Consider the following 120,386-nt stretch of genomic DNA (forward strand, 5'->3'; position numbering starts at 1 on the left):
CTCAACAAGCCAGCGTCTTGCAAGGGTTCCAGCTGGTCGTCCGATGGGCCAGAGTTGATCCTGGCCAGTTGTTCCTCAACTTTCTCGTGCAGTACAGCAACAGCCCGGAGCTTGAATATTTGTCACAGCTCGTGATGCCGTATCAGAGTTTCGAAATCGTCCGCTCTATCCGTCACATCCTCACCTTGCCAAAGAAGTCTTAGTTGCCGACCCCCTTCTGTATCTTGAAGAAGTTGGAACGACAAGCCGTCCTCCTCATTGAGGCACATCAGCCACACGAATGGTGAGCACCATTTAGCCGAAGACGCTTCCTTCCCGGATTCGGTGCCTTTCCGTGAAAGCATCAGTGTGGGTGGCCCGTGGAAAACGTGTAACTTGGCCTTCGCTAAGGGATCATCTGGAAACGGATCTAGGCGCAGTGTTACCTTGTCCACAATGTTTTCGCTGTCAATGAATCCATAGCTGAAGAGCATCTCAGAAGCCGGTTTAGCGTCACCATAAGAAATTGTGATTTCCTGGCCGCTGATAACTTGATGTCCTGGCCGAACAAGGAGCTCGATATCATCATTACCGTCTTCTTCATAGTAAGCCGTAGCTTCTCCTGAATGGTTCACCATATCAAGACCTGGAACCATCGCGGTGCCAGACCGCGGTAGCTCCAAACACCTCGAACGGTACCAAGCATCTGCCAATACCCAATCATCCAACCTAACCCCAGTACTGCTCCAAAGGACTTCGTTCCAAAAAGGCAGCACTTCAGACCTTTCGCGTAGAGTGTCAAACTCGCTTGTCAAGGAGACCAGTTTTGCTTCCAATGCAGCCTATTTGATGGGTCAGTCTACACAATAACAAAACGCATGTGAATCTTAAAACATCCTGGCAACGATATGAAGCACTACCAAAAAACGGATGCCAACATACCTCCAACGACGTCCCATTTAGGAGTAAGCGCTCCGGCTCCGTCCACATCGTCGGCACAGGAATCGGCCGGGGTAGGAACCGGACGTACTCGGTCCACGGGGTATGTGAAAGGCCATTCGACTGCTTTGGCTGCGCAAGATGAGCCAGCAAATACAGCATTATATCACCTCTCGTCGACTGCTGCTGTTAATAACCAAAACATACTGTCTTCCTCAGTGAGAATGTACTAAAAACGAACCTGTCGTCCCGCAGCTTCCAGTAGCTGCTTAAAGTTTTGATCTACCTTGGAATAATCCTCTACTGCCTCAGCAGATAATACCAGATCGTGAGGGATCGTGAGAACAGCATCGGTCGTGCCCTCCACACCCTCCAGATCTGAAGCCGCCACCAGTCCGAACCCTTTACCCTCGCCTACATCCTGGAGCTTGCCGTACGTGAATCGAACGTGATTGAGATGAGCCCAAGTGGGGAATGCGTCAATGGGGAGCTGAGATGACATGACTGGATGGGATGGTGCATTTGTTGCCCTGAAATCGTCGGAGTAGATTAGATCTGTGATGAGATTCCGTTGCTCCGGTGGGGTGTTGATACCGGGTGGGAGCGGAAGACTGTGGCGAGCTCCTAATGGGTGGATAGGTCTGCGGAACTCCACAGGAATTGGGTTTGAGGTGATAAATTTAGGTTGTGGTCGATATCGAAGACAGGAATTGTGAAGGTTGACGAGTTGGAATCATTGCCCCACTGCCGCGCTTTGTCGATGGCAGTTTGGAGCTCCTGTGGGGCATGCATTGACAACGTTCAACCCGAAACATTGATTGTTTATGCAAATAAATATAATTACATTGTCTTTTAATAAACACTATATACTCAACATACTTTAGTTTTAAAATCTGTAGTCGACCATAGTTGTATTGCGTAGACTACATGACAGGAAAAGCACATCCTTGACAATCCAGCACGGCTATGATGAGGAGTGTCAAGGGCTGACTTGTATGCTATAATATATATATATATATATATATACCTGACAGTCAAAACAAACTCTTCTTCTTCAATAAAATGGCTTCTCAGTGGCCACTACCTCGCCTTGGCAGCTCAACCTCTACGTGGTCTGGCCAAGAAGCGGAATGTCTCCTACATTCCCTCATTCGCCGCCTCCTCAAAATTAACTTTGCAATCCGAAATTCGGGCTCTCATGTTCATTACAGACTAAGAGGCAGAAAGATGTCGACAGCATTGCTCTGAGTCGAGAAATTGTCCGGCAACTTCTCGCGCACTACTCTTCCGGTATGCAAAATAGGCGCGCAGACTCGGCTTCGATCGTACTTTGTGAAATGTGCTCAACCCATTGTATTTGGCGGCAGAAATAGCACCCATCATAGTCGTCCCGTGCTTCAACTTGTAACCGCAAATTCTTTTCTAGGGCGGCAAAAATGGCTTCATATTTTGATTCAACTTCTATTTGCAACCCGCTAGATATAGGACGTTCCCAACAAATACTTGTCAAAGCAGCCAAAGACTTTATCCATAGAAATAGGTCATGCTTATATGCTAACTTTCAGATTCGTAACTCATACTTCCGGCCTCTGGCCGTACACAACATATCTTGGAATTCGTTAGTTGCCGGATACAGGTGACAGAATACTCTGCTTAAGACTCACATAGGCCACCATGCGTGAATGGACTTGTCCTTCATGTCCTTTCGAACATTACTCAAGAACACCTCGACACTTTCACGCGACCAGCCTAAACAACGGGTAAAGAGAGCCAAACTAATGCCAGAGAGTTCGCCGGCAATATTGTGGAAACTCCAAAAGCCTGCGTGGTCAGAGTCAGCTCCATACACGTTATAGCAAACATGACACTTACCCAACTCCCGATAGTGCGGTTGCGCCGGCCATGTATTTGTCGGCCACTTGTACACGACCTCGGTGACATTGACGAAACCAGCATCAATCATCTGCTGCTTATACTTCAGGCCACTATCCGCATAACGGCCAATTTTTTCACAAGCCTCCATCATGGCTTCACCCCACTGGGTGATGTACGAGTCATCCTTCAAAGTACCATCGGCGCATTGAGGTCGCATACAAATGTCCTGAAGTTCGAGCCAGCCACCTGGCTTGATATTCTCAAAGCTCTGGCTGATAAATTTCGGCCAATCGCCTATAGATCCAACAAGCATGCGGCCAAATACAAAGTCAAACGGATCAGGATATGCCCATTCATCTTCGATGTTATCAATGATGAATGACACGTTTGGGGGAACGCTGTAAGTGATTAGTCAAGCAGAGCGAACAAAGGGGTTTCACTTCTTGTCCTTACAAAGTAGGCTGTATAGGGCTCAGATCAACGCCAAGTACCTGTATTCGTTAGCATTTGCGTAACTTTGGATGAAATACCATAAGCTCCTACCTCTGCCTGCGGATATCTGTCGCCTACGGATGTCAGCACAATTGCTCAAATGAAAGGTTGTGGCGTACATACCCACATCCATAGCCCAAACTCCTGTGCCGGTCCCTGCATCTAGGACCCTCCGGATCTTACTCTCATCGATTGGGGCTTCAAAATTTTTACCATTAAAGGTTAGGGTGAATAGATGATGTTGTAGGTCTGGTGCTGTTAGCCACCTTTCCTTCAATGCAACTTCATTTCAACAATAGAGATGTAATATCTTACCAAGCCGGTCTTGTTCAGCCTTTCCAAAAACAATCATGTCAGCTTATTGATTGGTCCAACGATATCGCTTGAAATGGCTAGAGTCTGTGTGAAGTCCGGGGAAGTGTACCTCATCGTTTGGCAATACATAGTTTACTGTTTCCATATTAACGGTCTAATTCTGTCAAGGATATCCCAGCCTGGCCCATGGGGTTTCGTACTTGACTCCAAGTATGAATGATATGTCCGCCCATTCTCTTCGCGATATTGCAGAATACTGGATCGCAGGGAGGTGGTTATGCTGGCGTTGTCGTCCTAGCGGGAGTTAGATTGGCGATACTACGCAGAAATGAGTCGGGTTCAACCGTCAGGATATGGAACATACGCCTAGCGCTGAGTCGGCGTCGGAGAAGTCGCCCGCAGTTGGCCCTTCCTTGAAGCATCTTGTAGTCAGTATATAGCACAAATTCAGCCCGGTTGTAGGTATAAATGGCAACCGCTTAGGAGGCAAATGGGCAAAGGCATACCTCTGCTTCTGGAATTTCGGTTCCAACCGCAGAGTCGGCGGCCACGGTGCGACCGGCGTCGGCAGTGTCACCAGTTTGCACCGGTTTTGATGGCGGAGGATTGTCCTCGGCTGCACCTCCTGTAGTTGGCAAAGCCGAACTGGGGTGTTCATCAGCCATAGTCCGATTCTAGTATTTCGTCGTACACGGACAATATCTCGGTCGTACAGGATACACGGCGCGGTCTCACAAAGGATGATTGCAACTTATGTGCGGGAAGAATGTCGCACGACGACGACGAGTAGATTTAACAATAGTGCCGGGCGGGGGGGGGAGGAAAATAGAAATCCTGGGCATCTTTGCCTTGCAGTGCAGAGCAAGGCTTCAGACTGGTGACATGGAGGATTGTTGATGGCTGGTACCCGCTGCCTCGTACTCCGTACTTTGTACCAAAATCATGCAATTGTGCTCTCAACTCCCCATGCCCAGTCGCACTTGCCTGCATTTGTTTGCTCTTGCCGACATGGCATTTCCCTTGAGCCACTCAGCCAGTTGCGAGACACCTGCTTGGACAGACCTTCAAACTTTGCAGCCACCCGTTTGCGTGAGGGTCCGGTCCAATTGACATGGGCGGTCAAGTCTGGTGACATTGGCAAGTTGGTGCTTGTCCGGTCTCCTTCTGCTTGTGGACCTGTCCATGTTCAAGCGTCTTGTCACAGTCCAGTTGTGGTCTGATCTGACTGACTTGGCCTTGTCCTTGTCGTCAATCTTGTCCTTCTGTGGCACCCAGATGATCGTGTCCCTTCTCTCAACCCGTTTTTGATGAAGAATGAACAACCATTCAACGACGCGCAAACCAGGGTCCCCGGCTGCAGGTTGAGACTTCCGTGCGCCGGCTGCTGCTCAGTGCTGACCATTCGAGAGCTACAGTCTGTGGTCAAAGGTATTTGAATATATCCAAGTATATACTAACATAGCTCAATATGCCACAGCACACAACGCGATATGCGATACCTTTCCTTGTTCGAATACTTCTGACCCCCCCACTGGATGAGCTGGATGCGAGCTGCAAGACAAGCAAACGCATGACGCTGCGGCCAGCATAACTGTGCATGGTATGCTCAACCCCTGTTCCCATCCGTTTTACCCGTCGCCCGTCCAGTTCATGGTTCGAATTTTATGGGGTGTGGCTGCGGGTGTCTAAGAGGCTATTCCTTGTCGTTGTCTCCGTACCCTCTCTCCCCCTGTTGGCTTGGATTGTTGTTTTGCCTTGCCTTGTTTCCCGTCAATGTTGAGAGAAAGGCATCCGTCCAACCGTCCCCTTCTCTTTTTGGCCACAGGCGACCCGAGGGAATGGTTCCCGGTGTGCTCAATCGACCAGGACTGGGAAGCCAAAACGTTGAACCAACTCGCGTGGGAATAAAAAAAGAAAGTTCCTCTGCCGTGTCGCGCATTTGCATTTGCCTGTTCGAGTTATGATGCTTCAATCCATCCCAGTTTGGGACTGGTCCTTGGCAACACCACTTCAGTACCTCGTTGTCGCGACCATCGTTGGATTCCTCCTCTCCAGTCTGAGGGGCTATCATCGACTTCGACAATTTGACGGTCCTTTTCTCGCAAAGTTCTCTCGATTGTGGCTTCTTCAAACAGTTGCCAGTGGCAAGGCATATCTTACTTTCTGGAATGTTACACAAAAATATGGTCCGTCCCACCCTGGTTTCTGCAGAAGTCTCCGATTTGGAGGCCGCGCATTGGGGCCGTTGTGCATACTGACGATGTCATGGTTGGCGGCTCACAGGTCCCATTGCCCGCGTTGGCCCCAATGATCTCATTACCAGTGATCCCGATCTCGTCAAGCACATGTACAATGTGAGGTCCGACTACAGACGTTCACATTGGTACCAAGGCATGCGCTTCGACCCCAGCAGAGATAATCTCTTGTCCTTGAGAAATGAAGACGACCATAAAGACCTGCGTGCCAAAATGGCAGCCGGTGTAAGTGTTTCCGCAGCCCGCGCGCACAACATGTTGCGTTTATTTTAGTTCCCCGTGCGGCACCGACCACTTGGAGCTGACTTGCGCATTAGTACTCTGGTCGCGAAGTAGACGGCCTCGAAGCCAAAATCGACGAAAACATTCTGCGCTTTACTGAATTGCTGGGAAAATATGCCGACAAGGGAGCCGTGGTCGATTTTGGAAAGAAGGCCCAGTACTTCACCTTGGATGTGATTTCGGACATTGCATTCGGCTCGCCATTTGGATTCCTGCAGACCGATTCTGATGTGTACAAATATATTGAGACTACGGAAAAGACTCTTCCTGTGGTCATGATGACCACAGTTGTGCCATTTCTTGTCACATTGTTCGCCTCGCCTTTGATGAAGCCGGCTCTTCCATCAGAGAAGGATATATTTGGTTTTGGGAGAGTCATGCAGTATGTCTGGACAAGCGTTTTATCAGTGCGTGTCATGTCCTAACTGTCTGGGTAGTATCGCGAAACTCGTCGCTGCAGAACGGTACGGACCGCAGAAGAAAGTACAGAAGGACATGCTTGGCTCATTTGTAGCCCACGGTTTGACGCAAACCGAGGCCGAATCCGAGATCCTTCTTCAGATGTATGCATGTTTTCAATTTATGAGTGTCGAGATGGTGTCTTTTACTAATTCCCTGGTCACAGTGTTGCTGGCTCTGATACAACTGCTACGGCAATCCGCTCTACCCTCCTACACATTGTCACCAATCCCCGAGTACTCACCAGATTGCGCCAAGAAATTGCGTCCGTCCATTTTGATAGCCCGGTCATACCAGATGATGATGCCCGCCAAATGGAATATCTCCAGGCCGTCATCAAAGAGGGGCTTCGCATCTTTCCGCCCGTGGCCGGCCTCATGTCCAAACAGACTCCCCCGGAAGGAGATCACTGGAAAGGCGTCTTCATACCTGGCGGCACCCGAATTGGCTCGTGCGCATGGGGCATTTTCCGCCGCGAGGACATCTGGGGCAAAGATTCCGACGAGTTTCGCCCCGAGCGTTGGCTAAACAATTCTCCTGAGAAGATACATGAAATGGAAGGCACTTTGGATCTAATTTTCAGTTATGGGCGTTGGCAGTGTCTGGGCCGCCCGGTTGCACTAATAGAGCTTAACAAAATATACGTTCAGGTAAAGTCCAGTCCGCATGTGTCTGGTTGGCTTGGTATTCAGCTAACGCGGCACTAGCTTCTACGATTATTTGACTTCTCTGTTTGCGACCCGACAAGTCCTTGGAAAATTTACAACTGCGGCATATTCTCTCAAACTGACTTCCGACTGCGTGTTGAGAGACGAGAATTTTGAAGCATATTTTCTTACGGAGCAGCAAATGACGAATGATGTTCGATGCGCTAACGGGAGTTGATGACTTTGACGATGTACGCGAAATACGATATCTGCACACCATCTTGGATATCCCAGAATGTAGCATGTGTGTTTCTATTGATTGAGATAAGATTGGCCTGAGCGACACTCGGACGGCGGTGTACCGCTATTACCAGGGGGTTTTGTGCTAGATACCTCTGACTACTATAGCAAACGTAATTATAAGATAGTTGCGAGCAAGCATACCATTCCTTGCGTTCTGAGAAATGTGATGACATGAAGCTAGGGTGTTGCAGGTTTCCGAAGGTCGCAGCGCATTGCCGCCTGCACCTCGGGGTTTGGCTGCAGACGCCACAATGTTGTCTCCAAAATTGAAAGCCATTATCAATTTATTGACGCACGCAAACACTTGTCAGAGATTACGATTGCTGCGCAGCATGACACTATGGACCAATGTCTGGTCTGTAGTGAGCACCAGGATATGGCACAGCTAATGATGTCGGATCGTCATGTTTGCAGATGCAAATACAGGGCAGGGCAGAGAGGTAATTCCATCCATGCACGGGGAGCGTGCATCATAAGATAGAGTCAGCAAGGTGTGTAAGTTTGTCAAAGTGTGGGCTAAATGCAAGATGCGGCAGTGAGTTGCAACAGTACATGCACATACGGGTTGGCACCAGTTGTGGCATAGAAGTGTGGGGATCGGACACATCTTTCATCACAGCCTGAGATTGAGCACCAGACAACTCATAAATGATGAGACGACATCTGGAAGAGGAGGAGACATGAGACAGTAAGAGCACGTATGCCCAACACCTGTTGAAATTTCACTTCGAGCATACATATACGAAGGCTTCAATACAAGGCTCTGCGTCCGCACTACTCACCATGCCTGTGTAGCGTTTTATAGAAGCACGGACGACACTATTTCTTTACAGGTTCCCTTTTTCATTTGCCGTGATGCTGTTTATTCGAGTCGTCTCTTGAGGTTATTGCTAGACTTACGTGTAAGTGGTCTCACACCTTCCGCCCAGGTTGAAGATATGTTGTATGTTACGGTCCATATTACATTGTCAATACTTTCTCACGCTGGCTTGTCTTCAAGGATGTTCAATAGACGAAAGAATTGATAAAGATAAAGATTGTAGAAAGAGTTGATCAAGTCGTAGACGTGTGATGCTGTGTGATGCAACAGTCGTGATTGAGGTCCCTAGGCCCACTGTTATCCTTTGCTTTACACAAACGCTACTCGACTAGCGCCTCCAAAATCTTTGAACCAGTCCAGCCCACTGACATTCGATGGCGGGGCATCAGCCTCGTCCACTTCATCTCGAAATTTTGCGACTTCAACCCGACCTTTTCCACCGACAGGCAACGACGCAGGGTACCGAGGGGCGCATCTGACCGGATTTCCCCAACCCTACAAACCATCTCACTTGCCTCTAGCCGCACACTGAGAAACCGTCAACTCCCTAATCCTCCGTCCCCGACAGCCGAACAACCCCGCCATGCCTCGCGATCCGCTCATCGGCCTCGTAGGCAAACCATCAGCCGGGAAGAGCACGACTCTGAACAGCTTAACTGACGCTTCATCCAAAGTCGGTACGCATTCCAAGCAATCAAACCCCCTTAAACCTCGACAACATTGCTAACTCTCCTCTCCCTCTCAGGCAACTTCCCGTACGTCCAACCCGCACCACCACCCCACCACCAACTAACATCACCAGCTTCACAACCATCGACCCCCAAAGAGCAATAGGCTACCTCCAAATCGACTGCGCCTGCGCCCGGCACAACGTCTCCGACCGCTGCAAACCCAACTACGGCGCCTGCGTCAACGGCCGCCGCTCCGTGCCCATCGAGCTCCTCGACGTGGCAGGCCTCGTGCCCGGCGCCCACCAAGGCCGCGGCCTGGGCAACAAATTCCTCGACGACCTCCGCCACGCCGATGCGCTGATACACGTGGTCGACGCCTCGGGCACGGTAGACGCCGAGGGCAAGGAAACGCGCGGGTACGACCCCTCCGTGGACATTGCCTGGCTGCGCGGCGAGATCGTCGCCTGGATCCTCGGCAACCTGATGCAGCGGTGGCCCAGCATCCGCCGGAGACATGTCGCCGTCAAGGCTACGGCCGTGGAGACCCTGCAGGGCCAGTTCTCCGGCTATGGCGCCACGTCGACTGTCATTGCAAGGACGCTGGACCGGGCGGCTGTCAAGGAGGCTCTGGAGGAGTGGTCGGACGAGACGGTGGCGCATATTGTGAATGCGTTTGTGGACGAGAAGTTTCCGACGGTGATTGCGCTGAATAAGATTGATCATCCGGATGCGGACAAGAATATTTCAAAGATTGCCAAGATGCAGGACCCGAAGACGATTGTCTTGTGTTCGGCGATCTCGGAGATCTTTTTAAGAAAGATGGCGAAGCAGGGGTATATCAAGTACGTGGAGGGCAGTGAGTTTATAGACACGAGGGAAGACCTTATTGAGCAGGGGGATCCTGAGGGCGGGGGGCTGAAAGAGCTGGATGAGAAGAATCGGAATCGGATAGAGAATCTAAAGGACATGGTTCTATATAGATTTGGTTCGACGGGCGTGGTGCAAGTCTTGACGAGGGCAGCAGAGTTGTTGGGGCTGGTACCCGTCTTTCCGGTCAGGAACACAGCGACATTTAGTTCAGGGGCGTCGGAGTCAAAGGTCGTGTTTCGGGACTGTGTGCTCGTGAAGAAGGGCTCGACGGTGGGTGACGTCGCCAAGAAGGTCATGGGCGATGCGCCGATTGCCTATGTCGAAGGGTTTGGTGGGCTACGAGTTGCAGAGGATGATTTCGTTGCCGTGGGGAAGAACGATGTAAGTTTTGGTTCTTGCTAACGTTTGCTGCTTTTGAGTAAAGTACTAACGGGGGATAGATTTTGTCATTCAAAGTTGGTAGAGCGTAGATTGGGTTATTTGGTTTCGCATTAGCATGTTGAGGAGTTGGATTATAAAAAGCGAGAGGGCTCGCGGGGTGATAATTTCATGACGGCTTACAAACTTATGGCGCATACATTAGATTCATAGATGATGAATATGGCGTTTCTTTTCATTTTGCAAACTGACAGTCTATTGTATCTTATCCTATACCTTATTCCCAAGGAGATGTATTTCATGTCTTCGTCATCATTTATCCAGGGGTACGGGCCACGCTTGCGGCTGGTGTCCCCATATCAATTTGACACCTTGACTCTCTGCCACGGTTCGCAGTTGGTCCATGACCGCACCTTTCACCGACGTCGTGTAAATGGTCTTTAGATGTGTCACTTTCAAAATCGCTGCCACTACGCCTGCAAATTCAGCCTCCTCGTAGTGTTCCGAGAAAATGCTCAGCGTCTCCAAGTTGGGAAATGTCGCTAAAAATTGAGGTAGGGGTAGATCCTCGTCATTGCGCGGGTATGTTCGGAATCGGAATCTGTAACAGCCCATGGATGTAATCGACGCTGCGCCGCGGAGCCACTCACACCCCTTGAGGTGGTTGATGCTCTTGTCTCCGACGCGGTCGTTGAGAGATTCTGTCGGAAAGACGACGTCAAATGATCGCAGTTTGCCAAGGCCCAAAGCGTCTGAAAACACGAGTCGCAGTATATCTGGTGATACGCACAAGGACTTGGATGTAAGTGAGTGTAGGTTTCGAAATTCGGGGTACTGTGGTATGTCTATGTCGCCGTATAATGTACGAGTATTGCTGAATACACGGTGTCTGCCGTGCCGGTCTTCGTTATCCAAGGGTATGTCGAAGCGGATGTGCTGAAGGGAGTTGCCGTGGTTGAGACAAGTCAGGAGCCGCAGGGTGAGCAGCGAGTTTTCCACTTGGGAAATGGGGCCCACGACGGATGATTCTTCGAAAATGAGGACTTTGAGATTGTTCCACATTGTGTGCCATTTTTCTCGCCAGCCAAACAGGGAATTTGAGTCGAGGTTTGGGATGTTAGGGCCTATCCAGAGTTGTTCCAGTCGAGGAAAGGCATCAGAGAGGAAGAACTATCGTTTGTTAGCGACCTTGTTTCAGCGGTATGAAAACGTCTTCTGGGAGATGGGACGGCGTACAATGGGAAACGATTGACGCAAAGTCGAAATGTTGCTCATCCGCAGAGTCTTCAAGTTTGGAAGTAGAGGCACGCTGTCCGTCATGTACCATTGCTCTGGTATCCCTGTGAGTACCAGATGCTCCAATGACGCAGCAGCGTTATTGAGAAACGCCAGAGGAAAACCGCCTATCGGTATTACGGGCGTGCTCCAAGCCGGTTTAGCAGGGTCACCAGTACCATTGATGGATACATGCCGTAGTTTCGTCCACACATTCTCGTTCGGTGGAAATACGAGAATGTCAAACTGCGGACCAATTTCCAAATGTTCTAGGCTTGTTGAAGCTCGCAATAAAAGCATCAACTTCTGTTGGTTTAGTAGAAACGCTTTGGGAAGTGGTATTACAATCTTCCTCGCCCCTCCCTTACCAGCCCAGGACAACATCTTCTTCAGGGCATCGTATCGTGGAGCACGTTTCATGCCTCTGCCAGGGAATATCATTGTTCTCCACAATCGATCATGTAATGGGCTTGTCAAGGTGCGCCTCCAAAATTTGCAGACTCCTAAACACGGACTGGAACAAAAATATCAGCAAAATGCCTTCCCGACTTGGGATAACAGGGGACGGGGCCAATACGGTAATTCAGCGAATTCCAAATATGAAAATATGAGCATGACAATTTCCGTCGGTAAATGGAGGGGATTCTTTCTAGAGAAGTGTTTGTGAAGTGGTTTTCGTGCATTGTGAAGTTGCTGAGTCGATATTTAGCGAAACGGGTTGTAGGCAAGGGAACTCATCAGCGTATACCTGTAGCTTGGGCGATGAGGCCACTTCTATGTCTTTGTTGATATCAATTCCAGCATTGTAAATCTTCCATGCGAATTCGTGATTCTTTTGTAGCCGCGCTATCTTGCCAAGTCGAAGATACCCCTACGCAGTCAATCTTGTTAGCACGGCCAACACGCGGCAACCGCTTTCCACTTACATCTGGAAGACGAGGAGCCAGCTCCAAAATCCATTCGGCGTCTCTCTTGGCGCGGTCCAGTTTCTCTAATGCCTCAAAGGTGGCCGCCCGATAATCTAGCGCCTGAATGTGATTCTTGTTGTCGCATTTGCTAAAAGTCTTGCCAACCTCGCACTTGCAAGTGTACATGGCTTCTTTAAAGATAGATCCATCTTCGGCAGCAATCTTTTCAAAATTTTTGCACGTACATTTGTCACGTTTGACGCCTCTAGCGCAAGGGCAATATTTCATGGCCTACCAAACTGTCAGAAGGAAAATGCCCCAAGGCAAAGCTACACTCGCACCCGGCGGAAGGGATCTCACTCGTGTGAATTGCTCCAGGGCTCGCTTATATTGCTTTGCGTCGTAAAACCGACGGCCAGACGTGACCATTTCCACCATGGTGGCTTCATCATCCGGATCCCGAGACGACGACATCATGTTGTGCAGAGACTGCGAAAGGCGGCGCATGGATGATGGCGGTCTTTGTCCTTTGGTGTCTCGCTGTGCAACAGGATGGACGAGTAAGAAGTGGTTTCCGATCGGACCACACCACGTCAGAGCAGGGCGCGGAGCTGGGATACGTGATTGCTTCGGCGAGGTTCAACATCATCACCTATCAGTCATAGGACATTTTCAACGCCGGCTATGCGATTTTCTTCTTCTTTGGCTGTCAAGAAAGTCCACGTCACTGGTCATGTCATGTTGAGTTTGACCGTCTGGTCGCGTTGGTACGCGATCTGCAAGAAGCTCGTCCCCGAAGCTGAACCCCACTTGCGCCTGGCTCCTTCCTTCTCACCTCAAACTCACGCCTAGCCCGAACCCTGAGCTGGCATGACCTGACCTGACCTGACCTGACCCTGTCTACATGTATGACCCAGAACCTCCATCCTGCGTCAGTCTCTCCAGTCACATCACCTTTTTGACTTTGCCAATATTAACCGTGACCCGGACGCTCTCCCTACACAAGGCTGCAACTACAGGCACCATTTTGCAACGAGTCATAATTGCATTCTCGGATTGCAATTTCACACCAATCAACCATCCTCGCTGCATTCCTTCATTGTCATTCCTCCTGACTCATTGGCTCTCTTTTCTATAGCTTGATGCAGCCTGCCCTGAATCCGCTGACGCCGTTGCTGATGTAGCATTCTTCTCCGTCGACAAGTTGGCCAGTCTTGATTTCCTGTTCAACCGCCAATCCCCTATGAGAAGATCTCAGCAAAATGAATCACCTGTCGGCAAATTTACTTTTAAATACTTACCGCTCCAATGCCCACCGTCGCGAGGTGCCGTCATTACCACCGCTACCGTCTTGACTGCTATATTTGGCAGACACCGGGGGCGTAACCCATCGTCCATCACGCCAAAAGTATGGCGTTGTAGTGCTGCCCTCCATGATGGTGTTATCTTCTTCATTGACAATCAAAACTTCTACACGGTCAGCAGGGCTGATGGAACCGATACCGGCTCTCGTCCGTGCATCATCGTACACTGCTCGATTAGTGGTCTTGAAGTGTGTGTACTCCGACCTCGATGAGTCGACATTATCCACCACAACGGTGAATCGAGGAGGCACTTGCGGTTGATTCGGGCCGGGAGATGATCCTGGCGCAGGAAGACTTTCTGGAAAGAAGTTGCCGATTTCTAGTGCAGGGGTGTCGAATTTGTGGAATGTAATCTCGCCTTCTTTCGTGACCAAGATTCGTAGTCGAAATGGCCCAGTCTCGGAAGGACCAACTGCATCTTCAGCTGCTTTGGCAAGGTTTGTAAGGCCTTCATCCCCAGACAGCTTTTCAATCACCTTGTCCCACTTCCAGTGGGTGGCAGCTCGTAGAATACGATCCCGGTGAAAGTCGAGCATGTAGAGAGGTGATTCATTATGGTAATTCCATCCCGCGTATTTGAGTCCCTTGGATGGGACTTGCTTCAGTTTAATATCGAACCGCAGTGATGTGAAGAGTGAAAAGTTGCTCGCCATGGTGAATGAATGGTCGGCAGACAAGTCTTACTTGGTTGCTTGGTGTACAAAATGTGCAACTTTAGACACGTATCTGAGGTAATTGTTCTTCCTTGTGGTTAGAGAGTGGGTTTCCCAGAGTAAACGTAGTCAGCTGGTAGGCGAGATATGCAATAGCGAGGATGTGATGTTGTCTTTATGTTGTCTGGAGAGGGCGTAGCATGACAATGAGCCAATCCCGTCAATTCAATGTTGTCACAGACAACGTTGTGAACCAGGTTCTCTTGGGTTGTGGCTGGCGGAAACCGGAGACTTCATTGGGAAGAGTCATTGTGGATCTTTGAGAGCTCATTGGCAAGAGTGCAATCGAAGCGTCGTGCCATGAAACGCCCTGGATTTACAGTATTTATATGATAGAATTGGAGAATTTCAGAACGATTTTTTGAACATATGTTTTATTGTTGTAGTTTTCCAGCAATTCGTCAATCAATTGGTAGAGTTGAAGGCATGGGAAAGGCGTAACGTACATTGTTGTCTGCAAAGTGTGGACATGGGTCATGCATCAACGCTTGGTGCATCACATTGTGAATTTTATTTGCTTTCATTCGTAATAATTTGCTCAAGACGTCAGTTGACAAGATTCCAGTGTACTCAAGCACACCAATGCCTCATATGCCAGCAAAGAGATCGTCGGCAGCTTGACCAGGACCACGTGACCTGCAACACTGGTACGTTGTGCCGTCAAACAGCGGAGCAAGGTTCAAAGGTATTTAGACAAGTTTGCTGCATCATGCAAAACGAGGCGGAATTACGGGAAAGGGTAACCAGGGTATTAGGCCGCTTGTTTCTCAATATAGCATCTGCAGATGAATATTGAATTAAGTAGCAAACATGTTGAAGACAGCAACGCCTGCTGCTGAAGCAAGGACGTCCTTCCCAAGAAAAAAACGGGTCCACCCACGTTCTACAATGTTACTAAGCCGTGCTCCGTTCTTCGTACATATGACGAAGGTCAACTGGTCTGGCGGGCCGAGCTTGGGAAATTTTGCAGCCGCAGCCAAACGAGCAGTTGATCCCATCCATCTGTTTGTGCAGCAACCAAAGCCCATCGGCCTGAACCAACTTTTTCTTGCGCGTGCTCAACTTGCGGCAGCTTTCTTCACACCTCTACACCATCGGCCTGCCCTCTGGTTATCGCACCATCTGAGCGGCCTTTTCTTCGACCTTGTCATTTTTAATATATTTCTTGTTTTTATAGCTTCTCATACCCTTCCATCATGTCCAACCCCTTACCTTCAATGCCTCCCGCAAGACCGACGGCCATCCCTGTGGATGCGCCATCATCCACCTGGGATCGCATTTCTTCGTGGGTATCAGAAAACAAGGCCGTTGTCTACACCATTGCTGGCGTAGCCGTTGTTGTCACTGGTGCTGGAGTAGTCTATTACTTGAACTCTGACTCGGTACGTTTGGGCATACTCATTTCTCATGCTTTGGAGGCAAAGCTTTGCGCCCCTGACGTTTGGATCCCTAAACGACGAGCAAACGGGCCACACGCACCGCAATTGATTACCTATATTCAAAGGCATGGTATAGCAAAGCTAACTTCAATTTTCAGCAGAAGGCCAAGTCAGACTCATCGCCTAAGCTCAGCAAGAAGGAGAGACGGAAGAGAAAAGAAGCCGAGCGCAAGGCTGCCGAGACCAAGGAACCCGCCCCAGCTACCTCCCAAGACAAGACCGCCGCCGTGGAGAGCGAAGACGAGCTCCCCGAGATTGACGAGAACAGCGTGACAAAGCTGTCTCCCGAGCAGCGCGAACAGTATGCTGCCAAACTGAAACAGGCCGGCAACCGAGCCTATGGTGACAAGGCATACAACAAGGCCATTGGCCTCTATTCTCAGGCGATTCTTTGCAAGCCCGACCCCGTATTCTACTCCAACCGTGCCGCCTGCTTCAGTGCTATGAGCGAGTGGGACAAGGTCGTTGCAGATACTACTGCCGCCATTACCATGGACCCTGAGTACATCAAGGCCATCAACCGCCGAGCCACCGCCTACGAACACCAGAAGAAGTACTCGGAAGCTCTTCTCGATTTCACGGCATCCTGCATCATCGACAACTTTAAGAGCGAATCCACAGCCCATGCTGTAGAGCGACTCCTCAAAGTCTTCGCCGAACACCGTGCCAAGGAGATGATGGCCTCTCGACCTGCCAAGTTGCCCAGCCCCATTTTTGTTGGCAACTACCTCCAGAGCTTCCGACAGAAGGACCGCCCCGAGGGCCTTGATGACTCTATCGAGCTGGATGGTGAGACTGGCAAGGGCCAGTTGCAAATCGGCCTCCAGGGTCTGGACAAGAAGACTGGCGAAGGATATGAGGAGGCCAGACAGGCCTTCGAGAAAGCCCTCGAGTTGGGCGATCTCGGCGAGCACGAGGCTCTCGCATACAACCTCCGCGGCACCATGCGAACTCTACTTGGAAACCACGCCGAGGCCACTGAGGACTTCGATAAGAGCATCGAGCTGGACCCCACCATGATCCAGAGCTATATCAAACGCGCTAGCATCAGTCTGGAGCTTGGTGAGCCCGAAAAGGCTGACGCTGAGTTCGCCAAGGCTCTGGAGCAGAACAAGGACGATCCTGACGTCTACTACCACCGTGCCCAGGCCAGCTTCATCAAGGGCGACCTCGCCGAAGCCCAGAAGGACTACCAAAAGTCCATTGACCTGGATAAGGACTTCATCTTCTCTCACATTCAGTTGGGCGTGACGCAGTACAAGATGGGCTCTATTGCCTCGTCCATGGCCACCTTCCGCCGGTGCATCAAGAACTTCCCCAAGGTCCCCGACGTCTACAACTACTACGGTGAGCTGCTGCTCGACCAGGGCAATTTCTCTGAAGCCGTTGAAAAGTTCGATACCGCCATGGAAATGGAGAAGCAGACCAAGCCCATGTCAATGAACGTCTTGCCCCTGATCAACAAAGCCTTGGCCCTGTTCCAATGGAAGCAGGACTTCAAGGAGGCCGAGCAGCTGTGCCAGAAGGCGCTAATCAGTAAGTTTCACTCCGTGGACGTGCAGCTCTGTCTTTTTTGTACCGACCCTAACTCCCTTTACCAGTCGACCCCGAATGTGACATTGCCGTCGCCACCATGGCCCAACTCCTCCTCCAGCAGAACAAGGTCACAGAAGCCCTCACATACTTTGAGCGCGCCGCCGAACTCGCCCGCACAGAAGGCGAGATCGTCAACGCGCTCTCCTACGCCGAGGCCACCCGAACACAAGTCCAAGTTACTGAGAAGTACCCCAAGCTAGCAGCCAAGCTGGCCGGTGGTGGTGGTCCTCCCGGCTTCGGTATGGGCCGATAAACAACCCAGGAAGAAAAGAAAACAACCAGGTCGTTCTTTTAACAAGTGAAGAAAAACGCTCTTGATTCCTTTCTTTCTTCGTTTTGTAAAATCAAGCACGATAAAATGGGCGGACGAGTCGCAAGTGTAAGTGTAGGATGATGGGGAAAGTGCATGGCCCTGATGGATGGGTTGTTTGCACGAATTCTGGGTTCCAACATGGGAAGCGAGATGTGGATTTTCAAAACAAAAAACAGTCGTGTTTCTCTTTGGTGGGCTTTTTGGCGGCTGGCTGACTGGATTACACCAAGGCAGATGTGATGGACAGTCGGTGTCGTCGGAGTCATCTTGTACATGTATAGGTACCTAACTAATGGAACTTCCCTCCCTAACTTTGTTCATGTCCTGATTCAATCGTGATGTTACTCGTGATTTATTTTTAGAATGCAGTATGTGACACTTGGACTGTTGCAGGAGGATTCCCCTTGCGGTGTCCCGTCAGGGCTGCTGGGTGGTTACATGTACTGGACATTGTGGTCAAGTCATGACGTAGAAACTACTCCCTTCATCCTATATTACTGTCCTTACAAATTATACTAACAACTTCTATGTCATAATCCAAATACAATTGACCTCCCTCACAGCGCATATACAATCCAAGCGCAATGACTCTGATTTGCACTGGAACATGAACCCAGACGTCATAGCACCCCTCATCCGTTTCACCAGCTGCAAAAGCCTTGCAAATCCAACGACGAACAAAAAGGTATAACAAACATTACTTCTGTGCCCCAAATTTCAACAATGAGGACATGATTTTGCGTAGCCGCATCTTAGGTACCTAGGTAGATAACCTTGACTCCTGGGGCGTATGATATATATTGACACTGTTTGTGACAGCAACAGCCACGACCAGATCTCGCTCTTGGTGATTTTCTTTAGCCCGAAAATGGCACTGCAAACGAACGCTGCATCATTACTTGCTACCGCACTTGTTGCTGTTGAGGCAGATGCCTAGACCGACACCAAGGGCGACAACGATAATGATGATGACGACAATGACGAGACACCACCACTTGAGTTTACGGGCACGACGAGCATGGTCTGTTGCGATCTTGACTTGCTGGTTTCCTGCCTCCATGTTGTCAACGGTGTGTTCGGCGTTTTGCTCAATATCCATGACGGTCGCGTCTTGTTCTTCCACCATGGCCGCCAGTTCGGCTTGCAGTTGTGTAATTTCGGCCATGTCTTGTTCAATGCGCTGAATTTCGTTATGGCGAGCTTTGACATTACCCAATACAGCATTAGCTTGCTCTCGTCGATGGCCGTGGAGCTAATGATATTGTCAGATTCTGAATATGACCATGCTAGAAATGGAAAAGGTAAAGGGGAGGGGAAGAGAAATTAGACTCAAGCACATACCGCCGACTCGAAAATTCGCACATTCCCTCGCATGACTTGATCAATTTCATCGTCAGTTGGAGGTTGATCTGCTGGTTTGATAGCCCCCAACTGGCGCACGATCTGGTTTTTGTAGTCCTCCTTGCTCCTGTACTCCATTTGCCGATGCGTCTCTAGATTTTGCTTGAAAGTTTCCTTAAGCGCCGGTAATTGCTGTTTCCCAACGTTGCGGCTGCTTGCGGGGCTACTCTTAATATCACGCTCAAGCTGCTTGATGCCATCCTTGATGGCTACATGGGAAGCATGTGCATCAGCTTCAGCGCGCTCGAGCTCGTTTTTACCTCTCCCATCTGGGCTACCAAGAACAGCCCGATACTGGTCGCCAATATGCTGAGTGGAGGCTGGCATTCTATCAATGGCCTCGCGCAATTGCTTAATCTGCGTCAAAACCGAATCTTGTGTAGGCTGTTGCTGTGAAGACCCATCATACTGCTGCTGTGGTGGTTGCTGGTACTGCTGCTGGTTGTTGTAGTTTTGCATCTCATACTGGCCTCCATAAGGATTCGCCTATTATTAAACCAAAGTTAGCAAATGGCGCAAAGCCAACGTCCATAGTCAAGACTTTGCTCGATCAATGGGCTCTCCAACAAGACGATGCGGTCGTGGTAGCAAAATGCCGACTGCGCCGACGTCGCCCATTGAGCTACTTACCTCACCATAGCCCTGCCCAGCATCCTGAGCAGGGGGCCCGGAATAGGGATTGTACTGTCCGTACGACATGATGGGATAAATGCGCGTTAGACACTGTATAGAAATGCGCGACGAGGAGCGATGTAGATGTCAATGGACGAGTTCATCCAAAGAAGTCGAAGAAGCAATTGCGATGCGAATGGGTCAGCCCAGCCCAGACTCTGGATGACTTTGGACGAAAGTTTGCGGAGACACGGAAACTCTGGAAAAGGACTTGGCTTTTTGCTGTGGCGGCCACCGATGAGGGAAGGAGAGCTGGAGCTGCCGGGGTGCTTAGATATTAGTTGGTCGCACCTGCAGGGTTCAATTGGCACCGGGATAGAAGAGCCACATGCTGAGCAATACGCAGTATGCGCCACAGTGATTGAAGAAAGGCCGCGCCACTTAGGAAAGCGGACAGCGCCTGGACAAGGAAGGAGCCGACGAGGCCGTGGTTGCGTTGCCCAGGTGCAGGCTGCTCCTTCCCATCATCACTGCAAAATTTCTGCCACCTGTGCTCGCAACTTGGTACGCCGACCACATGGATTTTCAAAATGCCACACGCTACGTCATCCTTACCTGCGGGAATTTTGGACGCCCAAATCAAACGGTTTACCGCATTAAACTTGTCAATTGCTCTCCAGGCTAAGAACTCACGTTGTCCTCGTATCTGCCTAAAGTCTTTATTCAAGGAGAAGCTTCGCAGCAGAAGGAGGCATTGTTCTCATGAATGCATGCATCCTTTGCTTGGGAAGCTGGTTCGACCTGCAGTCTGATGTACCTCAGACCCAGTGTTTGCTCCACTTTTGTCAAATAAAGTAGGAAGGAATGTAACCGGCTGACGTTGACAGGGTCTGTTCTTTTTGCCTGCGCTACTTTCTCTGACAAAATTATCGTTGACAAGTTGTACAGGAATCCCACGGGAGTTGTTCTGGCTATTTTGGTCACACCAGTCTGTCCTGGATAATTCGTCAAATTATCCCGGCTCAATTGACCCGTAGTGACGACCATGGCGTGGCGTTCATCTTGAGCAAACGCCCAAGACGCCCAAAAATAGGCCACAACGAAGCATGTCAGGTCGCGCAGCCACAAGACTCATTTTTCAATGTTTGCTTGTGCCTGCCTGTCGTCACGAATCGAGGCTGAGACCCTGGGATGCCGCAAAAATGGTAGATCTGGATGATCTAAGACGTTTGTGCATTGAGCACGGGAGTATCCAGCACGTCATGAGAAATTCTCCATGGCTGTGGTAGATGCTCACATGTTTTTGGGCGCTCGGCTCTGTCTGCAAAAAGCATGAGCTCTGTGCCATGATGTCGAATTGTTGGAGCCTTCGAAAGTTAATTTTGTGAATCCGAACACGAGTGCCTGGACCTTTTCGCATTAACAGATAGCCAAGTTGATTCGCTTATTGCTTCTATGACAAGATGATCTTATGGCTTACTCACGAAGTTTGACAAGGCACGCTGAGGAATCTCGTGGACAAGACAAGACCCGATGAACGCAATGGCCAAAAATGCAAAATCAAGCGCCATTGAGAGTTTCAATCCCCGTCTGACTTGGAGGACTAGAAGATAATACTTCTGTTGATTTGGAATTTCCCTCCGCGGAGTGAAGCTATTCGTAAACGGAGTTAAGTGCTCGGTGGAGCCGATAGCCAGAGCAAGTCCTCTGAGACGCCACAACATCCGTTAACGCCGCAACTTTGCAGCTTCGATTGATGAATGAAAACCACCAGTTGCAAGTGTATATAATTGAGATGGGACTGTATAAGTAGAATGGTGCTTGTCTACAAGATGCCAACAGAACAATATTGTACCAATTCTCTTGACAACGGAGTGGACATTAGCACATTACTATCCAAGAGTCCCAAACACTTAACGAGCTGCGCAACAACATACCATGAATAACTTTGGCTTTGACACGGAGGGCCACGAGGTGGTCGCTGCCTTTGCCGATGAAGTTAAAGGCAAAACGTGTATGTCCCTTATGCATAAAACTATATCTTACTCCGCCGTGTTTGACACTTACACAAACTAGTCCTCATAACTGGACCGACGCCAGGAGGCATTGGCGCCGAAACTGCTATATCCTTGGCTGCAGCTTCACCATCCACAATCATCCTCATAGGACGATCCGCGGTGAAAGGTCAGATCACCGTCGATAAGATCAAGCAAGCCAATCCCTCCGTGAGGGTCAAGTTCGTCGAAGCAGAACTTTCCTCAATGAAGAGCATCCGGAAAGCAGCACAAACCATCCTCGACGACAGCAGCATCCCAGTTATCCACGCAATCATCAACAACGCCGGCATCATGGTCCCGCCTTATAGCGTCACGGAAGACGGTTTCGAGTCACAATTCGCCACGAACCACTTATCTCACTTTTTACTCGTGAACAAGCTTGTTCCAAAACTGGTTGCTGCTGGAAATTCACGGGTCATCAATGTCTCTAGCGTGGGCAACAAATACAGCGGTATGAACTGGGATGACGTCCACTTCAAGACAACTTACACGCCTCAAAAGGGATATTCGCAGTCAAAGACGGCCCAGATTCTATTCTCCGTATCGCTGAACAAGAAATTGGCTTCCAAGGGTGTGCGATCGTTTGCTTTGGACCCTGGCAGCGTTCAAACTGGGTTGGCGAAATATATTTCACTGGAGATTGCGGAGGATATGGCTCAGAAGATTGCTGGCAAGAGCCTTGAAGAAGCTAAGGCGTCTAGGAGAAAGACTGTGCCGCAGGGTTGCGCTACTACATTGGTTGCTGCGCTGGATCCTGCGCTTGGTGATGGGGTGTATTTGGCGGATTGTAAGATTACAAGTGACCCGACTTGTGTTAGTGCATGGGCACTGGATGAGGAGGAAGCTGAGCGTTGCTGGACACTTAGTGAAGAGTGTTTAGGAGAACGATTTGTGTACTGATGTTGCAATGGGCTGTTCAGGTTCAGGCCAAGGGGACGTGGCCAACGTCTGTCGATTAGTAATAGAAGGTTAATAGAATCTTGATAAATTACCTTATTTCGTTGAATCCAGGGCCGTCAGGGGAAGATTCACTTGTGATTCAACCCACTGGAACTCGGCATAGGTTCAAGAGACTAATGGGGTTCTAAGTCAAATAAGACAAAGAGAAAACCGCAATTTTTTATGCATGTATATTAAAATGTGTAGGAGAAGTCGCAATCGCAGCTTATGAGCGTGTAACCTCAGAAGCTATTAAACAAGGCATGTCGGAAGACAGAGAGCATCTCGCCAAACAACAAGTATATCAAGAACTTGCATAGCAGAAGAAAGGCGTCAGGAAGGCCGGATATAAGTCTGTTGTCATAACCAAACCACAATAAACCCGCAGAATAGCAAGCTTTTTCGCAGCCATTATCGAACAAATCAAAGACTCACTCTCCGACGACGCTAGGTCCGCTCTGCAAGCTGCAAAGCTACATGAGACCACGAGAGGAACAGCATGGCCTAACGATATCACAGATGATCTAAACGAAGATAAGCACTACTTTTGAGCCAATGCTGCTGCTGTGAACGAGTGGTGGCCTCGGTAGGATCATCTGGTGACAGCGTTCAGCGACGCCGTTCTGCTTGTGCGCTCGTGCAATACTGCAGCTTGTACGGCGGACTTGTAGGACAAGGTTGCTTTACATCTCTAAAACTGTCATATTCAGGTCCAAGAGCGACGAGGAGCGAAATGATGTCCTGTGCGTGTTGGTTTGCTGTGTGACTATACACTTAGTTATGAAGGCTTTGCAGCTACCGCATCTTCATAAGGATGATAATAGAAATAAACAATGAAACCCCTCCGTCTAAATAGATTCCATCTCTATACTCTCTATGCCAAGGTCTTAATCCTGTCTAAACCGTAAGGTCCTTTTCGGCTGCGTGCCCGTATTATGTGTATTTATTTGGCAATCTCAACGCCATTGGTAGCACCTGTGCATATAGTCAGTATCCAATTAGGAAGACAAGCAAGGCACTAAAGAAACCTACCAAGAGCCTTCTTGATATCACCATAGATGGCGAATTGACCGGCAGTAAGACCACCAATCATAAACAGACGCGTAGGGAGACCAGCAAATGAGCCGCGCACACCGAGTTCACCAGCAATCTTGATAAGGCGCGAGACAGTACTCTCACCAGGCATGCCCTTTGTCTTGTTAATCTTGGACAGCATAGTATCAGCGGGCTGGGAGACAATGGCAGCAGCAAAACCAGCGAGCAGACCAGATCCCAAATTGACACCGGTCTGGGTGGCGTCGGACAACTTTGACTTGTCGCCAAGGCTGGCGTAAATAGTCTCGGCAAACTTTTCAAAGGCGACGAACTTGGTGACTGTGTAAGGGACCCTAGAAAGATGTAAGTTTGTCTGCGCAAGTATTCGGGATATCGTGATAAACATACTGCTTCAGGAGAATGGGACCGAAACCGCTGTAGAATGCGCCAATACCCTCAGTTCGAAGAATCTTGCTGAAACCACCGATAAGTCCATTGGCAAAACCAGGCTGGGAGACGAGACGGATACGCGTGGCCTCAAGGGGGCAGAGGGCAATAGAGGCGAAGAATTCAGCGCTGGCGGCAGAGACGGAATACACGGCAGTACGGTTCTGACGAGCCTTTTCTAGACCCAGGAAGTTAATGTTCTGCTGCTTAAAGAACTCGTAACCGCCAAATTTAAAGGCTCCCTGAACAAAGTAGCCGGTGAAGGTAGGACCAATGCCTGTTAGGAGAGCACCAGCGCCCTCATTTTGGATGACTTGACGAAAGCCGCCAATCATGCCACGATTGTAGGTAGCAGGGTCAAGCTGGATTCTCGTCTTGACGCTAATGAGTGTCAGTAAGTCCAAGTTGCGAGATATAAGCAAAGGCATCGAGAGACATACACGTCAACGGGAGTAAAAGCACCGTGTGTGAGGGAGCAGCAGACGGCGCCAGCAAAGGCGAAGCGAGAATAGAGCGCAATGCCCTCGGGCTTCTTTTCGGTGACGGCGGCCTGCGCCAAAGCAACGGGGGAGGAAGCCATTGCGACGTTGGTGAAGGTGAATGTGACAAGATGAAGTCAAGATTTACGCAAGAAATTGCATCAACTGACGTGGTTCTCCCTGCTGACAGGCATGCGCGGTTTGCTGATGCTGCTTGGTTCCTTGGTTCGGGTTCCTTGGTTCGGGCTGAACCGGCATTTCGCGACATTATTAGTCCGTCTGGTTGAACTTGGCGAGTTTCTGGTTCGTTTTAATTCTTGCAACTACGAACTTAGTGCTTACATTTATGGACGGCACGGTACTGATGGGTCTGGTATTTTTCACTGTTTATGAGTCCGGTTCACTTTGGCGACTCAAGTGCTCGTATCAAATCCTTTTTGGTTGTCTGGTCGAAGCAAGTGTCTGCAGCTGGCCCAGACAACCACCCTGGCCAACCACGCCTGAGGATTTTCCAATCAATCAAGCCCATCTGTCGACGGGGATATTTCCGGCTCTTTAATCCCGAACGCCAATGCTACCAGAGATTGCACCAACTCTGACTGGCTCTTCTCAATCATTGACCCCTTGCGGCGTCCAACACATTTCAGTGTTTCGTGCGCAAGGGGTCAGCGAACCAGACGCCAAATATCCACCATGGCATGGCGCACGGCCCGCTCCGCGATTGATGGCTGTCGAAAATTGGCAAGCTTCCATGTCCCTTGTCTTTCACCAACGAGCACGGAGCACAGCACATGGCGTTTTCATTGATTCAACTTACTCAAAACGCTATGAAGCAAAGAGGATTTTGTATTTCCGTGGTACCCATGGCCGGGGTTGACGCGAGCAATTCCTGAGACAAACGAGATGGTGGCTTTTGGCGTCAGAATGAGATCAAAAGTGACGCCACATCTGCCACACAATATGTCCATTGTCCACCACTGGAGTAGGCATCCTTCAAAATATGTCGTGCTTTATGCTCATCAGAGTAGTTAGGCAAAGTTTACAGATCGTCTCTATAACATGGCAAATTCCTCCTCCGAACTACCGTAAAAGGGCCACGTTTGACGACTTTGACTGCCTAACAAGCTACCCTACAGCCCAACAGCTGAAATGAAATTAAGCCTGATGGGATATCAAAACTGTGAGTGCCCATTTGTATGATTCTAGGATAATCCCTTTGGACATTGAGTTCGCAAAACATATACATTTGTCGGTAACCCGTCATATCATTAGATTGCATCGGCGAGTACCACATAGAGCGTAACCTTATCTTCTGCACAACTACTCAAGCTATTCACTACAACGGAAAGCTAAGCCACCAAATTCTGGAAATCACATCCATTCATACGCACACGAGAGCTTTTTATAGGTTTCTTTCTGCTACTCTCCAGCCTGTATAACCCAACCTCCCCACAACCTAAGATATCCCTTACGAGCAGTACTTAGCGAGAGAAGCCTGAATCATCTCTGTTACGTTTGGTTAGTAATCCAGCTACTTGTGAGGCATAGTCCGTTCTTCACTGCCGTAGCATGGACGGAGTATTGGTGCCGAAACTTACTAGCGTCCTTGGCACACATTTGCTCGATGCAAGGCCAGGCACCGTTCCGCACCTTTATGCCGGCGGAGCCCCTGCAGGCACACTGCATATTGTTGCCGCACTGGCTATTTTGCGTGATGGCTTTGAGAAGGCAGGCTCTGGCGCAGGGAGGAAGGCCGTTGAGGTTCTGGGTGGCCAGGGCGCCAGCGGCGAAGAAAACCAGGATCGCGGTGTACTTCATTTTGATGGGGTGAGGAGTGTTTCTGTAGAGTGTAGAGTTTTAAGGAAGACTGAGGAGAGTGATGATGGAAGGAGAGATATCTGAGAAGGTGGTTTGGGGTTTATATACCAGTGGCTCCGTCGTTGGGATTTGGGTGAACTGCATGTCGTCTCCGTAAGGTGTTGTTGGCGAGCTCAGGCAACCTTGCCTTTTGAGTCGAGATCCTGCCTAGTTTTGCATAACAATAGCAATATTTCCATGACAATGGTGCACGGAGTGCATGTTTACGCTCATGATGTTGGTTGCCCTCTGGCCCGAGCTTCTGTAGATTTCCCAGACAATACTCCCCAGATCTGGGGGCTTAGAGATGTCGATATAAATGGCGATCTGTACCAACAACTATTGAACCGTCTCCAATAAGAAAGAAAGAGGGATATAAAACGGGATATGCGGGTTAACGAGAAAACTTGTTTGAGGTTGGATAGAACATGTGCCGTGACGCATAATGGTTGACTATGTGAATGGATATAGTTAATGCGCCTTTCTTTAGCCCTTCTGCGGTGCCTCATTCGCGTCGTTTTCGTTCCTCATAGAGCACGAAACTGTACACGACAATAGGTAATCGATTTTGATGCTCAATATGGGCAACTACCTTGGTAGTTTTTGTTGTCAAGCTGACATGTCTGTTGGTGATTCTGTTGTGGCTCTGGTTCCAAATACACTGTGAAAAACGATCAGAGGTACCTGCAGATATGTCGAGCGGAAAGCATCAATGTCTGACTTGTATCAGATACGATCTATGTGTTCAACTTTTGGCTTGAGAGACACGGTATCTGATCTTAGCGGCGGAAAGCTTTGCCAGACACATTGCATAAATAAAGCCAAAGCTGACGACAATAAGGTGTTTAAACTCTACTGCATGACGCACAATCCTAATGTTTTGTCGATTATTCTCTGTCTTGTATGGCAAAGTCTAGCCCATTTGGACGATTGAGTTATTTTTCGCAGTCGTATAATCTATTTCTGTTGGCATTATCTGGATTTAGAGATCAGTCGTGACATGTCGGACGCCCAGCCTTGGTACGCCTGCTAGAACTGAGGGTTCCCGAGCCGCTATTGCGAATTTATCGGCAAGGCCATGGTCCAGAGACGAATGCACCAATATGTGTTCTTCATGGCGTTGTCTGATGTGCTGCCCATGTCGTGGATCAAAATGACTTCTGGCGCATTTCGAAATATGACAACAGAGAGTGATAAACACCGATGCGCGATACAGTAATGGATTTATACAACTTCCGCTGGAATCGTGAGTTAGTTCGCACTAATTGAGCACAATGTGTTCCATTGTGTCGTTGTTTAAGCACTATTCCATGAGACCTGTCTTCTTTGCAACATTACACATGACCGGGGCCGGACCACCTACGTCACGTACAGAGCATTGCTTGTATTGTATTTATTGTATTTCTTTAGGTTTGCTTGTATTTGTATTGTATTTCTTGGCAATGCTCTGGGCAGGTACGTATGGAGACATTTGAAGGCAGTTGGGCTAACAAGGGGAAGAGTTGCATGTCCACGCCGTATTCTTACTCTACATGGCTATACTACTTCTAAGATATGTGAGAATTCCCGCATCTTTTGCTATTTCTGCGTCTGCTGCGTCATTGAATCGAAATACAAGCTCTTGTATGCGTAATATATCTGTCAACCAAGACAGCGTCGGTTTCTGCCTAAAGTAGAGCAAAAACTTCAACTTCATGTTTCATACTTCTCACGGCTGGAGTATGAGATGTGATGAATGAGAATGAACCAGGTCCCTCGTACGCCATCGGGAGCTTCTTCAGGTGGATGCCATCAAACTACTGATGGAACGTGCCTAGACATGCGGCATTGAGGCATAAGGGCTCTGACGAAGGGGAGGAGAAGATATCTTGGTCTGTTGTGCCTCCGCCGGAATTGGTAACTCATTGATCTATCAGTACTGTGTCAGCGGGAGCTTCCATTTTGCGTTTGGTCTCTAGCCGCAGCGTATAGATTGAGTTCTTGATCCCCCCTGAAGACCGGACTCGGCGTTTCGTCCGTGATATGTTATTGCAGCAAGGATCGAGTTGTTTCCAGTCGTAGTTTAAAGATAATTCTTCTTCTTTGCCGTTCTTGTGTACTGAGACAAGTGCCATTCCACATCACCGTCTTTGTTCTCGAGCGTTCCTCCACGGATCTCGAATGGCCGCATAGTCATCCGTGGACCAACCTCAGCCAGCTCAACGCTGTCGTAGCCAGTCCTCACAAATACATGATGACGAACTTCAATGCTGTCCTCGATATTCTTGAACGTGACGACTCGGTTCCCCATCTTGTTTTTGCTAGTAATTGCTTCCCTTGGAGGGAATATATGCTTCAAGATCTTGACAATGCGCTTTCCCAGTGGTGAAGTGAAGCCGTCGAAAATAAGATGAGGATACGATTCACTCACTGTGCCTCGTACGCTTCCTGGAATGTCATGGCGAAGGACAACGTTATGCAGCGAGAACGACATCGTAGGTCCGTGCGGAAAGTGTGATAGAGTGAGAGCCGTTGGCGTACCGCGGTGTTCGTGAAGCAGGACAATATCTGAAAGACCCGCCGATTGGGCTGATTTGACCAAATCCGGAAGAATGAGGTTGCCACGGTTCATTCTGATGGACGTGGGTAGTAATAGCCGTATCTCTTTTGCGAATGCTGAAAGTCTGGCGGAAGGATCTCTTGAGGTTGAAACAAGAACTCGGGGATCGACAATCCCTGAGAGTTGTGCATATTCGTCGTCTAGGTCTAGTTGTTCGTTCGTGCTCATGTCCGGTGCCGACTCATCGTACTGGTAGTCCTTCCTCAGGGACTTGTCGTTGGCAATGGAAGGATCCAAGGGTTTGCCTGATGCCAATGATGCCCGCAACTTTGCTCGTTTTTCGCTGACTTCTGCATCTCGAAGGAGCTGGGCTCTCCGATAGAGATAGTCTCGCCGTTGTCGTGCTTGCTTACGCTGTTGACAAAAAGACAAATGGTTAGGTGGGTGCTGGAAATATCGGCTTGAAGAGGCGTGTGTCAATACTCACAATCATTTTTTTGTGTTTGCAGAAGTTGCAATATCAAGATTTGTTACACCAAAGGCTCTGAACAAGCCTCATGCTGTCTGGTCAGAAAAAGTTCCTTATCGGCGACCAACATTTTTGCGCTTATCGATAGCACAGCCCGCTTATCACGTGGGCGCAAAATGTCCCACCAAACAGTGCCGCCGCATCAGGGTCGGGTGGCTTTCACCGAAGGCGATAAATCGGGAACTGGCTTGAGAGCAAAACTCTACCAACGAACTTGATTCTTGTCTGTGTTCTTGTCCACCCGTCCTCCTTCACTGACTATCAGCTCGTCCGGTCAACCGCGCAGCTTCCAAGTCTTCTCCGTCTTTTTCGGGCACAGCATTGCCGCGATGATGTGAACACTAAGCAGCACTTTGAACCACGAAACCTTGACCCGTCTAGACTGCGCCGCTTCCCTCCTGGCACTCTGGACAGATTTTATTTTTCTTTGAACAAACACTTTATTAATACGGCTGTGGGTTAGTACTTGTCACTTTTCCAAGATTTCAACAGTGAATCATTGAATCACATCGCCTGTAAAAACTGCAACCACATCGAGTTTGCATTCCTGTTGTTTGTTTCCCGCTGACAGAGCAAAGGCAAAAAATAAAACCGCTTACCGGCGACCCCTCAGCCAACATCCCAATTCGAGACAACATGGAAGGTGCCTTTACGCATGTAGGCAACCATCTCATCTCCGACTCAGCTGCTGCCATAAAGGCTGGCGCCGACGATTTGTCCGCACTTGATCCAGACGAGAGTTTGCTGTACGGCAAGTATGGCTCTGGACGAAGTGGGCGTCGCCGCGCCGATGACGACGATAACCAGACCGAGGCCTTCGAGGAAGATGATAACGACAGCCTTAACAGCGTCCCTGTGGACGGCATGAGTGGCCTCAAGCTGAAGAATATGGACGAAGAGAAGGAGCTTCCTCCGCACGCCTGCGCGTAAGCCACAGTGCTTCAGAAACATTAAGATTCTAGGATTTTTGAGCTGACACGATTGAAAAGTTACTGTGGCATCCACTCCCCTGCCTGCGTGGTCAAATGTCTTACCTGTAACAAGTGGTTTTGCAGCGCGAGAGGCAACGGCACGTCAACGCACATCGTCAACCATTTAGTTCGAGCGAGACACAAGGAGGTTCAGTTGCACCCCGAGTCTGCTCTGGGAGATACGGTTTTGGAATGCTACAACTGCGGTACGAAGAATGCTTTCCTCCTTGGATTTATCCCAGCCAAGTCGGACACGGTCGTGGTGCTTTTGTGTCGCCAACCTTGTGCATCCAGCACGTCAACGAAGGACATGAACTGGGATATCTCGCGCTGGGAGCCTCTCATTGAGGAACGAGCATTCTTGACTTGGCTTGTCAGTGCTCCATCGGATGTTGAGCAGCTCCGTGCTCGCCACCTATCTCCCAACACAATTGCCAAGCTGGAGGAAATGTGGAAGGTTCAGCCAACCGCAACTGTTGCCGACCTCGAAAAAGCGTCCAACATTGACGACGACCCCGACCCTGTACTGCTCCGATACGACGACCCATACCACTACCAGAACATTTTTGGCCCTCTGGTCAAGATGGAGTCGGATTATGACAAGAAATTGAAGGAAGCTCAGTCTGAAGACGGCCTCATTGTTCGATGGGATTATGGTCTCAACAACAAGCACCTGGTCAGCTTTAATCTGCACAAGATTGAATCCGGAGACGTCAAGCTTGCAGTCGGTGACGAAATGAGACTTCGGTACAATGGTGAGCTTCGTGAACCATGGGAAGGTGTTGGGTATGTTATCAAGATCCCCAACAGTCAGTCGGACGAAGTGTGTTTGGAATTGCGCAAGACTGGAAACGACAAGCTTGTACCCACCGATTTGTCCCATAATTTTTCCGCAGATTACGTTTGGAAGGCTACCTCGTATGATCGTATGCAGCTGGCTATGAAGACATTTGCTGTCGATGACATGAGTGTCTCTGGCTACATTTTCCACACGCTGCTTGGCCACGAGGTTCAACTCCAGCCGATGCAATCCAAGCTACCTAGAAAGTGGTCTGCACCTGGCCTTCCTGATCTTAACCAAAGCCAAGTCGACGCCATCAAGTCTGTCTTGCAGAAGCCGTTGAGTCTGATTCAAGGCCCGCCCGGAACTGGAAAGACTGTCACTTCTGCCACCATTATTTACCACCTTGCCAAAATGAGCGGAAACCAGGTCCTTGTCTGCGCGCCGTCAAACGTTGCGGTTGATCAGCTTTGCGAACGCATTCATCACACCAATCTTAAGGTAGTCCGTCTCACGGCCAAATCAAGAGAAGATGTCGAGTCCTCTGTTAGCTTCCTTGCCTTGCATGAACAAGTTAGGCTGTCGGAACACAACAGCGAGCTCGTCAAGCTTTCACAGCTCAAGAACGACGTCGGAGAACTGTCCAGTCAAGATGAGAAGAAGTTCAAGCAACTCACCAAAGCAGCCGAGAGAGAAATTCTCAACAACGCAGACGTGGTTTGCTGCACCTGCGTCGGTGCTGGCGACCCGCGCTTGTCCAAGATGAAATTCCGAAACGTGCTTATTGACGAGTCTACACAGTCCGCGGAACCCGAATGCATGATTCCCTTGGTTCTTGGTTGCAAGCAAGTTGTTCTTGTTGGAGACCACAAACAGCTCGGACCTGTCATTATGAACAAGAAGGCCGCAAAAGCTGGCTTGAATCAGTCTCTCTTTGAAAGACTAATCAAGCTTCAGCTTGCTCCCATTCGACTGACTACGCAATACAGAATGCATCCCTGTCTTTCCGAATTTCCGTCCAACATGTTTTACGATGGTAGTTTGCAAAATGGCATCACGCACGAGCATCGACTGCGAAAGGATGTCGACTTCCCCTGGCCTATTGCTGAGACTCCCATGATGTTCTGGTCGAATCTGGGCAACGAAGAAATTTCCACGTCTGGAACATCGTATCTCAATCGCACCGAAGCGTCCAATGTCGAGAAGACGGTCACCCGATTTTTCAAGGCTGGTGTCAAGCCTTCCGAGATTGGTGTCATTACGCCATACGAAGGGCAGAGAAGCTACATTGTTACGACGATGCAGAACTCGGGTTCTTTCAAAAAGGAATACTATAAAGAGGTGGAAGTCGCCTCTGTTGATGCATTCCAGGGTCGTGAGAAGGACTTCATTGTCCTCTCGTGTGTACGATCCAACGAGAACCAGGGCATTGGTTTCTTGTCCGACCCGCGCCGATTGAACGTGGCTCTGACCCGAGCCAAGTACGGGCTGGTGATTTTGGGCAACCCCAAAGTTTTGTCGAAACACGAGCTCTGGCACAATCTCCTTGTTCATTTCAAGGATCGCAAGTGCTTCGTGGAAGGCCCCCTTACCAACCTGCAAGCTTGTCTGTTGCAGTTTAGCCGACCCAAAGTCAGCTTCCGGCAGAAGAACAACCATCAGTCGCAGTTCGGCGCAAGCGGATATGCCAATGGCCGCTTCAATGGTGGTGGGCCATCAGGACGGGATTTTGACTCTGGGTCGATGATGTCGTATATTCCTGACGACGTGTCCTCTATTCAAGGATCTGCCTTTGGGGGTGCTGCCCTCAACTCTGCCTTCCCGCCCATGTTCTCCAGCTTTACACCCGAACAGTGGCCGGGACTTCCTGGAGTACCAGCGCCTGGCCGAGGCAACAAAGGGCGTGGCCGTGCAACGGAGAGCATTGCAGGCGAAAGCGTCGCCAACTCTGAACTCACTGACACGACCACCAGCGTTATTGGAGGTAAAGGGGTTAGCCAAGGTGGTGTCAGCCTAGGGGCTGGATTGCACGATGCGGTGACAGGAATGCGTCCAGTCTCGTACACGCAAAGTGACAGGCTTAAGCAATATGTTGAGAGCAATGGCCGCATAGCACCAGGCAGTGGGTTTGGCAGACGATATGACGACGACGAAAAGAGCGTTAGCACAGCCTTTCATAGTCAGATTGGCGGTGGGTACGACTGAGTGACACTGGGACGGCCAGAGAGAAGTTGATTGGAATAAGTGTCAAGAATCACTTGACAACCGCAAGCACAAACGGAATGAGTGGCCGCTGCTGCACAGCCTGGCTAGACTCGACAGCCACGGTGGCTCATGAGTGCGCGAAGGTCTTGTGGTCAACCGGCCACGATTGGAATCACGACCGGAGCTACATGATATTCCTATGGATATACGTCGACATCTTCTAATGTCGAAGACGTCAAGATTACCCTATATGACGGGCTGGTTCTGAGATGCCAAACTCTGGTATGTTGGACGACGCTGCCATGGCATGGGGACCCAGGACGAGCCACTTTGATAATTTGCAGAAGAAGATTTTGGGACACAGAAGAGGTATGCACACGTACGTACGTACCTTGGGGTGGTTATGTAGGCACGTATGAAGATGGGGTCTGCGACGTGGCATAGCATGTTTACGAGCTTGCCGTTTTCGACGAGCAAGCTCACCGCCAGAGGAGGACGGACTGCAGCTTTGACGTATTGCAAAGCACAGAGTCAACAAGCATATGTTAGAGAGGCTTTGTTAGAGGCTTTTGTTAGACCTTGACGGTTGAGGCTAGTGTCTTCCCTTTGGCGGGATTTGATTTAGGACCAACTCACAACACTCATTACCATAAGAATTAGATAGATATTACACACAGTCACTCGCTCAAATTTTTAGCATTTGGAAGCATGTGCTATGAGATGTATGATTTTGATGGGACGAGGAACCGTGATTGCTCAGACACTGTGGCCAGTTCTATTCGACGTCGAGCACCAAACTGTACGGTGTCTGTCTGATGGAGGGTCGCGTGCGCAATTGCCCAGAATGGCGTAGTTGGAGGAACCAGACAGTGAAGGGTGGTATTTTGTTCCACAAGACGTCATTGACCAGTCAGCTTTTAGCTCTGGTTATTTGAGAGTGGGAGTAGAATTATATCACTAGAGCCTCAATAAAACGAGAGTCGTGATGTTGAGCCAAGTTGGGGTTATTTTGAGGTACAAATTACCTGTGCATTTATATCTCCGAGTCGATTTGAGTTCTGAAAGCCCAGTTGCTTGCGGGCTGAGATGAGGACATGAGGAGCCGTTTTCTTGGCATGGGTCACTGGGTCAGGCAGTTTACCCGACTGGATCAGCCAACATCGATCAATTGATCCCGTCAAGTCCCGCCAAGAGCCAGACAGACGGCAGCAGTGGGGTCTGTCTGTCTGGTTTGTCTCGTCATTATGAATTTGTGAGACGAGATGATTGTGCCAGGAGTCAAAATGGTGGCCGTCGCTGGGCAATAAACCTCTGAAAACCGTAGCAGCCTGGTGCAATATTATGGCACCAATTCTATTCTGATCTTCAGGGGTGATGTATGTTACGTGGACGTGCGGCAGCAAACACGATGTGTGGTCCAGATGCGTCTGGTGCGACGTGAAGTGCGGCAGCTGTGCCGTGCATTGGCCTTTTGATTGTTTGTCGTTCTCTCCATGTGGACCGTTGTTCTCCGAGTTCATCCTGTTCCAAAATGCCCAGACATCCCAAAATGGCATGTGTGAATTCTACAGACGTCCACTGGCACACTGGTATCTGTAGCCGACATGCTGCCCAATCGTCAGGGTGAGTCGAATGTCTCGGAAGTTGATTTTCATTGTGACTTTCGAGTGTCACTGACACTGACTGACTGTTTCGGGACGGTCCAGAAACGCCTCTCAGCCACGAGCCGCAAAGTCGCACCAAATCATGCATTTGTGCACCGTAACTAGCGGGATGCTAGCTCGCCTAGGCTGACATCGAAATTGTCCCCTGACTTTTTTGGGGGAGGGGGGCAACTTAGTGTATGCTTACTCTGGTCGACTTGCAGCATCTTGGGTTAGACTTGACCTCCATCCTATTCCGTTCGGTTGTTGGCCAAGACCCCGAGTTTAGAACAAACCGACCCGACCCGACCTTGTACAACCATCCGTTCCCTCTTCCACAACACAGAATAAACTCAACCTCACGTCGTCTCGAGCATCACTGTCGGCTGGACGAGACAGATGATGCTGCCGTCATGTTGAGTCTCCAAGGACCGCCCGCCCGGCGCTACATCGCCCTCGCCGTCTTCTTCCTGCTGGCCATTATCCTCTGGCAAGGCTTCACACCGTCTCGTCTGGCGCTCAAATCTCCCGCCAGCAGTCACGGCATTCACTACGTACCCAGCACCACTGACTGGAGCAAAGCCAAAATATTCTTCCCGCCCAACAACACCGTCCCACTGCCGTCGGGGAAGCCCAAGACTCTACCTCGCGTACAAGCCCGAGCGACTGCTCAAGGAAAGGATGGCGTTTCGAAAACCCGAAAGGAGGCCGTGAAGAAGGCCGTTGTCAAGAGTTGGAATGCGTATAAACAATATGCCTGGGGCCAGGACGAGTTGATGCCGCTCTCTGGTAAAGGCAAGACGACCTTTTCTGGATGGTCAGCGCAGCTGGTCGACGCTCTTGATACACTGTGGATCATGGGCTTGAAAGACGACTTCTACCAAGCTGTCAAGGAAGTTGCCAAGATAAATTGGTCCAAAATTGATGGCGGTACCATCAACGTCTTTGAAGTGACGATTCGGTATCTGGGAGGTTTGCTGTCCGCCTACGACCTCTCCGGTGAAAAGGTGCTTCTCAAAAAGGCTATCGAACTTGGTGATGCACTGTACATGGCATTTGATACCCCGAACCGCCTGCCGACCCATTGGCTTAGCTACAGCAAGGCAGAGAGGGGGGAGACAACCGGTGATGTGAGCATCTCTGGAGCGGCCAGCGGATCTCTCTGCGTCGAATTCACCCGTCTCAGTCAGATTACGGGAGATAACAAGTACTACGATGCGACAGAGCGAGTGAAGCAGTTCTTTTATGAGACGCAAAACCACACCAAAGCACCTGGTCTGTGGCCGTGGGATATGAATTTCCGAACCGGCAAGATTGAGGATGGCTTCTTCACGTTTGGAGCTGGTGCTGACTCGCAGTACGAGTATCTGCCCAAGATGCACGCTCTCCTGGGTGGCCTCGACCCAGAATATGTAGAAATGACAATCACATCCCTGGATGCCGGCCGGGACAAGCTGCTTTTCAAGCCAATGACCCCCAAGGACGAAGACATCCTCATGGCAGGCAACCTGGACACCTTCACGGGTAATCGGGAGAAGACGGCGCAAATGCAGCACCTGACGTGCTTTGCCGGCGGAATGTACGCTCTCGCTGGCAAACTCGTCGAGCGCAAGGACTATGTCGACCTGGGCGCCCGTCTTACGGCCGGCTGCGTCTGGGGCTACGACTCGTTCCCGACGAACATTATGCCCGAGTCAACCGAGTTGATCAGGTGCGAAAAGATTGACAAACCTTGTCCCTACCAGGCGGACTTGTTCTCAGGCAGGACGAGTGACACTATTCCGGGCGGATTTGTGCGCGTCGAAGATCCCAAGTACATGGGGCGGCCTGAGGCTATCGAGAGCGTGTTTTACATGTGGCGCGTGACAGGGGATTCTGTCTGGCGCGATGCAGCATGGAGAATGTGGGAGGGCATAGTGAAGGAGACGGAGACGGAGTTGGCGTTTGCTTCTATAACGGATGCCACTACTCATGGGAGTTCCAAGACTGATTCCATGGAGGTGAGTTTTTTGCAAGGCAAAGTTTCAACGACACACCCGGGCAGTGAAATACTAATTTATGGATTTAGACATTCTGGATTGCCGAAACAACCAAGTATTTCTATCTTACGTTCGCGGACGAAAGCGTCATTAACCTCGATGAATGGGTCTTCAACACGGAAGCCCACCCTGTGAAACGGCCAGTCGCATAAGCAAAGGCATGGAGTAGACCATATGTCAATAGACGCATTGGATGTATTTCTTAGTTATATCAATTGGATACATATGCATTTCCTGGATAGGGCACATTGTATAATAGCAAATAAATTTTACATATAAAATTCTGCGGCTTTACCATTCATCCCCGTGCCCTGCCAAATGTGGACCCCCCCAAGATCACCCCCCATAGCACTGCAACTGCAACCATGACCTCACCAGTCTGATTGAGCCCACGCCACATCCTCACTCTGCACACGACCTCAACTTCCCATCAACCCAACACCTTCGTAATGAAGCACGAGGCATGCCACCCCGTCTCGTTGCTCCTCGCGCCCTCCTCGCGCCAACACCAATACCTCACATCCGCTTTCACATCCACCGACCTTTCCACGCCTCGCCAACCTCCTACTCCGACTTTGCAAACCAGAACCACTACGAACGCCTTGGAATCCGACACGATGCATCACCACGCGAGATTAAAAAGTACCTCCCCCATTAACCCTACAATCACGAAAAAGAAGTAAAGAAGCAAAGCTAACGAAAAAGATCATTCTACTCGCTCTCCAAATCGCACCACCCCGACATAAACTCCTCCCCCAACGCCTCCCAAAACTTCTCCCTCCTCTCCGAATCATACAAGATCCTATCCGACCCATCCCGCCGCGCCCAATACGACCGCGACGTCCTCCGCCTCCATCACCACCACCACGGCTCATTCAGCTCTCACCACGCAGGCGGCCGTCCCCCCTCCGGCCTGTCCAAACGAAGAGGAACGTTCCGCGGCCCCCCGCCCAGTTTCTACAGAAGCGGCGGATGGGGCACACAGTCCGAAAAGAGGCGCAAGGCACACGAGGAATCTACACAGAGCCAAGGCGGCATGGGCCCGGGGTCGAATCCGTTTCGCGCGCACAGAAAGGACGATGATGTGCCGCATTTTGATAGGGAGGCGCATGGGCGGACGCACAGGAGGGAGGATGAGAGGCGGTATGAGCGGCGGAGAGCGATGGGGGATGATGATGTTGAGTTTGAGCCGCAGACGAGTTTGACGGGTCACTTTTTTATAGTCATGGGGATATTGGTGGCGACGTTTGTGGCGCCGCTTGTTTATTTGCAGGTTGTGAGGCTGGGGAGGAGGAAACACGAGAGTTGAAGATGTAGATGAATTAGATGAGATGGACTTGGGAGTGTATTATTGTTAGGGTTGGGATGATTTTATGGATTTTGTATATATGGAATGGGTAGCATGTCATGGCGTTGTGGTAGATTAGACAAATCACTGTTCATAAATGCAGACATCAATACGTCGTGAGAGTTTACATTATTTAGATTTTTTCATCTCGTCCATACATCTACACAAGTCTCTAACCCCCTATGCAACCATTCTAGTACGATACAAAAGCTTGCATCCGCAGCTTCAAAGTGAGGAAGTCTAGCAGCACGTGTCGGGAGTTGCTAGATGGGATTTTGCGACTAGGAGCTTTTTAACCCTCAAAGGTGAAGCTAGCACCGAGCTATTTCACATTGTTAGCAAACATGCTGTTGTTCACGAGATCAAGACAGAAAATACCTTGTGGGTGGCCTGGTCGAGCTTCTGGGTGTCGAAAGAACCACCGAGACCCAGGGTGACACCCTCACGGAGGAGGACGTTGTAGGCAAGGGCGGCAATACCGCGGTCGTTGATCTTGACCTGTGGAACTTGTTAGTCGCTATATCAGGACTGCAAATTGAAGCCGTATTCAAATCATACCTTGGCAAAGGAGACGGGGTCGATGCGGTACTTGCTGGCAACCTCGAGGCCGACAGTGTTGCCGGTCTTGGAGTTCCAGGTAGCCTTGGCACCAGCCTCGACCTGGCTGTTGACCTTGTGGTAGTAAGAAGCGGCAAAGACGCTCAGGTTGTCGGTGGCAGTGATGGCAGCGCTGTACTGGGGAGCAGCGTAGCCGACAGCGGCGGAGTAGGCAGTGACGGCGGCCTTGTTGACGTCGTAGCCAGCAGAGGCACCGGCGAGGAAACCCTCGTGACCGACAACGGCATCGACGTTGGCGATTGGGCCCTTGAGCAGGTCGAAGAAAGCACGGCCGTGGAAACCGGGCTGCTTGAAGAAGAGGTTGAACTTGGCGCCCTTGCCAGCGGTGGCGGGCAGGAAGTTGAAGAGACCCTCGAGCTTGAGGCCCTTGGCGAGGGTGTCGTTAACCTCGAGCTTGGTGTCGAGGGCGTTGGCAGTGTTCCAGGTCTGGGTCAAGGTGAGGCCTGTACGTGTATACCTCGTTAGCAGCTGAGCGTAGCTGGTGGGTTGTCAAAAAGCAGCGAACTCGAGCGGCCAGCTCGCGCGGGGACCGAGAACGTGCGATACAGAAATGAAGGGGAGGGAGCCGTCTCGTCGTCTAGCTGGGCGACGGCGGGTTCTGGGGCGGGGAGTTGCCGTACCAGAAGGCTTGTCGGTGTATTTTCCCTCAATCTGCTGCGGCATTAGCATCTATCATGGGTGAACGGCGACCGGGGCGAGCCGAATCGCAAAAGGAGGTCTACTCACAGCAGCAGAGGTGGCCTTCTCGTGGCTGGACTTGCCAGTCACCTTGAAAGCGACGCCATTGGGGGCAGTGTCCTTGAACTCGAAGGTGGTGGCGGACAGGTGGTAGAAGTCCTTGTTGAGAAGCTATAGAGATAAGATGGTTATGTCAGTAATGTATTCTCTGCGCATGTATCACGACATTCGCCGTGTCGGTGTGCTGAAAGGGCATTGGCCGTTGAGCTACTGAGCCGAGGACCAGACTGGCAAACAAAAATACGGGGAGAGAGCGCATACGTCGTTGGCCGGCTTGGCAATATCGGAGAAGGCGGGAACAGACATTGTGACTGGAGGTAGAGAGAGATGTGAGGAGATGGAAAAGAATTGGTATATGGCAGTGTGATGGAAGGAAGCGACGATGATTGTGACGCGGGTTGCAATGGGATAATAGGGAGATGGACAGCCACTTTCTCAGAGGTGGGAAGTTTTCGGGACCCCAGAGGGCAGAGGGAAAATATCGGGCGTCGCGCGACGGTCAGTGATTGGACAGGTGGAGAGCAGTAGAGGTCCACTCTGTGAGAGCAACCAGCCGTTGTTGGGGCAAGCGAAGGGGACCAAATGGATCAATGGATCAAATGGATGGAGTGAAGCATGAACCAGAATTCGATGAAAAGGAAAGATGGGATGGTCAAAGTAAACGTCATGGGCTAATTCTGCGTTTGGGCTATGGCAGTCTATTTTGTCTACGCTAGCATTGCCGTAATTCATGCACCCATACAGAGTATATGGCACAATGGTCGTCGAATCGTCCACCTCCATACAGAGGCCAACTCCAGCATGGTTTCCACGGCTTGCATATTTCTGCATATTGGCGTCTCCCATCTTCATTCACAGCTCAGTTTGGTCTTTACAGAGCTCATCTGCTTCATCAACTCGTTTTACCATGTCGTCTTCTCCCGATCCCAATGATTTTTCACCATCAGCTCAAATGGCCGTCGCCATGAAGCTGGGCCCAACAAATTGGATGGGTCAGCCTTGTCATGCAACGGCGCTATTCCCCAGGACCGCGAATTAATTGTTCATGCGCTCCTCCAGCTCCTCAAGGACTTTGGAGACAAAACAAACAGTAACACGGCCGGCATACATCACCAAATACATCCTTGTCTCCAGGTTCATCCCCAGACGTCCAGTGCCTCCTTGGACAGAGTACATGACTCACGACCACGATCCAAGCGCGTCTACACCATAAAAGTGAACTTCGTCACCAGCCGACTGTGTACACCAGATCTACTCGCAATCGTGTGTACACCACAACGCAGCTGTGCCATCCTGCCGTACTGCACTCTTTCATTTCCGCCGTTTCCTCATCTCCCATTTCGCAAGGCGGCGTTCTCAGTGCCCATCGTGACTTTGCGCCAAGCATCCCAGCAATGGCCCACGTGGACATTTTCTCAACGTCCATCGCTCGGGTGTGGCTCGAGCCTCAGGCGACAGACAATGCCACACCAGACAAGGTCGAAGGTAAACTTTGAGACAAATGGCTCTTTTACGTGATGGGTGGAGACGAATGTGAAATGGGGAATTGGATGGATTGGATGGATTGGTGCTCGGCGTTGTGCCCGATCAGGGCCGAGGGAAGTTGACTGACCATGTTGCAAACGGGGGTTTGCACGATACAGTACATGTAGAAATAAAGTTAGATCAAGATGCCTATAATTCACATGCACCTACAACTCAATTTTCTAGTGGTTCACTGTGCTTACAGAGTCGTCATGGTTCGAGTACTTACCCTACTCTGTGGCCATTCAGGCAAACCATTCACGGAGCATATGTTCCCTGACCTGTATTCGCAAAGTAACAAGCTATGTCAGATGATAGAGAGCAGCTCCGCCATAAGGAATTCGTCAAATTTGGATTACATGCCGCTTCTTGTTGTTTGATCTATGGACTGGCTCTCGACTTACACGCCGTAGTCAGCGCAGACCACATCAACAGGCTTCAAATGTTGTGCCTTAACGCCGCTAAGTCCATGTCAGCAAAGTTGATCTACTTTCGTCTGGTAATGATTAGTTCTTTCACGAACCTAACCAGTATTGCGAGTTGATAAATTCTCGTAATTTCTGGATCTATTTATGTCATGAATTGATTAGTTCTCCTTCCCTTAACTGCATTCACAATGAAGGCAAGAGCAACCCGCACTTCAAGCACAAAGTCTCAACCCACAGCCACAGGCTCCAACAACCCAAACACGAAGAGAAGACTCAAAAGAAAAAGACTACCATTAAACTGCGGGGAATGCAGGAAAAAGAAGGTGCGCAGTGTGAACTCGACGCTCTGTCAACTTGTTCCCTCTTCTCACACGAAATAGCTATCTTGTGATCGCCAGCTTCCCTGCCACAGATGCATTCGCGCAGGCAGACCTGAAGAGTGTTGTTTCGATACAGATACCGGAAAACCAGCATGTGCAAACCCACAGTTTTTACAACAGGATTCTCAAAGGCATGGCGATGAGATTCGAGAGCTACAGGCTCAAGTTGCTGAGTTGAAGGGGCTGCTGACGAAGTTGACGTCGAGTCGTGAGACTATACACACTGAGCAACATACCCTTGTGGCACAGTCTGTGAGTACAACAGTGTCCGAAACACAGATTGAACCGAGCTCTGTGAGCAAGGGAGATCACGGAGACAGCGTGGTGGGCATTCCCAATCCTGCGATTCGGCGGCCTAAAGGATATTACAATCAGCACTCCTTGTTCCGGTTCTTTTCAGAAGTAAGTTAAATTACGTTCCGAGGCTTTTACGTCGACTAATTGTGATAGATCCCTCAACTATGGCCTTTTATCGAAGAAACAACGAACCAGTTCCTCAAACCAGTTGGTGTGCATCTCAACAAGCCAAAAGGCCAAGCTGGTACCGACGCTGCTCTCCCACAAGGAACAAGTTTACGAGATCTACTTCCCTGTAAAGGTGATACAAATATCTTGACATCATATTATATCAACCACCTCTCCTCTATCCACCGCATCCTCCACGTACCAACATTTCAAAGGGAGTGTACCACCTTTTGGAGCACCGCTGAGCCTCGACCAGCCACAGCCATTCTAATCTTATCAATCCTCTCAATATCAGTATGCCTGATTAGCACCGACTCCCCTCTCTCCTCTTCCTACCAACACAAACCTCTCCAATGGATACGAATCTGCGAAAGCTGGTTGCTCAAACAGAGCACCAAACACCGCCGACTCATCCACTACCAAGTCAAATACCTCATTCTTATTGCCAAGCGCGTCAACATGATCCGGAAGAAAGACTGGTGGACAGAGTCGGGCTCATTGGTGCAGGACGCCATTCTAGACGGATTCCATGTTGAGGACGCAAGTGACGGTGTGTACATGAGAGAGATGAAGAAGAGACTTTGGTTGGCGGTTAGGGAGCTAGATTTACAGAGCGGCTTTGAGTTTGGTCTTCCCACTTTGCTACATAATGTGGATGACGATGCGGACATTGCGGCGTTAGATGATGCAGAGTTTGACGAGAAAACGGAAGTTGGAGAGCGGAACACGAATGAGTGTATACCGTCATTTCAGATGCTCTGTTCACAGAGCTGGAAGCTACGGCTGCATATATCGCGCTCCCTAGTCACGGGCATGACATACGACGAGGTATTGAGGCACACGCACAAACTTACACAGATGATTTATGCCCTTCCAAGTCAAAATACCGAGTCTAACAAAACCGAAAGGCAATGTGTCCTGGAGGATGCATTTCTGAAATTTCAGCTACAAACGTGCATACTTGCTCTTAACAGACCATATCTCGCACAGGGAAAGCACTGGATGTCTATGAACGCAGTATACATCGTATCGCAAGACATGCTCTTACTTAACACGAAGCTAGCGAAACTCGGGCTCCAAACTTTTGCCTTGCTACGCGAAGATGTTATGCTTGCAGCTTTGACCTTGACTCGTATCACACTACACACACAAGGTACATTCTCCTTTTCACATACAACTTGTAAGTTCAATGGATCTGACAGGCATAGATTCAACAAATATTACTACAGCAAACGTAAAAGCCACCACTTCACTCATAGAAGAATGCCTCCCCTTCACAGAAGATAGGTATCTCCGCTCCTCCGCGAGTGAACCATGGTGCTACATCACGCTCTGCTCAGCAATAATGTTGCTCAAAATGCATACTGATTCCGAAAACATGGAGTCTTCAATGGTGACTTGTGCGCAAATGTTTTTGGATCTTCATTATCGATGTGTTGGGCGGCAGAGGGCGTGGCTGCTTCAACGTGAAGAGACCCATGTGCACACTGGTCAAGACGTATCAGAAATGGATGTGAGTTACGATGTGAGTATATTTGTCTTATTATGTTGTTCCTAGACTGACTTGTTAGGTTTGCGTGAATCCGTTCGAATTAGATATTGGATTGGGAGGTGGTTGGGAACCTTGGGGGGCAGCTTGGTCGACACTACCGCTTCAGTAGCATTTCGTTCAGTGTGCGCTGAGGTTCATCTCAGTCACAATGTTGCTTCCAGAGACAGGGTTTGTGTATCTTGATATTACAAGATCTAGAATCCTCTAATTAGACACGAGAATGGGCAAATAGCCAACCGCGCATACAAGTCGAGTTCGCCTTCATCAAGAACGCCTGAGAGATTCGAGACTCTTCACGAACTCCGAGACTTGTCTTGTGTGAGCTTTGAAGGCCTGATTTCATTTGATACTTGATATTCTTGGATGCTTTGTCAATACCATGAGAGTCAGCTCTGCCACAACTGGCTTTTGATGGTCATTGGCGAAGCAGTTTCCACGTGACAGAAAGGCAGTCTGTGATATTGGGCATCCATGTTAGCTATGGTCCAAATAATCAAACTCATTGCTCAAGAACACACCCTAGAAGCCAAGTTCAGATCATCCACAGAAACAAAAATGTCTGCGGATTCACAACACGTTGAGCATGGAGATGGTGTCCGGAAGAATCGCTCGGGACAGGAAAAGCGGTCTTCACCTACCATCCCAGTAATGCTCGACAGGTATGTGAATGCAACTCAGCACTCCGAAATTCCTGTGCCAGAACGATTCCTGAGACATGGCGGATCATCCCACGGACGGCACACGACCCATGACATGGATCCGACAAGGTTCGAACAATGGATGAGGTCTAAGCTCTCCGTCGTTGACAGGTCCGGCCATAGCGAGAATACGATGCGACATGCTATATTCGCGGTCAACATGGAAGACTTTGTATCTGTCCTGAACGATGAGTATGAGGATGTTCCGGCTTGCTCGGTTCTAACAGTGACCAGTTCAGCTGCCTCGGGCTCTAATGCGTTCGCGGATGTCGCAGAGTGTTATGTTAGGTCACAATGGTCGCATCATGGGGTTCGAGTGCTGGACTGGCTGTCTCGATTTCGAAATCGTGATTTGCGACAATGTATGTGATCATGCAAAATGTTCTGAGTTGAGATTATGGCCTGATCAACACAGCTAGTGGCATCTCTAAAACTAGACATGCCAGATAATGATGTAATTCTCAATAGCTGGGGCACTAACACCTCCTGGAAAAAGGTTGAAGTATTCGGAACAGAAGAGGTCGTGGCAAAAATAGCTCTACAGCTCGCATGGACGATGATGGCGTTCCGAAAACCACGTCCAAGGTCGAAGGAGCTGTCACTCTTCGCTGCCGAAGTAACGTTCTCTGAGGAGGGACTGGTCCTTCCTAGTTCTACAGCGTCCTCACAGCCCTGCTTCAACTTCAGAATCAAAGTTCGAGAACCTCAAGCTTCTGAGGCAGTCGAAAAGGAAGGAGCTTGCTGGAACAACGCATTTCGGCACTTTGCAGTCGCTACCGGATTCCACATTCCATCACGGCCAGCTGATTTCCGTGGTGTGGAGCTGCCTTTCGCATTGATGACAATTTTAACCCAAGTCGACTATCCCTTACCATTCATGGATGGTTTTGTTCTCAAGGGCCGTAAATCTGCCGTCTTTCCGGTTCTGTCCAACAGAGAGAGGACTGCCGTTCAGTGGCATCTGGTCGAGGCCAAGGGATCTTGCTCTTCCATGGCGGAAATTCACAATACTTTACCGGAACTTGTAACCGTCACTGGCTCCCTCGATGAGTATGTCGATACCGGTTTGCCTGCTACAAAACGTCACTTCCTGGGGCTATACCGGGATGCGAGGATTCACCTTGGCACTCAAGATTCTCAAGCTGAGAAGATCTCAAGCGTGGATGGGGTTCCGAACGTTCATATTTCATCGGGAACGCCTATGAAGTGGCAGAGAATTATCAATATGTCCTTGCACATATCGGCCAAGGCAGCAAGTGTCGGGGTCTCGACGGAGTTCCGACTTGGGAAGTCGCTGCAAAAGTCACTGAGCATCGAACATAATCCACTGCAACTCTTTGACCTAGCTTGTGAGAATCTGACATTATTATACAATGTCGAGACGAAGACGGCATGGTTGTTGCCAGAAATATGTGTAATTCTGCATTTAATGCAGGCCCAGACTCGCAACAAGCGCAAGGGATACCGGTTTCGATTCCCCTCCTTCGTGGATATGGCAGCAAGCAAGTTGGAGAATACGTGCCGCCGCTTTCTAGAACAAAACCTCAACTTGCAACCCATGTTCAAACAGTTCTCGGATGCTTTTACTCAGATGAAAGAGGACATTCTCATGAAACCCAAGGGAGTCAGACTACGTAATGTGTTCTTTGAGTCAACCGAGCGACTAGCCGGAGTCGATTTCACTGAGTTATCCTTGCTCCCTCTGAAATACTCGACCAGAGAGGTCGAACTGCCGACTAGATCTAGTGGCGGCTGGGTAGAAATGCTCAAGGATAATTGGGAAGCGAAGAAGAGTTACAAGATTGTGAGCATCTTTTGCAAGAATCTGTACCCAGAACCAGTCAAACCGACAGGTATGGAGTGCAGTACTTGGTGTCCGCCTCCTGTTAACTCCGATTATCTCATCACCACTATCTCCTGCATCAGGAAATTAGCAGAGAGACACGGAAGAGATCCAGTAAAGCTCTCACCCAATATGTTTTGGGGACCTGGCAATGTTGACCCATATAGCATCTGTCCTAAGAGGAACTGCAACCGACTGCAGCAGATAGTTAAACAACAGCCCAGCAGGCGCATGTTTAATATCATGGAAGATGCGCCAGCTGATGGTGCCCTTGTGTTTGGTGGGTCGTATTGCATGAATCCTCAGATGAAGTGCTCTACCGGGAGTGCCCCAAGAACGCTTGAAATCCTCAGAGAAGAGCTGGGATCGGAGGTCCCTGATTATGCTTCACGAGCCGCTTCCATGTCAGAACCAACCGCTTCAAGCCTGAATCGCAGGCAGAGTGCTATCCAAGCTGCGGACAAACTCGCAAATTTCCACATGCTCAATGTGGCATCTTATATCGAGCCAAGCTGGCGTGAAGACTTTTTCGTTGCAATCATTTGCGCTCTACCACGCGAAGCAGATGCAGTCACTTTATTGTTTGATAAATTCTGGGACGAAGATGGCGATACTTTTGGCAGGGCTAAAGGTGACACAAATGCTTATACAACAGGGCGTTTTGGATCGCATAATGTTGTCCTTGCTGTGCTTCCCGCGATGGGGACAACTAACGCCGCGGCAGCAGCTGCTAACCTCCGCTTAAGCTATCCTAATCTTAAGTTGACATTAATTATCGGAATCTGCGGTGGGATTCCGAAGGTAGGTGGGATTGACGCCTTTCTAGGCGATGTTATCATTGGCAAAACAATCGTCCAGTATGATTATGGACGACTGTACCCGGGGCAATTCTCAGTCAAGAAATCAGTTGATGATAGTCTTAGCCGCGCGAATAAGGATATTCGAGGCCTTCTTGCTAGTTTTGAGATGGAACATGGACATGAACAACTGCGATCTAAGGCTGCTCTTCACCTTAAGCACTTACAGGAAAAAGCTGCTCGCAAGAAGCGACGAGCAAATTACCATTATCCAGGAATCACCAACGACAAACTATTCCTACCGAGTTATCGCCACTCGCATCACGACTCCTGCGATATTTGTTGTGGCGAACCTGCCCGTATCTGTGACATTGCCTCCGGGGCTTCTTGTGTGGAAATCGGCTGCAACGAGGATAACTTGGTGAGAAGGCAAAGACCCACTGTAGAATGCGGTCGCTGCCCTAATATCTTTATTGGCTGTCTGGGCTCAGGTAATACAGTCATGAAGTCGGGTGAGGATCGCGATCGCATCGCCGCAGAACAGGGTGTCATTGCTTTTGAGATGGAAGGGGCAGGGGCTTGGGACGAGGTCCCATGCATTGTTATTAAAGGCATCTGTGACTATGCAGATAGCCATAAAAACAAGACGTGGCAAGATTTTGCGGCAGCTACAGCAGCGGCGGTGGCCAAAGCACTGCTAGAGAGATATATACGTGAGGATGCTGGTAGAGCTTTGGCAAGCAGAAATCGAGAGTTCAGGTATGAGTAATGAGTGAGTTTTTGTTACTGATTTAAAGTTTGGGGCAGGTGAACCACGTTTTTGGGTATTAAGCGGGATTTCGCTTCAACATGCGATAACCAAGGGTATGCTTGTCGTTTATGGCGTGAAGCAAAATGTGGCTATTTGTGTGAGCTAAATTTGAATCTTCTTCTTTTGTCACGAAACGCACTTGAAGGTGCCACGCGGGCTAAGGTGGAGAGCTACAGATGGCAGAATGACGCAGCTATAACACTTATCTAAGTTTTGCTCGATAGGTTAGCCTTCCGCTGTATCAGATGATGCAATTGCAGGTAATAATTATGTTTGGAAACACGGTGATTGCGGCCGAGAGTTGAATTTGATCAGGTAGAAACGGTCTTGTACTTTTCAAATTCTATCTATTTTGTAGCTTTTCTATATACGTCCCTGATATCATACCGACAGATTTCGGGGTATCTTCATTTATACAGCGTTGTCATACTTGGCGTTGTGTGTGGAAATGGCTCTGTAAATACGTTAGTCACTCATCGTCAATCGCGTCAAAGATTTCTTCCTACCTTCCACTGGGGTCGCTCTGCTTAGACCATGTCGGCGTCCAGCGCAGAACAGTCGATGCGCACGAGGGAGGGAAATGCTCGTCAAACATCAGACGGTACCAGTAACTGAGGGCTACGTTAGCAAATCTCTAATACAGGGGCTCTTGTCTCCACGCACGCTTCCTTTGTGTCCGGGATATCGGTACCCCATTCGGTCTTGGGGTTCTTCATCATCTCGTCGGTAACATGCAGCTCGGCGTTGTCCTTGAGGGCATCAATCCAGCCGTAGCCGACACCGTCGGAGAATTGCTCCTTCTGGCGCCAGAGAATGTTTTCAGGCAGGTAAGGAGCGGTTTCGGGCTCATCAGAGGTGTCAAAGGCCTTACGGAGAATGTACTTCTCCATACGGTCCTTGGTGATCATCTTGTCCTGGGGGTCGATGTTCATGGAAGTCTCGAGGAACTAGAATATCATTGTTAATTACGGGTCATTCGAAACGAGAAAGTTTTGGTGTCTTGAACATACCTCCTTGTCAAGGAAGGGAACTCGAGCTTCCAAGCCCCAGGCGGCAGTAGACTTGTTGGCTCGCAGGCAGTCGGCATAGTGCAGGTTCTTGACACGGCGGACTGTCTCTTCGTGGAAAGCCTTCTTGTCAGGGGCAGCGTGGAAATACAGGTAGCCACCAAAGATTTCGTCACTGCCCTCGCCACTCAACACCATCTTGATGCCCATAGCCTTGATCTTGCGGGAGAGCAGATACATGGGTGTAGAGGCACGAATAGTGGTGACATCGTAGGTCTCGAGGTGGTAAATGACATCTGAAAGGGCGTTGAGACCGTCTTCGATAGTGAAGGTCATGACGTGGTGCTTGGTGCCGAGGAACTTGGCAACTTCGAGCGCGGCCTTGTTGTCTGGCGAGCCGGGCAGACCAATGGAGAACGAGTTAAGTTGAGGAAGGTAGGTGACGGTGGAGAGGTTGTCGTCGTCGTCGATACCAACAAGGCCGTCGCCAAGATCAGGGTTGCCGTTGCCCATGGGCTCAGCGCCTCCGTTCTTCTCCAGAGCCTTCTGCTTAAGGCGCAGAGTCTCGCGCTGGGCAATTGCAGCAACCAGACTAGAGTCCAACCCACCAGAGAGCAACACACCATACGGAACCTCAGCCATAAGTCTCTTTCTAACAGACTTCTCCAAAGCATGACGAAGCACCTTCAAGTCGACAGGTGTTGAAGGGACCTTGGTGGGATCCCACCACGTGGGTTTGAAGTAGCGAGTGGTCTGGCCAGTTTTTGAGTCGAAGACGTGGCCAGGAGGGAATGGAACGATCTTGTCGCAGACGGTGTGCAGACATTTCAGCTCGGAGGCGAAGTAGACGGTTCCGGGCTCCTTCCAAGACCAACCCTGGTACAGGGTGGTGATGCCGATAGGATCACGGGCAGCAATAGTTCGGTCTTGCTTCTTGTCATATAGGACGAAGGAGAACATGCCGTCCAGGTGGTTGGGGGCATCGATGTCATATTCCATGTACTGTTGGTTAGTTGTTAGCAAATTTCTCATATATTTCCCGTGGAAACAGAAAAGATTGAGCGCTAGAATAACGCACCAAGGGAATAATGACTTCGCAGTCAGATGTAGTCTTGAAGTGGTAGACATGTTTCAAGTGCTTTCGAACCAGACGGTGGTTGTAGATTTCACCGTTCACAGCGAGAACAAGTGACTCGTCTTCGTTGGTCAGGGGCTGAGCACCAGACTCTATGTTGGTGGTTAGCAAGTCTAGAAGAAGATAGTTGCGCTCGTGGCAATCAATTGAATCACTTACCAACACCGACAATACTCAGACGCTCATGGCAAAGGACTGTAAAGTGTGACCCATTAGACATAGTTCCAAGCCAAGCGGGATATACCACAGAACATACTTGTGTTGTTGGAGATGATGTTTCCGCCTAAATTCGTTCGTTGTTAGTGACTGCTCGGTTGGTAGACGCTCTCATGAGCTTCGAGTTTTCTCCTGACTCAGGACTCACTCCAATCGGGACCTCGGTGGCGGATTCTGCAGCCATTGCATCAGCGCGTAGTTTCCAAAACGGTATACGAACAAACAACTTACTGCTTAGCAAGCCGAAGAGCAGTCGGCTTAAATCTCTGGACGCCGGGATGGCTACAAAAATGCGCTCGTCAGCAAATGTATTCTAAACCTCATGGCGGGGTGATTTTTTTGACTGGGCCGATCGGCGTGCCCCTCCAAGAGCAACTCAAAAAGATGCTGGACCGGCCGAACGCGGACAAAGGGAGAGTCTCGGTACGTACCAATGGCAGGCGAAAATTCCACACATGGTGACCGCCGAGCTTCAATGGTAAATCTATGAAGCAAAATGTTTCGAAGAATGTATCTGGGTCGAGTATGTGGAAGGAAAGTAAAAGTTAAGGGTGGGAAGGCGAAAGAAGAAGTAAGAAAAGGTCTGGTGTTTGATAGGGAAAACCTAAAGCCACCACCAAGACTCCATACTCCATACCTAGGTAGCTAGACACAGTCACTCCCGCGACCAGACAGAACAGGACAGAACCGGAGCTCTCACATCGCAAGCATGAGTCAAGGCCAAGCGCGGTATCGAAAATTGGGCCCCCCACCTAAACCCATCAATTCAGTTTGGTTGATTAGAGTGCAGATAAAGCCCATAACAGCCGAGACTGGAACTGTCATTGCTTTCGGTCCAATTGACACAGTTCCAATGCCCAAGTCTGGAGTCGCCAGGCCCCGGCCGACTTCGGCGGGATGATTCAATTCGCGCGACACTATTGGTGCACTGGGTCGCGTAGATAATGCATGCACCTTGCCATCAGCGAACATATGCCCAAAATCTGGTGGGTTGTCATTTCCGTGTGGGAAAAATATTAGTTTTAGTTGCAGATGGGATCCTTTTGCAAATCTGACCAAACAGCTTCTGCCATGTGATGATGACCAACTGCATGAGACTAGAGAGATCGAGATAGCGTCCGTTGGAGATGCAGACATTTTAATCGATATCTGGGGGAGGGTCTTCTGCTACGACCTTCTTCTTATGGAATTTCCCTGGTCGCAGCTGTCTTTTGATCTTGCATGGGCCGACTGTGGTTCCCAAGTCTCTCTTATAGCTGATTCCAACAGATAAATGGTCGCATTTGCAAATCATGACGAGTCCGCTTAATGCGCTGTTCCCGCGGCTCATATCTCCAGGGACTGCACGTCCCTTGCATTAATGTGAAAGTCGTTTTATACGTAGGTAGCGGCCAGTGGAAACTGCGTTCAAGCTCTCGGGAGTCAGATACAAAAGAGTGACAGTACTTTGCAATATGTAGTTGGAATGTGTAGGACGCCTAATCAAATCACATCTTTCGTGAGCTAACGAACAAAATTCATAAAATTTCTCGCATGAAACCTAGCCCTAATACGCCTGTCGCAAATTCATCAAAAATCATAGTAAATGCCACGTTCCATCATTGGGTATGCCGGCCTTTACAAACTTGAATCGTGCGCCTTGGCTGAATGCTCCTCCTCGAACGCCATAGCCAAATGCTTTGTCACGCATCTAACAAACTTCATAATTCTCGAAACAGTCTTGGTCCATGTGCTCAAGGCGCTTGGTTCTCGCGCACCACACGGCGGACTCGCTTTTCATATTCCGGCCTGTCTCTCTTGAACAAGTTATACGCATCGGCCTGGGCTGGTGACTCGGGATTCGGGTCGTTCAGCAGATCCTGGATGCCCAGAAGGATCTGCTTCACAGTGATCGCCGGTTTCCAGGCCTCTTCTTCATTGAGAATCGAGAGGCACACCGTGCCAGAAGGATACACGTTTGGGTGGAACAATGGTGGTACAAATTTGCCTATTCACGACATTAGCGGCGGTCTCATTGATAAAAGTTGATTAAACTGGCTTCATAATCTTACATTTCGGGGGTTTGGTCGGGTATTCTGCGAGAGTTCTGTCAGTCGTGACCCTACGGCGGCAAAATATCAACTTCACTGACCTTCAGGAAACGCGATAGTCAACTTGAATAAGCCTCCTTCCCAGATGGTCTTCTCCTTTCCCGGGACGCCGCATTCCCAGTTTTTCAAATCCAAAACGCCCTCCTTTGTTCGCGTGGGTTTCGCATAGAAGCCAAAGGGATGATCACGCCGCCATTGTTTCCTATGTCTGCTCGTCAGCGCCAGTCCCAGCAACTTACGGCGCGCAAGTCGGCTCTACCTACCGTTCTTCTTGTAGCCTATTCTGACACAGAGCCATGATTCCAGATTTGCAAGATCAAAGTAGTACTCCAGTCGTTTGTTGGGGCAGACGTCGTGTGCTGGCGTGAAGGAAATGGTGGTTCGCAAGGCTACCAGGTGAGGGGTCTGAGTTGCGCGATCACCAGTCGGAGTCAAATCGCACAACCGGGTAGTCGGGGGTGGACTGGAAACCTTCTCGTCGCAGGATTTGGGGGTGCGAGGTGTTAAGTGTTTGCCTCCTCCGGATGAGAAATCAACATCTGCAAAAAGTGTTGATGTTTGTCAAGGTCGCCGAAGACTAGCAAACATGAATGGTTGGAATGGTGGAGCCGCTTGGAGTGCGACTAGCCTGCGAGGTCGATGGAAGAATGGAGGGGCAGGGCCTCGCAAAGAGGAACATCGAAGGTCGCACCTGCTTCTCTCACTGTGTTTCAGGGCTGGTGCTCACTGCACCAGCCACAGCTCAGGCTTTTGGCAAGTACCCGTCAGGGATTGATGCCGCTGCCGAAGACATGGACCGAAAGAACCTTCCAGGCGGCTGTTTGCCCCTTCCTCGCCTCCTTCCCTAAGACCCCACTTGCCCATCGCCCTTGTTGGCCTCAGCCTCCGCGACGACGACTCGTCCCTCGGCTCGGCAGCACGCGGCAAGCCAGGCTTTGCTCAGTTGCAACACAGAGTCATGGAGGGGCAAGCATTCAAGCCAAACAGCACTGTTCACCTCACCAAATCTGGCGGGACATGTCGCCGCTTTTAGAATCCGAGTATTTAAGACAGAACAGGCTGACAAGTTCTGGTACTGTGCTGACAGACAATTAGCGATGAGAATTAAAGAATCTTGTAAAACGATACATGTATCTTTATGCCGGGTATCATCATCTCAATGCAGCTGCGTCAGGTGATCAGTGCTTTTATCTACATTGCTCTCACATCTCTGCCGCCATTCTCCTCAAACAGAAGACTCTATCCACATGACCTTCAGTCACCAAATAATCATGAAGCCCATTCAAGCAGTAAATGGTAAATACTTCAAGTAGCATAATAAATCTCTGGCAGCCGCATTTTCCTGGCTTATTCTTTTCAAGCTGGGCTAAATCCCTGCCTCCCTGCTTAGATGGGCCAAGTCCTACCTTGGCCGCAAGATCTTCGTGCAACGCTCCCAGGTAAGTATATAGAAAAAACAATACCCAGCTGTGCTTAAACGACCGTTAAAATTCCCAAGTTTTAAAAGTGCTTCCTAAGAATATAATATACAAGTACCATGGATACCTGTGGAAATTTGTTACAGACAAGCAATGCCCGGAAAGACGTGGCCACGTTTTTGAATGCAGAAGGAAGTCTTGTAGTTGTGCACGAAGAGGTCCTGATTTGAGGTGTGTTGTTTAGGTATAGAATAACCATAGATTTTAAACTTAAATATAGCCATTAAAATAATCAAACATTTAGCCAACGGGGAACTTCATCCGGTAGTAGTGATCCCAATTTCGATCTTGAGTTTGAATTGGGAGATTCATATGTTTATGTGTAATAGACGGGAGAATGTCACTTTTGGCAATAGCGGCGAGAGCGCTTTACTGTATTGGGCCGCAACCAAACTCGGTGGGGAAGACCGCCATCCCAGACTACGGGCAGCAGACTCATCTCTCCTTCATTCAAAACTCCCCTCCAAAGACAGTCCAACAAGCATACAATTTGTGAAGCTTGGTGCTGTTTTTACAGATTGAATCGAGCGAGTCAATACGTCGAACTAATCTTGGCGGGTTCGCGGTGTGGTTTTCGCCTTCCACACAGAGGGGTCAATTGCACGTGAAGACCTGATATCGGTCTGAGAGAGCTCAGATCCCGACATTATGGACACGAAACCAGCCGCTCCGGAATCAAGCAAGAAGGAGGATATGGAGGTCAAGTCAGAGGATGTGAAGACGGTTCCTGCTGCGACAGCGGCAACGGAAGATGTCCCTGATCCGGACGAGGACGACCTGGATGACCTGGATGGTGAGATGAGCTCGCTCGGGTTTTATTGTGTATTTCAACGGACCCTGACTTTGATTCCACAGACATGCTTGATGAATTTTCAACTGTGAAAATTGACGAAAAGCCAAAGCCATCTCAGCCTGGTAGTGCTGGCGCTTCAGCTTCAGCGTCAACGCCTAAGCCGGCTGATGCTGCTGCTGCTGCTGCTGCTCCCAAGGAATCCCCAGTCGCTGGAGAAGAGCCATTTTCAGAAGAAGACTTTGCAAAGCAGCTTCAAGCAGGCATGGCTGATCTTCTCGGTGAGCTGGAGCAATCAGTATGTTGCCAGTTATATTCAGCCATTCCCCCTCCTGTCTACTAACAAACCACGCCAGCCCGAGATGCAGCAGCAGTTTGAGGACATGTTCAAGAAAATGGCCGCCGCTGCAGATGATGCGGCCCCAGAAGGTGCGCCAGGGAGCTCCTCGTCTACCAAGGCCGGAGGTCCTGCCGCCGATGCATCTTTCCAGGAGACGATTCGCCGAACAATGGATCGCATGCAAGCATCTGGGGATCAGGCGACGGCCGCCGCAGCCACTAGTAGCGGAGACGATTTCATGTCGGAGCTGCTCAAGCAAATGTCGTCCGGCGACTTCAACGGCGAGGGCAACGAAGAGGAATTTTCCAAGATGCTCATGGGCATGATGGAGCAACTGACCAACAAGGACATCCTGTATGAGCCTATGAAGGAGCTCGACGACAAGTTCCCGGAGTGGTTCGAGAAGAACCAGGCCACCACCCCGGTAGAGGACCTCAAGAGGTATGAGGAGCAGAGGACGCTTGTTAGAGAGATTGTGTCCAAGTTTGAGGAGAGCAGCTATTCGGACAGCAACGCTGCGGACCGAGAATATATTGTCGATAGAATGCAAAAGGTATATGATATTACACCTTCAACAGTCTTACTATGATGAAAGCTAACACATGTCACAGATGCAAGCTGCTGGCTCGCCGCCATCAGATTTGGTGGGGGACATGGCGTCTGCCCAGGAGGCATTCGCCGGCGCAGATGATCAATGTAATCCGCAATAGATTTCGTGGTTTTTTGGATATTCCATACCCGTATAATACCCCATGTACACGAGACTCGGTGCTCAATGAAAATAAGTACAATGTAATCCTTCCAAGTGCCCATTGTGCCCTACCAAACGCCAATGTAATGAACCTCCCAAACGCCTGTATCATCCATGTTACATGAAATTCACAAATCTCTTAACCCACATACTCCAACACAGTCGCTCATGACATATCCATGTGCTCCGCAGAAGACTGTGGCTGCGAACACACTTCTTCCTGTGCAAGTAGCTCGGCAAAAACATCATCATACTCCTCATCCGACAACGTAGGTGACGGCGGCCTCACTTCTCGACTCTCCCGCTCATACGAAGCAACCATTGCCTCCAACTCGTCCTCCTCCGGGCACACCTCCATCCCATCATTCTGAATCCGCTCATTCTCCCGGAACGTCATCGCATCTTCTAGATCCCTGTCCGAAAACGCGGGTGCATCATGCGACAGTCGTCCAATATCAGCCAGCAAGCTATTCTTGAGAAACTACTCCATTTAGCACGCATTCATCTTCACTGAACCCAAAGATTCTTACCTGTCCCTCTATATCGCGTCTCTGCCACGCCTTCTCATCAGCCTTTTGCCTCACGCTCTGCAAAAAGTTCCGCCGTCTTGATTCCTGCGCGTCTTCGCGCTTTCGTAGCAGCGGATTCTGGCGTACAGGTCGTGACGCGTATTTGAATTTGGGCTGTTGGATGGGCGATGATTGGATTTGGCGCTGGGGAAAGGCGTTTCTGTCGACGGGGGATAGGGGCGAAGAGGCGCGCAGAGGTGATGAGGAGAGCGGGGAGGGTACGTTTGGTCGGTGGTCGAAGGAGGATATGGGTGTTGCGACGGAGAGCATGGTGTTTCTGGTTGCGGATGGTTGTGAGTTGTTCTTTCGGGTGGGCATGTGCGTGTTTTATGTTGCTGGACGTGGATTGGGATGGGATTGAGGTTGCGGGGGATGAATAATTGCTTGTCGAGGAGTGTCGTGGGTGAAGGTGATGATGGCATGGAGCTGGACGTGAAATCAATTAAGAGACGCGATTTTGGCGTGGCGCGCCATCACGTGGTGGGGCATAAATACAGGTGGCGGTTGACACCGTTGGGTGTGCTGTTGGTAATTGAACAAGTATGCGGGTCATGGTGGTTCGATGTTGAAGTCTGGCTGCATTGCATTGCCTTTGCAAGGTAAGGGACGCAGGCTTAGGTACGGTGCGGTGTGTGGTCAAATGTATTTGGCTATATTCTAGTATACTCCTGCATATCACAGCACATCCTAGTATATTGGGCGATATGCGATACTTACTTGGTTAAGCTTGACACTTTGACCTCTGCCATAAACCAACCCTGGCCGAATGGCGAATCAGGTTCTCACCTGCAGCCACAACTGTCCACCAGCTCGGTACCATCCATGAGATTGCCTAAAGATGGTCAAAATCCTCAAATTGTAGAATACTATCTCTCCCAAGAAGGTAACTGAGTTGATTGAACAGGTGACTCAGAAATTACAGTTCCTACCAAGCATTGGTCACCAACTTGATGCCACATTTGCACCATAAATAATGTAGCAAGTAGCAAGTAATATGTGAAACACTCTAAATCTATTCACGCTGTCGCGTTGTATCTATACTCTTATCGCTTTTATCTATGTACAGTCTATCATATCCCATTATACATGCCCGAATAGCAATCAACTCTACAGCTGCGAGCCACTCGCAAAATTCACCTTCATCCCAAGCACCCTCTTCACACCCAGCCAAAGCTCGAAAGCTTCCAGCTTCACCTCAACCCGCAGGTACCCCAGCCAAGCGGCAAACACCCTCACCGCATTCGGCGGCCAGAGCAGCGACCCCCTGTCCCGGATCTGCTCCAGTTGTTCGTAGAAGACGGTCCGGGTGCAGTACCGCGCGAGAATGAGAAAGCTTCGGATGGGTCCCTGCCGAGTCTGCAGGCTCTCGTCCAGACTTCGTGTTAAATCGTTGGTTTTGAGAATAAGAAGGATAATGCGCGGTACGCGGCTCAGCATCTGGACCAGATCAACTATAAGGCCCTCTTGAAGAGACGAACTCATATTTTGCTCTTCATCCGCGCTGCGCGTCTGCAGAATGGAGCCTTGGTTGCTGACAACGCTAAAGTCTCGTCCTGTGATGGCGGACGCGAAGAGGGGGAAGTCTTGGTCGTTGATGCCGGCGACCTCGCGCGAGTACTCCTTCATGCGGTCCATGTCGCCGTCAATGACTGCTAGCCACATCTTGGCGTAGGACCGGCGCAACGGCAGCGGGATATCTCTGTACAAGCCGTGATCGTAGAGGATGACATCAAAGTTAGGACCGCGGCCGATGCCCCGGCGAGTATCGTTTTTGCGAATGGCAATGTTGCCGCCGTGAGGGTCGCAGTGCAAGGGGGCACCGTCCCCGAAGATCATTTCGTTGAAGACTCGCGCGAGCGTCGCTGCGACCTCATCGCGGTCGATGCCATTCTTGTCCAGGTACTCTAAATCGTCGGGCCGGGCGCCGGATTCGCAAGCCATGACGATGATGCGCTTCTTGGCCCAGATGACTTGGGGGATGATGAGGGGCAGCTCGGGGACTTTGGCAAAGTGTGCCTTCATGCGCCGCGCATTGTCTGCTTCCTCCTGAAAATCGAGTTCCTTGGGTAACGATACTTCCATCTCGGAAGAGAGCCATTCGAGGTCGTATTCGGGGAAGAATCGCTTCAGCGTTGAAAAGGTGTACTTCGTGAGGGCGAGATCCAGGGGCGCAAACGCCTCGAGGTCCGGATGCTGCACTTTGACGGCTACTTTTTCGCCAGAGTCTTTCAGAGTCGCCAGATGGACTTGTGCGAGTGACGCCGCGCCAATTGGTTCACTTGAGAACTCGGAAAACAAATCCCATAGCTCGCCGTCGGTGTCTCTGCGGAACATCTCTTCGATCGATTGGAACGATGAAACAGGGCATTTATCTTGTAAAGGGATAAATGTTGTTGTCCATTCGGGCGGTAATAGATAATTCATGGCGCTCTGCAGGGAACCTTGCCGTTAGTCCAGTTGTAAACCAGGAGGGATTTCTGCGTCATACCAGGTGTTGTCCTAATTTGATGAAAATGCCTCCATTCTTCTCCAATACTTTGAATGTCCTCTCAGCGCACCGTTTGTGGCACGCCTGCAAGATTTTGGTCTGCTCCTCCTCGTCTTGTATAGTAGCTTTCGCATTCAACGTCGTCCGGTAACTGTTGGTGTGGTTAGCCAAGGGGCATACGTTCAGGACAGGAGCGCCCATACTCATTGATGCAAATTCCCAGCGCTGCGACGACTCTCCCCGTTCGCTCCATAGACTCATAGCTATTCCTGATTTCATCCGTAAAAGCAAGTGCAGTGCTCGCCACACCAGCCGCGCTGGCAGAGGCGAACAACAGCACCCTCCGAGATCGCGAGCCTCCGCGAGCATTCCCGCTTGACCCTTGCGATGAACCCCTCGCCGAAGCAAACTGTCTGATTCCACGGAACGGGACTGACTTGGCGGTGGCCAATTGACCCTGACAAGTCGAGCATGTCCATGTTCTGGGGGCGAGGCGGGTAGCCATTCGAGGGATGGTGAGTGCGCTCATTTTGGAAAATGTTGTCGTTTATATGCCTCTGACGTGCATCGACGGATGCCGTCTTCGATTTCGCTCAGCAACGTCGAGCAATTGCTACCCAGGCCGGAGCACGCATCATAAAAAACACGCAGGAAGACGAATGGCGGTATTGAAGTGGTGACAGTATGGAGAATGTCGAGGCCAAAAAAAGTTGGGGCGACTAATTGAGCATCGTCATCAGAAGATGGACTTTTCTTTGTTTGCGACGCCGTGATTCGCCGAGGCACCTCCGTTCACAATCGGTTGGGAACGGAAGAACGGGGTGTCTGAAGCTGAGCACTTGAGGGCAATTTGGGCTGAGTGGCCCCTGGCATGTGGTGGATTCTTCTCGGTGTTCCATGTTCCACTCCCAAGGCCATCGAATGTCAGTCAAGTTACAGTGGCGGCTCAGGCATGTGGCCACCGGAACAGCCGCTAACCCGCTCAAGATCCACAGACAATGCGCCGTGCCCCTGAAGGCGCCTAGTTGACGGGAGGCTGCAGGTGCCAACGTTGGGTTGGCAGAATTGGGACTAGCACCAATGAAAGTGCTCAACTTCGACCAGACATCAATTGATCCTTCAACGTTCTTCTTCCTCGCCACTGTGATTATGGTCAATCGCCATCAACCTCTGCATGTTCAATGAATATTATCTATATTTAATTCTCCATGGCGTCACGATGCTGCAACCGTCTCAGTCACACCCCCTTTCCACCCGTCTCTCCCCACAAACAGGCCACATATCAATGCCCCTCCCGTACACCACACCCCGAAAACCCATCCAAATGTCGCCCAGCCCGGCCCTTCATATAAATATCCAGCCATGAAACTCCCAATGACGCCCCCAAGCGCAAACGACGTCGTAAATAGCCCGAAGGCAACCCCGTAAACGCCCTTTACGCCCCATATCCCAGGCTGCCTTTTCTCCTTCTCCTCGATAACATATGTAATCTCCGCCATGAGCGGTGTGCTGGACAGAGTCAACGCAACACCCATAAGGGTCAGTAGCACGCCGAAAAGCACCTTTTGCGAGATTGTGTTTGATGTGACAAAACGCAGACATACGAATATCGGAATGGAAATGGCAAAGCCTGTGCATGAGAGCCATTTGGTCCCATACCGATCACAGAGCATGCCTACCAGGGGAGAGAGAAATCCTGGGAGGAAGACGCAGAGGAAGATGAGGCCGGATGCGAGCGAGTCCCAGTGAAATGTTTTGTCAGCAAAGGGTGGCACTACGGTATAAAAGGCGAATCTGGATATTGTCAGGTTAGTTTTAGTGTTGCTGACCAGGTCACAGAATACTCACTTTGATGCAGACTGCATAATGCATCCAAGCAGCGATGCAAGAAGTCGCCTCGACTTGATCAAACTCCAATAGGCACGTGCCGCACCTTTACCCTCCGGCTCATTCACCTGTTGTTCAATCGCCCCGTAGTCAGTATCGACATCTGCAGTGCTTACAACATCTTCACGACGACTGTGGTCAGTCGTATCCTCAGCATCCTGATCAACCCCTTCCCACCTCTTCGCAACCTTTCTCTCCACCAAGATCAGCCTCAGCACCACATCACACACAATCAACCCAAACGCCATATAATAAACCGAGAAATATCCAGCCCTAGCATATGCAACGCCCCCCAAAATCGGAGACAACAAAAACCCCGCCGTCATAGCCCAATTCACCCATCCCATTGCCCAGCCAATCCTCTCCTTCATCGAGTCAGCCAGCAATGCCAGACCTACAGCCCAACATATCGCCGCACTAATACCCTGAAGAACTCGGCCAGTGGCAAATAAAGCAATTGATTTGCTTAGACATAGTAAGAGCGTCGCGGCCGCAAGTGCTAGTAGACCGAGTAGAAAGGGCAAACGCCGTGAAGACGTGTAGTCGGCGTAGAAGCCGAAGACGGGACTACCGACGCATAAGCCTAGGTTGTACAAGGCGAGCAAGATGCCGTTCCATTTGGCGATTTCGTCGTGTGCTACGCCGACTCGATCGGTGAGTGCGAATGGGAGAACGGGCACGAGGATGCCGTAGAGGAATATGTCGGTGAAGACGGCGGCGCATACGACGAGGAGGATTAGGAAGTTGGATGAACGGTGTTGGAGAAGAATAGGGCGAGTGATGCGCAATATTGAATCCTTTAACCTGCTACCCATTCTGACATGTTTGTTTTGACAGCTTAGCCTCCATGAGTCTGGATCCATGGGCAGTCTGCTGTGTTTAAATGTTGAATCACGAAATACATCTACATGTTCCAAATTCTGAAGTTTCACTACGTCAGCTCAATGATCAAGAATAGTTCTCCGCGGCTCCCGACTTGAATCGCTTTGTATAAATGCAGAGCCAAAATCGGCCAATGAGTCCCTCGGCCAGCTGAATTGGGAAGTTCTGTGGAACCGAGATTTGAGTTTGCAGGTCTTTAGTTTGGGACTGGCAACTGTGTTGACTGAAAGGTAGGACTGAACTGTCTACACGAGCTGCGTCAATTCCTTGTGTTAGTTGATATGCAACGTTGAACTTTACCTCCGGGTTCATCTTCCCAAACCTTTGTCAGAATGAATATAGGAGCACTTGAGACCTAATTGGTGTTAATATACAACCTACTTCTAAAAAAACAGCAACTTTACACTACCTAGCGCAGCTCACACAAACTCTGAGATAGCACTTTCTTAATAAGAGAAAAACGCGATAGAAAAAGAAAAAGACAGGGAAAAACGCATCAACAGAATGAAAATTGCGATCATGGAGCAGTCTAGACCAATTCAATCGCAGCGCATACTTGTTCAATTACCAACAGCACACCCAACGGTGTCAACCGCCACCTGTATTTATGCCCCACCACGTGATGGCGCGCCACGCCATTTAACGTAAATGCTTTTGTGCAACATCTATGGCAGAGTATCGCCTAAAACAGCGAGCAAAACAACAAAAACATGCCGGGATTGATCTTTCCCAAGCATTCACTGTGTAAAAAGACAAATGTATATATATATAAAGAGAGTGGCCGAATAGCCATTCCCTTATTAAACCAGAATCATTTGGCACCCCGCATCTTGCCCCGCGGGTTCTCATGGTCAACATAACGGTGTCAGGTTGTAGGTTGCACATCACAGCTTATGAATTCTCAGTTGAAAGGGCTTTCAGAACTTATCATAAATCTGGGTTTGCCATGATAGCGTTGTACTGTTTATAGAATTAAGAACCTTGTATTGTATTTTGTTATCGTTCTATAATAGGGCAAACAAACCCCTCTACTACACCCCCCTTGAACGACCCGCAAGAGGCTTCAACCTTCGTTCAACATTCGTTCAACCTTCCATATTATACCTGCCCAAAGACATGCCTCATACCTCTAAGATGAGAAATCACAGAACCAACCCATCATGCGCCTCATCAATCTCAAAACCCTGGGCCTTGAAACGTTCCTAGCCCAACCCCCTCCCTATGTCATTCTCTCACACACCTGGGGCCTAGACGAGCTAACCCTCCAAGAATTCAACGGCCTCGAATCTCGACAAAGCGCAGGACTCACCAAGATTCTAAACTTTTGCAAAACCATCCAATCGCAACTCTCTCTCTCGGTGGAGCACTGCTGGATCGACACATGCTGCATCGACAAAACCAGCAGCGCAGAGCTCTCCGAGGCCATCAACTCCATGTTCCGGTGGTATCGCCAGTCACACTGCTGCTACGCCTTCCTAAGTGACGTGGAGTATGACACCGCGGACGACACTCTTGGCAGCGATTTCGAAAAATCGCGCTGGTTCACAAGAGGCTTCACGCTGCAGGAGTTGCTTGCACCCCTTGACGTCTTCTTCTTTGACGTCAACTGGCGGTACATCGGGAGCAAGGCGTCCCTTACGGAGAGAATATCCGCGATAACACGCATACCGCAACATATGCTGCGTGATAGAACGTTTGAACTTGCTAGCGTGGCGCAAAAGATGTCATGGGCGGCCAAGAGGCAAACTACGCGGCCTGAGGATGTCGCGTACTGCCTTTTGGGAATCTTTGGCGTGAATATGCCGTTGCTGTATGGCGAGGGGAGTAAGGCGTTTACACGGCTTCAGGAGGAGATTCTAAAGGGCTCTGAAGACCAGTCTATATTTGCGTGGGACGCTTTCAAAATGATGTTCTCTCAGCTGGAGAGCGTGGGAGCTCTCGCCCCGTCGCCAGAGTACTTTGAGAGGAGTGGAAATATTTCTGCGCTGCCGTTCCCCGTAGGCGGCGAGGCATCTACATCCAGCAAGGGCATCAGTATACGACTACCTCTTGAACAGGGGGATTCATCGGATCTTGCTTTGCTGTCCTGTTTGTTTGATGGGGACTTGGGTTCCAGGGTGGCCATTTCGGTGCGCCAAGATCCCTCTGATGAGACGTTTTACGCGCGTGAGGCACTGGCGTTGAAACGAGTCAACGTCTCGTCGCCGGATAAGTTGATCGCATCTACGAAACGAATCACGTTAGGTCGAGGAAATAGATTTATCTATCCTAGTTCCAGCGGTCTGCGATGCTTGATCCGCTACTCGCCTGGTGGTACAAGCGGCTGGCGTTGGAAGAGTTCACAGCCCGAGGGTATGTCGTGGATTCATGCCAGGGAGTCGCAGTCGCTTAGTTTAGATGTACCGCGATCGTCGACTTCATTGTTTGATGCACTCCAGGTTACGCATGTTTTTGAACGTCATGTGCCGCCGTTGCAGGGAGTGTGTGTTGGCCTGGAGCTGTGCTTGAAGGGGTGGCAGCCTGATGAGAGCTGGGTGAATTTGGTGGATCTAAAATCTGAGAAGGCGGAAGGGGATTCTTTGCAAGGAGATGCGGATGATTATTATAGTGTTTTGAGAGTGAGTGCTTCGAGTGCGAGTCTTGATTGGGGGGATATCAGTCTTACGGCGAGGGTTGAGCATTTTTATGCGTATGACGCGCCGATGGTGATGGTGACGCTGGAAGAGACTTGGCCGGTAGAAGATGAGGCTATGCAAACCAGTGATTTATCGTAGCTGTTGTGAGGTGTGATTGTTGGTTTTAGACTTGATATGGAGTTTGGAGTTCAAAGTGTAGGGTGGCGATAAACTGGAGGTAACTTTTTGCCTTTTACTGTTCCAAACAGAATATTGCACAGGCCAGTGAGGCATTCAGTAATCTCTGGGGCCAGCTGACTCTGATGTCTTTCACCAATAGAAAATACATGGCGATTGACGGCTTTCATGGCCGGGCTGTCTACACTCTTCACTGTTGTGCAAAAAAAAAAGACCAAGAATTTTTGTGCGTAGACGGAACTCCATGTCACCAAAAAGAAAATTGGGTCGTCGATTCCACGGCCAAAAAAAGAAAGCGTGGTTTCGCCCGGGCTCGAACCGGGGACCTTCTCGGTGTTAGCGAGAAATCATGACCAACTAGACCACGAAACCGTGACTCGCTTTGCTTGAATCGTTGGAAGGTGCAGTCATAATTGTAACTATGAGGCTTTGGACGTAATAGAAAAATGAAGTCGATTTCTTCAACGTATTTGCTGTAGACATCACTAGACAAAGCATAGTGGCTGGACGACCGGTTGGTGAACTCGTGGAATACTTGCATTAGGTTTCGACAATTAACCCCTTGTGTCGAACTTACTTTACTCGCCTCACATTGACAAGTTGCTCGTACTCCTCGGCTTGCTGTAGATCAAAGTCTCAGATCCAACCCAGACCAGAGCAAGCCACCAACCGGCAATAAGACGTCATCACAACCGCCGCTTATTCCCGACATGCACAGGAATGGAGCTTTCTGAATGGTCTATGCCGAGAACTGTAACCAAAGTTGGGAGCATTTATTTTTACATAATGCTACACTGAAGAGCTGATGCTAATGGCTCATGGCACGAAGCGGACGTTTCGCCCCGGGACATGTTATTCGCCAAGGAATGTAGATCTTAGATGTAAGTTAGTCTATGCGGAGACCTCAGCCAATTCTGCCTTTTGGTAAGTATGGAAACTAGTTGGAATCTACTGAGACAAGTGCTTCGCTAGCACTTTAGTTCTTGACGACGGCTTCCTTTGCACCACGGAAGCACATAATACGGCGGTATAATTGAACCGATGATCGTCGTATTATCAGAAACAATGGCTCTCCTCTGACAATACGCACGTCTGTATGAAGAAGTGTTCCGTAGACGAATGAGGTACTATATCTCTAGTTCAACTGTAAACCAACTAGCAATTGAAACAGTATAAATGAGACAACGTACCCTTCTTCACTGCCCAAGAATTCAATGAACCATAGTCTCAATCCTTCACTACTAGATCATCATGCAACTCAGCCGTCTGTTCGCAACTGCCATCACCATACTTGGCGTCCAAGCCAAACTTCAATCAAAAGAGGACTATCTGAAGAACATCGCCCCCAGTGAACTAGATCGACTCTCCAAATATGAAGCCTCCCACAAAGACTTGAACCTTTCTCAAAAGGCAGCTCTCAACCTCATCAAGTCTGCCGTCACCAACTTTGCCACCGACGAGCAAGACTCCACAGAGAAGGTTTGCAACGTCGCCTTTGGTGAAGCAGAGTGCAAGAGCATTCTCTTTGGTGGCCAGCCCTCCGCGAGTACATCTAGTACTCGTCGGAGTGGGTTGAAGAAACGGGTGGGCAGTTGCACATGCACTGTTTCTAGTGATTACTGCGGTAATGGCCTCGTCTGCAAGAACTTGCCTGGGGAATGTGCACCAGCTGGTGCGAATGGACGTGAGTTTCCTAAGGTTCGGAATTCGCGCTTTGACTTGATGCTAATGAGATTGTTGGTAGTTGGATGTGGCTTCTTGCTTGTGCATATCTGCGACGGCATGTGCCATCCTCCCTAAATCCGGGTATATTTGAACATCGTGTAAGGGTTTTAGGATAGCGGACAGAGGGGCTGGATTGAAAGGTAGGAAACTGTTTCATGCAGTAGTAAGCAGTATATACAAGAAGCTGTCTCGCGAGTTTGACGCGACTTTTGTTTAACTTTGCAGAGCTCATGGTAATATATACAATGTTAAACTAGTCTTTAAATAACCAAGTGCGGTCGGTGTGCTCAAGGGCATATCATTATGATGAAAGTTACCGACAAGGCTATGGTGCCCATCCGTAAACCATAACAGTAGAAAAAAGAACGATTCACCTTTACTTATACGTACTATTCCTTTCTATTTACCTTCTATCATCTCATAAAAACCCCTATATATATCCTAATGCAGCTGAAAACCCAACTCGCCAACTCAGGCAAACTCAACCTCCCTTGCTCATTGAGTAATAAACATAGCACTCGGTGACCGGAATCAAAGCCTTATATCTCTCCACACTCCTCTGTAGAGCAAGTGGTGCCGGTCCGCCCTGCTCTATAGCCACAACATCACCCAGCATTGTCCTGTTCGGCACAACGCCAACGTAGCCCGACTCCCTTTTCCATGAATGAAGAGTATCGCCAAGGCAGCCATTTAGCACGCGGCTCGTTTGCAGAAAGTGCCACCGTGGGCGACCAGGATACAGACGGAGCATCAAGCTACGTATTCTTTTTGCATCACCCGTTGATCACTCATATACCCCCTGCTCCTTGAAAGCTGTATTTATGCTCTCCTGACGCAAAACGCTTATAAGTGCGGAAGGACGTGCAAGATGCTTAGGGCCCTCAATCCCACGGGCATCCGGAATAAGAGTCGCAAGTTCGTTCGGCGGCTGCTGGGCTGCGGCAAACTCTACGGTCATCAGCATAACAATAAAATTCTCCGTAGATGATAAATAAACTTGGCCAGGAACAACGCTACCAATAGTTTCGGCACCTGCGATATTCAACACGGGCGTCTGCGAAATGTAGGATCCAAACCTAACCCGTATCCCCTACCGTTTGGTATTGCATCCATATATCCATGCAATTGAAGGCACTGTTATATACAATTATTTGGCAATACTGCCAGCCTTGGGTGTGAATTTGTTCAGAGTGAAATATCTAAGTACAAAGGTTGTACTTAACCGCATAACAACTAGCAAAATGAATACATCTCCTCCCGTAAAACAAAACGCTTAGCCTATGATACTGTACATCATCCAGTCCAGCGTGTTAAACTAAGATATGGAAGGGCATTTAACAAAAACAGACTCCTGGCTCCTGCCCCAGATTGCCGTTTCACTAGTCAGCACTAACACCGGATTAAGTTGCATCACAAGCATACATTATCCGGAGAGATCGGCACTCGTCCAGGGGCCAAACCAGAGCGAGTCTCGTCAAAACGGCAACTAGAATGGTTTTCCATCCGTCCTTCCCAGTGGCTTTGCTCCAAGGAATCAAGCACTAATTCGGACCGAATGTTGGAGATTGCAGATCATCGCCGGCAAGCCTGCCATTTCCTTTTGCCCCATCGATCATGCCATCTCATTCAAGGACCAATTAACAGGGTTCGCGACCTGGATTAGAACCTTCGCGGAACGTCGCTCAGATCGACAGGGCTATTCAAGGGTCGTCATTGTTGGAAAATTGAAGCCGAACTGGTGAGCTTTTCGGGATCGGCGGACGGTGCATTGGAGTTGCGTAGGAATGGGATGAATTGGGAAAGTCGTCGTATAGATGGCTGAGTGGTTGTTCTGAATACAATGTAACTCTTGAGAATATCAAGATGTATAAATGTGTATCGCCACTGACTCTAGAAAACGTGCTAGCTTGATCAAAAAGATCAAACCGAGTACACGGCATCAACGCAACCAACATGCGGTCCGCTCTCAGTTTATCAGTATTGCTGGCCACGGCCAGTGCCTGGACCCCTGAAACCAGAGCCAAATGCACGTTTACTCCATTTCCAAACACCACGAAATTCTTGAACTAACACCGATACAGTTGGCGCTGGCAATCAAGCCCGTACTTGGATCCCAGGCAACGCCAAAATTCGAGGCGTTAACCTCGGCTCCCAGTTCATCATCGAGCCATGGATGGCCCAAGATGAATTCAGCAGCATGGGCTGCGGAGGCCTCAACGACGAGTGGCAGTGTGTCGAGCACCTCGGACAGGACGCTGCTGACCAGGCATTCAAGAAGCACTGGGACACGTGGACGACCCAAGACGACATCAAGCAGATTGCGAGCCTTGGGCTAAACACTATTCGAATTCCGGTCGGTTTCTGGCTCAAAGAGGACCTTGTCAAGGATGGGGAGCATTACCCTCGGGGAGGTGTCGAATATCTCGATAGGCTGGTTGGTTGGTGCAAAGACAACAATATCTATGTTATCATGGACTTGCACGGTGGTCCTGGATCACAATTTCCCAACCAGCAGTATACTGGCCACGTATGTACCATCTACACGGGTTGAAAGAAGGAGATATTAACGCTCGGTAGGGTGTTTCAGAGGCTGGTTTCTACAACCAAGACAACTATGAGCGAGCGGCGAAGTTCCTTGAGTGGATGGCCGAGAGAATCCATACCAACGAGACGTACAAGACTGTCGGGATGCTGGAAGTCCTCAACGAGCCTGTTCATGCGGGCGATCATGCGAGTGAAGCTGCTGACATGATTCACACGTTTTACCCTCTTGCTTGGAACCGTATCCGTGATCGTGAGAGTAAGCTTGGAATCAAGGACGAAGACCGCCTTCACATCCAGTTCATGGTTAGTTACTTGTAAGAATCGCTCGGGATGGTACTAACAACCGCAGGGCAATGCTTGGGGTTCTGGTGATCCTACGTCCGCTCTACCCAGCACCGATTTCGCCGCCTTTGACGACCACCGCTACTACAAATGGGATGGTTCCGTGTCCAAGAGTAAGGACGGTTACATCAACGCCGCTTGCAATGATAAGCGTGAAGATGGCGTTATTATTGGGGAGTGGTCCATCTCGGTCGCCGATGATGTTGAGTCGAATGATGAGTTTGGCATCCGTGGCCGTACCGACCAGGCGGATTGGTATAAGAAATTCTGGGCCGCACAAGTTCAGGCGTTTGAAAAGTCGGCGGGATGGGTGTTTTGGACGTGGAAGTGCAACTGGATTGGGGGCTTCGACGAGTGGCGATGGTGTTATAAGTCGGCTGTTGCGGCTGGTGCTATTCCCAAGGATGCTGGCAGTGCTGGGGACATTCACCCTTGCTGAGGTATGTGTTGAGTTGACATGTGCTGATTCTTTAGATTGTGTATGGTTCCGTTAGATGTTATTGGTACATATTTTGTCATGCTTTCGGTGGTTTGTGCTGTACATCTCATCTCCAGCACGGTAGTTGAACAGAATCCGTGAATGAATAAAGACATCAATAACCCATAATTTTCCCATTCTTACAATAATCCTGGACCCGGGTTGGGAGGTTGCAGCCAAGGTAGACAAATGGTGGTGTTGGACTTTCGTTTGTGTAATTGTAATTGATTCTTATAAGTCTCTTATACCCCCCGTACAGACAGTCTCAATCCCATAACGTATACTCACCTGCTCAAATCTGTCATTGCTTGTTGCCATGGTGCTTAATGAAGAGCGAGACTTGACAAACTGCAATGTGGGGAGCTGAAGACTAACACAACTCCTCAGCCCATCATGTCTCAGCTACCAGGCGACAACCCTTCACCAACTTGGCAATGCAACGGCGATCGTCGCCATGGAACTTCCCTCCTCATTAACTTCCTTCAACTCAACTTCAAGCCGCAGCACCAGATGGCAAAGTCACTCCAGGTGGTACCCCAAGAAGTTCTCATCGAGATAACTCACTACCTCGACCGCAGCAGCACATCAGCTCTAGCGAGAACAAACCACAATTTCCACAGCACCATAAACCCAGTGCTGTACAATGGCAACTTCACACTCGACCTCCCAATGGACTCGTGCGTCCTCTGGGCAGGCCGAAACGGCCGTCTGGAAACCATTAAGCGCGCCCACTCATACGGAGCAAATCTAGAAGTAACAGGCTCACGCAACGACGAAGACTTGTCTCTGGACTGGGCACTTATACCTGGCAGAAGGCGTTTTTTTGCAAGTGGCTTGCACCTCGCCATGCAGAACCAGCAAGACGATGTGTTCTACTACCTGCTCGGAAATATCTCCAATCTCGACCTACCTGACAGAGACTTTTGTCTCTGCGGCCAGCGGAGGGGTGCTATCGACGGGGAGACGTCTTATTATCCGTTGCATTATGCCATTAAGCATTGCACAAACCGCCCGGATCTAGCAAAAGCACTCATAAATAGAGGAGCGTATCTCTCTTCCATGGCCTCTCATGCTCTGAACGATGCCGTCGAGGCAGGAAGTGCTGATATAGTAGATATGCTACTTCAGCATCACAAGATTAATGCAACAGATGTCAACTTACACGGAGAAACAGCGCTTCACTACGCAGCCAGGTCCAGTATCGACGAGGCTGCCTGTAGAGCCATGATTCGCAAGTTCGTCGAAGCAGGTGTATCTATAGACGCAAAAGCTCTAGATGGAACTACAGCCCTCAGCAACGCCTTCGTACACAAAAATCTGACAGCCATCGAGGAACTCCTCGACCACGGCGCCGACCCCAATCTGATGCCGACAGACACAGAAGGAAGCAGCCCACTGCATCTCATCTTGGAATTCAAACACCGCAATAGCGGCATGGATGCAGAAACATTCAAAAAGCGCCGCTTCCGCATCATTCAACGGCTAGTCGAGGCTGGCACCGACCTCAACAAGTGTACCGGTAACAATGGCGGTTCCGACGGTCCACCGCTCTGGCTGGCTTGTTCAAGCTCAGACCGTGATCTCTCCATCGTAAAGTATCTTCTTGGCAATGGCGCGCGGACAGACATTCCCATCATGACTAAGTGGCCTGATAATGACGGGGCGCGGTCCATCATCGCAGCGTTGTTCGCATCATGCGATCCAGATGGGTTTATGGGCTGTATAGACGAAGATACTGTGAACGGACTACGGGACATGGTGGTTCTCCTCTTGCAGCATGGAGCTCGTATCGATGAGGTGGAGGACACGGATGGTGGGAAGTGGTACGAATACGCTGATGACGACTGGTATAGTCAGGATGGTAGGAGATATGCAGATGGTGACTCGGCGCTGTTGTATGCTTGTAGAGGAGTTGTGCAGCAGGAACCGGCGTGTTTGAAGATGTTGCTGGGGCATGCGACGAGGGAGAATGTGTCGCTTGGGCATTTGCGGGAGGCGATGGGGATGGAGTTTTCGGATGAGGAGGAGGAGGAAGACGGTGTGGATGGGGGTGAGGAAGTTCAGCGGATGTTGAGAGAGTTTACTGGGAGGGAGTTTCCGGACGCTGATGGAGATGAATGAGGTTGATGGTGTGGTGTGGTTGGGAGTCATTAATAACATGGTTTTATACTGTTCGCGAAGCTGTTTCAAATACTCGTGAAGAAGATGAATAAAAGTCAAAAGGAAAGCTGTGTACTGGGGACAACGATGAGAGCATATATTGTCACATGTAGTTGCTGACTCAATTTAATCAATTTAATCTAAGCTTAATGTCAAGGAGCAGCTCGAATCTCGAATCTCACACCATTCAAATGAATAGGTGTCAGAAGCCTGAAACCTCCAGACACTTAGATGAGAGCTGAATATTTTCTCTGGTGCGTTCCTCATGCTCCAATTCAAGTTTTTATCATCATGCTAATTTTGAGCAATTGTTCACGAACAACACAAATCAAGCCATGTCCATTTCCCCGTTTCAAAGCCATACACTTTGTCACATCCAATGAAATTTACGCCCATCAAGACGACCTGCTATTTAAGGAAATACCAAACAGGCCATTCCACCTACCACAAAGTACCAGCGTGCATCATCTCCTGAAGCGCGCCCTAGTTGCCTGGATGCGGGGGCAATCAAGACGAAATCCCCGCCTCATCTTCACGCTGTGACAAGAAGCTGAGAATCCCTGCAGTGGCTTGCGCTTCAGATGGGCGTTATTGTAAGATATAAACTCATTTATTCAGCGAGACTTTCTACGAACCACCTTCTTTATTTCCTCTGGTTACCAATTCGAACCTCACATTCCACTCATTGAAACAGAATCAACTTACGCCATGCTGCAAAAATTGACCAGAGAATTCGCCAACCATGGCATGCCCATCTGCTGCGACATCTACACCGACGACGACTATCCCACCGACACACCTGTCGTCTTGTACTTCCACGCAGGAGGACTAGTTGGCTGGGGACGAAGCGCAGTGCCCCCATGGCTCGTTCAAGTAATCTCTCACTATTCACACTTCTCACACATACACTAACTCCCGTCCATAGACCTGCTGGCAGCGTAAATGGCCTCTCATAAGCGCAAGCTACCGCCTCATGCCGCAGACCACCTCCAAAGGTCTCATGGAAGACATCACCGCCGCCTATGAATTCGCCCAAAACTGGCAAGCAGACGGGAAGAAACGCCGCGTCATTGCCGCCGGCAGCAGTGGCGGCAAGTACTTCACCCAAAAAGACTCAACTTTTAAAATCTAATTGTAATCAGGCTTCTTCCCCTGCGCGATGCTCGCGCACCACAACCCCGTCAAGCCGCTCGCCCTCCTCTCCGCCCAGGGCATCAACTCCTTCCGCCACAAGTTCTTCAACTCATCCACCATGCTTACACCGGAGCCCATACCCGAGTCTGTCATGGCGCCCATCATTGCAGGACCGATTGTCGTGGGGGAGACTCCCGCTGGCGATCCCTCTGCCTTTGATGTGAATAAGCTGAGGGCGGATGGATCTAGAAACCCGGATTACAAGGCCCCGCCTCGTGTGGAATCCGATGATAATGATCCTGATAATCTGAGGGGCATGCTGTACGACTACTACATCTACAGGAATGAATGGGTTGACCTGCTGGGTGATATTGACCCGGGGTATGCGTGGGCCAAGGACGGCACAGATGAGGCGAAGGCTCGGCTGGATAACTGGCCGCCTACTGTGATTTTCCATGGGAATGCTGATCCTGATGTTGAGTTGGGGGTGAGTGAGGAGATGAGAGATTACCTTGGTGAGAACAAGGTGACGCTGTTGGTTGCAGATGGTATGCATCATCTGTATGAACTGACCAAGTTTATCGAGGAGGATTCCCCAGGCATGGATACCGTCAGGGAAGTCGTGAAGCGACTTGATGAAATTGTCCTTCAGCAGTCCTAGTTTCTATCTCTATAAAACATAACGCTCTTAGTCGCTTTGTAAATCACTCCTCAACACCGCAAACATAGTCTCATCCTCCAAAACACCATTCTTCTCCGCCATCCCCCTCCGTACGCCCTCACACCTAAATCCCGCCTTCCTCAACACCCTATCACTCCCGACATTTCTCGAAAATATAGAAGCATCAAGCCTATTCAGCTGTGGAAACGTAGCGAATATCCACCTCGTAAACGCAGTCACCGCTTCTGTCGCGTACCCCTTCCCCCAAGTCTGCGGCGCGAACCAATATCCAATCTCCCACGTGCGGTAGTTGACATCATCGCCGGGGTGTACTCCCATCCCACCTATGAAGACTGGCTCTGATGAAGGATTTTCCGGTGTGTCAGGCTTGAGAAACACAGCAACGTGTGTGGGGTATCGGTTTTCGACGACGGTGTTGCGACGGGATACAAAGGCTTCTGCTTCTTGGATGGTGTATGGATGAGGGAGTCGGTCACGGAGATTGAGGGCTATGGATTCGTGGTTTGCGGCGGGAGGGATGGAGGGTGCGTCGGCGAGCGTGAAGCGTCGACAGGTGAGACGGGTTGTTTGGAAGAGGTGTTCGCCTGGTTCGCCTGTGAGGGGGATGGATGTTGCAAGGGTTCTGCTGGTTGGGATGTACATGGTGGAAGCTGCCTGGGGGGGCAATTGTTTGTTGTGAGTGATGGTTGAAAAGACATTTGAAGCATAGAATTGGGTGGACTTATATACACGATGTGAGTTGAGTCACCAAGTGTGTCAGTGGGCTGTGAACGCCAACCTTCCTATTCGAGTGTCAAGGCATTCAGCCGTCATTGTGACTGGATCATCAACCCTCATCTTCACGGTGCGTCTATCCGTGGCCGTTTGATCCCTCGAAACAGCAGCTCTACTCAAGCAACAGTATCCTCCAAGATCAACGCCAAATAGAAAAGCAAAATAAGATAGATATGTATTTTGCTTTTCTATGTCTGCATCAGCAAAAAAGGAAAAAAAAAAAAAAAAAGATCCCACCGAACCCCATCTCAATCATGTTTTATAGGAAAAGCCCGATGCGGGGGTCGAACCCGCAACCTTGAGATTTCGTGTACTCGTAAGAGTCTCACGCTCTACCGATTGAGCTAACCGGGCGAATTCGAACAGGGTGGGAAACCCGTGCTCGGAGTTGTCCGGCTGGATTGTTGGAAGGCTGCCGAGCATAATCGACTTATAAAGGTTCCAGTCATTGAACTGTAAAGAAAAATTTGCTGTGAAAAAGTAAAGTTGTGGTTCACTGCCGAGTGCATGTGGGCTTTTTTGTGGGGAGGTTTCACTGGACCCTGGCTGCATGATCAATTGATGCAGTGCGACAGCGACAGGGGCGGGCCGTGCAGCTCGGGAAAAAGAAAATGGGACTTGATGCATTGACTGGCATTGACGGGCATTGGAGGGCATTGGATTGGTTGCGCTGCGTGGTACAGTCATCCGGTTTCGGGGTTGTGACTGCACGAGGCGGATTTGAGTAATTGCAATTGAGATTCATCACGATAGTATTTTGCACACTCGCTTCATTTTAGAACAGTTCTACGGTCACGTACATTCCGTAGAGTGCCTGCCAGAGTGGATGAATCTTGTGCATCTGACCCGCCGACTCGGATATGTCACATCCACACACAACTCGCCGTGACTTCTGAACTAGTCATTCAGACATCAATTCGTTGCTTTGCTATGCTACGCCATGCAATATCCAAAACACCAACTTCTACAACATACATCTTTGGTATCTGAAAATGAATGCGCCGTTCCATCTAGAACACAGTATACTCTCAAGCTCTCCCAAACAAACTTAACCACTGCCACCGCTGTCAAGACCAATGCTCTCCTCATACTCTGTCCACCGCAGCGCTTCTTCCACATCATTCACAAAGTGTGTTGCGCCTCCGCTTAATGCCACAATGCCGCTTCGCTCCATCAGCACCCACACAGGGTGATCTCTTCGTGAAGGGCCTCGCGAGAAGAAGATTCGAACACCACGGTCTTTGTAGCTACGCACGATTTCTTCCAGGACCTGCGTGCCGGAGCCGTCCATCGACGTCACGCCGTGAATGTCAAAGATAATGTTTCGGTTCGACTCTTGGCTCCGAAGGCGAGGTAGGGCGGGGTGTGCTGCCGATGTTCCATACAACTCCAGCCGCCGCAATCGTGCTTTTAGTTCTCCAGTGTTGGCAAAGGTAAGAGGCTCCGGAATTTTAACAATCAGGCACCCTTCAATGAATTCTAGACTCGACTCCCCCGACTCAGCATTTTCGAATCGGTTCGTCCCCGGAATGCGACCTAAAATCTGAATTCTAGGGCGCGTGCTGTGCTTGATGACGAGAAGCATGGAGATGCCAACCCCCAGTGCCATGCCGAGCGTCAAAGAGTAGAAAATTGTGGCCAAGAAGATGACGGCCATGAGACCAAGTTCGGTCCAACCCCGAATTGTGATGAAAAACGCAATGTCGTGTGGCGCTTCCTCTATCAGCGAATAAGCCACGACGGAAATCATGGAACAGAGGACAGGTTTCTGCGACACGTTAGCCATGCAAAGTCGATTGACTCTTGTACATCCCAACTTACAGGCAAAAAGTAAAAATACGGCAGCAAGAACAATATGGACAAGAGCGATATCAGACTCAGCACAATCGAGCTCACTGGACTCTTGCCACCAGTCGTCTTGTTGACCTTGCTTCTACCGTAACCTCCAAAGGCGGGTAAGCTCATAAAACACGCGCCTACGAGGTTGGCTGTGCCGAGTGCAATCATTTCACGGTTCGCACTCAATTCGATACCCTGAATGGCGTCGTTACCGCCTAGGCTCTTTGCAGCGACAGAGGACTCGAAAAACCCGAGTAACGCAATGAGAAAGCTTGTCGACATGGCACTGCGAATGTGCTTCATGTGAGCTAAGCTAAATGGCCATCTAAATGTGAAGAGGCCGCCCGTGGCCGCCTTAACGCTGCCGAGGACCTCAACGCCTTGCTTGTCCCAGCGGAAATGCCAGCATAGAATGGCAGAAACGACAACTACCAAGAAACGGTCCGGAACAAATACGACAGAAGGGAATTTCGGCTCAAGTCGCTTTTTCAGCTCACTACGCCAAGTTAACAAACTGCCACACCGGACAGCAAAATATAGACAGCGTAGACTTACCGGCCAATCATGATGACCAGGAAACTGATGCCAGCAACGGCAAATGTCAAGTGGTGGACTTCGCCGACATTTTCCACGATGAAAGCAATCTTTTCAACCGTGCTGCCATGGCTTGCCCCTTCCCGGCTCGCAAGTTCACTCAAGCCCAGTTCCGGAATCAACTGGTCCACGGCAATGACGAAACCGATGGCGCTGATAAACCCCCTCAGGAACGGACGGCTCAACACGCTGTCCAAGAAACCCAACCGTGCTATTCCTGCAATCAAGACGGTCGCTCCGGCCATACCAGCCACAACACCACATATCTGCGCATGAAGGAGGTCGTTATCCTCACTCGAATTACCGCTGTCCACGCTTTGCTGTACCACTGTGCCCACTAACAGAGACCCGGCAGCCTCAGGACCAACAACCATTTGTGACGACGAGCCCAACAATGCATATATAAAGGGTTGGAAAACGAAACCATACAGCCCGTGAATCGGAGGCACGTGCGCGAGGTTGGAGGCCAGCGAAAGAGCCATGGGTAGGTAGAAGGATGCGATGGTGATTGCAGACACAACATCACCTTTGAGGTAGGCCCATTTGTACTGCTGCATCCAATTTAAGCAAGGAATATAGTAGGAGAGGTACCTAGCAAAGCTGATTAGCAAACACAATCAAATGGGCTGTCGAGGATGGGAATGCGCATACATTAGGGGCGTATCTCGGAACCCAGCCTGGTGAGCAAGCTCTCTACTCTGGCCCATCTTCTTGGTTCGGATTCTCCCACTGAACCACTTCTTCCAACCATCATCGATCGACACCTGAGAGGAAGAATTGTCAAACAGGCCGCCAGATCCCGGAGTCACGGTGTCGTCTCTGGTAAAGGGGAAATCTTCGGCCGGGGTCATGGGTCGGGGGCTAAAAGTGCCATGTTCGCAGACTCCAGGATGGACGGCGCTCGATCGTCTCTGGCTCGTGTTGTCGGAGGGGATCAAAGGCGTGGACTCGTCGACCTCTGCCTGGTCTGTCTGGACACCATCATCTACATTTGGAGAACGGACGGCATGTCTAAATGCAGGGCCACTGTCCTGACTGCTCTCTCGACTCGACGCTGCGTGACTCTGCCGCAAGGAGCTTGGCTGTGCCGGCCGATGGTCATTGTTGGAGGACGAGTCCTCGCGTTGGTGCGAGGGACGCCGTGCCATCTGCACAAAGGCTCAGATCCTGTATCGCTAGGCAATGCGCATTCGGCGCCCAAAGAGAAAGCAGACGGTCCCCGGCGGCCAGGACAAGACACCAAAACAAAGCGGACAGGCTCAGCGACCAACGCCGAATGGAGGTCTAGGGTTGTGGGCGGTCGTGCAACGCAGGGATGTTATGCATTGGCTTCAGCAGCGGCTGTTTGAGTAGAAACGAACAATCTGGGATAGAGAAGAAGTATAAGAAGCCCCAATGGGATGGCGAGAGCAAATAAAACCAAGCCGTGGGTATCTCGAGAGCAAGGTTGGGTCCGGGGCCAAAAGGAAGTGTTAGTCAAGGGACGAAGTTGGCAGCGCTAGGGATATAATTTCAATGTTGCATATTTTGCATCAGCACGTTCCTCACCCGACGCCGCCCTTTCTGACTTTGGGCCCTTCCAGCAGGCCCATCCGGGGGCTTCGCCTGGAGTCGCCGGCGTGGAGATGCCGAGAATAGCGGGGCAGCGACGTCAAGCGACCGCTGCAGCCACTAAGAGTCGAGTTATCACCAACCGCTTGCCACTGAAGCTGTTTGCCCGAGAAGGGAAGGTGCGAGTTGTACCAGCTTTGACATTTTCACATCTGGAGGCATTATATCACTGCAAAACGCATTGAGGAAAAAAGCTGCACTGAGTTTTGAGAAACTTGTTCGCATCCTGCACGATCGACTGCCCCCTACCACCTTATTTTTTGATTTATCTGCAATATAAATCTTCTACAGAACATTGTGACCACAACCGGGCAATCATGGGATGAAGGTAGATGATCGTCCGCATATGCACAATTGCTTGGCGGCATGCCTCGACACCATCTGGAAAGTGTAAACGGCAACAGAAGGCTGGCTACGGCCAGGTGTTGGGTTACACGGGGTTGTCATTCCCGACCTTATCAAATACCACTTGACTGGTCATGAAATGGGTTTCCACGTGGTATGACAATGCAGGAGCTAATATAGGCAGGTTACACAGCAATTTGAAGCGAACGTGTTGGGGATTAACCTTTCTCGAGGACCTTATGGCAGATTTTGACCCTTCTACGGTGGCACATTAGCTAAGCTCCGCGATTCGCTGCCAAATCAATTTTGCAAGCAAAAATAGCCACATTCTCAATTAATAGCACATTCTATAGAAAAAGAGTCATAGCAAATATAGTAACCAGAGGCACGCGATAAATATATACTGCTTTTCTTTTGCTCTTAGTTGTGGTGTATTTTTGCAGCTAGAGGCCAAAAGGTATAGCCAAAGGTGCATGCATGTGTGCAAGCACAGAGGCATAGGTGCATATATAGTGGGTTACAGGCAACTAGACTTTAGCTGTACCTTACATACCTAGGTATATGGCTGTACCTCTAGCTGTACCTCTGGCTGTACCTCTGGCTGTACCTCTGGCCGGAAAAATATACCACAATTAAGAGCAAAAAAAAGTTATATTTATCACGTGCCTCTAGTTACTATATTTACTATAACTCTTTTTCTATAGAATATACTATTAATTAAGAATATAGCTATTTACTGCCTTTAAGTGTATTTTGCGATTTTTGTAAAATTAATTTAACAGCGAATTGCGGAGCTTAGCTAATGTGCGACCGTACCCTTCAGCCAACTGACTGCAAGACCCCGCCCGCTGACGTCTATGGCTGCGAAATAACGACACCAGACGACTTTGGAGGCTTCACGCTCGGCATCGGCACCGCTACAGAATGTTCCGAAACATTTGAACATTCACGAGATTTCGCTTCACATTCCCCTCAGACAACAAGCCCTTGGCCGGCTTATACCCGCCATCAGTCCAAATACGTCTTGAACAAGTGCGCAAATATTTCTGGTCGATTGTAATGCCCAGCATAGTCCTGGTCACCCCACGATTAACGGGTTGCCAACAATGATCTTGACAATTTCTAACTTACCAGTCCGTACTTGACCTTGACCAAGTCGTCACCGCAAACATCCGCATACACCAATTGCTCTCCCTCGCTGCCCTTTGCCAAAACACTTCCCCCTGGCCCCATCACACACGCTCTGGTATCCCTTCGTTGTTGTTTCAAAAATCGTTCTCCCTTCTCATCAACTCCGTATGCCTCAATTGCATCGTCGCCTACAATCCCGACTGCATGGACAACAAAGCAACCCACTGAACTCGCCACAGCAGCTCCATAGACGTTGATGGCTTCGTTCACACCCATGCCTTCTGCAAAATGGCCTGGCCAACTGGCAACATGCACCACAGGATAATCAAGCCCGATAGCGTACTGGCCCAGGGGATTCCCATTCTCACCACAAATAAGACTGCTTAACCCGCCAAAGTCGGCAACAATAGAGGCTCTGCTCCCTGTCTGACCAGGAGCATGGACAAGTCTCTCCCCTACTGTGGGCACATATTTTTGATGTTTGTGCAAGATTGAGCCATCCGGGCCGAAGAATAAGTTGGTATTAAACAACGTGCCTGTTGTGCCCGGACGACGCTCGTTGATTCCGACGACTGCGTAGATATTTGCTTCTTTGCATGCTTCCCCAATTGCTTCTGTCTCCGGGCCAGGGACTTCAACTGATTCATTGAACAGTTTCAGGAAGAGAGATGCTGCGTGTTCGGTGTGGAGGGGAACCATTTCAACCCAGCCTGGGTAGCCTGGAATAAAGGTCTCTGGGAAGCCGATGACTCGGGCATTTTGAGAACCTGCGCGGCGGATGAGTGCGCATACTTTTTCTGTTGTTGCGGATTTGTCAAGAAATATTGGCGATGCTTGGACGGCAGCAACTTTAATAGACGTAGAAACACTATTGGGCATCTTGCTAGACAGAGAAACAACGATGGTGCCGCCAGGTGATTATGCACAAGCCGTGATTTTAGTACGGTAACAATATAGTCTGGTGTCAATTGTTTTACCATACTTTACCATAGTGTGCCAACTGAGCTTCATATGTACACGGCTGTTTTGCTCATATTGACCAGAAAGGCGTCAATGCGCCCTTCGACTCGGTCGGTTCCAAAATACGACTTTGACCCCAGGAAAGTCAGGGACTTGGACGCTGCATGTGGCCAATCCGCAGGGCTGACACCTGGACTGTCTGGTCTGGTCAATATCAATTTGTCTTTCAATGTCTGGTCTGGTCTGGTTGACGTAAGCTGGCCTGTGCGCGCATCGCAGCAAAATTATCTCGGTGCAGCAGCGGCAAACTACTTGACCACAGACCTGCACTCAGGAAGGTGGAGTAGAGGGGCAATCAGACTTGACATTATCAGAATCCATACACGGAGCAATTTCTGTGCTGACTAGACGTTCAGGCTTTCGAGTGTCTAGTGCTCAAGTGCTTACACAAGACTGCTATTCCCTGACTGAACCCGGATCTCAGCCACTGTCAACGTCCCTGGTGCTCCAGACCCCCACAGGTGCCGGCTCTAGTTGACTGGACTTAACTACGATTCAGCCGCGTGGTTCATGTTGGGATCAGACCAGAACCTCGCCAGGCAGTTGATCATCGTGCTGACGTACATCGTCGGTATCCACAGATCTGCTAGCAGTTACCAGACCTACATATTTACATCTGGCGTCATTTGCGGCTACTTTATTATATATTTCTCGCATCTCTTTTCTCTGTGGTTCGGCTGGACAGAGCAACTCGCAGATGATACCTCTTCGACATGTCACACAGGTTGGCGGAGCAGAAGCGTCATTGCTGGGAGTGCCGTCGACGATGTCTCGTTTGTGACTCGACACAGCCTGGTTGCAAGCGATGTGCGGCATCTAATTTCGACTGTCCTGGATACGGCGATGTCAAGCCAGTTAAATGGAAATGGCTCGAGCCTGGACGGGTCAAGTCCCGAAGGAAGAGACCTGAAAAAGGTGACCCCTCAAAGGTCCCAAAAGTCCCCCAACACGTATGGGACTTCGCGACGGACATGCTTGAAGATGAGGGCATGTCCATCTCCAGAATCGAGTTGACAACCGATCTCTGCGCTCTTAGCCAAGCTGTTGGATACTGTACGTCATCCCAGAGATTGTACGATGGCTCTCGGCTAATGGTCTTAGATAATACCTGCATATATCATGAACTCCTCCCCATGGAACAGCTTGGATCAAGTCCCTTTATTTACCCAATATCAGCAAAACACGTGCAACACAGCACCAAGTTCCCGGACTACCTTCGTTTCCACTTGGTCTGCACGACTTTATCCCACCGAATGAATCGAATCAGGCACGCCGACCCTAACCACAGGGCATTGGCTGAGGCTTTCTATCGGTACCGAGGAGTTGTCATTCAATCTCTGCAGCAAGACAAATCTCTTGAGGGCAAACAAATAAGCGACGTATTTATTGCAGGCATCATTAGCCTTTTGCTCATCGATGTCAGTCAAAATATGTTGTAGCCTGTCATTAGACTGTGCTGACCGCTCCCCTTAGATCCAACACGGCGCCTCACCAAACTGGCGATGGCACCTAGAGGCAATACAGAGACTGATCACGCTGCGCGGTGGAATTAAAGAGCTAGCCAATACGAAGAAAGTGGACTCTCTCCTCCTTTGTTTCATCGGGTATGTTTTAGCAACTGAGGTGACTGCCGTGGGCAAGGGAGCTAATCTTTCATAGTGTCTCCGTACTTGGAAACACCACATGTCCAGCAAATGACATTGCCATGACGGATAGTCACGCAAGGGAACTCGAATACATGATTCAGCACTATGATCACGCAACTTTTGGCTTTCTGATGTGTCCCCCACCACTGTTCGCCGAGATCATAAGGATCAACGCCCTCCGAATGCGTGCAGCGAAGCTCGAGGACACGGAGAAGCTGTCGGCTCAAGCACAAGAGACGCTGAAACGGATCGAAGCTTACTCGCCGACACATTGGGCAGGTTCTAAACCCGCTGGAAGAAACAACTGGCTAGCACTGGGCGCCATCTACAAGTCAGCCATGGCGATTTATTGCATCTCATCACTTCAAAGCTCATGCTTGCTTCCTTCAGATGTCTTGGTCTCACGTCGCTGTGCCGCACATGCGCAACAGTTGAAACCTCTGCTCGAATGCTCCATGGCCAACCCCAGCGTGGAAAGGTTTCTACTTTGGCCACTTACCGTGCTTGGAGTTCAGGCAGCGCATGGTGATATGATACTGAGAAAGTTTATAAGGAAGTCCTTGGAAGAGTTGAGCTGTTATCTTGGCTCGCATGTGCCGCTGGAGGCCAAGAGTGTGCTGGAAAGATTCTGGGAATCTGGAAGAACTGACTGGGATATATGCTTTGATAGACCATATGCATTTGCGACGCAGATTGCCGTGGATGTAAGTCAGATATCGCCCAGTGGATGAGAAACCTTGCGCCGGCAGATGATGCTATTTAGGTTTAATGTATGCGATAGCCATGTTTGTCGAATGAAGTCATAATTACGAGCTTTCCAAGCAGCGAGACATTGTTACAGCACATTGCCTAGGCAAATGTCTCAGAGAACCCCGAGGCCCTTATATTAGCTCATTTGATCCTAGGGATGGAAGGAGTAACAAATAAAATATTCAGGCTGTATTTGGTCAATGGTTGTAGGTCGTAGCCCATCAGCCCAATTAAGTGTCATGTAATTGCTTATGGCATGCCACCAAGCCACTCCAACCTTTGCTGTCCGGAACGTCCGTATTCACGTCCAGTCCGAGGTACCTGTCAATTGTAGATGAATCAACGCGGTTCCTGGAGCCTCGGGACTCACAGCATCCAATTGCCGACCCAACGCCATCCGACTGCTCCGATATCATTCCAGTTCCACCACCAAAGCTAACCGTCATCATGGGTCGATCACCACTAGCGCGATCCATTGTTTTTGCTCCAAGTACATCAAACCCAAGCTAAGCGGTACATGATTTTAAACTTTCATCCTGTCCGCAACCTCTCCTGCCAATTGACATCTCGCCAGCTACCCTGTGTTGAAGATCAAGACATATAAACGCCTCGAGCATGGCAAAGGGCCAGGACACGGCGGCCCAACCGCAACGCCGACGACAATGGAAACTACCCGCCTGGTTGAACCACTTTAATCTTCATGATGGGAAAATCGTCCTCCGGTGCTGGGTCGCCGCCTGGGTCGGCTCACTGCTCATGTTCATCCAACCAACCCTCACCAACATGGGACTGGCGGCATTCTTCGCCCTCCTGGTTCTAGTTGCTGTGCCTCCAGCGAGCATTCTCCTAGTCTATCTACTGGCGTCGCTGTCTCTCCTCCTAGGCATGTGCTTCGGTTGGGCATGGGGCCTCTTGACAATGAAAGCTGCTCTTGCTGCACGTCCAGAGGCCGAGACGCAGCAGTCCCTAAAGGCACTTCAACAAACTGCTGCTGCACAGGCAAATCAAACGGGGCAGCCGGCCGCGTGGGAAGCTCAAGTACTTGTACACGAAGGATTTATGCTGGATGCCCGTGTCACGACAGTCTTCTATGTCATGTCTTGCGTCTTTATATACGCCCTGTGTAGGATACGCATGAAGAATGCGAAATTTGTCCTGCTGCAGCTATTTGGTATCATATCCGTGGACATCTTCTTACTTATTGGTCCTACGCTGCCAACGTTTACGGCGGACCTGGGCACCGTTCTGGTGAAACCGGCTGCCGTTGGAATTGCGTTAGGCTCGGCGTGTTGCTTGATCTTCTTCCCGCAGTCAACGTCATATGCTGTATTGGAGAAGATGGAGAAGTTGGTGCTCCTACAGGGAATTGCTGTCAGCACGACCAAAAAGCGCCTTGGTGACGATGAGGTATCAGTAACCGAGTTAGTAGAAGCAAAGGGCAAAACCATGGCTTTATACAAGGCGATGGAACCGGCTCTTGCCTTCTTGCCACTCGACTTTTCGCGTGGTCGATGGAACGCAGAGGATGTGAAGGGCCTGCAGGCGCGTGTCAGAGATATCATGACTGCGAGTTTGTCCCTGGTTGACTTTCACATTTCTCGAATCAAGGTGATTGAGAAGGAGGAGAAGCTGGAGCAGCATCACAACGCCGAAGAGAAGAAGGGTCTGGACAAGCCCAGCATAGGCAGGCACCAGATGCAGGAAAGTTCAGACCTGTTGCATGCGCTTCGAAGCCCGGAACTCGGTGAAGTACGCGATCGAACAAAGGCAGCACTCTTTGACACAACTGCCGAAGTGTTGCAGGTTTGCTCCGAGTCTATCAAATCAGTCGCCAAGTGCATCAGCACTGTCAACAGACATCGATGGATAGGTCAGCCTTCAGCGCAGTCGTTTGATGAGCTGGCGCAAGAATTGCAAACAGAACTGGATGCCCTGCGCTCTTCCAGAGATCTGTGCATTACAAACACGACTGAAAAAGTCCTCGACACGCACCGGGATTTATTCGATGCCAAGGGTGAACTGAAGAGCCCTGGTGACGGGGGAGCTCGACTGCTTCGAGGGATAGTTGTAGCCATGGTTATTGAAGAACGAATAATCGGCATGGCGACGGCAATAGAAAAGTTGCTCGAATATGTTCTACACCTCATGAATACTCGGAAGACACACCGCATCTGGGTTCCCCTGCGCATTCGCTATGCCTTCACTTGGTTGCTAGACGGGAGACTTTCCGTCCCAGTATCCGGCACGACTACTGATGCAGCCAACGATCCAGACAGCACCACCGACCCGGTTCTCCTTCACGATCAAGCGGAAGAGGCGCATAGACGTCTCCGTGTAAGCCGTGGGGACTATGTCAGACCTCGCAAGAAGTCAGCCGTCACGCGAGCACTTATGGCTACATTCCGCTGGCTATTCAACCCTGCTGGTTTATACGCCCTCCGGATGGTCATTGTGACAGTTGCGACTGCTATACCCGCCGCTATCCCCAGCTCAGCCGGGTTCTTCTATCGCGAAAAGGGAATCTGGGGCGTCATCAGTGCCCAGACCTGTTTACTGCCGTACATGGCCGACTTTACATTCTCAGTTGTATCTCGTGGACTTGGTACCGTCATCGGCGGCGTAATGGGAATGGTAGCATGGTACATCGGATCTGGATCTGGCGTTGGAAACCCCTACGGACTAGGTGCCATATCCGCCTTGATGATCTTGATTCTTCTGTGGTGGCGAATATTCCTCCCTCCAGCCTTCGCCCAAGCTAGCATCATGGCCGGCGCAACCTACGCTCTCGTAGTCGGCTTCAGCTACGACCACTATCACATTACACAGTATGGTCTCCCGGGCGTGGGCTACGAAGCATTCTGGAAACGACTCGTCACCGTCCTCCTCGGCTTCCTCGCCTCATGTATCGTCCAGCTATTCCCCAAGCCACCCTCCGCCGCAAACCACGTATGCAAGACACTCTCAAACACCGTCGGCACACTCGCAGACCACTACGCACTCCTCCTATCCCACTGGGGCCTCGGCCAACAGAACAGCCCTCTGAGCACAGTAGCCGAACAGATATCCCTCGACGTTGCTGAAACGCTCGTCTCGCTCGACGGCGCCATCGCCTTGCTCAAGATGGAGCCCAGCTTCGGCCACTTCGACCAGTACACCCTCCGGGAGACGCAAAAGCTGTGCCTCGCGATGAACCAGTGCCTCGGGCGGCTGCTAGACTTGTCGAGTTCTCTCCCAAAGGAGCATCAGGACCGCTTCAGCAACGTAGTTGGTTTTCTTGACGACCACGTAATCGGCGATATTATGGCCGTGCTTGGTGTGGTGAGATTGTCTCTCAAGACGGGCGCCCCTTTGCCGGAGAGGCTGCCTGCGCCGTTGATTCGGAACTTTTACACGTGGTGGCATGATAAACACCGTACTGCTATGTTGAGCACGAGCTTGATCCGGAATGAGAATTACAGACGGTATTGTGTTGCTGTGTCTGCTTATTTGAGGTTTTTGTCGGCGGTGGATGATTTGGTGTTGGTTGTGAAGGGGGCGGTGGGCGAGTGTCATGTTGTGAGGCAGTGGGATGATGTGTAATGTGTATGAAGTGGCTGTAAGAAATTTGCATAGTTGCATTAATGCTGTAAAAGTACAGTGCCTCATCTTCTTTAGACAAAGTAAAGCGTGCAGTTCCTTCATCGTAGTCTTTGTCAAGCTTCAGAAACCGAGTATATTCGGACGGGCACATACTTACGACCACAGACTTTGCCCGGCTATATAGCTCCGTTTCCGTAGAACAAGATCTTGTACATCAACCCACAGCTATCTTGTAAGGTTAGCCTTCTTACTATTGGCTTGCACTCCAGTCTATGTGATATCCGAATAAGAAAAGAAGTCGTCAGGACCCAATCATTGATGTGATTGCGTTGTAACTATCCTGGAGATCAATAAGCACCACAGGCTTCATAGTCACCACATCAGATGCCGCCGGTTTGCAACTCTGCGGAGACACCAAGCACAGCCAGCAATGTGGATTCAGACCAGCTTTCAATCCCCTGCTTGGGCTCAGTTCTGCATGTTTTTATGAGTAAGTTGTAGGTAATGCTCATTGATATGAATATCGCGAAGGGTTTGTTGCCAGTACCTTCATGCAACTCAATTTCAGATGTTTCTAGCTTTACAAGATGTATACGATGTTGAGTCCCACGGGAAACAATTTGAGTCGTAAATTAGGTGCAGGAAAATGTGATTACATTAAATAAAACAACGCTCCAATTTTGTTATATACAATCATGTTCAGTAAATCATGCGGCCTCATTCACAAAGAGACCAGCCATACCCTGACCCGTACCAATGCACATAGAAGTAAGAAGGATCTTCTTCTTTTGGCGTCGCAACTCACTCAATCCAGTCACGACTTGTCTGGCACCGGTGGTACCCAGGGGGTGGCCAAGGGCAATAGCACCTCCACGAGGATTCATCTTCTCCCAGTCTACTGACAGCTTGTCACGGCAGTAGACGGCCATGGTGGCAAAAGCCTCGTTGATCTCGACAACGTCGATATCAGCAAGAGCAATGTTGTGAATGGCGAGCAGCTTGGGAATAGCAACGCTAGGTCCGATGCCCATAATGCGGGGAGCAAGACCGGCAACAGTAGAACCGACGTACTTGGCCAGAATGGGCTGGCCGAGCTTAACGGCAGTAGATCGCTTCATCAAAATGACAGCAGACGCTCCATCAGTAACCTGACTGGCGTTACCGCCCGTGGTCAGGGGTCCCCATTGAGGGAAGGCAGCTCGAATCTTTCCAAGACCCTCGGCGGTTGTTCCGGGTCGAATACCCTCATCCTTGGTGAGAGTGACTTCCTTAACCTCGCCGTCAGGACCCTTGACCTTGGTGGTGATGGGCACAATCTCGTCATCGAACCAACCAGCCTTTTGGGCCTTCTCAGCGCGCTGAAAGCTCACGGCAGAGTACTTGTCCAGTTCTTCCCTGGGAATGTTGAAGTCGCGGCCGACGTTTTCGCTGGTCCAGCCCATAGGCTGCATGCAATCGGCAGCATCTTGGCTTTCCTTGAGAATAGTCTCGTCGAATGGCTGCTCAAGACGGTCGCCGGGGGCGGACATGAGCTCGGCACCACCGGCAATACCAACCTCGATAGAGTTGTTTGAGATGGAGTGGGCAATGTCGGCAATTGCCTTCAGGCCAGAGGAACAGAATCGGTTAACGGTGCTGGCTCCGGCAGTGTTGGGGAAGCCAGCAGCAAGAGCCGCAGCGCGGAGCTTGTAGGCAGCTTTGCCATCGGAGACCTGTGACGGGAGAAATTTCAGTAACTATCCAGAGAGTATCAACACAGTGGTAACATACATTGCCAAAGCAGACGTCTTCAACCAGAGCTGGGTCGAGGTTGCTGCGCTCGCGAACCTGCTTCAAAAGAGCATACATCATGTACTCAAGGCTGGTATCCTTGAATCCGCCCTTGCGAGCTTTGGTGAGCGGCGTTCGAACCGCAAGAGTAATGACGATGTCATCAGGATTCTTAGACTGACTGTCAAACTCGGCGTTAGCAGCAAAACATGAATGGGTAGCTGCCGCATGCATGCATACTTACATCTGATTAATCGCTGACCCTGGGGCCAGATGCTTGATGATGGAACCAATACGCTCGACAGCCATTGTGTTTGATATGATGAGCGCTTCCACTCTTTTCTAAGAATACAGGTGATGAAAATGTTCCAACAACGTCCAAATCTTGATGAAGGAGCTCGAAATGTGGTAACCGTCAGAGGTGGCCGATCGCCCGTTTATGGGGAAACTTAGCCGTCCAAAGGCCGAGGAGCATATGTGGGGTTGAGCCGAGGCAATACAGACTTGCTTACCTAACGGCCCAAATGCCGTGGCAAGTAGTGTCAGGTTGCTGCTTCCGGTGGAAGCAGAAAGGCGTTCCGATGGCAAGCCATTATTATCCGGGGAAGGAGGGACTGGTTTGTGGAATTTTGGATGGCAGGCGCATTCGTAGAACACCGTCAGGGGTTAGGATAAACATCGTGAGAAAGGTGACGACAGATCTGGATCTGAGAAACTCCATGGCATTGGCCTTCAGCATCATTGCTACAACAAAACTGTGCCCCACCGACGCGCTCTGCAGAACGATCCAGTCGCAACCCGCAAATTTAGCACGGAGTAGAGATTGGTCGGCATTGGAAGTCGATTAATCGGCGCTTTGGACATGTCGAAAATTCGACAGAAGATGCGGATGGTCTCAAAAGCAAGTTCTGGAGCCTCCCGCTGAACCTATGTCATGACGACATGTGGCCGTAAACTTGCTAAAATCATTGACAATTCTGGCGTTCCCGAGACACGGGTTTCGCCTGCAAGCCTGTTTGCTAATGTCTTTTCTATCAGTAAGGGACGGACCACGTCAGATATATGATGGCGAGCATATTACACTGCGTTGTTTGTCTGCAGTGTCCTCGCCTTGTATGGAGCAGGAGGAGCATAGACACGCAGTAGCAACATCGCACCTTTATCGATACGCAAATCTGTTCAAATGTTGACGATTCCATATTTCGCCGGGCAAGCAACCGAACGGTCCAGGCTTCCGAATCGCCCGGAATAGAGGTGCCTCACCGGGGTTGGCGTTTGTTTGCCCCCCTGCAGCTGTGCAACCATCGTGGATTCCAGCCAACCATGACGCCCACGGTTGACCATTCACCAGAAGCCAACCTGTACGAAGACAGCCTTGGCCGACCAAGCGGCCGTTCCAGTTATCAGGTGCGACTTTCACAGCCCCAATGTCTCTCGTCTTCGCGGCGTACCTGGAGATAGGGGCGGTTCCATCCGCCAAGGCGCCGTTGTGGGTTCGGTGGACCATGTTGAGATCTCAAGGCTCGTATCACCGGATTTACCCCTTGTTCAATAATTCTTTTTCTAATCAGCCGCTCGTAGGCTGCATACACGTAGCCCAACTTGTTCGTGCAGGTGCAGTGAGGCAGGACACCCAGTGTTTGTTGATTTGTGTCACTCAAGGTGCAGGAAAATTTCGGTCGCAGGGCGACCTTCTTCTTCCATTATCATCGCCACCGCTCGTTTTGGCTACTGATGTTGATGGTTTGCATCTCTTCTATTTAGATCTTGGGTTTGGCGGTCTTTTGCTTGTCCTGCTTGCGTAATTTCTACGTCGATTCTGACGTCGGCCAAAGTGCGACTCCTGCAATTGGACTTGTGTTTGAGAACACACAGACGAAACTGCGACAAAACGAACCAAAGTCATTCGCGTTAGACGTCAATGCAATTCTGAATCCAACTTTTGCGACAAGTCGTGTATGCCAGCGCTTTCCAGACTATTTCTCGTACGCGCCGCAGAAACTTGACTTTGAGTCGTCTCTACTTCTCATCACACGCATAATGCGGACCTGGTCATTCCTTGCGCAGATTCTCCCGCTGGTCGGGATCTGTTCTGCTGCGTCATCCAAGCGCGGCCTGGTCTTCACGCCCAACCCTAATCATCCTGATGATAACAAGATCTGGGTGCAATCTGGCAGCGACCTGAAGTGGTACTACAACTATGGTAGCACACCATCACCAGCCTACAACAGCCTCTCACAGGACCAGTTTGAGTTTGTTCCAATGATGTGGGGTGTTGGCCCCAATCCCAACGACACACAGTTTCTTACAGAAGTCAAGAAACTCATTGACGATGGCACTAAGATCAAACATGTCATGGCATTCAACGAACCGGACACAACCTCCGTCTATGGAGGCAGCAACGTCAAACCTGCAGACGCGGCTCTCGCCTGGGTCGCCAACTTTGAGCCCCTTGGCAAGATGGGCTTGAAACTTGGCCTACCGGCATGCACTGGAGGATGGGATAGTCTGCCATGGCTCAAGCAGTTCTTGGGCAACTGCTCCGAGTTGGTCAGCACCGGAAACAACAAGAAGAACTGCACCTGGGACTTTTTACCCGTTCACTGGTACGACAACTTTGCTGGATTGGCGTCTCACATTGGCGAACGCGAAGCAACGTAAGTTTTCAACTTCTCCAATATACTCGCCATGAGTCGACGGAGTGGTTTTGACTGACAATTCCACATGATACAGTTGGCCCAACAAATCGATCTGGGTAACAGAATATGCCTACGCCCATCAGGATCTCCAGCCAACCCAAGAATTCTACAATCAAACCATCGACTACTTCGAGAAGCTCTCAAGCATCGGGCGTTACTCGTACTTTGGCGCGTTCCGCTCGACCAATTCTAATGTCGGTGCCAATGCAGCGTTCCTCAACGGTGGTGGTAAGCTCACTGATATCGGGTCATGGTACCTTGGCTTTGGCGCCACGGGGAACCAGCCAGACAGCTCCAGTTCCCAAGGCGCTTTGTTGGAACCGACCATGAGGAGCGTCATTTTTGGCACCATTGCTGGCCTTTTTATCGGCTTTTTGTGAAATGGTACTATGTTGGTGTAATATCAGGGCCATAGATGAACTCGTTGGTCTCTGTCGGGAGTTTTTTGCGGTTTAATTTCTCACGGGGCATTGACACGATCTGGGAAAAAGCGGCTTGCATCCAAGGGTTTCATGGGATATGGTTTGAGATGTGTTTGTAAATACTTTTCACGATATAGGGCGTTTCCATATAGAGGTTCCGATTTCGCTGCATCCACGTCGTTTTACTGATCACCCAATTCTTTGGTGATCGAGATTACTGTGAGAGCATGTACCGAGTTTAGACAGGTTGACAGGGTATACACGATAGCGTTCAAGTGAACACCAGGGTGATTTATCCTACCAATGAATGTACCCACTATGTCGCAATTCGTAACAATGAATGCCAAGTCGTACCAAGACCTTCCAGTGTCAGATCAGTGACCGACAGCAAAATTGTCTCGCCACACCCGAACTCAGCCTCCCGTCAACCACGTTTAAAATACCCACGTGGTATCTCGTATCAATGACACGCATCTATCGGGATCGGAAGCCTCAGCTACCTCCGATGGCCGTTGTAAACCATGCCACGCTGAGCTCAGTATCCTCACGATCACTCCACGTCCGGAGTAAAATCGGCCTCTCCGGTTGCCACTGCGGGAGACACACTCCTCGCCGCCCGGAGTGGGGCGCTCGGACATCACGGCCTCCACGTGACTCGGTTGCTGCTCTTTCAGCGACCCACCGCAAGCCGCCAAGACACGGCGGGCTTGGCATGGAAGGCGCTGAGAAGCCTTCAGAATCATCCAACCGTCACAGACTGGGCAAAACCATGCCAAGAAGCAGCTGCGCTGTTACCGTTGCCATATACCTGCTGTATTTGGTTGAATGCAGATGAGACATTGAATTGAACCCACGTGTTGGGCATCCGTGCAAGAAGAAGAAACGACCCGTCTCTTCTTGAGGCGCCAATGCGACTCGCCTCATTAGAACGGGAAGGTTGTCAAATGTCGAGCATCCATCGATTCCGAGCCGTCATCGACGGGCACTGGGTCGTCACAGCGCGCGCCAAGCCCTATATTCCAGGGCCCCTCTTGTGGGATGACACTGATAGGCGCCGCACCATCCACTAATAGTCCACAGTTGTCCACTAACCATGCCGGGGTTGGCCACTGAGACGCAGCCCCAAGATAAGCTTGGGGCTGTCCAACATAACCTTAACTCACTAAGTTGCAGAAGACCATGCAAACATGCCACCATTTGGCCAGTCGCAGCTTAATCGGCTCCCACAACACTGTTGCTGAAGCCACCTTCAGTCAAGTTTGGCTTGCATGGTCTGCCACTGTGATGTGGACAAAGACCACCGCCTATTCATCTTGGCAATAGCTTGCTGCTTCAACGACTGGTCGACGCGCGTCGCCAAGAGAGGTGTCCTCTTGGCACGAAAACAAACTGATCATAAGCAGGAGGAGAGGATGAGAGAAAGAAGTGTGGTCTACCAGAGGGCATCCATCAACCATTTTCTGACTGTCGATGGAATGTAAGTCAACCTGTGGCATGGCACACTGGCCATCCGGGACAAGGTGTGGGTTGCAAGCAGGAGATTTGTGCAAATGTCTGGTCTGGTTTGCTTGCGTAGGGCCCTCTGTGCCAATGGGAATAAACTATGTCTCAGTGGGAAGCACCTGCCGAAAAGGATTGGGCTGTCTCGGGAGGCAATGCCAGGTGCTAAGGCAGGTGCTGCTAAACTCTGTTTTCAGAGGCATGGACCCGGCGGCTGCTCCTTCCCTGCTAGTTTTAAACTTTTGTGGCTGCCAATGTAAGTTCCTCGCTCGCCCCCAGTCCCCGCCCCAGTCAACCAGACACAACTTCACCTGAATCTGTTTGTCAACACTCATCACGATTTGCTCCCTTGGCAGTTAATTCCCAGCCGGATTTTTGCCCCATTCTCTTGGCGCTGCGAACAGAGAAACTCCTCCGTTGGTTTGTGCAATGTTTGGGACTGGAATGCCCCACAACCTCACACATCGATGCTATCAAGGAGTTGTCCGCTCCGGTTTGACGTCACGCCACCACCCGCACAATGCCCATCGAAGCCGTCACCCACGTAATTTAGGCGTGGGGAAAGAGGCTCAATGGCAACTATGACTCGTTAGTTATCATTAGGAATGGCGGTTTGCCAAGCAAATTTACATGGAACAGCAACTCTGCCGACCCACGGCTGGACCAACTTTCTTGGCGTTTCTCCGGGTTCTCTACATTGTGTTGGGATAGATCCGCGGAAGAGTTCTCGGCTGCGAAGTACTTATACATCCCTTTGTCCCCCGCATGTCATTCTTGTACTCTCTTGATGTCTAATAATCATACAGTTTTGATTTCCAAAATCAATACTAGAAAATAAAAGTCCCTTCACATATACCAGCTCAGCATTGGCTCTGATCTTGGTTGGGACTTCTGAGCTTCACGAGGCTCTCATACCAGCACAACTACCACAACTTCTCCAGAGGGGCGCGATCACTCGTTAGCCCTATACACCCGAGCGTCGTTTTGGCGATCTCAACGCCTCCCTCACCGTCTATGACTTATATTCGGCCATTCACTTCTCTGTGCTCCCCATCCGAGCAACGCAACGGCGGATCCGTCTCTCACTGGCCATCGTCTGACAATGGCTGAATTCCCAAAGCATCCGTTCCTCCTGACTGTGGAGGAGACGGCACAAGCTCTCAATACCGATATTGATAGAGGTCTGACTACGGCTCAAGTTACCGAGCTGCAGCAGAAATACCCCAAAAATGAACTGGACGTGGGTGATACGATCCCATGGTACAGCATTCTTACCAAACAAATTCTCAATGCCATGATTATCGTTCTGGCATTTGCCATGGCTCTAAGCTTTGGCATCAAAGACTACATCGAAGGTGGTGTACTCGCCTTTGTTATCGGCCTCAATGTTACCATTGGATTCTGGCAAGAGTATCGCGCTGAGAAGCGGATGGATGCCCTGCGTGCCTTGTCTTCGCCTAGTGCCATGGTTCTCCGAGATGGCAAAACACAAGTCATTTCAAAGTAAGTCCGTTAGAACACATTTTTTTACTATACTCCCTTTTTGTCACTTTGTTGAATTTCAGCTAACCTGCTTGCAGCCCTGACGTCGTGCCAGGAGACATTATTCTGCTCAAGATGGGTGATACCGTGCCTGCAGATATGCGCATGTTTGAGGCTATGAACCTCGCATGTGAAGAGGGCCAGCTTACTGGCGAATCCATCCCCGTCGAAAAGATTACCGAGAACAACATTGTTACCCCAGGTACCGAAAAAGTTGCTGTTTCTGAGGACGAGATCGGCATTGGTGATCGGGTTAACATGACATATGCTACAACCGTTGTCCGCAAGGGCAGAGGTCGAGGTATCGTCACAGCCACGGGCATGACCACTGAAGTCGGCAAGATTGCAGCTTCCACCGCCAAAAAACAGCGAAAGGCCGGTCGGTCCATGAACTGGCGGAAATATGGTAAGAAGCAGCCAGTGGTTGGCCTGGCCAAACGAACATACGACATCATTGGCAAGTTCCTGGGTTTGACTGAAGGCACTCCGTTGCAGCGAAAGCTGTCTGCACTAGCATACGTACTTTTCGGCTGTGCCATCCTCCTTGCCATGGTTGTGTTTGGAGTCAACCATTTCAATTTGAGAAACGAGGTCATCATTTATGCCACGTCTCTTGGCATCGCCATTATTCCCGAGTCTCTAGTCGCGTAAGTTGACCCATATCTCGTGCCACGATACGAAAGTTACTAACGTTAGTCAACAGCGTCTTGACGATTACCATGGTCGTGGCGGTAACAGTCATGCGAAAGGCCAATGTGGTAGTCCGAGATCTCTCTGCTCTCGAAGCTCTTGGTGGTGTGACAAATATTTGCTCCGATAAGACCGGTACCTTAACTGAAGGAGCCATGATTGTTCGCAAGGCGTGGATACCAGCCTCACACATCTATACTGTTCGCGAGTCACAAAGCCCTAATGACCCGACCAAGGGCCGTGTCACGTATTCCCAGAGCAAAGATGAACCGACTCCCGAAAAGGAAGAACCCAAACGGGACTATGACAGGGAACGCAGTGCCGCCGTCCTCAAGTTTGACGTCCCCGATGAGAAACTCAACCCCAAGCCTACAAGGAAGGATCCCGAGGCGGAGCCTGACACGAAGATGACGGACGAGCTTCAAGCATTCCTATTATCCACTGCACTCTGCAATCTTGCCACCGTTCGCTACGATGAAGAGGAGGAAAGGTGGCAGACGACTGGCGAGCCCACCGAGATTGCTCTTCAGGTTTTTGCCCATCGGTTCAATCAGGGCAAGAAGAGCCTTGAATCAAGGGGTTGGAAGCAGCTTGCTGAGTTCCCATTCGACAGTTCTATTAAACGCATGTCTGTTATTTACGACGCACCTGCAGGAGCAAGCGGCTCAATTGTGGAGAGTGACCATAGCATGGTTTTCACCAAGGGTGCTGTTGAACGAATCCTGGATTTATGTTCCTACATTGGCACGGGTTCTGAACAGCAGCCAATCTCCGACGAGCTCAAAGAGGATGTTCTTAACCAGATGAATACCCTCGCATCTCAAGGTCAACGAGTTCTTGCTATTGCTTACCGCCCATGGGACGGTCGATATACCTCCAAACAGTCATCATCCGCTGCGGAAGATGAAGAGCTTCGCAAGGATGTGGAAAAAGATCTCGTTTTACTTGGACTTGCTGGAATTTACGACCCTCCCCGCCGTGAGACGAAGCCGTCCATTGGAGAGTGCTCTCAGGCTGGTATCAAGGTTCATATGCTTACTGGTGACCACCCTGAAACGGCCAAGGCAATTGCCAAGGAGGTCGGCATCATTCCCAAGAACCTTGGCGTTCTTCCCGAGAAGGTTGCCCAGTCTATTGTTCAGAAAGCGACCGATTTTGACAAGATGACTGACGAGGAAATTGACGCTCTCGAGGAGCTTCCTCTTGTCATTGCTCGTTGTGCCCCCGACACAAAGACTCGTATGATTGAGGCGCTCCGACGACGGGGTGCTTTCATGGCTATGACTGGCGATGGTGTCAACGATGCCCCTTCTCTGTCTCGTGCGGACGTCGGTATCGCCATGGGCTCTGGCTCAGATGTCGCCAAGTCTGCCTCCAAGATTGTGCTGACTGACGACAAATTCAACTCTATTGTTGCTGCTATCCGCGAAGGTCGTCGAATGTTTGACAATATTCAGAAGTTTGTTCTGCATCTTCTCACCTCTAACGTCGGTGAGGTCATTCTCCTGATCGCTGGTCTTGGCTTTGTAGATCACACAGGATTCTCTGTCTTCCCAGTCTCGCCTCTGCAGATTATCTGGATCAACATGGTTACGTCTTCCTTCCCTGCTTTTGGTCTAGGTCGGGAGGCTGCTGCTGCCGACGTGATGCGCAAACCTCCTCAGGACAAGCGCCGTGGTGTGTTCACGAACCAGATTATCGTCGATATGATCGTTTACGGTATCATCATGGGCGCATGCACAATGTGCACCTTTGTGATCATCATCTATGGTGCCAACAATGGCGACCTTGGAGAAAACTGCAACACAGAATACACCGATGTTTGCAATGCCGTCTTCAGGGCACGCGCGGCCACGTTTGCCGAGTTAACGTGGCTGATTCTTATCTCAGCCTGGGAGTTCAAGAGTCTGCGGCGATCCATGTTCCATCTCAACCCTGACGATGATAGCCGATTCCCCGTCTTCAAGGACCTGTACAGCAACCGCTTCCTCTTTTGGTCTGTCATTCTCGGAGGGTTATCCGTGTTCCCCGTCGTGTATATCCCTTTCCTCAACACCAAGTTCTTCAAGCACAAGGGTATTTCGTGGGAATGGGCTTTGTCTATTGGTTTCACAATGATCTTTGTTGCTGGAATCGAATTATGGAAATTCATTAAGCGGCGCTTCCGCTTGCTCGAAGATCGTCCAGTTCAGCGAGGCTCATGGGGCCAGGGAGGACCCGATGACCAAGGCCCTAAGTTCCGCAAGACCATGTCAATGTCGAGCTTCAAGACTTGGGCATCGTTCTCCCGAAAGGACACCGGCGACTCTGTATCCCGGTACAGCTCCTCGCGTGGCAACCAAGGCGCTGTCCAAGGAACTGAACAGGTATAAATTCAGGTGGTGCAAGGAATGGTCAGTTGGTGGGAAGAGTTGGGATTTAATGATGTTTATGAGAGAATGTTCAATATATTGTATTCACAAAGAGGAGGAGTGGCATGTTCATTGCATGTGGCTGAGTAGATATATGACACGATTTAGATGCCGCATGGCGGGACGTGGCCGCCTATATCCAAATAGTAGAGCATTAGCAAATGGAAAATGAGCTTCACATCATTTTTGTCAGCCTGTGATAAATGTATTGGTGGTTCTTGGCAACTGTGCTTGGTGGAAGGAAATCTGTCGAGGGGAAATCTGAAAGAGTGGTGAAGTTGGTTGCCAGGCAGTGGTTTACCTTGTGACTCGAGAGTGGCTCAGAGACGGTGCAGAAATCGTCGGGAAGCACAGTTGGTCATTCACAAAGATGACATTGGAATATTTCAAAGCACTGGTCAACGACAAGAACACCTGTAGTCAAGGCAGTGGGACTTCTCGTGGAATGTCGTCAAGAGTGTCCAAGAATACAATTCATATCACCTATTGTCTAATCCAAAGCCCGTTCCCACAGCCACAACCCAACTCCATTTCCATGTCAGCATCAGCATCGTAGTTTGTGCCATGCATGTGTCCAAGACCCAAACGCTCATAGTCTCCAATTCTGCCCAACGCCATTTGCACATTTTTCAACGAACTTGCACCAAGCACCCCATCCTTCCGTCACAACTCCCCACCCCTTTACTCAGCCTCAGTAAGATTGTAAATCTTCTGGATATTCTTCAACATGGCCTGGAAATCAATCTTGAGGTCCTTCAACAAGCCATCATGGAAACCAAAGACCCAGCCATGGACAACAGGGAACTGGTTCTTGGCATAGCTCTGCTGAACAGCAGCAGTCTTGACGATATTGCGGCACTGCTCCTCGACATTCAGCTCAACCAGTCGATTGTAGCGCTGCTCTTCGTCAGGGATGGCATCCAGCTCCTTCTCATGCAGCCTGTACACGTCGCGAATGTTCCGCAACCAGGGGTTCAACAGCCCCAGGTCCTTGGGTGTCATGGCGGCCTTGACACCGCCGCAGCCGTAGTGTCCGCAGACAATGATGTGCTTGACGCCGAGGTGGCGCACGGCGTAGTTGATGACGCTCATAACATTGAGATCGGTGTTGCAGACGAGGTTAGCAATGTTGCGGTGGATGAAAGCCTCGCCTGGCTCGAGGCCGGTGATTTGCTCGGCGGGGATGCGGGAGTCGCTGCATCCTATCCAGAGGTATTCGGGGGATTGTCCGGCGGACAGTTTGGCGAAGTAGCCTGGGTCCCTTTCGGCCTTTTCGGCAGCCCAGGCGCGGTTATTGTCGAAGAGGCGGTCGTGGGTTTCGCGGAGGTATTTGGAGACGTCTTCGGCGGAAGGGGGTTTGTTGTTGTCGGAGGAGGACATTTTGAAGGTGAAGGGGGAGGGTGGTGATGAGGTTGAGTAGTTTGCTGTGGGAGTGGTGGTGGTGAAGGAGGAGGAGGGGGTTTGGTATTTATGAGGATTGTTGGATGGAGGGGTTGAGGTTGAGGAGCCGCAACAGGAGCTGGCGAGTCGTGCGAGTGTGGGAGCTTGTGCGGATTTGGATCTGGAGCTGGAGCTGGAGCTGGAGCTGGATCTGGCGATGCAGAGAGGATCGGATGCGAAAGGTCTTGATGCGGTGGCTGCTACGCGGGTGATGCTGCGTAGGGATGGTGATGGTGCGAAGATGAGGCGGGGGAGGAGCATGGGGACGGATGAAGTCGGATAAAGGGATTGACGTAGTTGTTGGATGAGGTAAGTTTGGTGCTCGTGCTCTTGGTCGTGGTTGCGATTGAGGCTTTTTGGGGATCAAATGGATGCAGGTGCAGCTGCAGTGTATCGGGAACTGTTCGGAGACGTCAGCTAGTGCAGACGGAGACCGGAGTGTGACGGGTCAAGCAACGAGTCAACATAAGTCGAGGCAGGAAGGAGCTGGTCAAATTGGTCCCGTTTTCTGTCGGCGTTGTAACTGCCTGTGGTTGGTTCGATGAATTTGTTGAGCCGCGATAAGGCGACACTGGGTGCAATTGATCAATGCAATTAATTGATGCGGGCAGATCAGATGGAGATGTGGAGTCGAATCGTTGCTCCATTTAATTCAAGCTGCGAGATTCTTCGTTTCAACACTCTCAATGACGCATTGCTTGGTCAATTGATGAAGGGTCTGGTTGCTTGCTTGGGCCGGCATGGGCCGGTTTCGGTCGGAAGCGTCAGAGTGACTTGCCAATGCCGAGTTACCCTGCATCTTGCGCCGAATGTGTCGTGCTTTGGTTAATAATGAGTCAATTCTGTTTGATCGGGTTCAAACATGCCTTAAATAGCTCCAGTGATCGATGCAGCATGCAAATCGTCGCAATAAACATGCAACTGTTGTCCTCTTATTCCCGACTCTATTGCCTGAATATCCTCTCCGTTGCACATCGGTTCCAAGAATAGTAGCATTAGGACCGAGGCAGCACATTGATCGACGAGTCCTGTATACGATTCATTTAATTGTTTGAACTTTGCGATGCTCTCACCAATTCCTCAGGTCGTGCTGACTCTTGGTGCACAACCGAAACGCTGCAGTTGCGATGCATGCAGAAAATGACGACTCAACACAATATTCCACATACCTTGTATACCTATTCCTAGGCATCTACGAAACCAAATGGCTCAAATTATCCCAGAAATAATTCCATCTACTCTAATTAGCCAATAGTTGTCCATCAGCGGCACACCGACCAAGCAACCTGCGCAAAGTCACAGCTACCCAACACCATCACAGCCAGTCCACAAACTCATAATCCAAACATCAGCATGCCTCACCAATCCCAAAGCAAGGCACAGCTACCCTCACAAGACTTATTTTCTTCGTCCAAGTTAAATCACATACTAGGACATCCTTCCCAATCTGGCAAGTTTGCAGATTCTTCCCCGCAATGCGTGCGGAGTCGTTCATGGAGTAGAAGTAACCTCCCAACAGCCGAGCCAATGAAGACGACAACATAATCTAATTTCGTGGCTTCGCGCCCTTGGGAGCCGAGAGAGGCCATTCTGGACAAGGCCTTAATGTAAGCTTGCATGTAACTTCGGTGGAATCCTATGACGACCTACAAACAGGACTATGCCTCGATGATCGGCCCCTCATGAGCATCATTGCTTAGACTATGTCGTTGGGACTTGTCCCGCCGGGTTAATTGTTGCCGAGTGACCTCGAAAACTAGCTGTTAATTAGATTGTGACTAGCCATGATATATATCACTCCTAAATACCATGATGCTGATTTCTGAAGGCCACAGACTAAGCAAGTGATGAGTCCAACATGGCCGTGTCTATTTCCCAAGTAGCATTTGAACATCACCGCACCGCCCTAGGTATCGCGGAGACGAAACCCCGAATATCGTGGCGCTTCGGAGGTGATGCCCCCAACTGGCAACAATCCTCCTACGACATCCAGGTAAACCGTCATGGACACGCCCTGGCCAAATCATACACCACTTCGCAATCTGCCTATGTTCCCTGGCCAGACGAGCCTCTCAAGTCAGCTGAAGCAGCGAAAGTGAGAGTTCGTGCTCACGGCAAAGCAGGACAGTCCTCAACACCATGGTCCGACTGGGTGGCCGTTGAGACGGGGCTTTTAAGCTCGCAAGACTGGGCTGGCGCGGGTCCAATTGCTGCTGATCGTCCTTCAGAGGTAGATGGTCCCAAGAGGCCGATATACTTTCGAAAGTCGTTTCCTGTGGATAAGGACGTACAAACTGCGAGGCTGTATATCACTGCGCTGGGGTTATATGAAGCAGAGATAAATGGGCGTCGGGTTGGGGATGCGGTAATGGCACCGGGGTGGCAATCGTATAACTTTCGTCATGTCTATGATACGTATGACGTTACGGATCTGTTGAAGAAGGGAGATAACGCTATTGGGGTGTTGGTTGGTGAGGGTTGGTATGCCGGCCGTTATGCATTTGAGAATAATCGCAATATCTGGGGTGATACGATTGGTCTTCAGTCACTGCTTCGAGTCACGCTGAAGAATGGGACGGTGCTCACAGTGCCGTCTGATGTGTCGTGGAAAGCAAATACCGGACCCGTTGTGTCTTCCGAGATATATGACGGAGAAACATACGACTCTCGAATGGAAGCCGACATGAAGGGCTGGTCTAGTTCCTCCTTCAAGGACGACAAGTGGCTTGCGGTTAAGAAACTACCCCCCGTGAAAGGGCAGTTAGTTCCCCCTGATGGCCCTCCCGTCCGCAAGTTGGAAGAGCGTAAGCCAGAGAGAATCTTTACATCCGCCTCGGGAAAGACGGTGCTTGACATGGGCCAAAACATGGTGGGCTGGCTACGTCTCAAGGTCCACGGCCCAAGTGGAACAAACATTACGCTTCACCACGCCGAGGTAATGGACAATGGAGAACTAGCACTGCGGCCATTGCGATCTGCCAAAGCAACGGATACTTTGATCCTCAACGGGGACAAGAATCAGACGTGGGAGCCGCACTTTACGTTTCACGGATTCCGATTCGCGCAGGTAGATGGCTGGCCGGCAGACACACCACTTACACGGGATTCCATCAAGGGCATCGTCGTCCACAGCGACATCGAGCAAACGGGCTGGTTCCAGTCCTCGCACGAGCTGCTCAACAAGTTCCACGCCAATGTGCAGTGGTCCATGAAGGGCAACTTCCTGAGTATTTCAACCGACTGCCCGCAGCGAGACGAGCGGCTGGGCTGGACGGGCGACGCACACGCCTTTGGACCAACAGCCAACTTCTTATACAACACGGCTGGCTTCTGGAGGGGATGGCACAAGGACATGTGGTCTGAGATGCAGAGACAGGGACTGATGCGGGTGCCGTTTTTCGTTCCAACGATTCCGCCGGACCATATCGACACGCCGGCCGCGTTCTGGGGAGACGTTGCCGTAGGCGGACCTTGGAATCTATTCCAGTTCTACGGCGACAAGGACATGCTCAAGGAGCAGTATCCGCAGTCCAAGGCATGGATTGACAAGGGCGTCCCCCGCAAGGAAGACAGGTTATGGGATCGCAGCGGTCCTCAATTCGGCGACTGGTTAGATCCGAAAGCACCGCCAGAGAATGCCGGCGCAGCTACAACACACGCATATCTCGTGGCGGATGCGTATCTCGTACGGATGACGGAGCTGCTAGCCAACATGTCTTCTATTCTAGGCGACAAGACATCCGCAGACGAATACACCAAGCAGCACGCCGCCCTGCGGACCAACTTCCAAAAGTCATGGATGGTGAACGGCGCCATGGCGAACCGCACACAGACGGCTTACGCGCTCGCCCTCGACTTCGGCTTATACACCGACGACAAGCAAAAGGCGACGGCTGCAGCCACGCTCCGAGACATAGTCGCAAAGAACGACTACCTCGTCGGATCGGGCTTCGCCGGCACGCCTGCGCTCGCACCGGCGCTCCAGTCCATAGGCGCAGTCGACGACTTCTACTCGATGCTGCTGCAGACAAAGGTCCCGTCGTGGCTGTACCAGGTGGTCATGAATGGCACCACGACGTGGGAGCGCTGGGATAGCCTGCTCGCCGACGGACACGTCAACCCCGGATCGATGACTAGCTTCAACCACTATGCTTTCGGGGCCGTGGCAGACTGGGTACATCGCACGATAGGCGGTCTTGCGCCAGGTGAAGCTGGCTGGAGGACTGTTGCGGTTGCGCCCATTCCAGGAGGGGGCATCACGCATGCTGATACCAAGTTTGTGAGTTCGTATGGCGAGGTGAGAGCGCAGTGGGATATTGACGGGGGGAGGTTCAAGCTGCGGGTTTGGATTCCGCCGAATTCGAGGGCCGTGGTGACGATGCCTAGGAGTGAGAAGGTGAGGAGTGTGGGATCGGGATATCAGGAGTTTGAGGAGGTGTGGACGTAGGTTTGGATGTGCTTTTTTTTTCTGTTTTGGAATTGAGATGCCGTTGTTTTGGATGTTTATGTTTGAGTGAGATGTCTTTATGTGCGTACGTGTGTGAGTGCATTGGGGTGGTAAAACATTTGACTTTGAGGCTGATGATGCACATCTACACTTGGCACACAGGCGGGGAAAGGACTCGTATTCATTCATCTGAGAGAAAGCAAAATCATAGATACTCTTGGCATGAGCATCACTCACATGAAAGTTTATCTCGTATTTCCCACCACTGGCATTGCATCATCACCGTCTTTGTAGAACATGGCAAGTGAATGCATGTGATGACACCATCATCATCACCATCATCACCAATTCGCCCAAAATGGAAATCCTGCACAAATTCGTACCCTCCATCCCATTTCACAACCACAACCATCCACCCTTCAACATACAGCTTACTCCATGCACAAAAGCAACCATGTCCGCATCTACCAAAAAAGCAAACACTCATCTCATCTCTCCCAAAAAAAGAACCAAAAACAAACAACGGAGCTCCACGCCTCCCTTTCCCAGCCATCTCCCTGCTCTTCCAATCTTCCACACCCGAATCAAGACACCGCAATTTCGGGCTCTGCAACCTGTCACAACCAAAAAAATGGCCCGCCCTCATTACGCTTCCCAGCCTGGACGCCGACGACGCCGATGGATTGGGAAATTGTAGATGGTATCCGAATGGCGCATAATATTGGAGGGGGGCCACCTTGGTGGCGTTTGCGTCTTGCACCGCATCGAATGTGCATAACGAGTATTTTTATCTTCCGTGTTTGCGCTTTTTACTAACTTTCCCCCCTTTTGAATAATTGGAAGCAAACGGATTCAATTGACATCTTGTAGCAAAAATCAAATTTGAATTGGGTGACTTTTTCTTGTTGGAGAATGCTTTCCGCGGTATTTCTGTTTGCCCTTGTGGCTGACATTGTCTCCGGACAGACATTTAGCAAATGCAATCCTCTCAAGCAAAACGGTAACTTAAGTCACGCCCATTTCTTCCCAGATCATCAGTTGACTAATTTGGAATAATCAACGGATAGGATGTCCTCCTGACCCCGCGTTCAGCAACCGGCAAGCATCATGCAATTTCGCCGCCAACACATGTGGTGTTTTCACGCCTCTCTCCGGCGGCATCTCGTATGGTCGTAACGGGGCCGTTTTCACAATCAACTCACCGTCTGATTCTCCTACCATCGCCTCAGACAAGTACATCTTCTTTGGGAAACTTGAGGTTGTTGTCCAGGCAGCACCGGGCCGAGGCATCGTGACCAGCATGGTTCTCCAATCCGATGACCTAGACGAGGTACGTGACGCCTTTTCTCTTTCTTATCCTATCCCTTTTCTTACTCTGTTGAAGATGTAAGCTCACAATGCCAGATTGACTGGGAATTCATCGGCAGCGACAACGCCCGCGTCCAGACAAACTACTTCTCCAAAGGCGACACCAGCGTCTACAACCGTGGCCAATTCCACCCCGTCAGCAACCCCGTCGGCTCAACTCACAAGTACACCATTGAATGGACAAGAAGCAAAGTCGTGTGGTCCATCGACGGCAGACCTGTTCGCACGCTCCTCGCCAAAGATTGCCCTCCCGGCCCGGCTGGGTTTCCCCAGACGCCCATGCAGATCAAGCTGGGAACGTGGGTGGCTGGAAAGCAGGGCAATGCACAGGGTACCGTCGACTGGGCTGGCGGGTATGCCGACTGGAGCAGGAAGCCGTTTGTGGCGTTCTACAAGAGCGTTACAATTACTGATTATGCGGGCGGTGATGGTCCAGGGCGGGCGGCGAGGCAGTATGTTTATGGCGACAAGAGCGGAACCTGGCAGAGCATTCGCGTTCAGTAAGTCTTTTCGAGAAAAAGCAACAAGAAAGAGATGGGGGAATTGCACATTGTTTTGGGGGGTTCGTGATTTATCTGCGCGAGAGTGTTTTGTTCCGATTCCAAGAGAGCAAATAGTTTCTTTTCTATTGGGTTGGGGTTAGATGTAGGAGACCGGTGAGAAGAAGACACTAGGCACCCTGTTTATATCTGCCTCTTAATAATCAAGATTCATCAATGAACTAGGCATTTAACTCATCGTCTCTTTCCATTCTCGTCCAAGAATGGGACTATATCCCTGTGATTGTGTATCAAGCCCATCTATGTACGGATGGGAAAACTCTCGCTTTTGGCAATGAATGTACACATTCCCTATACATTTTATTGCCACAAGAATGAAATTGAGTGACACTCGAAACAGACGCGCGACTAGATACCGTTGCCAAAATCTGCAACCAGCACGCAACGACATGTCATGTCCGCAAATCACGAAAACAGTGTCAACGGACGTACTTATATGCAGAAGAAATTATTATTAACAGCTTAATATTATCATCATCCATATACTACTAAAACCCAAGCTGAACAATGCAGTGCAATGCAATGCTTGTTCCAATCTTCCAGCATCCCAAGTCCCGTCTCTAAATGATATTCCGCAACACCATACCTTCACACCCCCCAATATCCGACGCAGGCTGTCATGGCTCCCAAGATCCCATCTCTTCCCATGACTAACGTGAACCCAGCACTCTTCTGAGGTCAGGGAGATAATACCAAAGCAGTAACAGAAACTGAAAAATCCAAATCCAAACAAGCCTCGCAATCAAGGCAATCGCCGTCAAAATTGTAAATATCAAACAAAACACAATAACCTTCGTTCGCACCATACGGGTATATATATGCCTCTCAAAAACAGACCTTTCTCAAGGAATAAAACAGGTGCACCTTTGTAAGATGAAACAAATGACACCACCGACTCGCTCATTATAAATGTGCAGAGCCTTTGAAATATGCCACGGAATACAACTGACTGCAGGAATTGGGGTCCGACCAAGGCCTGAGGGAGGGTCAGGAAGCAACCCGACGCAGGCAGGGCAAGGTGTGACGAAATCATGGCCGCGGCAGGGGAGATGTTGAAACAAAGAGTAAAGGTAAAGAAAAAAGCAAGGACCTTTGGTAACAAGATGTGATGTCCATATGGCTGAACGGCTTCGGGCAACGACAGAGCCGGAATGGTTAGCCAGTTCAAACCAAACCAAACCAAACCAAGCCAGGCAGACAGACAGACAGACAGACAGGATGCATGCACACATGCATGCATGTCCCGGCATTTTGACAGTCGAGCTAAAACTGACACAACCCATTTCGTCCATTTTAGTCCTTGGCTTGATCCAGTTTCGTCCGTGGTCAGGTCACACAGCCAATAGGAGGCACGCGGGTGTGCAGGCACCTGGCATCGGAAGTGTGACGCGAAGGGCATCCATCCCCACATCGGCCATGCAGCCAAGAGAGGAGGGCGGCTTGGTGTTTTGATTGGCTGCAAAAGTCCAACCAACAGAGTTGTCTTTACAGCCAGCACCACCTTTGCTCCAACCTCGAACCACATGACTCTCCCGCCGACCCTCCTGACGCTCGCTCACGAGGCTGTAGTAGTCTTTGTCGCTGACTCCAATCCATTCTTGGGGTCCCCGTGCTGAAATGAATACGAGGCCGACGCTTGCATCTTTCAACATCTTCTTTGGGGCGGCCGCCGCCGAACAGAAAAGCTTGCCGCCTCATGAGCCCCTTGTGTGTCGGTCCCCTTTGATTTTTCCCCGCCCAGTTTATGCTCGAGGTGCTCCATCTCCATAACCCCCGGTGCTGTACACTGGAGGGCCGGACTGGTGATGCGAGCTTAAACTGGGATAACTGTCCGAGTAGTTTGCGGATGTAGTGTCCCAACGTGGCGGTGTCGCTGTTGACGATGGGTGTTGACTGATCGGAGTGTGTAAGCCACTTGAACTATAACCAGTAGTTGATACAGTCCGTGAATCATACGTGGTCACTGCCGGCAACGGGTTTGTGTTGATGCGCATCGGAGGCGCATGTTGGTGACCTTGCTGTGGGCTTGCATGCCTGTTCGTAGGGCTGAGGGTGCGACTTGATGCCGTGTATGCCGGTGCCGTTGTGTACGGTGTCCACGTGGGCTGTGAGCCTGACAGCGATCTGGGTGAAGGAATAGGGTCATGATGGCTGGAATGGACCGAGTATTGGCTCTGCGTGTCGCCGTGATGAGATGGAAGGCTTTGCTGCGAAGCCATGCCGTGACCCGGTGGTGTTGGCAATGGGGCATATGGTGCAGTGCTCACTGGTGTCATCATGCTGCTAGGTGGGAGAGTGCTGCTCGGACTGGCGCTGTACTTTCCAATGATCTTCTTCAGTGCCGGCTCGAGAATCTTCCACGGAAACACCTTGACGTCCTTTTCGATGTTTCGAGGCTTCGGGTTGGGGAAACCCATGATGATTTTGAAAAATTCTTCGCTATCCGCCTTCGCCTTTGACACTGTAAGGGGATGGAACCCTTCCAAGTTGCGGCGAATTCGGTTCTTCTCCTCAACGCTAAAGCGGTTTGGCGATGCAACAAGCTGCTCGAGCAGATGGATAGTGTCAACCGACGTGACGTAGCATTCTGCTTTTTCTGCCCACCAGATACACGACACGCAAATGCTGTTTGCTGGCCTTTCGTTGACCGGAACGGCTCGAAAGCTGGCTGTCAAAGTAGAACCTGTTTGCGACTTACGAAACATGACGATGCGGCGTCGATTATCCCATTCTTCTTGTGTCCAGTTCTCGGCCATGCTATCCAGCTTTCCGTTAATTTTCAAAACAGCCTTGCTGGAGTACAGCGAGATAGGGTGGTATGATCCGTTGCTGCTCGCACCGTTGGCAATAGTACTCGTCCGGATAAGCTGTGGGGTCCCGCTGCCTGCTGAGGAAGGCATCGGGAGTGGCGTCAAACTCGGCCGTCCACCACTCATTGCTGAGTGATCCAGGGAGCTTCTTGTGCTCCCCAACGACCCGCCAAAACCGCTCCAGGACGGGGCGGACCGCCGATAGTGTGGCTCTGTAAAGCTGCTGCTTCTGTACGTCGTAATCATGTCGCCGCTGCCTTGAGGAAATGCATTTGCATATTGATTCTGCTGTGAAGGATAGTCGTAACTATTTGTAGCCGACTCGGGAGGCAACTGCGCATCAACAGTCTTTGGCGAGGTACTCGCCTGATCCACTTCAGGTCCAGCTGCTGTAGTGTCATGCTTGGGCAGCTTGCTTGTCCGCGTGATATCATCCCCAGACCCTTCAAGATACTGAAAAGACCCTGCGCCCGTCCGCGAGATCTCTTCTCCAGCTGCACCTTCAACAATTAATGATAAAGGCACGTTATTGCTGTTGCAGCCCGTGACCAGAAGCTGTGGAGCGTCTACACTGCACGAGTATACGTAGCCAGTTGTATCTTGAGCATCTCGGGCGAAGTCCTGAATAGGAACCTTCTCGGACCCAAAGCAAACTGAAAAATACGGCATTGCTGACGACATGGAAAGCAAGTCATAATGTGAGGATACTTTCATATAAACTTTTGTTCCAAACATGCCCGACATTGGCTGACAGGACAAGACCGTAGGACCCGTGGGAATGTATTGGGCAACCGCATTGTTGGACGCAAATGATTGCTGATTCAGCTGCGCAAATTTCTCTGTCTGCTGCACGGAAAAGTTCTGCGCGGGATACTGATCGTAAGTGGGATCTTGGTACCGTGCCGTGTCGTAGCCTACAGAGACGTGCCGAAGTTAGCTTTCAAACGGTCATTCATAGAACCATCGAAACCCCCGTGGTCGCTTCCTTTGCGAATTAAATTCGGGCAATCCAACATCCGCAATCGCAGCATATAAGTCTACAGCTTCCAACTCAAAGAGTCGAGAGCCCCATTTTCGCCTTGAACACAACCAACGTGGCACGAGGCCGAAAACGTACCTGGCACCGCCGGCAACTGAGCTTTACTGTAGGCTGCCATTTCCAAAAAGCTTGGAGAATCCCTCCGTGGACCCCCTCCGTTGGCTGCTTGAACAGCTTCTTCGTGTTTGAGGACGAGAGTGTTTGGGGAATCTAGCCCGTCGTCTTCACCAACTATGATAGTTCTGCCCGTGTTGATTTCCAACTACGAGCACAGTGTCGTTAGCGTGAATGTTGAAATGCCTGCCTCAAGTTGTAAGGAGGTAAACCCAGCGCCTGGATGCTCTACCCCAATGCTTTGGCGGATGTGGGAGGCCTGTTGGGCAGCGCGAAGGGACAGTATGGGAGAATCAACGATGCGTTACGGAAAAGCAGAGACAGGAGTTGGGGTTGAAGGAGGTGAAGAATTAGAGCGAGGTGTTTCTAGTTTTTCGTTCTGGTGCAGGGTGGTGTTGCAACAAAATCTGGACCGGCGACTCACCTCGAAGAGCTTGTATGATGGAGACTGGAACTTGGCAACAGACATGAAGCCAGTCGAGGGAGAACGAGGTGATGTAGGTGAACAAACAGATGGTCCAAGAGAGAAGAAAGTAGTTGAAGAATGCCAACCACTGTCTTAAGTGAAAGAAGAGTGGTCGCGGCTCGTGTTAAAACCAGGTCTTGTCGAGGTCTTATCCAACGAGAATCACTCAGGCAAGAGGGGTTCCCTTGCCTTCGGGAAGCGCTTGGTCTCTCAGTCGGAGATTTGATAATGGCACAGGCGTAGAGACTAATGTGGAGGTGTATGCTTTTGTTATGCTGCGGAGACATGTCAGTTAAACGCCCACGGGGGGTTTGCTTCTTTCCACTCCCAGAAGGGGGCGCACTTGAGTGAGACAGCATAAAGACTGGGGTCATCTTACTGGCGCGATGAAAGATCCTAGCGGTGGCAGACAGCAGTCCCGATCCAGAGCAGAGACAGGCGCATTCCAAGAAGAGAAGATCCTTCTAATAATCAGAGTGGGCTGTCTTTCCCTTCCTGGTTAGATTTTCTCAAAAGGGGAGCCGGATAACTTCTGATAGCACAATAACCGCTTAGAATGTCTGGAAAGACTGTTATCTCATTGGCGAAAGCTGTCCAGATGAGTAAAGAGGGAATTCCTGGCAGAGTCAGGTTTCGGGAATCTGAGTAAAAAGGGAGCAGTGAGGTGAAGCAGTCTTGTTGTTGAGCAGATTCGGAAGAGCCCGCCGTGATGTGTGGTGCCTTGCTAGGCCTATCTGTTCTTCGTGGTAGCCTCCAACCTGATTCGTTTCAATGAGCAAGATCCTTCCAACAGCTTTGTTGTCACCGTTTCTGTTTAGGCTCTGTCACTGGCACCAATTAGCAGCTTTTATTAAGGAGACATGTGGTGTATCGATCTTGCAGTGGTTCTGCGGTCCTGGTTTTGGAACATGGAGAGAGAAACAGGGGCAGAGAACCGAACGATGGGGAGATCCAACTTACATGGTCATGTACAATCCGATAGTGCGATTGAGTTGGAGGGGTCACACTCATCCAACATTAATCGTATGAGCTGTCCGCTGTTCAGAATGGGCTCCCACTCTGCAGGTACCCTGAGCCGCTCGCAGGGAGGGAAATGAAGCTCTGCAAGAGACAACTTGCGGCAAAGACAACAGAAGCTGCCTAGTATCGCAGTTGGGGCACTGTCCAAAACCTATCGTACAGACTTCAACAATCTGGGTGTATAGTCAACCTCAAAGTGGCGATGGGTATTTGACACGGCAAAAAAAAAAAGGGCGAGATGCCTGATCCAAACGCAGGTGAGATTCAGGAGAGTCAAAGTCTCGGGTTGTTATGGGGCGTGTGCAAGAAAACGGAGAGAGGGATGGGAACATTTAAGTGCAAACATTTCTTTTGAGGACTGGGATGGCGTCTGCGGGTGGTTTACATATGTATGCCCTGCGTCGAGAAGCAAATGCTGGTCGACTATCATTCGGCTGGGCATTTAGTGGAATGAGCTGTATCCACGGGGAGGAGCAGGCATGACAGCGGCAACTGGATACTTTGCTTGTATACGAAGTATAACAACAGACCGCCACAGCAAAAGCAACAGGGTGGTGTACAGTATGGGAAGCAAGGGCAGGGGAAATAAGAGGAAGGCTAATCATGACATCGGAGAAAGAACGCTCCACCTCGAGCCTTTTCCTTGGGACGCACGTCACCAGGGAAAGACAACTCCTCTTGGAAACGGCAGAGCGCATGATGGTACCAGGTCTTGAAGGGGGTTTGGTGCTCGCGATCTTGGAGCCGTCGATAAACAAGGGACTGATCAGGAGTGGAAGAGGGTACTTCCCCAGCAAGGATTTCGAATGACGGCGTCAGACCATGCCCGGTAGATGCCGCAATATCAACATGGAGTGCGAATGCCAGCCAACAGGCATGGGGACGGCAGATTGGATGAAGGCTAGGGTTGTAACATCCCAGCAGCCTGGAGCCGTCAACTTTGGACGGCGACCAGAGCCAGCAAGCTGGCAAGCGGCTCCATCCGGGTATCTTGGAAACAGACCAGGGTTGACAATATAGCGATGCGCACTGAGCTGGTGGGCCTAGGTTGTCGCCATGGATGGTGAGATCCCCGACGTCCTGAAAAGCTGCTGCAAGGGTGGCGAATGACAGGAGAGATGGATGAGGATGGCCAGCCTGTGGGCGCCTTGCACCCGGTGGCAATGGTGGTTGGTGCAGGGATGGGGGTGCTTGTGGCCGCATCATGGATTTCAATGTTGCTCGAGTCCCCGACAGGGAGTGCGTAAAAGAATGAGTGACCTGCGCTACCACCAGTGGACTGGGTGGTAATAAAAGAGGCCAGGGTGTACAGAAGTGGAGGGATCGACTGCGGTGCGATGACCGGCCAGATCACTGAGGCCACGGAGCCGGTATGCCATCTTCCAAGTCAAAATCAAGAGTTGCAGATCCATCCCTGGGCTTTGTTACGGAGGCTGGAGTTACCACGAAGTCAAGCGCGTGCTCTGTGTAGGGCTCGTTGGATTGCACGCGTGACGGAGAATCATTGAGGAAAATATCGAGGGACAAGTAGAGCGTGCAGCCTTCCAAATCGTGGACAGAGATTGGAGAGGACATGCAAAAGGATGCTCCGTACGTACCTAGGTACCCCGATAATTCGCACATGCCCCGGCACGAAGGCCCTTTCTGTCACTTATCCAAATTCTGGTTTGCGAGTCGTCTTTGATTCCGTGCGTCTGGTCCGGTCACTCTCCTCGACAATCAGACCAAAAACTGTTATCTGACAATGTCCAGTCTAACTAACCCCGGACAGGACAGCAGGGCTGGGTTGGTTTCCTGCGCCAAGTAAAATGTGGTTATGAGATCCAACCTGTTTCCCAGGTGTCAGGCGGGAAGTCTCCGCTTACATTTGAGAGAACCAAACATGCAAGGCTATGTGTCCCGACGCTGTGGGTGTGATGTGTTTGCACGGTTCGTGTAAGTCGCTGAAAGTGAGAGCCGGTGGCTTGGCCCTTGTCTGTCTCTGTCGTCCCAAAAAGGGTCAGCACCTGCTGGGTTGCGGGCGATGGCAGCGTGCCTCTGGCCGATCCGTTAGCGAACCAAATTGCTAGCCCCCTAGCTCTGTACTACGAAAGAACGCCACGGAGCGGTGGTGTCTGTTCAGTGTAGTAAAAGAGCAGTTAAGTCAACGAAAAGGCCCAACCACACGCAGGCCAGTCAAGCCAAGCCAAGCAAAGCGAGGAATGTCAACATTGACATTCAAGCAAGACCCAAACTGGCCGCCTTTGGCCACCTTCAGCCCGTCATGTCCCAGCTGGGCAGCCCTTGAGAAGCAAATGCGCAACGCTAGTGCCTAGTGCATGCAGGTCGTTGGATACCTGGGGAGGAGGGCGGGGGTGTGACAGCAGAGGCATCATGACCAGGGTGGCGATGGCAACCCAATGCCAAATTGGGACGCAGCCAGTGGCCCCGTGAAGGCACAAGACAGGAAAGCCCTCTTCCCTGTCTCCCATTCTGGAGATGGTGTGATCAATGGGGGACCCAAAGGCTTTGCGCTCGACTTCCATGGTTCCAAAAGGGAGAACTGGAGTTGATAGATGGCTAAGACTGCAGCGTGGCGTTCCCTTCCGGTTTGAGCTTTTTGTGGAAGTTGTTGGACTTGGCGTTGAAGGAGCAGTTGGAATATTGTGTGGTCTTGCGTACGGCGACGACCCACGGCAGAAAGTTGCTACCTCGAATTGCCCATGTAGGTATCAACGCAACTATGGACTACTCAGTACTCCGGACGTGCTACCAGAGATCGCTCTGTGCGGTGAGTTGCGATTATCCTTGCATCTGTGGGCATGGAGATGGTTCATTGTGTTTGTCATTTCCCATTTTCCAAACCACGCACATGTTCCTCTCCGGGGTATTGATGTGCCTCTCTCGGTCGAAAGGTGTCAGGAAGATCGGGTTCTGTCATGTTGTGGCCCTTGTGGGCTTTGAGATGCTCACCAGGAGGATCGGCATGGACTCCATTGGTCGACTTCCCGCCTTAGCTCGCACCTCCAGTTCCAGTGTGCCATTTGCAACGGTCCGTGCATCGGCCATTTGTTTGTCACAAGCAGACAGATGGCAGAAGTGTCGGGGAGAGCATTGACCACAGCTGGGCTAATGAAGGATGAAAGGCAGCTTCATTGAAGACGACAACAATAAGTGGCAACTAGACAGCGTCGAGGCTCCACCAAGGTCCTCGGCTTCAGCAAGCTCGGCCGGGAGGCTTTAGATACGGCAATACACCAGGAAGAATATTTGCGGGTTTGGTCCGTCCCGCCCGTTCCCATGAACTAGCCCAAACGCTCACTAATAAAGCAGTAACGGTTGCTTGCAAGCGCAGAGGCGGTCTTCCGAGGCTAATAAGTTTGCTGTGTCCCAACTAGTGAGCAGAGTCGGCATCCAGCGGTTGGCAAGGCTAATTTCCAAGTCCTCTGAGCTGAGTCTGTTTTTATCCGTGAAATTGCATGCTTCTTGTCACCTGGGATCAAGCAAAAGGTTGGTGGTCTCAGCGTGGCTTTTGTCTTGGACTGGGATCTCCCTCCGCTGGTTCGATGTCAATGGACAGATAGAATAGCCCTCATGCATCCGGCTAGATGGTCCCATTCTACTGGGTCTCCAGAGATCTTGCAATTCTGAATTGCTTTCTTGTCCAACCATGCTATTTTGCTTGCGTGTGATGCGGCCCGATGAGGTGCTGGTCGGCGATAAAATGGTAATTCAGTTGTGCCGCGTTCAGGGTAGCAACAATAACCACGCCTATCCAAAACTGTTTCGAATGATAAGGTTTAAATTCAATCGGCATGGTTACAAGACAGAAGACGTAAAGACTCAGATCTTGACTCTGAAAGTCGCCAGTTTCCCACGATATTCCCGCTGTTTTGCATGCAGTGTCTCACAGAGTCCAACACAGGAGAGATCTGCTCTGTTGGAACAGGACGAATCGACACTGAGTCGGCGAATTGTGAAGGCCCTTAGTTGGCCAGTGTCCCCCCCCCAACATCTCGATCGACGCGTGGAAAGCTCAACTTCTGAGTTTGACAGCATCCTTATGCTTGAGAGCTAAACTACTCTGGCTCTAATGAGAAACAGTGCAGTGTTCTCTTGTGCCTGGGCGAAAGGCGTCAACAGCACCTGAAGAGTGGGTCGAATACCCCGACCCTTGGACCACAATTCCATGACTTGAACTTGGTACTGGCTGGGGTATTGCGGTCAATGCGTAAGGGCCCCTAGCTCTATGTCGAGGAGGTCTCCATTTGACAGTTTTCGACGCCTAACTTGTCGTGTTGTTGCCCATGTCCTGTTCTGCAAATTTCGTATTTGTTGCAGCAGTTTTGACCCGGCGGAGCCATGGTTCCATGAGGCCCTCATAGAATCGACGCCTTTAACAGAGCTCATCTGGAGCCTTTGATTGAGTTGAGGGAATGAAAGGAAAACTGGTTGAGGTTCATCCACGCCACAAGGCACCATGACTGGACCTGGTCAAAGTGAAGAAATTTAACTTACTGCAACAACTTTCTAGCAAAAGGGTGCTGGCTCTGGTGCCAACGCAAGGTACGGAACAAGGGAAGATGTGGTCTGGGGTGTCAGAACTGTGCAGAAGTCGTCAGTGGATATCAACGCTTGCTGCAAGCCATTCATAGCGTTTGTCTCACTCCTCTTGTTTTGCTTCTTGCAATGTGTTTTTGCTTTTGCCTTGATTTGATGACGAGTTCTCTCCTGCCCGATCAGCAGATGTTATCGTGATCACTGGACCACCCAGCCCAAGTTATGTCTTCATCAGCAACGTTGGTCGTCTGTTCCTCAAGTATTGGAGATGGTAGTGCTATTATAACGACTACGTGCCAACACACCTCTCTGGCTTGAACACAAAAAAGTATGCTGACTTTCTTGGTACTCAAACTGAGCCACTAATTTGTTGACATGCGTTAGCGTGGCGCTATCCAAGTTTGTTTGTTCCCGTGGTCAATGATTTTAGCAACGGTCTTGTTTGTGTGGCTGGATTGAAGCGGATCCGATCATTTGGGAGAGGGCCCAATTTATTGAATTGAGCCTCGATGGGAACCCGGAGAACGCAGGAGACTCATATTTGGAATATGAGCATGGTGGTGTTCAACTCTGAGCATATGTCAAAAACTCAACTTTCTTGCGATAATCATCTGCCGATAAATTGGCCCAGATATCCTCGCACAAACGAAACACTGGGCAGAACTTACGCGAAGCGAGCGTTTGATGCATCGTATCTGGTTCCTGTCTGGTAAAGGTATGTCGTACGCCGACATGCAGTGTTGGAGTAGTAGCCGAGCTCATGGTAAGGCTGGGTTGCCAGACCAAGAGTCTAAAGAACCGATTCACCCAAGGGTGCCATCATTCTCCCCTCTCTTTTTTGGCTCTTCTTTTCTTTTTTTCGCGGTTGCACCGTTGCCGTTGCGAGGATTTCAGCACCTGCACTTCAGCCGTGCATCCGCCCACACAATTGACCAACCGTTTTGCGGCTGCCAGTGACGCAACCCGCTCATCAAGGGTCAGGATCAGTGCCAGGAGGGTGACGGCTAGCCCAGGGGCAGCCAGCCACACTTCGCCATCGTCGTTCGGCTCTTCATGGGCTGGTGTGGAGGTGCCAGAAGATGATGTGGATGTCGAATATTGGATGCTTGGGATTTTGCAAGGTTGAAGCAGCAAATTTGCTGTCACGACCATGACGTGAAGTGGCATAGCCGACAGTCAAGACCAATCAATCGAATATCCGAGCAATTCATCTCGGGGTTTAGATGTTGCTGCCTGACGGCCTGCAATTTGGGAGCCTCCTTCCTACGTGCGGTAATAACACGGGGGGAACCAAACAGGATGCTGGTTCCCGGTGGCACATCAGTCAACACGGCAGGTGCGGCCGAAGAGCAGTGGCAACAGCGAAAGCCTGGTCGTTCAACTTCAATGTTGACTTCAGTATCAATACGCTCACTATTTCTCGCTCTTTCTATCGTGGCCTGCCCATAGCCGATGCGACAATATTCCCTTCCCGATTCAGATTCCTTGCCTTATGAAGTCAAGCGCTCTATCGGCCGAGAACTTGGCTATCATGCGACCAAGTGACCCCATACCAGCAGTCTGGAGAAGATTGAGCTTTGACCCATCCACACCACCAGCCTGAGATTGTACAATGTTGTGAAAAGCCACAGCCCCATCACCGGTGCTTGGCCAGAACCAGCAGCTCCTGTATGCAGACGCTTGTCTCATTCTTATCCCATATTTTCAAGCTTGGAGGTGCTCGAAACCTGGTCAAAAGTTTCCAAATATCCTGCTGACCTTCATGAAAGGTGCCTCGATTCAAATGGTATGCCGCCACCTCACCGTAAACATCCTGGGCCTTGGCGCCGATCGCTTCCAGGGGACTTCGCAAGGATACAACCGCCGCCGCCAACATGATCAAGTTGCCGAGCAAACAGGGGGGGGGGGGTTACCCTGGTAAATCTGCCACCACCTCGGTGGTCCATCCACTCGGCTCCTGTCGTGACAGGCTCGTCAATTACGGCACTTGAGCACTGGAGCACTTGAGCTTGTGGAGCCAGATTGTTTTCAAGGGAAGCGTGTGTATTGTCTGGTTTAGCTTGCCTCGGCCGCCCTAGGTCCAATGCACTGACTTGCGTTCACGAAGGCTATTCGACGTAATACGATGTTCCAGCTAGGAGGAGTAACAGCAGGATTACCTCGTAGAAACGAAGGATAAATCAGCATTACCCTCAACCCAAGGGTTTTTGCCAGTTCGCTCTTGCCACAAGAGTTGCCAATACATGAAGTACGCGACATTAAAGCATCACCGGACGCTAGGCGCACGAGGCTAATGATGGAGCCAGAGTCCTGAGAGCCCAGCCATAACATGCAAGGTACTGTTGTCGCCAACCACCGCTAAGGCAGACCAGCCCTGTTGAGCGTTGAAGCAAGGGACTGGAGGCACAGTCCCTCTGCATAGGATAGGGAGAGACAGGGCGCACAACTCGCAGGGTCTGCCACACAGCGCCTTGAGCTTTCAAGGGTCATATTGGAATGCACAAACTTTTCGAGCGGAGCTTGTGACATTGAGAACTCTATTTGACCGAGATTGCGATCCCAAAGCGCCAAAACGGTCTGGCAAAAGCAAGCATCACTGACGTCCGCAGCTTCGCAATTCTTTGGGGTCTGGTCAGTCATCCAGAACCGCCGCCACACCACCGCAAACATAATTTAAGACTTCATCAGCGAACTATGTGACTGGTGGCCCAGACTCTCGCTACTGTGTCCCGTAGCAAGTTTTGTTTGTCCCACGGGTGTGCTGGCCAGAGCTGTTTGACACAACGTGTTCGCCAAGGCCCAGAGCCACGAACGGTTCCACGTTGTTGGCAAATGACATGGATTGGTGAAACCAATGCCGACATCATTTGTACCTCCAACAAAAAGGAGACGGGGATGGGCGATCCTCACACTGGTGACGGTCAAGCGTACCAGTACACCGGGTCGGTACGGTCTAAAAGCTCAATGGATACCACACATGAAGGTGCATGCTTTCACGACATGAAGATAGTGTCACTAACTTTGCCTCCCATTGCAGCGTGGGATCCTACAGCCAGTCCTGCCTACATTTGATGAACAATGGCTAGCTAAACCAAAATCTCACATATCATGTCCGCGTAGCCGTCGACCGCCTGTCGAACCCGACTTGCGTTCCCACCCAAGAGGTTCACTGTTCTGATTCGGCCAGCTTGCCGAGTCCCGGTGGCTGATTCTCCATCAGTCACATCTATTGTGTTGACACGAACCTCGTGCCAGCCAACTTTTCATACTGTCAACCTCACTGTCCACAGCATCAGTGTGGGTGTCACGTCATTATTCGACGCCTATAGTCAAGTCAGCCCCTGTTGTTCATACAAAATACCCGGCTTTGGTCCCATACCCGAATTGCTCCTCTGCAATCTAAAAGTCATAGTTGCACAGAGGAGCCCTTTGGAACGAGTGGGCTGGCTGGATTTGAGAACAGTGGACTACAAAAATGCAGGCTACAGGGAACCACAGACCACAACGCACACCAAAATAAAGCAAAGAAGAAGGAGAAGGAAAGGAGGGGAGGACTAAGAGAGGGATTTTGCTAAGTAGTCTATTTGTTTCTTGAAGATTCCAACAAGAGGGTAAGTCTATTACCTCCTCTGAAAAAAACTTTACTTGTGAACGTTGAGGCTCATTACATGCGTCATGGCTACTGAATGAACTTACGACATCCAACAAGCTCTATTATGCAGATTGGCCGAGGGAAATGTTTACAGCGCTTAAAGGACCCCTTTGACAGATCACAGTTCGCACCGTAAAGGGTGTTGGGTTTGTACGATGTTCAAGCATGACAATAAGTACATGCCACCTCATATCCGCATACCCCATCGGCTCTTTTGGTTGCTGCAACCCACATGTGTGAGTTACAAAACAAGGCTCAAATACTTGTCAAAGTACTCATCAAACCTTACAGATGCGCAAAGTGCCGTGATAAGTTGCGAAGCTTGTCAATATCCTGGAGACAATTCATCACGACACATGTGCTATATGATTTGGATTCCGCCTTGTGGTTGCTTCGACAAATGCGTTCACTTGGCCAGCTCCAGCTGGCAGTGCCAATGCGAGAAACTTTTACTACAAATTTTATCCA

The 120,386-nt window shown here is 50.3% G+C and overlaps 40 protein-coding genes and 1 non-coding gene across 41 annotated transcripts; 21 read left to right on the forward strand and 20 right to left on the reverse strand.

Moving 5' to 3' along the window:
- Positions 1 to 5,563: 5,563 nt before the first annotated feature.
- Positions 5,564 to 7,420, forward strand: VFPPC_03154 (pisatin demethylase; the record flags this gene model as incomplete). Its single annotated transcript, XM_018282689.1, has 6 exons — positions 5,564 to 5,786; positions 5,884 to 6,080; positions 6,173 to 6,519; positions 6,575 to 6,700; positions 6,763 to 7,246; positions 7,304 to 7,420. 6 exons carry the CDS (start codon positions 5,564 to 5,566, stop codon positions 7,418 to 7,420), a joined length of 1,494 nt encoding a protein of 497 aa, XP_018147267.1.
- A 1,529-nt stretch (positions 7,421 to 8,949) lies between these two features.
- VFPPC_13406 (GTP-binding protein) lies at positions 8,950 to 10,377 on the forward strand (the record flags this gene model as incomplete). Its single annotated transcript, XM_018291183.1, has 4 exons — positions 8,950 to 9,043; positions 9,112 to 9,121; positions 9,169 to 10,288; positions 10,348 to 10,377. 4 exons carry the CDS (start codon positions 8,950 to 8,952, stop codon positions 10,375 to 10,377), a joined length of 1,254 nt encoding a protein of 417 aa, XP_018147268.1.
- Positions 10,378 to 10,597: 220 nt separating this feature from the next.
- On the reverse strand, positions 10,598 to 12,942 carry VFPPC_13407 (tetratricopeptide-like helical; the record flags this gene model as incomplete). Its single annotated transcript, XM_018291184.1, has 6 exons — positions 10,598 to 11,455; positions 11,522 to 12,074; positions 12,138 to 12,253; positions 12,309 to 12,431; positions 12,487 to 12,759; positions 12,829 to 12,942. 6 exons carry the CDS (start codon positions 12,940 to 12,942, stop codon positions 10,598 to 10,600), a joined length of 2,037 nt encoding a protein of 678 aa, XP_018147269.1.
- A 658-nt stretch (positions 12,943 to 13,600) lies between these two features.
- Positions 13,601 to 14,485, reverse strand: VFPPC_13408 (aminotransferase, class IV; the record flags this gene model as incomplete). The annotated part of the gene is made up of 2 exons (XM_018291185.1): positions 13,601 to 13,709; positions 13,770 to 14,485. 2 exons carry the CDS (start codon positions 14,483 to 14,485, stop codon positions 13,601 to 13,603), a joined length of 825 nt encoding a protein of 274 aa, XP_018147270.1.
- Positions 14,486 to 15,014: 529 nt separating this feature from the next.
- On the forward strand, positions 15,015 to 15,341 carry VFPPC_15615 (recombination endonuclease VII domain-containing protein; the record flags this gene model as incomplete). Its single annotated transcript, XM_018293368.1, has 1 exon — positions 15,015 to 15,341. One exon carries the CDS (start codon positions 15,015 to 15,017, stop codon positions 15,339 to 15,341), a length of 327 nt encoding a protein of 108 aa, XP_018147271.1.
- A 400-nt stretch (positions 15,342 to 15,741) lies between these two features.
- Positions 15,742 to 17,833, forward strand: VFPPC_03155 (mitochondrial precursor proteins import receptor; the record flags this gene model as incomplete). Its single annotated transcript, XM_022428314.1, has 3 exons — positions 15,742 to 15,927; positions 16,086 to 17,520; positions 17,586 to 17,833. 3 exons carry the CDS (start codon positions 15,742 to 15,744, stop codon positions 17,831 to 17,833), a joined length of 1,869 nt encoding a protein of 622 aa, XP_022284597.1.
- A 955-nt stretch (positions 17,834 to 18,788) lies between these two features.
- Positions 18,789 to 19,993, reverse strand: VFPPC_03156 (t-SNARE protein; the record flags this gene model as incomplete). The annotated part of the gene is made up of 3 exons (XM_018282691.1): positions 18,789 to 19,145; positions 19,235 to 19,780; positions 19,925 to 19,993. The coding sequence occupies 3 exons, from the start codon at positions 19,991 to 19,993 to the stop codon at positions 18,789 to 18,791; spliced, it is 972 nt and encodes a 323-aa protein (XP_018147273.1).
- A 1,851-nt stretch (positions 19,994 to 21,844) lies between these two features.
- VFPPC_03157 (NAD(P)-binding protein) lies at positions 21,845 to 22,863 on the forward strand (the record flags this gene model as incomplete). The annotated part of the gene is made up of 2 exons (XM_018282692.1): positions 21,845 to 21,920; positions 21,983 to 22,863. The coding sequence occupies 2 exons, from the start codon at positions 21,845 to 21,847 to the stop codon at positions 22,861 to 22,863; spliced, it is 957 nt and encodes a 318-aa protein (XP_018147274.1).
- Positions 22,864 to 23,845: 982 nt separating this feature from the next.
- Positions 23,846 to 24,964, reverse strand: VFPPC_03158 (mitochondrial phosphate carrier protein; the record flags this gene model as incomplete). The annotated part of the gene is made up of 4 exons (XM_018282693.1): positions 23,846 to 23,877; positions 23,935 to 24,290; positions 24,346 to 24,765; positions 24,825 to 24,964. The coding sequence occupies 4 exons, from the start codon at positions 24,962 to 24,964 to the stop codon at positions 23,846 to 23,848; spliced, it is 948 nt and encodes a 315-aa protein (XP_018147275.1).
- Positions 24,965 to 26,331: 1,367 nt separating this feature from the next.
- VFPPC_15616 (CFEM domain-containing protein) lies at positions 26,332 to 26,681 on the reverse strand (the record flags this gene model as incomplete). The annotated part of the gene is made up of 2 exons (XM_018293369.1): positions 26,332 to 26,369; positions 26,462 to 26,681. 2 exons carry the CDS (start codon positions 26,679 to 26,681, stop codon positions 26,332 to 26,334), a joined length of 258 nt encoding a protein of 85 aa, XP_018147276.1.
- A 2,101-nt stretch (positions 26,682 to 28,782) lies between these two features.
- VFPPC_13409 (U3 small nucleolar ribonucleoprotein IMP4) lies at positions 28,783 to 29,752 on the reverse strand (the record flags this gene model as incomplete). The annotated part of the gene is made up of 2 exons (XM_018291186.1): positions 28,783 to 29,673; positions 29,747 to 29,752. 2 exons carry the CDS (start codon positions 29,750 to 29,752, stop codon positions 28,783 to 28,785), a joined length of 897 nt encoding a protein of 298 aa, XP_018147277.1.
- A 672-nt stretch (positions 29,753 to 30,424) lies between these two features.
- VFPPC_03160 (ATP-dependent helicase NAM7) lies at positions 30,425 to 33,745 on the forward strand (the record flags this gene model as incomplete). The annotated part of the gene is made up of 2 exons (XM_018282694.1): positions 30,425 to 30,714; positions 30,778 to 33,745. The coding sequence occupies 2 exons, from the start codon at positions 30,425 to 30,427 to the stop codon at positions 33,743 to 33,745; spliced, it is 3,258 nt and encodes a 1,085-aa protein (XP_018147278.1).
- Positions 33,746 to 35,801: 2,056 nt separating this feature from the next.
- Positions 35,802 to 37,579, forward strand: VFPPC_03161 (endoplasmic reticulum mannosyl-oligosaccharide 1,2-alpha-mannosidase; the record flags this gene model as incomplete). Its single annotated transcript, XM_018282695.1, has 2 exons — positions 35,802 to 37,388; positions 37,457 to 37,579. The coding sequence occupies 2 exons, from the start codon at positions 35,802 to 35,804 to the stop codon at positions 37,577 to 37,579; spliced, it is 1,710 nt and encodes a 569-aa protein (XP_018147279.1).
- A 297-nt stretch (positions 37,580 to 37,876) lies between these two features.
- On the forward strand, positions 37,877 to 38,736 carry VFPPC_03162 (alpha-mannosidase 1a; the record flags this gene model as incomplete). Its single annotated transcript, XM_018282696.1, has 2 exons — positions 37,877 to 38,046; positions 38,133 to 38,736. The coding sequence occupies 2 exons, from the start codon at positions 37,877 to 37,879 to the stop codon at positions 38,734 to 38,736; spliced, it is 774 nt and encodes a 257-aa protein (XP_018147280.1).
- Positions 38,737 to 39,067: 331 nt separating this feature from the next.
- On the reverse strand, positions 39,068 to 40,437 carry VFPPC_15617 (outer mitochondrial membrane protein porin; the record flags this gene model as incomplete). The annotated part of the gene is made up of 6 exons (XM_018293370.1): positions 39,068 to 39,097; positions 39,154 to 39,273; positions 39,334 to 39,836; positions 40,014 to 40,044; positions 40,120 to 40,242; positions 40,393 to 40,437. 6 exons carry the CDS (start codon positions 40,435 to 40,437, stop codon positions 39,068 to 39,070), a joined length of 852 nt encoding a protein of 283 aa, XP_018147281.1.
- Positions 40,438 to 40,861: 424 nt separating this feature from the next.
- Positions 40,862 to 41,170, forward strand: VFPPC_17530 (hypothetical protein; the record flags this gene model as incomplete). The annotated part of the gene is made up of 1 exon (XM_022429230.1): positions 40,862 to 41,170. The coding sequence occupies one exon, from the start codon at positions 40,862 to 40,864 to the stop codon at positions 41,168 to 41,170; it is 309 nt and encodes a 102-aa protein (XP_022285743.1).
- A 1,101-nt stretch (positions 41,171 to 42,271) lies between these two features.
- On the forward strand, positions 42,272 to 44,589 carry VFPPC_03163 (Zn2/Cys6 DNA-binding protein; the record flags this gene model as incomplete). Its single annotated transcript, XM_018282697.1, has 5 exons — positions 42,272 to 42,406; positions 42,464 to 42,865; positions 42,914 to 44,081; positions 44,137 to 44,453; positions 44,500 to 44,589. 5 exons carry the CDS (start codon positions 42,272 to 42,274, stop codon positions 44,587 to 44,589), a joined length of 2,112 nt encoding a protein of 703 aa, XP_018147282.1.
- A 446-nt stretch (positions 44,590 to 45,035) lies between these two features.
- On the forward strand, positions 45,036 to 48,587 carry VFPPC_03164 (phosphorylase superfamily protein; the record flags this gene model as incomplete). Its single annotated transcript, XM_018282698.1, has 2 exons — positions 45,036 to 45,540; positions 45,598 to 48,587. 2 exons carry the CDS (start codon positions 45,036 to 45,038, stop codon positions 48,585 to 48,587), a joined length of 3,495 nt encoding a protein of 1,164 aa, XP_018147283.1.
- A 453-nt stretch (positions 48,588 to 49,040) lies between these two features.
- On the reverse strand, positions 49,041 to 51,444 carry VFPPC_15618 (asparagine synthetase 1; the record flags this gene model as incomplete). The annotated part of the gene is made up of 10 exons (XM_018293371.1): positions 49,041 to 49,083; positions 49,136 to 49,240; positions 49,293 to 49,576; positions 49,640 to 50,638; positions 50,715 to 50,863; positions 50,931 to 50,966; positions 51,028 to 51,054; positions 51,136 to 51,161; positions 51,219 to 51,269; positions 51,419 to 51,444. 10 exons carry the CDS (start codon positions 51,442 to 51,444, stop codon positions 49,041 to 49,043), a joined length of 1,746 nt encoding a protein of 581 aa, XP_018147284.1.
- A 1,276-nt stretch (positions 51,445 to 52,720) lies between these two features.
- On the reverse strand, positions 52,721 to 53,375 carry VFPPC_13410 (ubiquitin-conjugating enzyme, E2; the record flags this gene model as incomplete). Its single annotated transcript, XM_018291187.1, has 4 exons — positions 52,721 to 52,974; positions 53,039 to 53,062; positions 53,119 to 53,279; positions 53,341 to 53,375. The coding sequence occupies 4 exons, from the start codon at positions 53,373 to 53,375 to the stop codon at positions 52,721 to 52,723; spliced, it is 474 nt and encodes a 157-aa protein (XP_018147285.1).
- A 1,828-nt stretch (positions 53,376 to 55,203) lies between these two features.
- VFPPC_03165 (Pex19 protein) lies at positions 55,204 to 56,395 on the forward strand (the record flags this gene model as incomplete). The annotated part of the gene is made up of 4 exons (XM_018282699.1): positions 55,204 to 55,348; positions 55,411 to 55,643; positions 55,702 to 56,238; positions 56,297 to 56,395. The coding sequence occupies 4 exons, from the start codon at positions 55,204 to 55,206 to the stop codon at positions 56,393 to 56,395; spliced, it is 1,014 nt and encodes a 337-aa protein (XP_018147286.1).
- A 207-nt stretch (positions 56,396 to 56,602) lies between these two features.
- Positions 56,603 to 57,275, reverse strand: VFPPC_13411 (hypothetical protein; the record flags this gene model as incomplete). Its single annotated transcript, XM_018291188.1, has 2 exons — positions 56,603 to 56,917; positions 56,967 to 57,275. The coding sequence occupies 2 exons, from the start codon at positions 57,273 to 57,275 to the stop codon at positions 56,603 to 56,605; spliced, it is 624 nt and encodes a 207-aa protein (XP_018147287.1).
- Positions 57,276 to 58,112: 837 nt separating this feature from the next.
- VFPPC_03166 (ubiquinone biosynthesis protein) lies at positions 58,113 to 60,022 on the reverse strand (the record flags this gene model as incomplete). Its single annotated transcript, XM_018282700.1, has 3 exons — positions 58,113 to 59,435; positions 59,494 to 59,644; positions 59,697 to 60,022. 3 exons carry the CDS (start codon positions 60,020 to 60,022, stop codon positions 58,113 to 58,115), a joined length of 1,800 nt encoding a protein of 599 aa, XP_018147288.1.
- Positions 60,023 to 60,707: 685 nt separating this feature from the next.
- On the reverse strand, positions 60,708 to 62,195 carry VFPPC_15619 (major facilitator superfamily domain-containing protein; the record flags this gene model as incomplete). The annotated part of the gene is made up of 2 exons (XM_018293372.1): positions 60,708 to 61,287; positions 61,342 to 62,195. 2 exons carry the CDS (start codon positions 62,193 to 62,195, stop codon positions 60,708 to 60,710), a joined length of 1,434 nt encoding a protein of 477 aa, XP_018147289.1.
- A 1,227-nt stretch (positions 62,196 to 63,422) lies between these two features.
- VFPPC_03167 (ankyrin repeat-containing protein) lies at positions 63,423 to 65,036 on the forward strand (the record flags this gene model as incomplete). The annotated part of the gene is made up of 1 exon (XM_018282701.1): positions 63,423 to 65,036. One exon carries the CDS (start codon positions 63,423 to 63,425, stop codon positions 65,034 to 65,036), a length of 1,614 nt encoding a protein of 537 aa, XP_018147290.1.
- Positions 65,037 to 65,373: 337 nt separating this feature from the next.
- On the reverse strand, positions 65,374 to 65,447 carry VFPPC_17260. The gene has a single exon. It is a non-coding gene; the product is annotated as a tRNA-Val (tRNA).
- Positions 65,448 to 66,326: 879 nt separating this feature from the next.
- Positions 66,327 to 70,125, forward strand: VFPPC_15620 (cellulase (glycosyl hydrolase family 5) domain-containing protein; the record flags this gene model as incomplete). The annotated part of the gene is made up of 4 exons (XM_018293373.1): positions 66,327 to 66,759; positions 68,882 to 69,327; positions 69,378 to 69,647; positions 69,694 to 70,125. 4 exons carry the CDS (start codon positions 66,327 to 66,329, stop codon positions 70,123 to 70,125), a joined length of 1,581 nt encoding a protein of 526 aa, XP_018147291.1.
- Positions 70,126 to 70,557: 432 nt separating this feature from the next.
- On the forward strand, positions 70,558 to 72,285 carry VFPPC_13412 (ankyrin repeats (3 copies) domain-containing protein; the record flags this gene model as incomplete). Its single annotated transcript, XM_018291189.1, has 1 exon — positions 70,558 to 72,285. The coding sequence occupies one exon, from the start codon at positions 70,558 to 70,560 to the stop codon at positions 72,283 to 72,285; it is 1,728 nt and encodes a 575-aa protein (XP_018147292.1).
- A 747-nt stretch (positions 72,286 to 73,032) lies between these two features.
- On the forward strand, positions 73,033 to 74,119 carry VFPPC_03169 (pirin; the record flags this gene model as incomplete). Its single annotated transcript, XM_018282702.1, has 3 exons — positions 73,033 to 73,197; positions 73,250 to 73,409; positions 73,467 to 74,119. The coding sequence occupies 3 exons, from the start codon at positions 73,033 to 73,035 to the stop codon at positions 74,117 to 74,119; spliced, it is 978 nt and encodes a 325-aa protein (XP_018147293.1).
- Positions 74,120 to 74,146: 27 nt separating this feature from the next.
- On the reverse strand, positions 74,147 to 74,782 carry VFPPC_15621 (acetyltransferase; the record flags this gene model as incomplete). Its single annotated transcript, XM_018293374.1, has 1 exon — positions 74,147 to 74,782. One exon carries the CDS (start codon positions 74,780 to 74,782, stop codon positions 74,147 to 74,149), a length of 636 nt encoding a protein of 211 aa, XP_018147294.1.
- A 384-nt stretch (positions 74,783 to 75,166) lies between these two features.
- VFPPC_17529 (hypothetical protein) lies at positions 75,167 to 75,337 on the reverse strand (the record flags this gene model as incomplete). The annotated part of the gene is made up of 1 exon (XM_022429229.1): positions 75,167 to 75,337. One exon carries the CDS (start codon positions 75,335 to 75,337, stop codon positions 75,167 to 75,169), a length of 171 nt encoding a protein of 56 aa, XP_022285744.1.
- Positions 75,338 to 75,962: 625 nt separating this feature from the next.
- Positions 75,963 to 78,495, reverse strand: VFPPC_03170 (sulfate permease; the record flags this gene model as incomplete). The annotated part of the gene is made up of 4 exons (XM_018282703.1): positions 75,963 to 76,682; positions 76,736 to 77,249; positions 77,309 to 77,938; positions 77,999 to 78,495. The coding sequence occupies 4 exons, from the start codon at positions 78,493 to 78,495 to the stop codon at positions 75,963 to 75,965; spliced, it is 2,361 nt and encodes a 786-aa protein (XP_018147295.1).
- A 1,816-nt stretch (positions 78,496 to 80,311) lies between these two features.
- On the reverse strand, positions 80,312 to 81,313 carry VFPPC_03171 (nitrilase/cyanide hydratase and apolipoprotein N-acyltransferase; the record flags this gene model as incomplete). The annotated part of the gene is made up of 2 exons (XM_018282704.1): positions 80,312 to 80,377; positions 80,435 to 81,313. 2 exons carry the CDS (start codon positions 81,311 to 81,313, stop codon positions 80,312 to 80,314), a joined length of 945 nt encoding a protein of 314 aa, XP_018147296.1.
- Positions 81,314 to 84,465: 3,152 nt separating this feature from the next.
- On the forward strand, positions 84,466 to 87,429 carry VFPPC_03173 (protein (fungal and plant); the record flags this gene model as incomplete). Its single annotated transcript, XM_018282706.1, has 1 exon — positions 84,466 to 87,429. One exon carries the CDS (start codon positions 84,466 to 84,468, stop codon positions 87,427 to 87,429), a length of 2,964 nt encoding a protein of 987 aa, XP_018147298.1.
- Positions 87,430 to 88,136: 707 nt separating this feature from the next.
- VFPPC_03174 (3-ketoacyl-CoA thiolase) lies at positions 88,137 to 89,508 on the reverse strand (the record flags this gene model as incomplete). Its single annotated transcript, XM_018282707.1, has 3 exons — positions 88,137 to 89,141; positions 89,200 to 89,380; positions 89,444 to 89,508. The coding sequence occupies 3 exons, from the start codon at positions 89,506 to 89,508 to the stop codon at positions 88,137 to 88,139; spliced, it is 1,251 nt and encodes a 416-aa protein (XP_018147299.1).
- Positions 89,509 to 91,239: 1,731 nt separating this feature from the next.
- VFPPC_03176 (glycoside hydrolase) lies at positions 91,240 to 92,278 on the forward strand (the record flags this gene model as incomplete). Its single annotated transcript, XM_018282708.1, has 2 exons — positions 91,240 to 91,856; positions 91,933 to 92,278. The coding sequence occupies 2 exons, from the start codon at positions 91,240 to 91,242 to the stop codon at positions 92,276 to 92,278; spliced, it is 963 nt and encodes a 320-aa protein (XP_018147300.1).
- Positions 92,279 to 94,922: 2,644 nt separating this feature from the next.
- Positions 94,923 to 98,424, forward strand: VFPPC_03177 (calcium-transporting ATPase 3; the record flags this gene model as incomplete). The annotated part of the gene is made up of 3 exons (XM_018282709.1): positions 94,923 to 95,323; positions 95,401 to 96,009; positions 96,066 to 98,424. The coding sequence occupies 3 exons, from the start codon at positions 94,923 to 94,925 to the stop codon at positions 98,422 to 98,424; spliced, it is 3,369 nt and encodes a 1,122-aa protein (XP_018147301.1).
- Positions 98,425 to 99,144: 720 nt separating this feature from the next.
- Positions 99,145 to 100,164, reverse strand: VFPPC_03178 (carbonic anhydrase 2; the record flags this gene model as incomplete). Its single annotated transcript, XM_018282710.1, has 1 exon — positions 99,145 to 100,164. The coding sequence occupies one exon, from the start codon at positions 100,162 to 100,164 to the stop codon at positions 99,145 to 99,147; it is 1,020 nt and encodes a 339-aa protein (XP_018147302.1).
- Positions 100,165 to 101,761: 1,597 nt separating this feature from the next.
- VFPPC_03179 (hypothetical protein) lies at positions 101,762 to 104,350 on the forward strand (the record flags this gene model as incomplete). Its single annotated transcript, XM_018282711.1, has 1 exon — positions 101,762 to 104,350. The coding sequence occupies one exon, from the start codon at positions 101,762 to 101,764 to the stop codon at positions 104,348 to 104,350; it is 2,589 nt and encodes an 862-aa protein (XP_018147303.1).
- A 912-nt stretch (positions 104,351 to 105,262) lies between these two features.
- On the forward strand, positions 105,263 to 106,222 carry VFPPC_03180 (cell wall glucanosyltransferase Mwg2; the record flags this gene model as incomplete). The annotated part of the gene is made up of 3 exons (XM_018282712.1): positions 105,263 to 105,350; positions 105,418 to 105,680; positions 105,755 to 106,222. 3 exons carry the CDS (start codon positions 105,263 to 105,265, stop codon positions 106,220 to 106,222), a joined length of 819 nt encoding a protein of 272 aa, XP_018147304.1.
- A 1,798-nt stretch (positions 106,223 to 108,020) lies between these two features.
- Positions 108,021 to 110,710, reverse strand: VFPPC_13413 (hypothetical protein; the record flags this gene model as incomplete). Its single annotated transcript, XM_022428877.1, has 3 exons — positions 108,021 to 110,002; positions 110,206 to 110,389; positions 110,666 to 110,710. The coding sequence occupies 3 exons, from the start codon at positions 110,708 to 110,710 to the stop codon at positions 108,021 to 108,023; spliced, it is 2,211 nt and encodes a 736-aa protein (XP_022284598.1).
- Positions 110,711 to 120,386: the final 9,676 nt, after the last annotated feature.

Source organism: Pochonia chlamydosporia, chromosome 2 (genome assembly GCF_001653235.2).
Source record: "Pochonia chlamydosporia 170 chromosome 2, whole genome shotgun sequence".
Taxonomy (NCBI): domain Eukaryota; kingdom Fungi; phylum Ascomycota; class Sordariomycetes; order Hypocreales; family Clavicipitaceae; genus Pochonia; species Pochonia chlamydosporia.